We start from the raw sequence: 137,987 nt of genomic DNA, 5'->3' as shown, positions 1-137,987 counted from the left end.
TTGGATTTCTATGTGCTGACTTTGTAATATTTTTGCAGCTGTCCAGTATGTTTGAAATTATTTCAAAACAAAAGGTTTAAGAACAAAAATTATATTATTTTATAAAAGGAATCACATTTGCATATAAAAAGGATAGGGCATGATCTCTCAATTGAATGAAAACAATTTTTACATTAAATAAATATATTTTCATTTACAGAAAATCTTATCACATTGAATCTTGAGGGATGCATAGAACTAAAGTAGTTGGAAAGGAGGGTGGAAGGCATTCCAGGAGAAAGAAAGCAGGAGAAAAGGAAGGAGGAAGGGTACAGAATGAGAGAATTGTCACACAAACAAACGCATTCAGTCTTTTTTATATTTTTTTTATTAAATTGTCTTTTTTTAAAGATGCACAGATCACAAAAAAATGTTACATTAAAAAATATAAGAGGTTCCCACATACCCTACACTCCACCCCCTCACTCCTCCCATATCAACAACCTCTGTCATCACTGTGGCACATTCATTGCATTTGGGGAATACATTTTGGAGCACCGCTGCACCACATGGATTATAGTTTATATTGTAGTTTACACTCTCCCCTAGTCCATTCAGTGGGTTATGGCAGGATATATAATGTCCAGCATCCATCCCTGCAATATCATTTAGGATAACTCCAAGTCCCAAAAATGGTCCACATCTCATCTCTTCCTCCCTCTCCCTGCTCTCAGCAACTACTGTGGCCACTTTCTCCAGATCAATGCTGTAGTAAACTCTGTGCCTTGCCCTCCCAGTGCAACTTTAATTGTACAGAACTCCTCAACCACACCTTTAAAATGTATATTGTCTTACTTTAGTTACATGGTTATCTAACTGTTTAGCATGCCTTCTTTCATTTTTCTTGCAATTTATATTGCAAAAAGGTAGGTTGTATCATGAGTGTAGCTTTTAAAATCAGTTTACAATTTTAAACTGACCAATTCAAAAATCAGTGGAAGTCATGGTAGTGATGACTTATGGTCTCTAATGCTTCACAGACCCCGCGTTCAAGGGCTAGTGATGCTGAATGGGCCATAGGTTTAGGCCCCGCAAAGGACATATTTGATTTTGAAAATGAAACAGTAGTCAAGTGCTGCATAATAATGTTGGTACTCAGGTTAAATCACGAGAAACTACTGATAAGAGGCTAACCAGAGTCTAATTAAACATATGTATTTTTACATATATAATTGGCAAGTGTTTTTCAAATAGGAGTCTGATGACAAGGTCTGAGAGTTTTCTACAAGTGTGTTTTACTTTTGCATTTCATTTTAAGCATAGTCTGGAACAACGGAATGACCACATTTTAATTAACCACTACCACATAATTTAAGATCTGTGTTTGAGTCTGTTTTAACAAATAAGTTGGTACAAGGTAATACTGCTTTATCGTGAGCTAGTGAGAAAATAAACAAGGTGAATCTCATATTCATGACTTGAGATACAAATGAAGGTTTCACCTTAGTTTTAGTAGAGGAAAGTGATGGTAATGCAGAGTCCTCAACAAGACACATAGTAGGAGGAACATGCTGAAGGCCAAGAGCACATGCTGGACAGTCTGTAGCATGTTCATGTTCCAAAGGGCAGTTTTGTTTCAGTAAACATCATGTACCACATTAAATTAACATTGTTTTATTTTGTAAACAATTTGTAAATTTGCTTTTGCATCAAGTTTGTATAAGAGTGTTTCAGTTTCCTAGGTTGCTCAAGCAAATACCATGCAATGGGTCAGGCTAAACAATGGCAATTTAGTCGCTTATGGTTTTGAGGCTAAAAGAAAGTATCATCAAGGCAATGCTTTCTCCCCAGAGACTGTGGTGTTCTGGGGCTGGCTGCCAGTGATCTCGGGGTCCTTAGCTTGTCATATGTCAAGGCACATAATAGTAGTCTCCTGGTCTCTTGCTTTTCTTCTTTGTTTCAGCTTCTTGCCTCCTGTGGCTTTCTATCTGTCTGAATTTTACTCCACTTATAAAGGACTCCAATAATAGGATTAAGACCAATCCTGATTGAGGTGGAACACACCTTAATTGAAGTACCCTTATCAAAAGGTCCTACTTACAATGGGTTTACACCCACTGGAATGGATTAAATTTAAGAATATGCTTTTCTAGGGTACATAAAGCTTCAAACCATCACAAAGAGCTTAATGAACATGTACCATTTATACTGAGTTTTATAACTGTTTACATTTAAGACATCTTTCTAAAAAGGTTTTAGGTAAATGATTAGATCTGAAAGAATGCTTTATTTTAAAAAGAGGTCCCTCCATGTATTTCTCATTTGAGTAACACTGCTATAGATACTGATAGCAGTACATAAAGTATGTGGACTGTGTGTATAAATTTTACTTAAATGTATGGTAATAATGCATTAATACATGTTTACCAAGTTCATAACCATTAAGAATGTATGTCTGTGTGTGTGCATTATATCTTCTTGTCCCACTTCAGTTTGCTTAGTTTGTCCCTCAGGTGCACCTAATCTGAATGGATTTACCCAATTTGTCCCTCCCCTCGTTTCTCCACCACCCATGCTTCCTAGTTTATGTTCAGCTGACAATATAGATAGAGTAGTCCCCTGTCTTCTCTGAAGGTCTGGGCCTGGGAGAAAATCCTGGGGTGATCTCTCTTCTTCAGAGAGCTGGTGAGCTGCAGGAGGGCTGTGGGGAGACTGAAAAGTTTGAGAAATGTCAACCAACCTTTTACATTTTGTTTACTATTGGATAGAAATATATTGGAATTGACCCAATGATCTATGATTGAACTTTTGTAATTTATCTGTGATTGATGGGTATAGAGTATATATAAATATATATACTCCCTAAGTATCACCAATACAATCTGTTGATAAGACAGAGCTGAGTTTAGGTAAGGAAGAAAACCACCTCCACAAAAATTTGTGTCCCATGGCGAGAGTGCGAAGCAGGGTAAAGACAGGATTTATTAAGAATTAGAAGTTCGGTTTAAGGTGAGTCTTATAATGTGGGTACTTGAATAGAAGTGCTTTTAAAATCATGATATAACAGCCCAGAATTAGTGGAAACAGAAAGATGAGGATTTTTGAAGAGAAAATTCAAGGAATGTTAGGGTGCAAAGTGGGTGCTTTCCATTGGAGAGTTCATGAACCTTAAGTGAAGTTTCCTATAATGAACAATCAAACCATTTTCAGTACAGGACAGTCCTGGAAAAATAAAGAAATGCTGATGAAGACAGTGTAATAGCAAAGTCATATAAATGTAGACAGTAAAATGTGGTTTTGGTTCTCACCACCCAGGCTTGAGTGTGGGAGTAGGCAGTTTTGGTTCTCAGCTCCTCCTTGTGGTCATTCTTTATCCTAAAATGGAGGTTAGACCATTAATATGTGAGGGTGTGATCATTTCAGATCTTCACTGTTGTTTGAGGTGTTACCATCATACATCAAGTATCCATCTATGGTCGTTTCAACCTCCAGGCTTCCAGTGGTGGTTGTTGCAACTCCATTAAGTATTAGGTTTTCATGCTATTTCTGCTCTGTGACCATATGCTGGATAATTTGATGGGACAGCAGCTGTGCATCGGCATTTAAGTCTCTGGAGCTCACAATTTTGAACACTACAAAACAGACAAATACAAAAAGAAGGATTATGACCATTGTTTGTAGTCCACTTCTCAGCCAGGAGCCAAGAGTGCCCATATTAAAACAAGGGAATAGATTCCAGCCCCACACTGGAGTCCACAGACCCAGCTATGGGGTCACTTGCCAAACTACCCAATTAAAAAAATTTCTTTGTTTATTTTCTGGATCCTTTTAATAATATTAACAATGATGTCACAGAAATCTGCAGGGATACAAAGAACTGCATTCTTCTAACGTAGCACACATTACCCCTCAAGAAGCCAATTTTACACCCAAGGCAGTTCAGTTCTGAACCACTGCCTGTCTAATTTCATGAACTTCTTAGGAAAAAGGTTCTATAGCCTTAGTGGCTATATTATTTTCCTGAAACTTCCCTAACAAATTACCACAAACTTGGTAGCTTAAAATGACAGGTTAAAAAAATGGAACTGCACAACACAAACACTGAATCTTATGTTAAACCATAGACTATAGTTAATAGTACAATTATAAAAAGGTACTTTCATTAATTGTAGTAAGTGTACTACACTGATGGAAGGCATTAATGATAGGGTGGTATATGGAAATCTTGTATTTTTTGCATGATAGTTGTGTAAACCCACAACTTCTCTAATTTAAAAAAAGGAAGATGAGGGCACTAGAGATATCTGGACACTATAGGCAGGGCAGACAACCCCAGGAATTTGGCACCCTGTCATTGGGCCTTACCTTGGAATATATGGTAACCTATCCCCCCAGTGTATCAGAGTTGGGCTGATTTATAATTTTCCTGTACAGGATTCTTTTATATGAACCTTTAACTAGCACTAATATGTGTCCAAGAGACTTAAACCTTCTGGCTGTTCATATGCCAGTTGAGCCCTGAATCTCAGCAGTGTTACAGCCAACACTTACTTTCCAGTTCATCAGACTCTCCCAGGAAAACTAACAAAAGGATGAAGATGGACAACACCCATCTCCAAAAACAGAGAGTATCTACAACTACAAGCAAGACAGTTCCATCCATCTGCGCCATGGGATCTAAGCCCCTCTCAATCGGAAGCAGAGTGGGCGTCACCATGTTAAAATCCTCAAGATTCAGGAATGAACTAACATAAGACGGGAATGCAACTATGGACTAAAATACTTATTATTATTCTAGTAATGGAAAAACTTGTAACATTTATATAAAGACAGTGGTCACCAAAAGTTCTGAAGGGAAGGAGAGGGAAAAATAAGTGTAATGTGGGGCAATTTGGGGACATCAGAATTGTTCTACATGACCATTATACATTTGTTAAAACCTATAAAATTGTTTGTGCAAAGTGTAAACCATAATGTAAACTATAGACCATGGTTAATAGCAATACTTCAATATGTGTTCATCAACTGTAATAAATGTACCAAATAATGAAAGATGTTGTTAATGGGGAAAAGTGTAGGAGGGTGGAAAGGGTGGGATATATGGGAATCCCCTATATATTTTTTCATTTATTTAAATATGTCACTCATACATAAACATACGTAAACAATAAAAGTATAATAGTTGTGAACTTACAAAACAAACATATGTAACATCAAACAAACATATATAACATCTCACCCTACCACCAATAACTTGCATTGTTTTTAAACCTTTTTAACTAATGATTAAAGAGCACTGTCAAAATATTGCTACTAAACAAAGTATTTTTCCCATGTATTTTTGATGTAACATTTATATAATCTAAAGCTTCTTTAAAAATAGAATAAAAATAAAAAAATAAAAAGGAAGAAAGAACAAAAATGACAGAAATTTATTCTCTCACAGCTCTAAAGACTAGAAGTCTGAAATCCAGCAGGGGCACACTCACCCCAGCGGCTCTAGGGGTGATTTTGTTTTTTGCTACTTTCAGCTTCTGGTGACTGCCCAGCATTTCTGGGCTTATGGCCACATCACTTCAATCTCTGCTTCCTTCTTCACATGACCTTCTCCTCTGTGGGTCTGTCAAATTTCCCTCTCTCTTATTCTTATAAGTACACTTGTCATTAGATCTAGGGTCCACCTGGATAATCCAGGATATGGTTCTCTTCTCAAAAACCTTAACCTAAACACATATTTCACAATATAAGGTAGGATTCACAGGCTCTGAGGATTAGGACACAAACATATCTTTTGGGGTGGTCAACATACAGCCCTCTACAGTGGCACAGTCTAAAAGCTTGCTGTTCTGTGAACAATAGCACATAGGATTTACTCTACTTTCTGGGCCTCTTATAAAGCATGAAATGCAGATGCTTGAAGAGAGAAGGAAAAAACCCAGAATTTGTTCTTTATTCAAATCCTGTTTTTTTTTTCTTCTTTCACTTTTTCCAGTGGGCAAAAGTGGACCATGGTGATTATCAGTGACAATCCTGATAATAAAGCCAATTCAAAAACTGTTAGGCAAAATATCTTTAAGGATGATGATTAAACCTATTTTCAATGAAAACGATGATTGTTATATGTAATATCCAAAAAAAGTAGATGAAAAATTTTATAAAGGAAAAAATTCTTGAGATAATAATATTTAATAATCCAGAGACATAAGGCACATAATATACTATAAATAATTCAAGCATATAGGGAGATAATACCTAAAGAATATCAAGTGAAGAGATTCAGTAAATCTAGAACATATTCTAAACATCTACATTTTAATAAAATTTTACAAATAAGTCTGTGCATTCTTAAATAGAAAACAACTGACCTAGTAAAAGCTATATTCAAATTAAGAAGTAATTGTAATTTGGGGTTAAGAGGCAAAGAAACAGCAGAATTCCAGGAAGATGGTGTCAGAGAGTAGGTCAGCAGGGCTCAACTCTCTTACAAAAACAATGGAGGAAGGGCAAAAAGCTGTCCGAGGAAGCTGCTTTGGGAATCTGCAGACCAGAAGAGTGCTGCATATCAATCAGGAGGAAGAGGGACAGAGACAAAGAAGCCCAAATGAAAACCATGAGTTATTCAATCCTGTGGCTGGGAATGACACACATCCCCCACCATAATTCTTTATCTGGCAAAATTGTCAAGGTTCACCTGGCTGAGAGGGGAATGAAGATCTTCCTCACTGGGAAGAGGGAGGGTGCCAGTGGAGGGTGGAGAATGGTTTCACATCAGTGAGTTTGGCCAGCAGAGCCCACATTGACTCTCAGACCAGCCAGCCTAGCAAGTGGAGGTTGAAAGTGGAGTCTCCTTGGAAAGATTCACTGAAGAGTGTGACCTGCTGGCAGGCTAGGAAACTGCAGGAAAAGAGGGAAAATTTTTTGAAGTCTTCCATGTCCCAGGATACTTGGATCTGGTCTGTGCCCAGTTAGTGGATCCCTGGCCCTGTTTTGTTAACATAAGCTGGACAATTTTAAAGACTCAGAATAAGTTGAAAGAAAAATCAAAGAAAAGTTGTGAAACAAAACTACTAGGCAAGAGAGAAATTGATCTTCAGAGTAAATTCATCAACAAATTAGATCCCTGACATCAACAAAAAATTACAAGCCATACTAAAAAACAAACAAACAGGAAGAGATGGCCCAGCCAAAGAACAAATCAAAAATCCTGATGAGACACAGGATTTAAGACAACTAATCAATGATGTTCACATAAATCTCCTAAATCAACTCAAGGAGTTGAAGGAAAATATTGGTAAAGAGATAAAAGATATTAGGAAGACACTGGGTAAGCATAAAAAAAGATTTTAAAGTCACAAAGAAAAGTAACAAAGCTTATGGGAATGAAGGACACAATGAATGAAATTATTAATATGTTAGAGGCATATAACAGCAGATTTGAATTGGCTGAGGACTGAATTAATAAATTAGGAGATAGTGCATCTGAACTTGAAAAGACAGGAGAACAGAAAGAGAAAAGAATGGGAAAAATAGACCAGGGCCTCAGGGAATTGATTGAAAACATGAAATGCACAAACTTACAGTGTTACAGGTGTCCTAGAAGGAGAAAGAATGGGAAAAGGGCAGAAAGAATATTTGAGGGAATAATGACCAAGAATTTCCCAACCCTTATGAAAGACATAAATATCAATATCCAAGAAGGACAATACATCCTAAACAGAATAAATCCTGCTAGACTTACAGTGAGACACCTACTATTCAGAATGTCAGCTCCCAGAGATAAAGGGAGGATTCCAGAAGCAGCAAGGGAAAAGCTATACATACAAGGGAATCTCAATAAGACTAAGTACTGACCTCTGATCAGAAACTATGGAGGCAAAAAGGCAGTAATATGATATATTTAAAGTACTGAAAGAGAAAAACTACCAGTCAAGAATTCTTTATCTGGCAAAACTGTCATTCACAAGTGAGGGTGAGATTAAAGTCTTCACAGACAAAAACCAAGAGAGTCTGTCAATAAGAGACTGAATTACAAGAGATGGTGAAGGGAATGCTAAAGCCTGAAAGGAAAAGACAAGGGCGAGAGGCTTGGAAAAGAGTATACAAATGAACACTGTAAGTAAGGGTAACTAAAATGTAGAAAAGATAGACAATAGTAAGATATTACAACAGAAAACCAAAGGATAAAATGGATGAAGTAAGTAATGCATTTACAGTAATAACATAGAACATTCATTGATTGAACTCTGTAATCAAAGACATAGACTGACATATGGATAAAAAATATGATCTATCTATATGCTGTCTACAAGAGACTTGCCTCAGAGGTAAGGAAACAATCAGGCTGAAAGTGAAACATTGGAAAAATATATTCCATTCAAATAGTATCCAAAAAAAAGATCTGGAGTAGAGACACTAATATTGGACAAAATAGATTTTTAAATGCCATAATGTTAAAAGAGATGAAGAAGGTCATTATGTATTAAGAAAAGGGGCAATTCACCAAGAAGAAATAGCAATTTTACATATTTATACACCTAACCTGAGTCCCTAACAATACATGAGGCACACATTGGCAAAACTGAAAGGAGAAATAGATGTCTATACAATAATAGTTGGAGACTTCAATACACCACTCTCAGCAATGGATAGAACATCTGGAGAGAGGAAAAATAAGGAAACAGAGAACTTGAATAACATGATAAATGGCTACACTCAACAGACATTTATAGAGCCTTATGCCCTAAAACAGCTGGGCATACATTCTTTTCAAGCACTCACGGATCCTTCTCCAGGATAGACCATATGTTGTGCCACAATACAGGTCTCAATAAATTTTTAAAAGACTGAAATTATACAGCACTTTATCTTATCATAATGAAATGAAGCTGGAAAACAATAACAGGTAGAAAAAAAGATTAAACAACACACAGTTAAATAATCAGTGGGTCAGAGAAGAAGTTTCAAGAGAAATCAGTAAATATCTCAAGATGAATGAAAATGAGAACACAACATTTCAAAACCTATGAGGTAAAGAACAGACAGTGCTGAGAGGGAACTTTATAGTCCTCAATGATTACATTAAAAAAGAAGAAAGGGCTAAAAGTGAAGACCTAACTGCCTACCTGGAGGAACTAGAAAAAGAACAACAAACTAATCCCAAAGCAAGCAGAAGGAAGGATGAGACTCAAAATAAATAAAATGGAGAATAAAAAATAATAGAATCAACAAAACAAAAAGTTGGTTATTCAAGAGGTTCAAAAAATTGACAGACCCTTAGCTAGACTGGAAAAAAAGAGAGAAGATGCAAATACGTAAAATCAGAAATGAAAGGAAGGACATTACCCCTGACCCCACTGAAATAAAAGTGGTCATATGAGGATACTATGAAAAAATTGTACGTCAACATACTAGAAAACATACATGAAATTGACAAATGCCTAGAAACACATGAACAACCTACACAGATCCTAAAAGAAATAGAAGGCTTCAACAAGTAGTAATAAGTAAAGAAATTGAAGTAGTAATCAAAAACCTCCCCAAAATGAAAAACCCAGGACCACATGTCTTCACAAGCAAATTCTAACAAACATTCAAAGATCTAATACCAAACTTTCTCAAACTCTTCCAAAAAAATGAAACAGGAAGGATTGTTACCAAGCTCACTCTATGAAGCCAACATCACCCTAATACCAAAGCCAGATTAGATACTACATAAAAAGAAAATTACAGGACAACCAGCAAGATGACAGCAGATTAAGGAGCTTCTAGAGTCAGCTCATATTACAGGGCAGTTAGTAGTCACCCAGAGCTATCTAAAGCATCTGTTTGGGGGCTCCAGGAGACCAGAAAATCATCTTGCAACATCCTTGAAAGAATGGAAGGAGGAGACTGCCCATGTGCAGAGAAGATTCGTGAGTAGAGTACTCCACACATGGAGGCCCGAGTCCCTATCCTTCACTGGCAGCAAAAGTCACCTCGGAAACTATTCCACAGCTGGAATTGGGAGCTCCACTTCCCAAAAAGGCGGAGGAAGAGACGGTTGGGGACCAACTTTAGCTTCTGATTAGTAAACTCGGCTGGCTAAAGTATAACCCTAAGAACAGCTAAAGTTTGAACCTGTCCAATTCAGAAAGAGGCAGGTAGCCACCATTTTAATTCTGCCCTTGGCATGAGGGGAAGCAGGGCTGAAAAAAATCACAGTGCTGGTAGGGACCAGATTCTTTCCATCCAGATTGGATTGCAGCTCTACCCTAATCCCCAGCCCCACCTCTGGGAAGGAGGAAGCTGGGGGAACCTGCACCAGCCTCTCCAGGAAAATGCAAGCCATGCTACAGAGGCTGGTGATCATTCTACTCTAGCAGAGCAATCTGCCATGGAGCTATTTTGTGGCTGGAGTTGGAAGCTCCATTTCCCAAAAACAGGCAAGGGAGAGATGGTTGGCCACCGACTTCAGCTACTGATTAGTAAATTTGGCTGGCTAAAGTATAACTCTAAGAACAGCTGGGGTTTGAACCTGTCCAAGCTGGAATGAGGAAGGTGGCCACCAATTTTAATCCATCCCAGCATGAGTGGAAGTCAGGCTGATTGAAAAATCACAGCAATGATAAGAACCGACTTCTTTCACCCAGATTGGACTATAGCCCTAGCCTAGGCTTCAGCCCCACCTCTAGCAGGGAGGAGGCTGGCAGAACCTGTACCAGCCTCTCTGGTTAACTGCAGGTACATTCAGCTGGCATAGACTGAATAGTTGGGAGCCTACTGGGTTAACTGCTGTCATTTTGGCCCCACATGGCATAGACTGCTGTCCACATCTGCAGCTCTATCCCTGCCCCAGGCAGGGAAGGAAGGGGCATGAAGCTTCATCAGTCTCTCTGGGCAAATACAGTGTAGGCTTGCACAACTTGGGTTATTACACATGACTATGGCTCTGTCCTTACTACTGGCAAAGGAAAACATTGGGAGTAGCTTCATCTGTCCTTTGGGCAATGTGGGAAGCTTAAGCCTCCACAGCTTACAGCACCAACTACATCCTTGGCTACTACTACACAACAAGGAAGGGAGAAAGGGCAAGAAAGCCCTAAACTAAAGAGAGAAGCTGCACCCAGAATAAATACATATAGTGAACCAGATGCCAAGATACCAACAAAAAACTACAATCCACACCAAGAAACAGGAAGATATGGTCTAGTTAAAGGAACAAGATAAGCCTCCAGATGACATAAAGGAGTTGAGACAATTAATCATAGATGTTCAAACAAATCTCCTCAATAAATTCAATGATATGGCTAAAGAGATTAAGGGTTTCTTCCTCTTTATTTTATTTTATTTTTATTTTAATGTAACACTCAAAATATATAAGAGGTTCCCATATACCCCTCACGGCCCCTCACCCCACTCGTCCCACATCAACAACCTCTTTTGTCATCGTGGCACATTCATTGCATTTGGTGAATACATTTTGAAGCACTGCTGCACCACATGGATAATAGTTTACATTGTAGTTTACACTCCCTGCCCCCGAGTCCATTCAGTGGGTTATGGCAGGATATATAATATCCAGCATCTGTCCCTGCATCTAGGAATACATTGAATGAACACAAAGAAGAATTTGAAAACATACATAGAAAAATAGCAGATGTGATGGGAATGAAAGTTTCAATAAATGAAATTAAAAATACACTGGAATCACATAATAGTAAATTTGAGGAGGCAGAAGAAAGGATTGGTAAGCTTGGAGAAATGGCATCTGAAAGTGAACTTACAAAAGAATAGAGGAAGAAGACTGGGAAGAACTGAACAAGGTCTCAGGGAACTAAACAACAACAAAATAAGTGCAAAGATACATGTCATAGGTGTCTCAGAAGGAAAAAAGAAAGGAAAAGGGGAGGAAGGAATATTTGAAAAAGTAATGGTAGAAAATTTCTCAACCCTACTGAAGGACACAGATATCCATGTCCAAAAAGCACAATGTACTCCCATCCAAATAAATCCTGACAGACCAGTTCTGAGGCATGTACTAATAAGAATGTCAAATGTTGGGAAGCAGACTTGCCCAGTGGTTAGGGCGTCCGTCTACCACATGGGAGGTCTGTAGTTCAAACCCCGGGCCTCCTTGACCCATGTGGAACTGGCCCATGTGCAGTGCTGATGCGTGCAAGGAGTGCCCTGACATGCAGGGGTGTCCCCGCGAAGGGGAACCCCACACGCAAGGAGTGCACCCCGTAAGGAGAGCCACCCAATGTGAAAGAAAGTGCAGCCTGCCCAAGAATGGCGCTGCACACATGGAGAGCTGACACAACAAGATGATGCAACAAAAAGAAACACAGATTCCTGTGCCGCTGACAAAAACAGAAGCGGACAAAGAACACACAGCAAATAGACACAGAGAACAGACAACTGGGGCTGCAGGGGAGAGGAGAGAAATCAATCAATCAATAAATCTTTAAAAAAAAAGAATGTCAAATGCCAAAGACAAAGAGAGAATTCTGAGATCAGCAAGAGAAAAGCAATGCATAGTATACAAGGGATACCCAATAAGATTAGGTGCCAATTTCTCATCAGAAACCATGGAGGCAAGAAGACAGTGGTATGATATATTTAAAATACTGCAACAGCAAAACTTCCAGCCAAAAGTCTTATATCCAGCAAGAATGACTTTCAAAAATGTGGGTGAATTTAGAATATTCATAGATAAACCGAAACTGAGAAAGTTTGTAATCGAGAGACCAGCTTTGCAGGAAATACTAAAGAGTATGCTACAGTCTGAAAAGAAAAGACAGGAGAGAGAGACTTGGAAGAGAGTTTAACAATGAAGAATATACCAGTAAAAGTAACTAAAAGTCTCAAAAGAGTGGTAAAAATAAAATGTGTGTGGTGCCATTCTTAGGCAGGCTGCACTTTCTTTCGTGCTGGGTGGCTCTCCTTACGGGGCGCACTTCTTGCGTGTGGGGCTCCCCTACACAGGGGACACCCCTGTGTGGCAAGGCACTCCTTGCATGCATCAGCACTGAGCATGGGCCAGCTCCACATGGGTCAAGGAGGCCCGGGGTTTGAACCGCAGACCTCCCATGTGGTAGACAGACACCCTAACCACTGGGCCAAGTCCGCTTCCCTAGAAATAAGATTTTGATGATATACTTTCATAATCTGTAACAAATATCTCACTACAATGCAAGGTGTTGGTAGAGGGTTGATATATGTGACCCCTGTATGATGTTATGCATATTTGCTTTGTAAGTTCACAACTTTTACTATACCTTTATTGTTTGGGTATGTTCATGTATAAATGATATAAAAATTATAATAATAGGGTTGGTTGGGGGAAAATATACCAAATGTAAGATTCTTTGGTTAGTAGTAATATTTTGAGGATGCTCTTTAATTATTAGTTTAAAATGTTTCACAGCAATACAAGGTGTTGTTGTTGTGATGAGGTATGATTCCCTGTGCGAGGTTATGTATGTTTTGTGGGTTCACAATTATTACTGTACACTTATTGTTTGTGTATGTTTATGTATGTGTGATATACTTCAATAAATTTTTTTTATGCCAAAACAACAACAACAACAAATGAGGGAATGGAGGTGACTCAAGCAATTAGGCACCTTCCTCCCACATCGGAGGTCCCAGGTTTGGTTCCCGGAGCCTCCTAAAAAAAAAAAGAAACAAGGAAGATGAACACATACAGCAAGTGCAAACAATGAGGGGGTATGAAGAAATAAATAAGTTAAATCTTTTTTAAAAAAGAAAGGAAGAAAATTACAGACTAATTTCTCTAATGAATATAGATGCAAAATCCTCAAAAAACACCTGATAACTGATCCAAAACCACATTAAAAGAATTATACACCATGATTACGTGGGTTTCATCCTGATATGCAAGGGTGGTTCAACTCAAGAAAATTAATTAGTGAATATACTACATTAATAAATTGAAGAAGAAAAACCACATGATCCTCTCATTGATGCAGAAAAGGCATTTGACAAAATACAGCATCCTTTCTTGATTAAAACACTCTGAAAGATAGGAATAGAAGAAAGTTCAGCAATATGGTAAAGTGCATATATGAAAAATCCACAGCTAGAATTGTACTCAGTGGTGAAAGATGAAAATCTTTCTTACTGCAATCAGGAACAAGGCAAGGATGCCCGTTGTCACCACTATTATTCTATATTGTCCTAGAAGTTCTAGCCAGAACAATTAGTTAAGAAAAAGAAACAAAATGAATCCAAATAGGAAAGGAAGAAGTAAAACTTTAGTTAATGGCTGATGATATGATTTTATACCTAGAAAATCCTGAAAAATCCACAGCAAAGTTACTAGAACTAGTGGACAGTTTCAGCAAAGTGGTGGGTTACAAAATTAATGCACAAATATCATTGTTTCTTTACACTACTAATACAATAGCAACTAAATGAATCAAATATTTAGGAAAAAACTTAACCAAGGACATAAAGGATCTGTATGTAGAAATCTATGAAACATTGCTAAAAGAAACTGAAGAAGACTTAAATAAATGCAAGAACATTCTGTATTCTTTGATTGGAAGACTAAATATTGTAATCTCAATAAAAATTCCAACAGCCTTTTTTGTAGAAATGGAAAAGCCATATCTTAAAAAAGAATGAGGTTGGAGGACTCTCACTTCCTGTTTTGAACTATTAGTTATGGCATTCAGGATCCAATAAGACTTTATCTAGGAGGAATACTAAGTAGCTGCCAACTCTTGTAGACTATTAAAGTGATTTGATTTGCTTCCTTCTATCTCTACTTTCCCTTCTCACCCACCCCCCTTCCCTCATGGAGTAGAAGTAATGAATATTCAAAGGGGTCATTTATGTATTAAAGTTGAATTTACATCAAAACCAAATGTGGTTTAAAAAAAAGACAAAAACAAATGTGGTTACATTCTGCTTAATTAAATGTGAAAGTTGTTGGATGGGGATTTATAGAAAGCTCCATCAGTGTGTCTGTGTATATATGTGTGTGAACAAGTGTGCACAACAGGGGGTGGGGGAGAGATGTTGCTTATGAGTCTGTCTCAAGTTAGAAGGCCATTTTGCATTGCCTTCTTTCTCATTATCTTTGCCTAGGATATGAATTTGATGGCTGGAATTAAAGAAACTATTTTGTTACATTGAGGCAGACTTGAGCTTTGAAAGTCGAGCTGGAGTTTGGAAGTCATAAAAAAAGATGAAAGGAGCCACCATAACATTAGACTGCCCACCTTTGGATTTCTTTTACGTGGTAGAAAAATATAGCTTTCTTTATGATAGCCAAACAGTTGTTAACTGATGCAGCACACAATTATAATACAATGAGATACAAGGTCAAAAGGATGTATGTATAAAAAACTATGAGCACTTGCCCTCCCCTCTCGGAGCCGCCGCCGCTGCAGGGGTCTGGCTGGTAGTGACTCGGCCACACGGGCAGATGCGGAGGTGGTCCAGGTCTGACCGCCAGCAGCCGTCGTCGCTCGCTGCTCCGACTCCGGAGCTCCCCTTAGCGCGCCTGAGGAGCGGGGTTGTGAGTCGGAGGCTCCAAAGGAGGATAGAGGGCAAGGACAGAATCACTATCACTGGCTGAAGGTACCTTAACATGGGGAATCTTCTTAAAGTTTTGACATGCACAGACCTTGAGCAGGGACCTAATTTTTCCCTTGATTTTGAAAGTGAGATGTTTTTATGTTGAAGTGTTTATAATACAAATCTGTTCATGAAGGCCATTCAAAGCTCAGAAATTTGGACATAGTATTAAAAGATGCCCAGCCTACAGAATCTGAGAATGAAATTTATAATCATGTGAATGTAGTATTAAAAGATGCAGAAGGCATCTTGGAAGACTTGCTGTCATACAGAGGAGCTGGCCATGAAATAGGAAAGGCAATCCAGCATCCAGTAGATGAGAAGTTGCAAGAGTAGGCATGGGATGCAGTTATTCCACTAGTAGGCAAATTAAAGAAATTTTATGAATTTACTCAGAGGTTAGAAGCAGCATTATGAGGTCTTCTGGGAGCCTTGACAAGTACCCCATATTCTCCCACCCAACATCTAGAGCGAGAGAAGGCTCTTGCTAAACAGTTTGCAGAAATTCTTCACTTCACACTCCAGTTTGATGAACTCAAGATGACAAATCCTGCCATACAGAATGATTTCAGCTATTACAGAAGAACATTGAGTTGTATGAGGATTAATACTGTTCCATTCTCTTGCTTTTCATACAGGCAGAAGGATAAAATGAAGTAAATAATGAATAGGCAAACTGAATGTCCTTATTTTATGCTGACGCAACCCCAATGCTGAAAACTTTAAGTGATGCCATAACAAAATCTGTGTCAGAGAATAAAAATTTACCAATAGAAAATACAACGGATTGTTTAAGCACCATGGCTAGTGTGTACAGAGTCATGCTCGAGACACCAGAATACAGAAACAGATTTACAAACGAGGAGACGGTGTCCTTCTGCTTGCGGCTCATGTAGGTGTCATCATCCTCTATGACCACGTACATCCTGTGAGAGCATTTGCCCAAACTTCAAAGATTGATATGAAAGGTTGTATCAAAGTTCTTAAGGACAAACCTCCTGATAGTGTAGAAGGTCTTCTAAATGCTCTCAAGTACACAACAAAACATTTGAATGATGAGACTACCTCCAAGCAAGTTAAATCCACGCTGCAATAACAGTTCTGGAATAAGCACCTGCTGTAGAAAGAAGACATTCTGCAATGACTGAGAATGCACAGTTTTTTAGTGATTGCAGTTACTATCTCATCTATTCTTGCTTTTTATTTCTTTCCTCTTTTCCTCTCCCCTCTTTAAATCATGTTCTTCTTGTTCTTAAGACTTCTTTTCTGTGGCAAATCATAAAGTTATACTCTGAAAGGATATTGTCCTTTCAAAAAGGCCATCTAAGGTGGCTAATTATGCATCACACTGAGTCTCTACTGAGAAAAATTCTGTGACTTGAACTAAATATTTTTAAGTGTGAATATTTTGGGAAAACTAATATTTAATATTGCTTCTCCTTCATGGCAAAATGCCTATTCTGCTATTTAAAAGCCCTTACTGACTTTATTTTCTACTCCTGCTTTTTTCATGTGCAGCCAAAATGAAAATGTTTAAATTAACTGTGTTGTACAACATGGTTCCCAACACAAACTTTTTTTTTTAATTAGTAAGACTTTTGTTTAAAGTTTAAAGTTTTCCTCAGCATGTAAATGCATTGCCTTCCCCCCAGTGTGGGACATGAGTCCCGGGGATGAGGCTCCCTGGCACCGAGGGATTACTACCAAGCACCAGCTGATGATGTAACTAGAACATGACCTAGAATAAAAGGGTCAACTCAGACCAGCAGAATATCTCAGTCGACATATAATATCAGGAGTTAAAAATGCTTTTTGACCTGAATAAAAGGGGGAAATGGAAAGGACAATTGAGTTTATTTGCCTATGAGTCTCCAAAAAAGAGCCGGGAAGTTATCAGAGGGGTCGCCCTTACGCACAAGTCAGCAGAGTCCCAGAGACAGCTAAAGTAGATACAACCCCAGGTATTGGTTCTTCTGAGCACTACAGAGACCCACACATTCAATGGTCATGGCAGATGGAGTTCAGTGCCATGTCAGTTGGCCCTACTTTGGAGTTTGTGTTTATGAGTGATGGAGCTGGACTCAGATGTGATCTTTGTTCACAAGCCTCTTCTGTTACTTTTAACGGAACTGTGGTTGGCACTGGGGTTTAGTGTATACCCAGGGGACCTGAAACTCTGGACTATCCATGTGATAGCCAGGCTCTGAGCCTCTACAGACTAGCAACTCCTACACTCTGGTTTATTGGACTTACCCCACTCAGCTAACATGGAGGTGAAGAAGGTCAACCACCACACCAGAGAGCCAAGAGTGCCTACAACTGAAAGCAGGAGAATTGCATCCATCATCCATATGGAATCTAAGCCCCCTCTTGATATAGATGTGGAGTGGATACAACCATTCCAGGGGCCACAGGATTGAAGAATGGAGTATGGATTAGAGTGGACTTACTGATATTCTATTCCTGAACTACTGTGATTAGTAATCGAAGAAAATGTAGCATTAATTTGGAGAAAGCGGCCATGGTAGCTGCTGAGGATAGGGAGTGGGAAGAAGAGATGTGATGTGGGGGCATTTTCAGGACTTGGAGCTGTCCTGGGTGGTACTGCAGGGACAGTTACCGGACATTGTATGTCCTCCCATGGCCCACTGGGTGGACTGGGGGAGAGTGTAAACTATAATGTGGACCATTGACCATGTGATGCAGCAGTGCTCAGAGATGTATTCACCAAATGCAATGAATGTCTCATGATGATGGAGGAGGTTGTTGTTACGGGAGGAGTGGGGTGAGGGGGTTGGGGGGTATATATGGACCTCATATTTTTTGAATGTAACATTAAAAAAATAAAGACAAAAATAAATACATAAATAAATAAAATAATAATTTTTAAAAATTTAAAGTTTGCATTTTGACTTATTTTGTAAGGATGTATGTTGTGTGTTTAACCTTTATTAACTAGCATTAAAAACTGTAATGTGTGCCTAGAATATTACATATGCATGTTCCTGCTTAAAGAATGGCTGTTGATGATAAAATAAAAATCAGCTTTAATTTTTCTAAAAGAAAAAAAGATCTATGAATACATATTTAAGAAAAGGATGAGTTTTTCCCATGGATATTGGGGAGGGCTTCACAGAGGGAGTGACATTTGTCCTGGGCCTTGAGAAGACGAGTAGCTGTCCACTAGGTTGGGAAAAATGGGCATTTTTTTATGAAACAGTGTAACACTGAAATTGCAGATCATTTCTGTGGTAAAAATGATGAATCTTGAAAGATAGATGACAGCCTTAGAAAACCTTTTAGATTAGAGAAGAGTGATGTAATATTAATCATATGTAATTGAAATCCTTAAGGGTTGATGGCAAGAAAATTTTTTAGAAATTCCGAGCATGCATATATAAAATTTATATATTTCCCTCACATATTTTTCTTCTTATCTCTGAAAAGGAAATGACATATTGTTTTCCTGTATAATTCTATCCACTTAAATGTTAAAATACCTTAAAATTTTTAATGAATGGTGTTATACATGGCTCTTCACTGTACTTACCAAGCCTTCACTTAACCAGTTATAGATACATTAGGGAAGTCATATTTTCTCTTCAGAATATGTATGTATTAAGCAAGTAAGAATGCTATAATGAAAATCTTGTAGACAAATAAATGCTGCACAAAGTCTTTACATATTGTAATTTATTTGACTAACATAGAAAGGACTTTCAGAAACAATATTTTTCTGCTCTTTAGAAATTTTGAATTAAATGATATACTATTCTTACAAAAAAGAAAATGTTTATTTTAGTTACAGAATCAAAAACAAATTAAAAGACTATTCATAATATGATTTTTGGAGAGGAAAAGATGATCAATATATTGTGATAAATAATAAATAAAATTGAATTAAAATAATAAATAACATATAGATAAAATGTTATTACATAAAAATGGAACAAAAGGTCATACCAAAAGAAAGGAATCTAGATATATTCAGAAATAGGTTTTCAGATATGATTGGATCCTTATTTAGATGGACATTATTTGAGAGGTTAATCCCTATATCCTCTCAGAGCTAGGACTTTCACCATTGCTCTTCAGGTTACTGTTGTTTTGATGAACCTGATGAGGGGATTGACTATGCAGGGGCCAAATGTGACTAACATGAGTAAAGTGATTAGGGGATCTGCTAAGGGCAGGAGGAAAGAGGACCATTGCCCCAGATTCCAGCTTCATGACTCTTCTAGTTCTTTTTCTTTTCTGGATCCATTCTTTAAGCTCTTTTACTTTGGAAGTAACTATTCCTGATTGTTTGATGTAGTAACAGCACTCTTCCCTGAGGAAGATGCATGTTCCTCCTTTTTCTGCTGTTAATAGCAGTACACAGGTTTGCAGGCATGGTTCCAACAGATTCCAATTTTAGGTTGGGGTTTTTACTTAGATAGCAGGTTATATCATCTCTGCCATTCCCAGAGAGAGCTAACCGGATGTTGAGAGCCATGGGACCAAGAGAGGCAGTTTCATTTTCTATTTCAGTTAAGGTTTGGTTGGGGGTCCTCCGTAGAGGCAATGGGGTACCTATAAAGTCTCTCCTCGAGAGGGGCAGGCACAGCCAAGAAATGTTGGCATCTGGTTGAGCATTGAGAAGGAAAGTGTAAGTGGTGTTTATCAGCCACTCCACCTGCCGAACGGGAGCTATGAACTGAATAAGTTGATGGCGCCCTGTGAGGTTTACCTGAGGTTATTTGGGTCCTTCAGCTAGTTTGACGAGGTTGGCCGGGACCTGCTTTAAAACTTTCTCTTGGGCTTGGTCCTGCACCCCTCCCCCATCAGACATGCCTACCCATGGGAAGAAGGTCCAGCACCTGGTCTCCCCTGGATTTCCCCAGGTTTTGCAGTCATCCCCATGTTTTATTGTACCCGCCCAGAACTTTTGCCTGTTTTCCAAACACAGGGTAACAGTTTGGGTATAATAGCATTTTGTTGGCAAATAGATGTAGTGGTTAAATGTGGGAACAGGGGACCCTCATCCCTGGAGCTGTTTTAGACTCTCTGGAGCAATGGATACTATGGCCCTGTAGCACCTGGTACAGTGGGGGTAGGGGTTGGTGGTGGCCCCAAGCCAAGTGAGGAGAAACAACTTAAGGTGGCAAAGCATCCTATAAGGCACAGGTATGTTATTAGGATTAGTGTTCTCTCAACTATACTCTAGTCCCTGAGAGCTGTAGTTGCTAGTCCAGTCCCAAACAGTAAGCTGAGCAGTCTGAAGAGAAGCAGGAACTACAGGCAATAGGAGTCCATCTAATCAGGCAGTGGTGATTCTCAGTGGTTCTGGACAATTTGGAGTTTCAAGGGACAGCTAGGTACAGGGTGAGTTATCCAGTTATTCATCTTTCACTGGAGTGTGCTTTTTTAACTCTAGTATGATGAATCCAAGGATTTATACCTGAAACTTTGAGAGAAGTGGGGTTTACGAGGATTATAGTATGTGGACCTGTCCAGGTGGGCTGGAGAGGTTCCTTTTTCCAATCTGTTACCCAAACTAGATCTCCTGGTAAGTGTGGGTGCACTGGGTGGTCAAATGGGATAGGATCTCGAGACAGGATGGTTTCATGTATTTGAGTTAAGGTTTTTCCCAATAGCTGGAGAGTGGAAACTTGGTCAGTCTCCCCTAAGAACCTGAGATCTCCCTTGAAGGTTTGAATAATTGGGGGTGGTAGTCTGAACAGGATTTCAAAAGGTGAGTAGCCTAAAGGTCCAGGGGTACACCTGACTTTAAGGAGGGCTAGAGGGAGCAGATCCACCCACAGGAGACGAGTTTCTTGACAAAACTTGGCTAAGGTGGTTTTGAGGGTTCGATTCGTGCGTTCCACTTTCCCTGAGCTATGGGGTCTATATGCTGTGTGGAGTTTCCACTTAATTCCTGTCTTTTTGCTAGCTCTTGGATGATGACCACTACAAAAGCTGGGCCATTGTCGCTGCCTATGGATAAGTGTATTCCATTCCAGGGAACTACTTCTCAGAGCAAAGTTTTAGTTACTTATATGCTTTTTCAGAGCTGGTAGAAGAGGCTTTAACTCGGCCCAAGAAGGTACACATTATTACCAATAAGTATTTATACCCTTGGCTTGGTTTTATTTCTGTAAAGTCTGTTGTTAAATCTTCAAAAGGGGCAGTTCCCATGTGTTGGATGCTGGTTGGGGCCTGGGGGCCTCGGGAGGGGTTGTTTTTAGTACAGGTTTGGCATCAACTGCTAACTGGTGCAGAACGAGGCCATCCGGACAATGTAGTAATACCTCCCAAGCCAGGTTCCTAGAGTAGTCTTTCCTAGGTGGGTGAGTTGGTGATATTGTTGAACAAGGGTGTAGGCAACCCCCTTTGGGATGAATATTCAACCATCCAGGAGTAGTCAGTTTCCCTCTGGGGTCTGGTGTCTTCCTTCTTTCTTGGCCTACTCCTGTTCCTCTTGGGTATAGTTTATTTAAGTGCTGCTCTAGGAGAGGCAGATGTGGTGCCGGCAATGAGGCCTGTAATTTGGGGGCTTCCTTGGCTGCCTGTCGAGCTGCTTCGTCAGCTAGTGCATTTCCTTTGGCAACTGCATCTGTTCCTTCTGATGTCCCCGATAGTGAATGACAGCGACCTTGCTTGGCTTCCAGACTGCCTCCAGTAGCTGAAGGATTTCTTCCTTGTTTTTGATCTCCCTTCCCCCTGCAGTTAGGAGTCCCCTTTTCTTATAAATTGCTCCATGGATATGTACAGTAGCAAATGTATATTTAGAATCAGTGTAAATGTTTACTGTTTGCCCGGTGGCCAGTTGTAGGGCTCGAATTAGTGCCCAGAGTTCTGCTCATTGTGCAGATCATCCTTTAGGCAGGGAGCTATTTCCACCACTTGTTTAGCCATGGTGACAGCATATCCAGCAAGCCTTTCTCCATCTCTGATAAAACTGTTACCATCCATGAATAGGGTTCAATTTGGGCAAGGGAGTGGCCTGTCCTGGAGGTCGGGGCAACTGGCATACACTTCTTCTGTTACTTCTGCACAGTTGTGTTCAGGAATTCCTTTTTCAGTAGGTAGGAAAGTGGCAGGATTCAGGGTGCATACAGTTTCTACTATTATCCTAGGGTTTTCACAAAGCAGACCCTGATAATGAGTGAGCCTGGGGATGGATAGCCAGTGGTGGCCATGTGAGTTCATTAGGGTGGTGATGGCGTGCAGTACCATGATGTGAATGGCTTGCCCGAGAGTGAGCTTGTCAGCTGCTTTGACAAGGGCTACTGTTCCCGCTAAAGCCCTCAGGCAGGGAGGTCACCCAGTGGCCATAGCATCTAACTGTTTTGATAAATAGGCAATAGGTCTCTGCCAGGGGCCAACTATCTGAGTGAGGACCCTTAGGGCCACTTTACTTTTCTCACACACAAACAGGTTAAACTCCCGAGATACATCTGGAAGCCCTAGGGCAGGGGCCCAGCAGAGCTGTTCTTAAATTTTTTGGAAGGCTTTCTGTTGGGTTACACTCTAGGTAAGGGGTTCTTTTTCTGAGCCTGTGAGGACTTCATAAAGGGGCTTAGCTATAGCCTCAAAACTGGGGATCCAGATGTGACAGAATCCTGCTGCTCTCAGAAATCCATGGAGCTTTCTCTTAGTGGTAGGTGTTGGGATAGTGCAAATTGCCTTCTTCTGTTCTGGTCCGAGTGTTCAGTGCCCTTTTGAGATGATGAATCCTAGATACCTTACTTGTTGCTGGCAGACCTGGGCCTTTTTCAGGATATTTTATACCCAGTGTATTAGTCAGTCAAAGGGGTGCTGATGGAAAATACCAGAAATTGGTTGGTTTTTATAAAGGGTATTTATTTGGGATAGGAGCTTACAGATCCCAGGCCATAAAGCATAAGTTACTTCCCTCACCAATGTCTATTTGGAGCAAGATGGCTGCCAATATCTGCGAGGGTTCAGGCTTCCTGGGTTCCTATGTTCCTGGGGCTTGCTTTACTCTGGCTTCAAGATTCCTTCCTTCCTGAGGCTGGCTTCTCTTTCCTCTGCGTGCTGACTTCCTGGGTCTTCAGCATCAAACTCTAACATCAGAAATCCCCAACTCTGTTCTTCACCATGCCTTTTATCTGTGGTTCCCCACCCACCAAGGGGTGGGGATGCAACGCCCTAATCATAACTCAATCACGCCCAGGTACAGATCAGATTACAAGCATAATCCAATATTTCTTTTTGAAATTCATCAATTATACCAAACTGCTACACCCAGGTTGCTTTAGAAGTTGCAGGAGTGCCCAAGTTTCCTTCCAGCAATTTTCTTCTCTCTTGCTAGCTAGCCGGAGGTCATCTATGTACTGAAAGAGGGTACATTTTAGGTCTTCCCATGGGTAAGAGGCTAGGTCGGCCACCAGGGCTTCTCCAAAGAGGGTGGAGGAGTTTTTGAAGCCTTGCAGAAGCCAAGTCCAAGTTAATTGAGTCTTTTTCCGGGTCCTGGGATTCTCCCCTTTGAAAGCGAATAGAGGCTGTGGAGCTACTCACAGGCAGAGGAAAGCATCCTTTAAGTCCATACAAGAAAACCAGGTGGCCTCAGGTGGTAACTGTCCCATTAAGATGTACAGGTTAGGGACGACTGGGTGCAGGGTGATGGTGGCATTGTTGATGACCCTCAAGTCTTGGACAGGTTGATATCCCATCACGTCACATTTTTTTTTACTGGCAGCAGTGGAGTGTTCCAAGGTTACTGGCATTTGACTAAGATCCCTTCTTCTCTTAGGCGGTTTATGTACTCAACTATGCCCACCTGTGCCTCACAAGGGATCAGCTATTTTCTTTGTTGGACCAGGATGGTCCGACAAATAGGTTTCAGGTCTATGACGAGAGGGGTATGGTTCTGGGCCATTCCTGGTGAATTTTTTCAGCCCAGACCTCAGGGTACAGTTCCAATAGTTTCCCCGTATTTTGCCTTAAGGTTTCTTCTTCATGCAGTCTCCATTCCTCGCTCCAGGGAAAGGTGACAAGGAGGGTGAGGCTGGTCCCAAAGCTCAAACTTGTTGACCCCTCAGGTCTAAAGGTGATCTGGGCTCCCAGTTTAGTTAGAAGGTCCCTGCCCAGCAGGGGAACTGGACATTTAAGTAGATACAGAAATTCGTGGGTCACCTCATGGCCACCCAACTGGCAGGTCTTGGACTGACAGAAAGGCTGCTGGCTGGACTGATTTCCAGTCACCCCTATGATGTTGCCAATCTTTCCACTAAAGGGGGCAACTGGGGTGGTTACTACTGAATACTCAGCTCCAGTGTCTGTCATAAAATCATTGGTTGGCCCCTGATGTTTACTTCGACCGTGGGTTCATGGGGGCCAAGTCCTAGTGAGCTGGTCATTCCTATTCAGAGTCGAGTCCTGCTAGCCTGATCAGGTGGTCTTGGGGTTTGGGCCAGTATTGTCCTCTGGGAGTGTTTCCCTTTTTAGTCTGGCCCTTTTGTGGGCATTCATTTTTCCAGTGTCCAGTCTCTTTGCAGTAGGCACATTGGTCCCATGCCAGGGGCATTCTCTTACAAGTTATCCCCCCTTTTTGGTGTGGCCCTCCCCAGGTGGTTGGATCCAGATTTCCTAAGGCTGCTGCCAACAGGGAGGCCTGCTGCTTCATTCACTTTTTTGCTTCCCTTTCAGCAGTTTTGTCCTCATTGACGAATACTTTGTTTGCAACCTCGAGGAGCTGGGAGATGTTCATCCCCGTGAACCTGTATGGTTTCTGGAGCTTTTGTCTGATGTCTGGTGCTGTCTGGGTGATGAAACCTGCACCGACCATCCTCTGGCTTTCTGGGGCTTCTGGGTTGAAAGGGGTGTATATCCTGTAGGCCTCACAGAGTCGCTCATAGAAATCTTCTGGGGATTCTTCAGGTTTCTGGGTGATGGAGGCTGCTTGGTCATGTTTGTGGGCTGCCTCGCTCCTTCCTGGATCCCTCTGAGAAGGCCTTCTCGATATCGCTGAAGAGCAGCCCGTCCCTGATCTCTGTTAAAGTCCCAGGTTGGTTGACCTTCTGGTGCCGCCTCTGGGACCCATTCTTCCAGGTCCAAGGCACCTGCAGGGGCCTGTTCTCACAACCACTTTTTTTTTCTTCTTTATTTTCTTTTAAATGTTACATTAAAAAAATATGAGGTCCCCATATACCCCTACCCCATCCACGCCACCACTCCCACATCAACAAACTCTTCCATCATTGTGGCACATCCACTGCACCCGGCGAATACTTTCTGGAGAACCGCTGCAGCACATGGACAGTGGTCCACATTGTAGTCCACACTCTCCCCCAGTCCACCCAGTGGGCCATGATAGGACACAAAACGTCCAGCATCCATCCCTGCAGCACCATCTAGGACAACTCCAAATCCTGAAAATGCCCCCACACCATATCTCTTCTTCCCTCTCCCGACCATCAGCAGTCACCGTGGCCACCCTCTCCACATCACTACTACAATTTCTTCCCTTACTAATCACAATAGTTCCCCAGCGGAACACCAGTATGCCCACTCTAATCCATACTCTATTCCTCCATCTTGCGGACCTGGGATGGCTATGTCTAGTCCCCCTCTACATCAAGAGGGGGCCTCTGTGAGGATCCAGCGTCTCTTTTCTGTATGAACAAGGTTAAGAAGAGTTGGATGGCAATCATCCCAAGTGGGGCGGTAGTTTTGGAAGATGGACTCAGTGAGGTCGGTAAGAGCCTGGGGCTTCTCTAAGTATGAGGAGGTGTGGTGCTTCCAGTTTAAGAGATCTGTAGTTGTGAAAGACTGGTAAAACATGATTGGTCTTCCGGGTTGGACCGTTTCATCTGCACCAATCTGGATTGGACCCTCTGTTTCACAGAGGGGCATCTGAAGTGCAGGCTGTGCTGACCAAAGTCTTCTCATGAAAGGGTCTGGGGGGTGGCTGATGGGCCTAGGGAGACGGAAGGTGGAGGAATTTCTGGGAGATCTGCTTGTGGAGGCTCCAGGACAGGGAAATGTCCTGCAATGGCTGGAATATATGGTGGGGTAATGAGTCTTCCTCTGGGAACCCTTGGAGAATAACAGGTTTTTGAGGTCTGGGCATCTGGGCTACCAAGACCCTACTCTGACCCTTCCTTCTGACACAGAATCAAACAAAAGGGGGCAGGGTTTGGGCAATTTATAACCAGTAATCGATGTAGGGAAACTGATCAGGGTGGCCAGGGATCCCAGTGACTACAGGCCAAGCTGCACAAACCTTGGTTACATCTAGGGTCCCTTCTGAGGACTAGTCAACACCAAACGTGGGCCACTTCAATTCACATGAAGTCTGGAGAGTTCCAGGGGACATAGGGACACCACAATCCCTGGTAAAGCCTTTTTTGAAGTTTTTTTTAACATACAGGCTAAGACTGTGAGTCTGGATTGTGATGATCCCATCCCTGAACTGAAGTAGCAGGACAAAGGAGGGGTCCCTCTCACGATGCCACTCAGATGCCCGCCTGTCCGTGTCTCTCACGAGAACTTAGGCTCGCCTTAGCTAAGGTGTCTGTGTAGAGCCCGGATTAGCCATTATGCTGTATGGCATAGCCACAAAGTACAGGTTGGGGCCCACTCAGACTCCATAGCATAGACCATGGAGCCATAAACTGGATCAGCAGAGATAAGACTCTACAGTTTCCATTCATTCACTCAATCACTCAGAGGTTACACAGTCTTACCCATGGGACTACCCTATCCTGGAATCTCAAATCTTAAGATTTGGGGAGATGATCAGTCTCCCCTTCCGTCTGGAGATGGGCCTGACTGGGACTCAGAATCCTGGGGTCTTACTTTTCCAGTGTCTTCTTATGTTGTTCAATCCACCTCTCCATCAACTCAGGCTGGGGTGGAGGACATGGCCCACAAGGATCCTTTCCCCGAAGGAGGTGCCATCAAGGGAAAGGTGGTGCCACCTTGTTTGTTTGGAGATCTCTGCTGGCTGTGCCCGCCTATCCCAAACCAGAGGCTCAAAGGGCCTATTCGGTTGGGTTTCCTGTCAGGGAACCAAATGTTGCAGCAAAGCCAGTTCTGAGTAGCAGAAAAACCCAAACAGCACTCAGAGAAACAGAGGAACAAAATTATTACATGTGGGCCTAGAGGAGACTCAATCTCCAAATTCTGAGCCCCCTCTTACAGTTTCCACAGGTTTATGTACGGTCTTACGCAGAATTAGCATGGCTCTTGTTCATTGGCTAATGCATTGCTGGGCTGGCAGGCAAATTTTTACTGTGCTATGCAAGAAGGGTTACAGAAGCAGAAAGCAAGAGTGGTCAATTAGGGAGGTTTCTGTAGGGATTACAGGATCACGTTTTCCTATTAAGCAAGCGGAACTACAGAAGCGGAAGGCAAGACCGGTCAGTTTGGAAAGTCTCTATAGGGATTACAAGGTCCTGCTCTCCTGTTTCTCAACAGTACCTATTGTTTTCTGCCTGCTAATTGGACTGGATCCTGTTATCTAGCTAATCTAAGTAGCTCTTATCAAATCTTTAACAGACTGCCTTCTTCTTTCACCTTAACTACTCTGTTACTTCTGATTTAAGTTTTCCAGGCACTGGACAATCCCAAAAGTCTACAAAAAACATGTTACAACTACAAGGTTATATGCCGAATCCCAGCCCCAGAAGGAAACTTCCTTTCTTCCATGTTCTCTAGAAGCCCTAGAAGAAAATCTAAGAGACTGGGAGTAAATCTAAATGATGACTTTTGTAGCAGATTATTTATGGGCAACATTCATGCTTGGAGTTGCTGCTATATGAGTCACTCAAAAAGTTCACCATAACTCCTGCTTTTAAGAGTTATTTATTTTTTATGTATATCTCCCCTTCTCCCACCCCAGTTGTCTGCTCTCTGTGTCCATTTGCAGTGTGTTCTTCTGTGTCTCCGCTTGTATTCTTTTGTTAGCGGCACCGGGAATCTGTGTCTCTTTTTGTTGCATCATCTTGCTGCGTCAGCTCTCCGTGTATGCGGCACCACCCCTGGGCAGGCTGCACTTTTTCACACAGGGCAGTTCTCCTTGTAGGGCACACTCCTTGCGCATATGGGGCTCCCCTACACGGGGCACACCCCTGCGTGGCATGGCACTCCTTGTGCACATCAGCATTGCACATGGGCCAGCTTCAACACACGGGTCATTAAATGACTTATCTCTAAGACTTTAGCAGCTGTCATTTCGACAGCATAATACAGCTAGTCTTTCAGGGCCAATAAGAACATGGCGGCTAGCCCACCCCTGAAAACTTCTTGGATCAACCTCACACTCATGATGACTCTTATTCCATCACAAATAGTATCTAAGGGCAGATTTTATTCTTCCGAAAAAATAGAGAGAACTGACTAAGTGTTCACAATTGTCGGTTTCTTACCCCTGCTTTGTCTTGACTAAAGTTTAGTCAGGTTTCTCTCTTCCCTACAGGCCCCAGAACTCTGCTTGCCCCAAACCTGAGAAAGCATTAAAAAGTGGAACTTTCTCCCTTATCAGCTTATCCTGAGAATCCGCTGACCACAGTCAGACCTTTTTCCTATCAGACTCTGCTGGTCATTTTCCCTTCCTTGCCCAATTTACCTTTAAAAGTTTCTGCTGAACTTTGCCAATCTTCCCTCCCCCCAACCTATAAAAGTTAAGACTTTTCTATTTGAATTTGAGAGGATTGCAGATTTCTGAGAGCAGAGCATTCTCCCTATTACAATAGCCTTTCTTCTGAATAATGTCTCTCCTTATCTATGCCTGGATTTGTTATTTAATGGGTCAGAAACTTCTAAAGTGAGAGTTTGTGTTGACCCAGCATCTTAAAGGCATCATCATGGCCAATTCATATAACGAATAAGTTAAGCTCCTAATTTAAAATGATTGATAAGCTTTCAAGTCAACTTACAAGCAAAATGGGGAAAGTCTCGATAGATGATTATCTAAGAGGACAGGCATGTCATTTTAAGTTATAAACTTTTACCTGATGTGACAATTCTGGGAAATAACCTAAACTGTTATCTTTGTTTTGTTGTTCGTTAGCCCACTAACTCTTCTGTCCTTATGTTGAAAGCCTAGGTAAGCATCAAGTCCTAACTTACATGTTATTTTTCAGACCTGAGAGTCATTTTCTATTTCTCTGAAAAGATTCAGGAGAAATGAGGCTAACACTACATTGGTGGGGGAGGAGATGTTGTGGTTTACAAGGGTGATGGGAGACAGAGATTTGTTTGACCACGTGCGTTGGAGGAGAGAACAACCTGGATCTCTCAACCAAATTCTCTGTGTGCAAGTGGGCGTCGATAGGCCAAGCAACATGGACGCGGAGGGGTTAATACTGGGGTTCTGGACCGGGTGAGTGAAGAATTGTGGGAGGTCCGTTGTACATCGCCCCTTGCGAGTCTAGGAAATATCAAGTGCAATTCTCTATTATCGCCGTTCCTAGATGAGGGCTACTATCACGCGGGGATCTGGCCACCGCTGGTGCCGCTGCTTTCCGAGGCCGCAGGGTATAGGGGCTGTCAGCCGCCGCCGGGAGAGCGGGCAAGGAGAGGCGGAGGTTTGTAGCTCTCCTTATGGAGAGTTGAGAGTGTAAGAACCACAAGTAGGCATATCCTGCTTCCCGTAGCGCTGGGGAAGGGGAACGGAAGTGAGACGGTGGGTGTGAGGAGACGAGGGAACGTAGAGATGAACGGACCTAGTGGCGAGAATTGATGGCGTCAGCACAGGTTCATCCTACGCTGTAACTATGCGGCAGGACTGTGTTGACGGCAGGTCTGTGTGAATCTTTTGGTTATTTGACGTTGGGGACAGACGGGTACACTAGGGGAAGCCAAGAAAAAAGGTAAAAGTTAGCATGGCGAAAATGTGTTGTAAGCCAGGCATCAGCACATCTGATTCCCACCCATACGGGATGATTTTATTGGAGTGATCTGGGCCCCTGGTTTCAGATTATGCTTTTGGTGCATTGATTGATTTTCTTTAGCAAATTACCAAGTACCCGCTCTGTGTCAGGTACTGCACTACAGGCTCTGAATGAGGAGAGGAGTTAAACTGCCTTTATCCTAGACATTTACAGCCTGTCTTTTTGGAGAAAGACAATTAAATTACGAGGAGATAGAGATAGGTATTATAAAAACCTACCCGCGGCCACCAAATCCATCAGCGGTTCGGGTCTGTAACTCTTCTTTGGTGTGATGATTTGACATATATTTCAAAGATGACATAAGCAGGGGAAAACTATGTACACATTTCTACCAAGCATGTTCCCTCCCTCTTTAGCTCAGGTTCAGCTTACTGGAGAACCGAGAGGCACTTATGGCCTAAACTAGTTTATTCCTGGTGAGAGTATTTGCTCATCATAGTGGCATTTTGAGAGCAAGGTGTCTCTCCTTGCAGGTAGGGTGCAAACTGAGTAGGGTTATGATGCAGGACTCACAGACATTCTGGCATTTGAAACAATTCTGTGCTCCTTCTTAGGTTTTCCAGCAATCTCAGCTCACAGCAGGAAATTGTGCACCCACCAGGAATCCTAAGCAATCTTTTAAAGCTTCTGAATCATCTGACCTGATTCTTTGATCAGTAATTTACCTTGGAAGGTGGGTATGAATATATCCTTAGAAACATGCAGGCACTGGTCATCCTTTTGTCATACTGGCTCCTGCAAAGACTCGTAATAGCCATAGGCCAGTTTGTTTGGACTTTTTTATTGTTTTACGTGTTTGTGTGTTTTGTTTTCGAATATCATTTGTTTTGTAACTGTTCTGGAGAGAGACAATCTAGACCATCAGCTGGGTCTAGAATAGTTGCTTCTTTTTTAAGATTTATTTATTTATTCCCCCCTCATCGTTTTGGGCTTGCTATCTGCTCTGTGTCTGTGTTGTGTGCTCTCTGTGTCTGCTTGTCTTCTTTTAGGAGATACCAGAAACCAAACCCAGGACCTCCCATGTGGGAGGGTGGTGCCCAATCGCTTGCTCCCTGCTTGTTGTCTCCTTGTTGTGTCTTGTTGCATCAACTTGTTGCATTAGCTCGCTGTCTTGCTCGTTGTCTTTAGGAGGCAGGCACCCAACTTCTTAAGCCACATCACCCTAGAATAGTTTTTGACATTTCTGAAAATGTGCCCTGCTTTTTTTGGGACTTCTGGAATGGGGTTGAGAGTGGGTGGGTAAACTGTGGATTGGCATTCCAATAGACTATTTAAGGACAATCCCCAAAGGAGGACTTTAAGTTAAGTTCTGGCACAATGGGATTTCTGATTCTCTCTCTGTTCTCTAGAGTGAATAAACTGATTATTTCTTCTTCCAAGGATTATGGTGGGGGAGGGGGGAACACCCACCACACTTTCTCAATTCTGACTCTTTATACCTTTCTGTGCCAATTTGATTGACACAACTGCTTATTTATTTTTTAACTTCAATTTATTACTGAAAATTAGGAAACCTCTCCCATTTTTTAAAGTGATAACACAGATGAAAAACAAATGGGACTGGGAGTTCTGTTGTAACTAACTCCTTGAATATAATAGCTACTATAGGTGAGGTCACCAGTGGGTCCTCTGGTCACCAGCTGCAGCTGAGGTTCCAGGTAATAGCTGATATCCACCAACAGACCTGTGACTGAACTCACCTCTAGATGACTGACTTCCCAGCTGAGGTTCCTGACATCTTGGAGCAGAAACAGGACATCCCTGCCTCAATTGCTGAACCACAGACTCTGAGAACAAAATAAAATGATTGTTTTATGCCACTAAGTTTTAGTATCTGGAACAGAGATGGGAAGTTAGTTTAAATAAAAGGAGTGGAATGAAATGAGTGAAGAAGACAAGTATTTGGTAGAGGGAAAACTTGCTATTAGACAAAGCATTTAGCTTTCCTGCTGCTGTGGAGTTCATTGGTCCCATAGAAAAGAAATTTGAAGTCTGTGGACAGAAGAGGGAAAAATGGTAAGAGAAGTTATCTAGTATGCTAAATGAACCTTGTGTAGATAATTGAACCTCTTTTTTAAATAAACTCTTGAACTATTTAATTATTTCTTTAACTGAATATCTTGATGAAACCCAACAGAAGTATATATTTATGTAAGTAAAGTGTGGTAATATTAAACTGATGGCAAACTAGTGGATAACACAGTTTAATAGTATAGGTGTTTATTGTGACAATCCTTTGAAGAGCTCACCACAATAATCATTTTCAGTCATTATCTTGAATTATTTATACAAAAAATTCTATTTTGCTGTGGTTATATGAATGCTTGCATCAGTATACCTTATTTTATGTGTTTACATAGGATACTGTGATGGTGTCAGGGTTGAGTCTGTAAAGACTTAGCTCTTCAATCTAACTTGGTAACAGGACTTAGTGTAAGGGATGTTTGCTTGCCTCTGTCTCATTGTATGAGGTTGGAGAAAAACTATTATTCCACTAACATGTATAAAAGTTTCATTCTTTTAATATGGCAGACTCTGGTTCTCTTTTTTTTTTGGCAAGGGAGTTAAGAGTTCAAGAAATGAAAGAAAATAAAAAAGGTACCCACCCCGGACATAGGTATGGGCATGCTAGAGGGTGAGATGCACATGTGAGTTCCCAGGTTAGGCCTTTATAAGGCCTTTCCTCCTCCCCCTTCACCATATTAAGGAGGGGTTTCTCTACCTGCTGTCCTGATTGGTTACCTTTCTGCCATCACCTGTCAGCTTTCAGGGAACCAATAGGGGGGACTTTCTGTTTGGAGTTATCCAGGACTCCTTTTGAGCCCAGGAGTTTCAAATGGGACCTTGTGATCAGGGTCTTGGCAGACTTTTTGGCTGTAACAGTTACAGCTATGTTCTCAAGCAGTGGCCTTCCCTCAGGGAGTTTCCAGGCAGGGCATCCTGGCTATGTTCTGACCAAGGAGTTCCCAGCTGTTACAGCTTTATTCTGACCAGCTGCCTTCCCTCGTTTACTGTACTGACCTTAAACTCCCTCCTTAGAGAGTTTACACTCTTATTCTTAAGGGGGAGTTGAAGGGTGATGGTATTCTTCTGTAGCTGCTTCCTGCTGGTTAGGGACAGTAGTCCCTGCCTGATGGGGTGTGAAACTCTCTGGCTTTTCTATTGACGTTGAGGGGAGGCTGGTCCAGCACTGTATTTTAAGAACTGGATGAAACTCCCACATGACTAAAACCTTGTCCTGGATGGTGTTAATTTTGGAAGAAATAAACTAAGTTAAAATTTAAGATACATGGTCATATTAAAAGGATTAAGAAAGATGCTGGTAAGTGACCCCAAAAAGGGGGCCAACCATGGCATACTGGTCCTTGGGAGTGAGAAAAGCCAGGTGCCTCCAGAGGCTACATCCTCCCAAAGTTGATTGGCTTAATTTTGTAGGTTTCAAATGCTGTCCAGGACTGATCCAGAATAATTTACATACGGCATTCCTCCTTGAATAACAGGCAAGTTCCTCCCTATGCTGCTATTAGCAGGCTTAGTGCTCTGAGATTTTGCAGCACCAGAGCAGCAAGAGAGTTTATTTGCTGTCTAAGGGCTTCTAAGGCATGGCTAGTTTCTTCTATGCTGTTGGTTAACTCTAGGGAGAGATTGTGGTATACCTGCTGGGCTTGGTATAAAGTGCTAACCCCAGTTCCCATGGCAGTGGTTATGCCTAAGACAGCAAGTAGAGGTATGAGGAGAGGCACTGCCTTAGACACAAACTCACAAAGACAATATAGGCAACAAGACAAGTATATGCCAAGCAATTTAAAGAGAGTACTTAAGAGAGCCATTCTTTTATCCTAGTGGCACATTCATTAACTACTTAGAAAATGAATTGGGAAGCAGACTTGGCCCAGTGGATAGGGCGTCCGTCTACCACATGGGAGGTCTGCAGTTCAAACCTCGGGCCTCCTTGACCCATGTGGAGCTGGCCCAGGCACAGTGCTGATCTGCTCAAGGAGTGCTGTGCCACGCAGGGGTGTCCCCCGTGTAGGGGAGCCCCAGGCACAAGGAGTGTGCCCCGAAAGGAGAGCCTCCCAGCATGAAAGAAAGTTCAGCCTGCCCAGGAATGACGCCGCACACACAGAGAGCTGACGCAGCAAGATGATGCAACAAAAAGAAACACAGATTCCCATGCCGCTGACAATAACAGAAGTGGACAAAAAGAAGAACACACAGCAAACAGACACAGAGAACAGACAACTGGGGCGGGGGGGGGGGAGGGGAGAGAAATTTTAAAAAATGAATTGTTTAGCAAGACTTTTAACATGTTCAATATTCCTCTGCATAGGATCTAGAATAGAAGAGATATCATACCAGGTATATAGGTACAGGGCTTAATACTAATCAATGCACAAGTCCCTTCTTTAATATAATATATATAAGCTTCAGGTTTGCAATATCATAGATGCTATTTCTCCATGGGAGCAGGCCATAATGCCACATTGGATTTGTTACATTCTACTCACATTACTCTGGCAATTATTGCTCCAGTTGGTATAGCCTTCACACAGAATGGTGTAGCACCACTGATCTTAGAGAGAGCCTAGGAATGTAGGCTCCAGTGTTTCACTGGTCTGGTGCATAGTGCCCTTCAGTACAATGGAACAGAACCAGTCTGGAGGCAATGTCCATTGTAAATCTGGCCATATTGAACCATTGCCGGCTGCTGCAGGAGTCCAAAACAGTAACATACCTTCCCATCCCCTTTGGGAGCATGTCCAGAGATGTAGTAGATATTTTATTATTTTAGGGGTTGTAGTGACCACCCAAGCCAATAACTCAAATGGAGAGTACTGGGGCCTGGTTTGAATGCACAAGAGAGTTTGACAATATTGAAGTCTTTTTTGACATTTTTATACTTCTTAAATACTTCCAATGCAGTTTATAACATCAAATGGACTTAACTATTTTAGTACTTTACTTTTTACTTTTATGCCTTTTCTGTGATTATATTAACAGGTGTTTTATTTTAGCAGTACAGGAAGAATTTTCTCCATTATTTTATGAAAACCTAAGATTCCCAATGGAATCAAGGTTATCTTTCCTTTACCATCACCTTAACATGCAGATTGAGGTGGCCTCTGACAGGTTTCTCAGTTATGAAGCTACTTTTTGTTATCAATATCAATTTAGGTTTCTATTTAATAATGGCTTCCTGGAATTAGCCACTTAAATATTTCAGTTTAGAAAATGCTTTTGCTAACTTCCTGTTACCAACCATAACCACATAGGCTAATGAAGCCAGCTAGTAAGATAGAAAATCAATAGACGGTTCTGGAACCTGGCAGAGCGTCCACGTGGACATCAGTTACCCCCACGATGGCTGCTGGAAGACCCTCCCCAAGATTCTGCCATTCAGAACAAAGACTTCCTCTGGAAACCAGGAGAAGCCCTGGATATTTCCCAAGGATTTTATAATTAGACCCTCATGGGGGATTGATGGGGGGGGGTACTCAATCAAAACAGCAAACATGTGGAACTCTTTCCCTGCCATTAATTAGCAAAGGGATGGAATAATTAATGGTTCAGAAAGCAGGTGCAAGGCCTGAACTCTCTCTCATGTGCTCTCTTGCCTTTGGACCCTTGTTCCTGCCTTCTGCACCCTGCTCTTGCATTTTCCCTCTGCCATGATGGCCATGCAAGTAAAACCTGGGCATTTATAGTTTATAATGGGGAATTGTAATCTGTAAATCAGCCCACTTTATCACTTTTCAGCCCCTTCCTCTCTCTCTGGGACCCATAGTCTGTTATTTTCTCCCATTTCTCATCCCTCCCTGCATGAATAAATTACTGGCCTAACTCACCTGGCATGCTCTTGAAATTCATTTCTGCAGTATAGCCAAGAACCTAAATAAAATCCAATAACAGAATACTGAAACCTACCTTCCTAGCGTCTCTCTAGGGTCAGTGGTGCTGCAGCTTGCTGGCTGTGTGAAAGACATACCAAGTGGAGCAATGGTCACCAGAATACTGTGAATAAAGAGTACTGTGAATAAAATTTAAATGCAGTTGGCATCACCAGAGTACTATGAATAAAACTTAAACACAATTGGCACCATAGACAAAATCCGGTAACACTAGTTACTCTTACCTTTAAATAAGCTTATTAAATTACAGTTAGCAACCAATGAAATTTACTTTATCCATTTAAGTTTTGTCTTACATTCCTCATTCTGTTCTGTGAAAATTAGTCATTTCACTTTAGGATAAATCTACATTTCCTTCTTTAACTTAATTTCATTAAACACAAATTTACAAATTTTATCATCTTAATGATTTAATATATATAATGTTAATTTACTATATTAGTATCCTATAAACCTAGGGAGATTACACCCAAGCCAAGTAAAATTAAAACAATAGTTTATGCTCTTTTTCTTTCCTTCACAGGAAACTAAAACTTCTTTAATAAAATTCTAAAATTATGAAAAACTTAAAAGGATAGTGGCTGCTAGGTTTGGAATTGTTTAATTTGTTTTAATTATAATTTAGAAAAGATCTTTCCATAGCTTTCAAGAACTTTTACTTATTGAAATTTGGTAATTGGATTAATTACCCTCATTTTAAAGCTGTTAAAAGGCTTAAATTGGGGAATTACAGGACAAACTATGACTCTTAATTCCCCAGCTTAGAAAATAAGAATTTTAAGCTAAATTTATCTTTCCCTATCCTGTTACCCTAGCCCTTTTCCTGTAGCTCTTGCAAAGAGGAAGCTGGGTAGGTCAAAGAGCTTAGGAAAAACTTTTTCCATTTCCAATAGTTTCTATATTCAGATTTCTATTTTGTGGAAGCAGAAAGGATTCAATGATAGCATATTGAAGGCTAGGACTCAGGAAAATTCTGAGAAGGAAGATTTATTATACCCGGCTGGGCCTGGCGGACTCCTGTCCAAATAGCTGAGCCCTGAATAGGAATTCTGGGTCCCTTTATACAGAGCAGGGAGTCAGATGGTGTCTTTATGCAAAAAGGACTTTTCTTTGTTAGTTTCTAAGAGTTTTAAGTGTTTGAGTACCAGATAGGTTTTGAATTAATATATCACCCACATTCCAGGTAAGCTTGAATTAACATATTGCCTACCCTCCAGGTAGGCTTGAATTAACATATTGCCCACATTCCATCTGGATGTAACTTTTTTTTTAAGATTTATTTATTTCTCTCCCCTTTCCACTGCCCGCCCCCCACCCCAGTTTTCTGTTCTCTGTGTCTATTTGCTGCGTCGTCTTCTCTATCCGCTTCTGTTGTCAGTGGCATGGGAATCTGTGTTTCTTCTTGTTGTGTCATCTTGTGTCACCTCTCCGTGTGTGCGGCACCATTCCTGGGCAGGCTGCAATTTCTTTTGCGCTGGGTGGCTCTCCTTATGGGGCGCACTCCTTGCGCATGGGGGTCCCCTATGCAGGGGACACCCCTGCATGGCAGGGCACTCCTTGCACGCATCAGCACTGCACATGGGCCAGCTCCACACGGGTCAAGGAGGCCCGGGGTTTGAACCGCAGACCTCCCATGTGGTAGACTGACGCCTTAACCACTGGGCCAGGTCCGCCGCCTGGATGTAACTTTGAATACACATTCAGTCGACATCCTTTCTGAATATTTAAAGCCTATAGGGCCTATATGACTTAATTGGCTTTCTAGAAACTAGGCACACTTGGATACAGAATTAGATAATTTTGAGTTCCTGCACAGGCTATAGTAGTAACATTTGGATGATATTTTTTAATAACCTGTAACCAATGTTCCACCACAATGTGGTATGTTGATAGGAGGGTGTTGTTTGGGAATTCTGCACATGCACACGATTGTTTTGTAAATTAGTTACCTCTTGCAAGGGGAAAAGTCCTGCTGGTTTTTTTGCTGGAAGGATTGGAATGCTGCAGGGAACCAGGCCATTTTCCAGGAACTTTTAAATCATGGGCTGGAGGCCTTAACAGCTTCCTCCTTGAGGGGGTATGCTTAATTGATAGTTTATGAGGAGGTTTCCTCTTCTACAGGGGAGAAGTTTAGTAAATGACCTAGATTTTAATTCCCTGTTCACTCCCCTTAGTAGGCATGACTGAGGCCAGAGAAGTCCGGAGTGGCAGTTCAGGACTGAGTAAGTAGCTCCCACGTTAATTAAGAAATTAACAATCTTACCTGCCATGTCAAGGGTCACCTGAGGCTTCTACTGGTTGATGGTTCATGTTATAGACCAGGGAGACACACCTGGCTTTGGCCGCAGGTGGTGAGGCAACTTGGGGCCAGGGACCCACCCTCACACTTTAAGCAGGTTCCTGCTAACATGGAAGCCTGGATTCGGGTGTCCTCGAGATGACAGCATGACTTTAATGGTGGCAGTAAAAACGTGAGCCTGTTTCTGAGCCCTCTGCCTGCCCTTCCTCACCTCTTTCTCCTTGGTGGCTTGGTCTTGATTGTTGAAAACTGCAAAGACTCTTTCTAAAAGGGAGCTAGTGGAAGTTTGGGAACCCAGGGAAAGTTTTTGCAGCTTCCTACGACTATCTGAGGCATACTTGTTACCAGATTTTATTTAGGTTCTTGGCTACACTGCAGAAATGAATTTCAAGAGCATGCTAGGTGAGTTAGGCCAGTAATATATTTAGGCAGGGAAGGAAGAGAAATGGGAGAAAATAACAGATCAGGGGCCCCAGATAGAGAGGAAGGGGCTGAAAAGTGATAAAGAGGGCTGATTTACATGTGCAATTCCCCATTATAGTTTATAAATCCCCAGGTTACTTGCATGGCCACATGGCAGACAAAAAAATGGCGAGAGCATTGCGCAGAGGGCAGGAACAGGTCAAGAGGCAAGACAGCTGACAGGGAGAGCAAAAGCACTCGTTCAGGTCCCACTTCTCTTTTTGAACTGTTAATTATTCCACCCATTTGCTAATGGCAGGGGAGGAGTTCAGCTGTTTGCTGTTTTGACTGATTACCCCACCCATCAATTCCCCATGTGGGCCCACTGATAAAGTCCCTAGGGAACATCCAGGGCTTCTCCTGGCTTCCAGAAGCCTTTGTTCTGAATAGCAGAATCTTGGGGGTGGGGGTCTTCCAGCTGCCATCCTAGGGGTTATTGATGGCCACATGGACTTCTTGCCGGGTTCCAGATCTATCTGCTGATTCCCTATCTTACTAGCCTGCTTCAGACTGGCTAATAAAGTGAATTTCTAGGAGGATCTGCTCTTCTCTAAAGCCAGGATCTACCAGAGGGTGTTTTTTTTTTTTTCCCCTCTACTTGAAATTAGGCTGGGTTTTCATCCTGCCTCTGAGTAATTTCCCTGAACTTACTATAATTAACTTTTTTGGTAGTGCACTTCCTCAATCCTTTGAGTAGACATGACCACATGGAATCTGGACCTCAGATATGCCTGTCCCCTCCTTCCCTCTTACACAGGTTTAACTGGAATTCAGGGTCCCATACAGAGGTCACTGTTGGTCATAATGTGGCCACATGGTATGGCAGGAAAAGATTAGTCTCTTCTGTTTTAGACCATTAGTAGGCAAGTTGTCCTAATTCCTAAGAAGACATCCCAGTGGGGAGTCTGCTGAAATGTTAGAGGCCATTCCCATTGTTCTAGGGAGAAATGGAGAAAAAGTCTGTCAGATTATCTGGCATCCCAGCCTGACTGAACTTTTAACCTCCAAACTGAAACTCCCAAGCTGCTTAGGTCTTGGAGATATTTGGAGCTACCATCCAAACTGAAGCTCCCAAGTTGCTTAGGTCTTAGGAGATGTTTTGTGCTACTGCCTTGGTTCCTGGCCTCCTGAGAACACAAAGGCCTTTCTGCCAGGCATCCTTGTGGCACCCTAGGTCTTGGGAGACATCTGAGCCCAGGTTCCAGACCGAAGCTATCAAGCCAAATTTTCTCCCTAGAAAGGGGGCTGGCTAAAGACCTTTCTTTTGGCCTACTCTTGCAGAAGTCTTTGGAAGTGGCCATGAGAGCTCATTTTATGGCCACTGCTGGGGACTAAGTTTTGCAATTATACCGGACATTAAGAAAACAAAAGAGGGCACGGACATCTCTAATTAAAAAGCCTAGATTCACCAGGCTACATTGAGTGTCGGTGAGCCTTACTTGCCTCTGTCTACTGCCATGGCTCACCAAATACGTAAGCAGAACACTGGGTTTCTAGGCTTTTTGGCTTTGTTGCATAAAGGAATTTAAGGACATGCCATAGAGTAAGCAAGGGAATAAAGAGTTTATTGAGAAATGAGGGAAAAGATAAAAGGCACCCACCCCAGATGGGAAAAATACAGCTGGAGTGATCTGTGGACTGTGATTAGTAGTAATAATATAATATTCTTGCATCTATTCAAAAGATGTACTGTGTTGATAATGAAGCATATGGAAAATGTGAGCCAAATGTACACCTATGGACATGGTAACAATCAGATGATATTATCTTATCTGTAGCAAATGTTCCACCACATTGTGGTGTGTTAATGGAGGGGTGTTGTTTGGGAATTCTGCACATGTGCATGATTGTTTTATAAGTTTACAACTTCTGTCATAAAAAATATATTATAAAAAAATAATCGGGTGGGTTGGGGGAAAAACACACCAAATGTAAGATAAGGACTATGATTAGTAGTAAGATTTTGACAATATTCTTTCATAATTCATAACAAACTTCTCACAACAATGTAAGGTGTTGTGGAGGGTTGATGTATGGGACCCCTGTATGATGTTATGCATGTTTGCTTTGTAAGTTAACAACTTTTACTATACACTTAATTGTTTATGTATGTTCATATATAAATGATATAAAGATAATAATAAGGTTGGTTGGGGAGAAAATACTTCGGTTAGTAGTCATTTTGACAATGCTCTTTAATCATTAGTTAAAAAGGTCTAACAATAATGTAAGTTATTGGTGGTAGGGTGAGTTATGAGAGTCCTGTATGATGTTATATATGTTTGTTTTGTAAGTTCACAACTATTATTATACACTTATTGTTTATGTTTATTTATGAGTGATATTCAATAAATTAATTAAAAAAGAAGAAAGGCACCCACCCCGGACAAGGGTGCAGACATGCTACAGGGTAAGATGTGTGACTCCGGTTCTCTTTTAAAGTTTCCATATATGTTCACATTTTATATTTTCTATACATGAATATCTCTTGCTGGGTAACTTGTTCTAAGTAAGAATAGAAATCTTAGTACTATTAGGGGATCCTTTAATCGGTGAGCACTAAGAGATATTGGTTATAATTTTTGAGTACTGACTTCAAGGTTATGGGACAAAGTACAAAATGTCTCAGACTCTTCTTTCATTGTATAAATTCTTATGAATTTGGTGTTTATCTCTTTCGACATGTTCCAGTCACACCAAGTTACTCTATGCTCTTCTGCAACTGAGTTTGTTTACTCCCTCTATGCATTCTGCCTTGAAAAATACTGTTTGTCCACACGTACCCAAATCTTATCCAACTCTCAAGGCCTACTGTCATGCCACTTTTTCCAAAGGTTTCATGTTCTCTCCACTTGATCATCTCTCTCTCTTTCTCTTTTTCTCTTGCCTTCAACTTTGCATTAGAATTATCTGGTGCATGTCTGGCTCCCTACTATTCTGTGAGTGCCTGAAAAATAGTCTTTATTGTATTGGTTTGGGGATTTCCCACAGCTCCAGGACAGGTGTTTTGTTCACCTTAAGGATCTGCAGAGAGGGCACCTGAGCCTGGAGATGCTGGTGAAAGCCAAGCATCTAATTAGTGGCACAACTAGCACCAGAACCTGACCTCCTAGAAGAAGGAGAAAAAGAAGAGGAAGGGGGAGGCGTGAGATAAGGAAGAGAGGAAGAATTACCCTGCCAGAGGGCAGAACTTTTTATCTGTTTTTGTTCTCTGCTGTATTTCAAGTGCCTAGAACAGTACCTAGCACATAGTAGGGTTTGACATTTATTGAAATAATAAATGACGAATGTGAAAATGCATTCATGTACAAGGATGGTAACAATAACAACTTTTTGAGTGCATGCATATAGTTGCTTATCATTAGGTGCTTGTCGCTTACAAAATTGCCTAGATGCAGAAAAGCAGAAAAACAAAGCCAGAAAATCCCAGCTTGTTTTTGTATTTTCTTGCTCTTGTATTTTTTCACTGTTCTCTTGTACCACTTCTCTTTCCCTGGTAACAGTTATGAGGACCTCAAGGCTATTCCCACTCTTGCATTAGTGTTCTGAAAAAAGAAAAATGTGATGTGCTGGGGGTGAAATGTCTTCATTTCATGTAAAAAACTTCTTGGGGAAATTGGTATTTCATTAAAATGAAAAGAAAAGCAAGACAAAAGTAGAGCTCATTATTATGGCTACCTCTTATTGACCTCATTGTCTGGCATTACAAGGGAGCACTGTGGCTGGGGTCCTTCTGTCACAGTGGCGCTGAACCTATTATGATTGTTCATTTTCCAGCCACATTCACGGCCTTCACTCACTGGCCTGTGGTTTTTGCCTTGTGGTCTTTCGTGGCAGTCTTCTATCACTTAGCATTAATGTTTTCAGGGTTAACCGATGTGGTAGCATGTATCAGTACTTCATTCCTTTATATGGCTGAATAATATTTCATTGTATGAATATACTATATTTATGTATTGATGGACATGTTGGTTGTTTCTACTTTTGGGCTATTATGACTAATGCTGCAATGAATCCATGTACAAGTTTTTATGTGGATAAAAGTTTTCATCTCTTTGGAATATATACCAGGAGTGGAATTGCTGGATCAAATGGTAACTGTTTAATTTCTGAGGAACTATCAAACTGTTTTCTGTGCTGTTCTACATTTCCATAGAAGTTTATGAGGGTTCCCATTTCTTCACATCCTCACCAACACTTGTTCTTTTCTTTTTAATTATAGCTATCCTAGAGGTTACAAGGTGATATCTCACTGCAGTTTTGATTTGCATTTTCCTAATGACTAATGAACATCTTTTCATTTACTTATTGACTGTTTGTATATGTTCTTTGGAGAAATGTCTGTTCAAATCCTTTGTAGATCTCTTTGAGTTTATCCTAGTGGGAGTCTGTTGAACTTCACGGATGTGTAGATTAATTTTTTTCCATTAAATTTTGGGAGATTCGACATTTCTCCAAATGTGCTTTCTGCCCCTTTCTCTTTCTCCTTTCTTTTTGGGATTCTCATTATGTATATGTTGGTAAAATTGATGGTGTCCCACAGGTCTCTGAGGCTCTGTTCATGTTTCTTCTTTTTTTCCTTCTGTTCCTTAAACTGGGTAATTTCACTTGCCCTGTTTTCAGATTTGCTGATTATTTTTCTCTGTCAGGTAAAATTTGCTGTTCAGCCTCTCTGGTAAATATTTCATTTCAATTATTGTACTTTTCAACTCCAGAATTTCAATTTTCTTTTTTTAAAAAAATTATATTGCTTTGTTAATATTCCGTATATGGTATGACATCTTTCTCATTTTTCTTTTAATTCTTTAGACATGGTTTACTTAGTTCTTTGAACATATTTATAACTTTTTACCTAGTAAGTCCAATGTCTTGGCTTCCTCAGAGATAGTTTCTATTGACAGCTTTCCCCCCCATGTTTGGACCATGCTTTCCTATTTCTTTTTGTGTCTCATAAATGTGTGGGGTTTTTTTTGGAAAATGGACATTTTAAATTGTGTAAATGTTGCAACTCTGGAAATCAAACTCTACCCCCAGAATTTGTTGTTGCTGTTTTTATTGTTGCTGTTGCTATTTGTTTGTTTAATGTATTTCCTGGACTAATTCTGTAAATTTTCTCTTTAAAGCCTGTATTTTCTATTGTGTGCAGCCACTAAAGTCTCTGCTTAGTTAGTTTTGTGGTTAGCTATTATTGGTAAGAGATTTTTAAAAACTGTCTTGAACCAGAGAGGCACTTTTGTGGTCTGGGATATAGCTTCAGTGGTCTGGTAGGCAGTTTTCAACTCTGCTTTGGCCTTCATTTCCTGGTTTTACACTCTTCAGGTCAGCCAGAGGTGAGAGATTAGGGCCTTCTCAGATCTTTAACCTGGGCATGTGCACAACTCTCCACATGTATATGGATTTTTAGATCCTCAGGAATGTGTCAGGGCTTTTCAAAGACCCCTGTGAACATCTCAGTTACCAGATAGGCCTTTTGAATTTTTTTTGCCAGCCTCTTGTTTTCTCCAACTGGTATCATAATGTTAGGCAACTGCAATGTTAAACAATTGTTGCTGATTGTTTTTGACAAATGTCCTATGAATAGGGCTTTTCCCACTGAGCTCTGTCAGGTCAAATAAAGACAAGCCATGCGAATGGGGATTTTTCAGCGAGCTACCAAACAGACCAAATAATGACAGTGTCCTGTGGATGGTAGTTTTTGAGGAGCTCCAAAGCTGACTGACTCCTCTCATGGCTGCTAGGTAGTTGGTTTTCACATCTACTGTGGTTGTGAAGCTTTGAGTTTTCAAGGCTACCATGGAGTGGGGGGGATGGAAATAGGGTAAGTTAAAAGACCACAGAGCTCAGTATCCTTACCAAGATTTAGCAGTTTTCTTGAATATGCACTTCTCAGATTATTGCAAGTTTTTGTATAATTTTCAAGGTTCTGAAAGGTTGATTTTGACAGTGTTTTCATTGTTTTAGAGGAGTGGATTTTCAGAGGCTCCTACACTGCCATGCTGAAAGTCCCTACCCATAGGTTTTTATCCTATTTAGGGTTCAGTCATGTCTCCACATGAAATAACAATCATGGTGTGTGAATATTTGGGTCAAAACCTCTGAGCAAGGACTTCCAGGAAGATGGCATCAGAGTAGGCAGGCAGGGCTCAACTCTATCACAAAAACAATGGAGAAAGGACAAAAAGCTGTCTGAGGGAATTACTTTTGGGATCAGCAGACCAGAACAGTGCTGCACAATGCCCAGGAGGGTGAGGGACAGAGAGACAAAGAACCTGAAATGATAACCATGAGTTATTAACCCCCATGGTGGCCGGGAATAGCACTCATCCCCCATCTTCAAGGTGCTTAGACAAAAACCCATGGCTCACTGCAGCTAATAGAGAGGGAAACAGAATTCTTCCTCCCTGGGAAGAGGGAGGGTGTAGTGGAAGGCAGAGTGGTTTCTCTTCAGTGAATTTAGCCAGGAGAGTCCACTTTGAATCTCTGCTCTTGCCAGACCACAATCATGGGTTAGGGGAGGTTGCAAGATACACCTCCATGGAAAGATTCACTGATAAGCACCATCTGGTCAGCAGGGAAACTCTAAGGAGAAAAACTGCTTTTAGGCCTCTCTTGTCTGGAACCCCTGGGAGAACATCTTTGCCCCATTAAGAGTCCCTGGCCCAATTTTATAACTTAATCTGGACAATTTTAAAGACTCTGAATAAGTTGAACCAAAAATCAAAGAAGAACCACAAAACAAAACCACTAGACTAGAGAGAGAAATTGACCATCAGAATAAATTCATCAACATATTCAGATGCTAGGCATCATCAAAAAATTACAAGTCATGCTAAGAAACAGGAAGAGATGACCCAGCCAAAGGAATAAACCAAATATCCTGGTGAGATATAGGATTTAAGACATCTAATCAGTGATGCTTATACAAATCTCCTAAATCAATTCAAGGTGTTAAAGAAAATTTAACTAAAGAGATAAAGGACGTTAAAAAGATACTGGGCATGAAGAACAATTTGAAAATCTGCAAAGAAGAGTAACAGAACTTATGGAAATGAAAGACACAGTGGATGAGATTACATTAGAGGGAAGCAGATTTGGCTCAACTGATAGAGCATCCACCTACAACAATGGAGGTCCAGGGTTCAAACCCAGGGCCTCCTGACCCGTGTGATGAGCTGGCCTAGCGCAGTACTGATGTACACAAGGAGTGCCATGCCACGCAGGGGTGTCCCCCATGTAGGGGAGCCCCACGTGCAAGGAGTGTGCCCTGTAAGGAGAGTCACCCAGCGTGGAAAAAGTGTAGCCTGCCCAGGGTGGTGCTGCACAAAGAGAGAGCTGATTCAGCAAGATGACACAACAAAAAGAGATATAGATTCCTGGTGCCACTGACAAGAATACAAGCAGACACAGAAGAACACACAGCAAATGAACACAAAGAGCAGAAAACTGGAAGGGGAGATGGGGAGAGAAATAAATAAAAAATAATAAAATAAAATACATTAGAAGCACATAACAGCAGAGTTGAATTGATGCAAGACAGAATTAGTGATAAGGACAGAACATCTGAACTTGAAAAGATGGGAGAACAGAAAAATAAAAGAATGGAAAAAATGAAACAGGGTCTCAGGGAATTAAATGACAACATGAAACACACAAACATATGCTTTACTGGTGTCCCAGAAGGAGAAGAGAATGGAAAAGTGGTAGAGAGAATGAAAACAAGAACAGAACATACCAAAACCTATGCAATAAAGAAAAGGCAGTGCTGAGAGGGAAATTTATAGCCCTCAATGTTTACATTAAAAAAGAAGAAAGAACTAAGATTGAAGACTTTACTGTACACTTGCAGATACTAGAAAATGAACGCCAAACTAATCCCAAACCAAGCCAAAGGAAAGAAATAATAAAGGTCAGAGCAGAAATAAATGAAAGTTGAACAACAAAGAAAGTGGAGAGAATGAACAAAATCAAAAGCAAAATTGATAAACCCTTAGCTAGAATGAAAAGAATAAAAAAAAAAGAGAGAGAGACAAATAAAATCAGAAATAAGAGGAGAAACCTTACCACTGACCCCATAGAAATAAGAGAGATCTTAATACAATGTAGATGAAATGGACAAATTCCTAGAAACACATGAACAACCTACACTGATCCTCAAAGAAATAGATTACCTCAAGGAACCAACCATAAGTTAAGAGATTGAAACAGTCATCAGAAACCTCCCAAAGATGAAAAGTCCAGGACCAAATGGCTTCACAAGTGAATTCTACAAATCATTCAAAGACTATCTAATACCAGTCTTGCTCAAGCTCTTCCAAAATACTGAGCAGAAGGAAGGCTACTAACTAATTCTACACAGTCAACATCACCCTAATACCAAGCCCAGATAAAGATACTATGAAAAAAGAAAATTACAGACCAATTTCTCTAATGAACATAGATGCAGAAATGCTCAACAAATTACCTGCTAACTGAATCCAAAAGCAGATTAAAAGAATTATATACCACAATCAAGTGAGTTTCATTCCAGATATGTAGAGGTTTTCCAACTGAAGAAAATCAATAGTATAATAAACCACATTAATAAAGTGAAGAGGAAAAATCACATGATCCTCTAGATTGAAGCAGAAAAGGCATTTGAAAAAATACAACATCCTTTTTGATAAAAACACTCCAAAAGATAGGAATAGAAGGAAGCTTTCTCAACATGGTAAAGTATATCTATGAAAAACTTACAGCCTAGCATTGTACAATGGTGAAAGACTGAAAGCTTTCCCACTGAGATCAGGAACAAGACAAGGATGATCACTGACACCAGTGTTAGTATTGTGCCAGAAGTTCTAGCTAGAGCAATTAGACTATATAGAGAAATAAAAGCCACCCAAATAGGAAAGGAAGATATTAAAAAAAAAAACTTTTGCTAATTACTGATAAGATTCTGTATCTAGAAATCCTGAAAAATCTACAACAAAGCTATTAGAATTAATAGACAAGTTCAGCAAAGTGGCGAGATACAAAATTAATATGCAAAAACCAGTAGCATTTCTATACACTACTGGTGAGCAATCTAAGGAAGAAATCAGTAAAATAAAACTCCATTATAGCAACTAAAAGAATAACTTTATGAGGGCATAAAGGACCTGTGTTTAGAAATTACAAATCATTGCTAAAAGAAGCCAAAGAAGATGTAAGTAAATATAAGGACATTCATGGACTGGAAAACTAAATAGAGTTGTCAATTCTATCCAAACCGATGTACAGATTCAGCATAATCCCAATAAAAATCCCAACATCATGTTTTGAAGAAATGGAAAAGCCAATTATCAAATTTATTTGGAAGGGTAAGGGGCCTTGAATAGCCAAAAATGTCTTTAAAAAGAACAAAGTTGGAGGACTCTCACTGCCTGACTTTAAAACATATTCTTGTAATTAGCTACAGTGCTAAAAAACAGCATGGTACTGGCATAAGGACGGGCACATTGACCAATGGAACTGAATCAGGAACTCAAAAATACATTCTCACATCTACAGTCAAGTGATTTTTGAAAAGGCAGTCAAGCCCACCCAGCTGGGCCAGAATAGTCCCTTCAAAAAATATAAACTTACTGTTTACGTTCATGTAAGAATGATATACTTCAATAAAATTTTATTTTAAAAAAAACCTCTTAGCAGTGGGTAGGATTTGGACTAAAAATGCCTAAGGTGGCCTCCTTCAGTTTCTTCAGGGCTCTGAAAGACTGCCCTTGGGCTGAGGCTGAGTTGTGTTTTAAGAAGGGTTAGGAGCCAGTGGGAGAGAACTATGGGAAGCCAGTGAAACCATGTTGTTTTTGCCCTGCTATGGTGTTTCTTTCTATCTTCATAGAGGCCTGAAAACCTGGAGATATGTGATAGCCAATTTTTTTCCTCCAGAGATGGGCCACCAACTTCCCTTTACCGTTCACTGTATGCATAGGAAAGTTTATGGGACTTGGACCCCTACTTTAAAATGAATTTGGGAAAGCCCAAAATTAAAAGGAGAAACAAACATTTGTTGAATAAACCAATGAATCATAGACTGCTTCTAACAGGAGATAAAGGATTTGAACTGGTCTTGCAAGGATGAGAGAGCTGGTTAGTTGAAGAAAATTGGTGAGTAGGAAGCAGTTAAATACAACACAAGCCTCTGAGATGTCTGTAATTAATTTCCCTCACTAGGTGAAGAAGGTCAACCACCACAACAGGGAGCCAAGAATGCCTACAACTGAAAGCAGAATTGCATCCATCATCCATCTGGAATCTAAGCCCCCTCTTGATATAGATGTGGAGTGGACACGGCCTTTCTAGGGTCCACAGGATGGAGGAATAGAGAATGGATTAGAGTGGACTTACTGGTATTCTATTCATGAACTATTGTGATTAGTAATCGAAGAAAATGCGGCATTGGTGTGGAGAAAGTGGCCATGGTGGCTGCTGGGGGTAGGGAGTGGGAGGAAGAGATGAGATGTGGAGGCGTTTTCGGGTCTTGGAGTTGTCCTGGGTGGTGCTGCAGGGACAGTTACCAGACATTGTATGTCCTCCCGTGGCCCACTGGGTGGACTGTGGGAGAGTGTGGGCTATGGTGTAGACCACTGACAATAAGGTGCAGCGGTGCTCAGAGATGTATTCACCAAATGCAATGGATGTCTCATGATGATGGAGGAGGTTGTTATGGGCGGAGGAGTGGGGTGAGGGAGGTGGGGGGTATATGGGGACCTCATATATTTTTTAATGTAACATTAAAAAAATAAAAAGGAAGAAAAAGAATATATTAAAAAAAAGACCAAAAAATTTTTCCCCTCACTAAGCCACTGCAAGAATAAATACCAGGCTTATTTCTGGGAGAAAGTCAGAGACTAGGCAATGATCAGAAAAATAAGTGGGGACACTATATTACATCATAATGGTCAAGAATGCAAGTTCTGATATCAGAGTACCTTTAAGCTTAAATCCCAGATCTTCTGCTTATTAGCTGTCTGATCCTGGACAACTTACCTAACCTCTCTTGCCTTATTTATCTGTGAAATGGGGATACCTACCTACCTCACAGTTTTGGTGAGAAGATGAAATGAGGTAATGCAAGGTACATTGTGTAGAGGCCTCCGTAATTTTAATCAATGGATCCAGATACCTGAAAACTGTAGTTATGGTCTAATTGTGTGACTTTGGGCAATTTACCTAACCTTCCTGTGCCTCTATTGCTTCATCTGTAACATGGGGATAAAAGCTGTACCTACCTCATAGGGCTGTTGTAAGAGTTAAATGAATTAAGACATGTATATGTAAAGGATTTAGACAAATTCCTAGCACATATTAAGTGCTCAAAAAGTGTTGAATATTATACTGTTACTTTTATAGTAGAGGGTAGTTTGGCTGCTTTAATTTTCTGTTTACATGTGTCTGCTCAACTAGCTTTGTTACCTTATGTCTCCCATGCCTAAATCAGTGTCTGTCCTAGAGAAAGTGAAGTTTGTTGAGTGAGTGAATGAATGAATGAATGCTGACAGGTAAACAATTATAATACTGTGAGAAGTGCTAAAACAGCATGAGTACATCTCTGGTTCATTGGATTTACCTAGGTCAGCTAACAGGGAGGTGAAGATGGTCAGCCGCCACACCAGGGAATCAAAAGTGTCAACAATTGCAAGCAGAGGAATTGCATCCATCATCTGTGTGGAATCTGAGCCCCCTCTTGATCTAGAGGTGGAGGGGACATCACCATCCCAGGGTCCACAGAATGGAGGAATAAAATATGGATTAGAGTGGACTTACTGATATTCTACTATAAAACTATTGTGACTAGTAATAGAAGAAATTGTATCATTGATGTGGAGAAAGTGGCCACAGTAGTTGCTGAAGGTGGAGAGAGGGAAGAAGAAATGTGATGTGGGGGCATTTTTGGGACTTGCAGTTGTCTTAAATGATATTGCAGGGTCAGATGCTGGACATTATATATCCTGCCATAACCCATTGAATATACTGGGGGAGAGCATGAACTACAGGTAAACTATTATCTCTGTGGTGCAGCAGTGATCCAAAATGTGTTCACTGAATGCAATGAGTGCCACAATGATGGAGGAGGTTGTTGGTGTGGGAGGAGTGGGGTGTGGAGGGGTGCAGGGTATATGGTAACCTCTTATATTTTTTAATGTAATATTTTTTGTGATGTATATATCTTCAGAAAATACAATTTACAAAAATGATGGGGTGGGGAGTGGGGTATATAGGAGCCTCTTATGTTTTTTATGTTTTTTAATGTAACATTCTTTGTGATCTATTAACTTTAATAAAAAAGTGTCAAAACAGAACAGCATGAGTACAGGGCACAAGGGAGGATATAATCGAGGTTGAGCAGATCAGAGAACATTTCTCTGTGAGGAGCAGTTCTCTTCCAGATCTTTCCCAGTGTGGTCAGAGCTATCAGAACAAACTGTATCTGGGAATTAGGGGAAGAGATGCTGGATAGCCACCAGGTGGCGGTATTGCAGAGGAGATTTTAGCAGTAGAGGTAAAGACCAGCCCTTACCAGCCAAGAGTCTGTTGTTTATAAGTCAGTTTTCCACAAGTCTCTCCTTTTACTTTTACTGGAACTGTAGTTGGTGCTGGGGTTTAATGTATACCCAGGGGACCTGAATCTCTGGACTGACCATGTGACAGCCAGGCCCTGAGCCTCAACAAATCTGCAACTCCTACACTCTGGTTTATTGGACTTACCCCACTCATCTAACATGGAGGTGAAGAAGGTCAGTCACCACACCATGGAGCCAAGAGTGCCTACAACTGAAAGCAGGAGGATTGCATCCAGTATCCATGTGGAATCTAAGTCCCCTCTTGATATAGATGTGGACTGGACACAACCATTCTAAGGCCCACAGGATGGAGGTATAGAGTATGGATTAGAGTGGACTTACTGATATTCTATTCATGAACTACTGTGATTAGTAATCGAAGAAAATGTGGCATTGGTGTAGAGAAAGTAGCCATGGTGGCTGCTGGGGGTAGGGAGTGGGAGGAAGAGTTGAGATGTAGGGGTGTTTTCGTGACTTGGAGTTGTCCTGGGTGGTGCTGCAGGGACAGTTACCGGACATTGCATGTTCTCCCATGGCCCACTGGGTGGAATGTGGGAGAGTGTGGGCTGTGGTGTAGACCATTGACCATGAGGTGCAGCGGTGCTCAGAGATGTATTCACCAAATGCAATGAATGTCTCATGATTATGGAGGAGATTGTTGTTATGGGGGGAGGAGTGGGGCAAGGGGGTTGGGGGGGTATATGGGGACCTCATATTTTTTTAATGTAATATTAAAACAATAAATAAAGAAAAAAAATAAGTGAGTTTTCCTCTCCTCTCCACAAAAATTGAACCTGTGACTTCTTTCCCTTTGTATTACTGGCATTGAAGCACTGACATTCCTGTTCCAAACTGTTTTGGGAGCTGACTCAAGTTCTGACCATTCTGTCATCAGGCAGAGGAGAGAAATGATGCTGAGTATGTTTCCAGTTCTTTGGATATTGGGCTTCTAACTCCCATACCACTGACCTACTATTTCCCCTGCTATGCACACATGCAGAAAGTTAAAAGGGGTAAAGGAAGAAGCAAAACTAGTATTTTTTCGAGATAGCAGGCACTATATCAGACATTTTATATAACCATTTCATTTAATTGCCATGCAACTCTGAAATTTTGTGATTTCCTTTATCTGTCACCCTGCTTCAGCAATTATTAACGTACATGTGGCCAATCTCATTTCAGCTTCACCCCCACCGACTCCCCTACCTGACATCATTGGATGATTTTCAGGCATATGCCAGGCAGATATTTCTTTGCATTACTTCGCTTGTAAATACTTTTGTCCATATCTCTGAAAGATAAGGACATTTCAACACTGTTACAGTACCATTATCACACTAAAAATATCTCAACAAATAGTAATTCCTTAACATCATCAAATAGCTAGTCAGTGTTCAAATTTACCTGTTTGTCTCATCTAAAAACAAAAACCACAGTTGGTTTATTGAAATCAGTTTCTAAACAAGGTCCATAGATTATGTTTGTATGATATGTGAACTTTGAGCTGATTTAGAGAGAAACAGCCTCAGAAAGGATCATCTGTTAAGTATTCAAAATGTATATATTGAACCAGACCTGGTATCAGGTTGGAGATACAAGGTTTATGAAGACATGGTCCCTGCCTTCAGGTAACTCAGTCTTGTGCTCTTGTAATGCTCTGTGAATATACCTATCATAGGACTTCTCATATTATGTTTATGTGTCTGGCTTCCCTGGTAAAAGATTCATTTCTTGAAAGGTAGGGGCCATTTCATGCTCACCATTGTATTCCTAATACCTAGCATAGTCCCTGGTACATAACATAGTAGGTATTTAACAACTGTGGGAACAGCAAGTAATTTTTTTCTGACTGGGCAGTAGGAACCAATGAAGAGTTTTAATAAGGGCAGAGGCATGATAATGTTTTTACTGTAGGTTGGTAACTCAGGTTGCTAATTGGATTGGAGGCATGTCAGACTAGAGGTAGAAAGGCCAGGGAGGAGACTTTTTGCAGGGTCCATGCTAGAGAGGATGAGTTGCCAGAGCTAGGGCAAAGGCAGTGAATATGGAGAGGAGACAACAGATAGGAGAGTTATTGAGGATGTGAGTTTGGCAGGATTTGGTGATTTCTTGGCTGTGGAGAAAGAGAATGATGAGTTCCAGGTTTCTAGCTTGGTTGATGTTGGTTCTACCAACAGATTTAGAAGGAGGAGAAACAGACTTGAGATGGGGAAGACAAGTTCAGTATGGACATGCTGAGTTTGAAGTTCTGTGTGATGTTGAGGAGGCATTATCTCACCTGTGTGAGACCAAAGTTTAGGAGAGAAGTCAGGAGTGAATATCTGGGAGTCATGATCATATAGATGAAGATTAAAAGCCTGACAGTGGGTGCCACCACTCAGGAAGATGGCATGCAGTGAAACAGGAAACCCCAGCCCTTATGGAGGGGTTGGAAAATGAGAAGCCCATAAGAAAGATGGAGAAGGAGAAGCCAGGGAGATTGGAAGAAAACTAGGAGAGAGTGGTTCCACAGAAGCCAAGGTAGAAAAGAGTTCAGGAGGGAGAGAATGGGAGTGGTTGGTACTTTTGAGGGGGTAAGTGGGTGGTGGTGATGAATAGTTCAGCATGGCCGATGTTTCGAGCATGGTGAAGGAGTTGAGGGAGGTGAGACCAAAAAGGCCATATTGGCCCTCATCCCAAAGAGCCTTGGTCACAGGCTGTGGAGCTAAGGTTTCATTTTGTAGATGGGAAACCATAAAACGGATTTGACAGGAGTGATCTGGTCAGATTGGGGTGTTTTAGAAAGGTCAGGTTGAGGCAGTATAGAGGATGCTGTGGAGGAATGGGGCTGGAGGCAGGATGTCATTAGAGCAGAGTAAAATGGCACTTGGGCTGTGGAGGAAGGGATATACTTCCAAGTTCTTTAGTAAATAAAACTGGCAGGCACTGAAAATGGTGCTGGGAAGTGGATTTGGCTCAACTGATAGAGCATCCATCAACCACATGGGAGGTCCAGGGTTCAAACCCAGGGCCTTCTGACCCATGTGATGAGCTGGCCCACGTGCAGCGCTGCCATGCACAAGGATTGCTATGCTATGCAGGGGTGTCCCCCACATAGGGGAAACACCTATGTGAACCCCATAAAGAGAGCTGCCCTGCACGAAAGAAATGCAGCCTGCCCAGGAGTGGCTCAGCACACCCTGAGAGCTGACGCAGCAAGACGATGCAAAAAAAAAAAAAAAGACAAAAGATTCCCAGTGCCACTGATTAGAATACAAGCAGACACAGAAGAACACACAGCGAGGACACAGAGAGCAGACAACTCGGGGCAGGGAAGGAATAAATAAAAAATATCTTAAAAAAGAAAAGAAAATGGTGCTAATACTTGTTGAGCACTTACTATGTGCCAGGCACTATTCTAAGTGCTTACTTGAATTGTCTTATTTAATCCTTACAACCAACTTATGAGGTGATAATATTCTTAACCTGATTTTATGCATGAGGATACTGAGGCACAGAGAGATGAGATAACTTGCTGAGGATCACAGAGCTAGTAGGTGATGGAGCCTAGGTTAAAACTGAGGTGGTGAGGTGAGCTCTAACACATACTCTTAACTTCTATGTTGTTTACCCTTGATTAAATAAATATGGGTAATGAGGGAGTTGTCACGATTAGGTTCAGCTGTGAGTTATGAAATCAGAAATAACAGTGGATTAAACAAGACAGTACTTCAGTTTTCTTTCATGTTAAAGTCTGAAGGGCTTACAGTTTTGTCATCTCCAGAGTGTGACACTTATCCTCATGGAACAAGATAGAGCTCTAGGCATCACATCCATGTTCCAAGCAGCAAAACGCTGAGTCGAGGGGAGGAGAGACTAGATATTGGAGGACAACTAGCAGTCTATGCTATAAGAGAAATTCCAGGATTTTGGCATGGGTGTTTGCATGGAGGATAGTGTTGCTACCAGTTGAGATAGAGAATACGAGAATACAGGAAATATTAGAGTGGGCATTTATTTTTTGATTTGCCCAGTATTTTCCCCTTCTCTTGGAAGCAAAACCCTCATTTTTTTTTAAATGCTTCCCCTCCCCCTCTAAACCATGCAGTTCTAATGAGGGCTTCCAAACATAGCACCCTGTCTCCCTGGCCATGGTTGATTTGACTGAGGTATGGCCATGTGACCTAGGTTAGGACAATCTGAATCCTTCCCACCAATTTTTCTAACTTAATTTGGGGTGAAATAGTGTGTCCTCTTTTTTGTGTCAAAGCTGGGAGATGCATGGCCAGGAATTGCTGGTGGCCCTTTTACAGCCATAGGGAGGAAGCTTATCTAATAAAAGAATGCAATCAGTATGTGTTTTAGTTTCCTAGGATGCTCAAAGAAAATACCATGAAATGGTTTGGCTTAACCAGTGGGAATTTATTCCATGGTGACAGTCTGGGAAATTGTCCACATCAAGACATCATCAGGACAATACTTTCTTCCCAAAGACTGGCTGTTGGTGATCCTTGGCTCCTCTGCCACGTGGCAAGGCACATGGTGGTGTATCCTGATCTCCCCCTTCTCTTCTGGGTTTCATTCTGTGGCATGTGTTCTCTCTTTCTCTCTCCATTTCTCTCTCTCTTTCTCTGGGTGTGTGTGTGTATTCATTCTGTTTATAAAGGACACTGTAATAGGATTAAGGCCCATCCTGAATGAGGTGGGTCATACCTTAACTGAAATAGCCTCATCAAAAGGCCCTACTTACAATGGATTTACACCCCTAGGAATGGATTAGATTTAAGAAAATGTTTTTCTGGGGTATGTACAGCTTCAAACCACCACAGTATGCAGGCAGGAGAGATGGAAAGTGAGATTCCTATTGGTGTTCAAATTTCTGTCTTACTTGTCCTTGAGGCCCACATACATCATCGCCCTTTCTATGCTTATGTGAGACTTCCAATAAATTCCCTCTTTTGCCCAAGTTAAAGTTGTGTTTCTGTCATTTGCAATCAGTAAAGTCCCAATTGAAGCGGTGCTCTAACAGGTAATTCTGTAATCAATGTAGAAATTTGTTTAGTATATGTGTGTGTGTGTGTGTGTGTATGTGTGTGTCAGGGTATAGTAAATAGAAACCATAAGGAGGGAGACCATTTATGAGACTGTTTCAATAGTCTAGTGAAACAAGAATCTGATCTAAAGCAGTGTCAGTGAATGGTCCTGGCCAGTCTTACCATGTCCAATCTCTCTTAAATCTTGAACCAGTTGCCCACATCTATAGGCTGGTCATATTTACAATATTGCAGTGCAACTTGTTACTATTCATTAGGAGCATATTTTCCTCTATGTTCTTGGGTATAGTTATAATGGCTGCTTAAATTTTCTTATCTAATTCTAATACCTGGGCCATTTTGGATTCAACCGTCATCGATTGCTTTTTATCTTGAATATTGGTCATGTTTTCTTGTTTCCCATATGTCTAGTCATTTTGGATGGTCTCTTGGACATTGTTAAGGAAATGCTGTAGAGAATCTGGATTCCATTATATTCATCTGACAAGTTGATTTTTTCTTTTTTTTTAGCAGGTAGTTAATTTTGCCAAACTCAAACTCCCCTGTGGTGGGTAGCAGCTGAAATCTCTGTTCAGTTGTTTTTGCCTTATCTGGACTATTTGGAGTCTGCCCCAGGCATGCATAGTTTAGAGGTTAGACAGCAATTTCAGAAGTTTATACACAAAATTTAGGGGTCTACCTGTCTGTTTTTCTTCATTCCAGGATTTTACCCACACACTTTTCAGCTTCGGTGGAAATCCTAAACTCTCACCTCTGGTTTTTCAATCCAGTAAAACTCAGTTTAGTCCCTGCCTTGTGGCTAAAAGCCTTACAAATGGGAAACTCATCTAGTCTTGGTCATTTCTTTCAAGTATAGACTGTCTTCCACTTTCTGTCTGCTTTGAGTTGCTTGCCTGTACTTTCAGGTTGTTCTTTTTCTTTTATATATTTTGTCCAAAGTATATAATTGTTATGTGAAGGAGGATATGCTTCGTAGGAGCTAGTTGATCATTTACTGGCAACCAGAACCTGTCTGGTCACTATTATATAACCTGTGGCCAATGGAGCAAGAATGCTGTAGTGGTGAAGTAAGAAATTGTACCCAGAATCTGGCTTAATAAGGGCAATTTTTTTTTAATACCACATAAGCTAAATGTGAAGACATTTCAGGATTACATGTTTTCAACTGTGATAAGCTTGGTAAGCCCCAACTTGGGACTTCTTATGAGCTTACATAGTCTCATACTTGAGAGACAGAATCCCATTGCCACCAACCTTAGTGCCTTTCCCCATTAGAAGCTTCACTCATTAACTATTCCCATCCTAATATCTCATGATCACATCTGAATTTTAAAATAGCATTCTTTGAGTTTATAGCAGTTAACAAATTTCTATACAATTACATATCAAAATAACTGTCCAAGACCCCCACCTGGTCCTCTGTAAACCTAGTGTATTAGTCAGCCAAAGGGGTGCTGATACAAAATACCAGAAATTGGTTGGTTTATATAAAGGGTATTTATTTGGGGTAGGAGCTTACAGAAACCGGACCATAAAGCATAAGTTACTTCCCTCACCGAAGTCCATTTTCACGTGTTGGAGCAAGAGGGCTGCTGACATCTGCAAGAATTCAGACCCTTCCAGGGTCTTGCTTCTCTCTGGGCTCAGGGTTCTTCAATTCCTGGGGCATGCTTCTCTTTCCTCTGCGAGCTTACTTCCCGGGGCTCTAGCTTAAGGCTTCAGCATCAAACTCCAACATCAAAAACCCTCAAACTCTGTCATTTGCCATGCCTTTTATCTGCGAGTCCCCACCCACCAAAGAGTGGAGACTCAACACCCTACTGACACAATACTGCATCCAATATAATTTCATATGCCCAGAGGAAAAGATCAGTTTACAAACATAACCCAATATTTCTTTTTGGAATTCATCAATAATATCAGTAATATCAAACTGCTATACCTAAAATCTAGGATGGGGAAGACTGAACAAATTGAAAGGCTTTTTAGCAGGTTGAATGGTCAGGAATTGGTAGAAAATTATATATGAGGAAGAATAAGAGAGAGGGTAGAGTTAATGATGAGTTCTAGTTTTGTTTTGTTTGTTTTGTTTGCCTTGGGCATTTTGGATGGATAATAAATACAGGATAGAGAGAGTTTAAGGGAGATGAATTCAGCTTTGGCCATGTTTGAAGTATCTGTGGGACACCAAAGCAGAGTATATATGAGTCTGGAGGACTGGAGAAAGATCTGGGATGGAGATGTGTATTGAGGAATCACCAGAAGTTAAGCAATAGATGAGTCTTTAGGTATATATGATATGATCAGATAGCATGTGTAAAGTAAGAAGAGACTGATAGCAAAGCCCAGTAGTTAAGAGGTGAGCATAAGAAATGAGTCACTTTAGGAGACTGAGAAGCAACCAGAAAAGTAAAAGCAAAACCAGGAAAGAAGCCAGGGGAGAGTTTCAAGAAGGAATTAGTGGTCAGTAGGGTCTAACTCAGCAGAATATAGTTAATTAAACTATTGACTCTATTTGGATTTTACCAGTTGTCCATTTATGTCCATTTTCTGTTCCAGGATCCAATTGAGGATCCCACATCTCATTTAGTTGTTATGTCTCCTTAGCTTCCAGTGATCTGTAACAATTACTCAGTCTTTTCTTGCCTTTCATGACCTTGAGTCATTTGAAGAGTACTGGTTATTTTGCAAAGTGCCCCTCAATTTGGTTTGTCTGATGTTTTCTCATAACTAGAGTGAAGTTAAACACATTTTTTGGCAAGAATATAACAACTCTGATATTTTCTTGATCATTGCCTAGAAGTCCTGGCATAGGATAAAGAACAGTGTTCTGTTGGATTCAGAGCTGATGTCCCAGGCTTGTGTAGCAGATAGAGCAAAGTTTGATGAGTATATTGATCAGAGAGGCTGAAAAAATCGACTATAGGACCTGGACTACATAAAATAAGGAAATGTGAAGCCAGGGTGGGAGAAAAATGGAGGGATCAAAGGAGGTCTTGGTAAGGTTGAAGAGTTAGTGCAGAGAAAATAAGAACGAGAATAAGCTGGAATGATAATAAGTAGGTTAAACTTCATTGTTTTAAGGATGAAGAATTCTAGGTGATCACAAAGTCCAAGGTATAACCATGGAAGGTCATTGGTGATAAGGTGATCAAAGAAATGATGGACCAGGGTGTTGGATGAGTGAAAATGTGGAACATGAAGTCTCTTAGGGTAATGGCAAAACTTGTAGTAAAGAAGAAGAAACTAATTGAGATGCCATATTCCTCAATGAATGTAAGAGAGTGAACAGGAAATTAGTAGCTGACACAGATGTAGAAGAGTGTTATAAACAAAGGGTATGGGCCTCAAATAAAGCATCTGTGTGTGACAGCGGAAGCAGCAATTGGGAGCAAAAAGAGAATACAGACTCCATTTCCATGGCCTCTGAATGAAAGAGCAACCTCCACTCCGGAGAGCTGCAGAAAATGCCGTATCCTAAGGAGAGAGGTAGATTTTCGTTGAGCAGGAGTAGAGGCTATAGGCAATTTTTATCTCTTGAAATGGAGATTCCAGAAAACACATGGAAGGATTCAGCTAAAGGGCTAGTGAGAATTGAATAATGAGGTAGGAAATGCAGAACAGTATGGAACTACAAGAATCGAAAAAATAACTAGAGTGGCTTTCACTTTGGATGATGACCCAGGATAAGTCACTTGGCCAAGGACATATACTTGTTAAGAGGCAGCATGGGGACTAGAAACCAAATTGCCTTCTGCCAAAGCCATGCATGCTCCATTACACCATACTTCCACAGAGAGGGCTGATCTCAGTTTAGTGGGCTCTCAAAATAATAAAGGAATTAGTTCCCTTACCTCTGGAATAAGTACCCGGAAACTCCAAGAGAAAGTGCTCTTAACCTCCAAATCTGCCGGTCACTGTCCCCCTTTTAGCATGGAGTAAATACTGGATCAGTACCCTGCAGGAGAATGTGTGGGGAGTTGGGTTGGTGGTGGTAGCTGTTTGGGCCGTAAAGTCATTTATTTATTTTTATTTTTTTCTCTATTTTTATTTTTTTTAATATTACATTAAAAAAATATAAGAGGTCCCCATACCCCCCACCTTGCTCCACTCCTCCCACATCAACAACCTCTTTCATCACTGGGGCGCATTCATTGCATTTGGTGAATACATTTTGGAGCACTGCTGCACCACATGGATAGTGGTTTACATTGTAGTTTACAGTCTCCCCCAGTCCAACAAGTGGGCCATGGCAGGACATATATTGTCCAGCACCTGTCCCTGCAGTACCACCCAGGACAACTCCAAGTCCTGAAAATGCCCTCACATCATATCTCTTCTTCCATATCCCTACCCTCAGTAGCTACCATGGCCACTTTCTCCACATCAATCCTATAATTTCTTCCATTACTAATCACAATAGTTCCATAGTAAAATATCAGTAAGTCCACTCTAATCCATACTCTATTACTCCAGCCTGTGGACCCTGGGATTGTTATGTCCACTCCCCCTCTATACCAAGAGGGGGCTTAGATTCCACATGGATGCAATTCTCCAACCTGCAGTTGTAGGAAGTCTTGGCTCTCTGGTGTGGTGGTTGACCTTCTTCACCTCCCTGTTTGCTGGCTGAGGTAAGTCCAATAAACCAGAAAGTAGGAGTTGCAAGTCTGCTGAGGCTCAGGGCCTGGCTGTTACAAGGACAGTCCAGAGATTCAGGTCTTCTGAGTACACACCAACCCAGCGCCAACTGCAGGTCTGGTAAAAGTAACAGAAGAGGCATGTGTATAAAGGTCACATCTGAGTACAGCTCCATCACATTCAGGAACACAAACTCCAAAGAGGGCCAACTGACATGGCACTGAACTCCAGAGCCATCTGCCATGACCGTAGAACCTGTGGGTCTCTGACCCTCTCAGGAAAACCAGTACCTGAGGTTGTATCTACTTTGGCTGTCTCTAGGATCCTGCTCAGGCATGCATAAGCATGACCCCTCTGATGACTTCCCGAATCTTTTTTGGAGACTCACAGCCATATAAACTCATTTGTCCTTTCCATTTACCCCTTTTATTCAAGGTGAAAAAGCAGTTTTTAACACCTGATATTACATGAAGCCTGAGATATTCTGCTGGTCTGAGTTGACCCTTTTATTCAAGGTCTTTTTGTAGTTACATCATCAGCTGGTGCTTGGTAGTAATCCCTTGGCACCAGAGAGGCTCATCACCGGGACTCATGTCCCATGCTGAGGGGAAGGTAATGCATTTACATGCTGAGTTTGACTTAGAGACTGGCCACATTTGAGCAACATGGAGGCTCTCAGGACATAACTCGTAGGCACCTGCAGCTCTAGGCCTAGTTCATATTTCAGGCACACAGGCTCATAAGCATAGTCATTAGTATCAAGGGCTCATTGTTAGATCATCCTTCTTTATTGGCCTTTGCCATTTCATTTGGGGGATTGTTGCTGTTCCATCGGGGAATGTGATAGAGTTCTCCTGGCTAGGAACTCAGCACTCCCTCAGTTGTCGTTTTTAACTGTAACCACTATGAAAATATCCAAACATTTTTATGTACCCTGTGTACATGCCCTGGAGAATTCCCTCCCAACCATGTACCTCCCATCAATAATACCCCACACCAGTATTCCTCCCCTGCCATTGCTTAACCTCTCTGTGGTCCAAAACCTCTTCGAAAATGAAGCCCAATGTATTGCCAGGTTCCATTAATAGTAAAATGGAATATGATGATGGGTTTAAAAGTTAGATATAGAATATGTACTAATTTAGAAAAATTAAATAAAGTAAAAATGAATTGGGGTATCAAAAAATGAATAAATGAAAAAGCTTTGTTTTTAATGTTTTGCCTTTCATCACTGCAATAGGTGTTGCCCTGTATGTACAGTGGCAAGGCAATTTCTTTCATTTCTTCCTCAGTGTCTACATCCTTTCTTTTTTTCCCCCCTAATTATTAGTTTTGTCTTCACAAAAGTTTTAGATCATGGTAATACACATATATAATATAGGGTACTCCCACATCAAACACTTTGTTACTTCACCTGCAATGATAGTTTTACATGTTCATATTATATTCGCTGCAGCTGATGTACAGATATTGAAATACAGTTTTGGAAACGGACTTGGCCCAGTGGTTAGGGCATCCGTCTACCAGTTGGGAGGTCCACGGTTCAAACCCCGGGCCTCCTTGACCCGTGTGGAGCTGGCCCATGCGCAGTGCTGATGCGCGCAAGGAGTGCCCTGCCATGCAGGGGTGTCCCCCGCGTAGGGGAGCCCTACGTGCAAGGAGTGCGCCCGTAAGGAGAGCTGCCCAGCGCGAAAGAAAGTGCAGCCTGCCCAGGAATGGCGCCACCCACACTTCCTCTGCCACTGATGACAACAGAAGCGGACAAAGAAACAAGACGCAGCAAATAGACACAGAGAACAGACAACGGGGGGGGGGGGGGGGAAATTAAAAATAAATAAATCTTAAAAAAAAAAGAAATACAGTTTTCAACCCAGTTTCCATTTTGGTTTACATTATGGTTTATATTTTAGACTATACAATTTTCTAAGTTTTTAGTTATCTTATGTTTTACATTATGGTTTACATTTTAGCCTATAGACTTTTATACAATTTTTGTGTAATTTAACATGTCCCATATCCATCATTGCATGATCTTGTGGAACACTTCCATTGCCCCACAGTTATCCTGATTCCATCTATTCAATATGTCTCTCCCCCTCCCCACAGCGCCCACAGTGACAATTAATCTTCATTAATTGAAGAAACATTCACAGATACTTGCAACAACGTAGAGGGCTTGACATAACGTGACTGCCCTAACAGATTGGGAGTCACCAATTCTCTTGAGAGACACAATTCCCACTGTTTGACAACATCAGACCTCCCCAGGATGTGGGTATACCTTCACACTCACTATATGGATCTCCACCCAATGATATAACCCACTATCACAAAATGAGCACTCACACACTCCCTAGAAGCCTGCCCTGTGTCAGATGTACCCCCTTAAGCATCTTAAACAGGTAAACTTCCTTATTATATTTTCTAACAAGTATTCTCAACATTATAGTTTCAATCACATACCTGACAATCTCCTATGTTCATTTGTTCCCCCACCCTCCCCCCAATTTCTTGGGCCATCTGACCCATCCTCCCATCCCTAGCCGCCCTCAAGCCCTCAAAGTTCCACCCAAAGGTATACCTATGCCCCCATTTTATCCCTTCCCTCTACAAATACTTACCTCCAGCTTATCATAGATTTCACCAGTGTAGGTGTCAGCTTGTAACCTTCCACTCCCCCCAACTTCCTTTAAGCCTATCATCCAGTCTCTAGCTCTCTAAGACAGCTTGGTTTACTTATTTCATATCACTGAGATCATGTACTATTTGTCCTTCAATCCCTGGCTTGCTTCCCTCAACATAAGGTTCTCAGGATTCATCCATGTTATCACGTGTGTTTGTAGTGTATTTGTTCTTAAAGCTGAGTAGTATTCCATTGTGTGTATATACCACATTTTATTTATCCATTCATCTGTTGATGGGCATTTGGGTTGATTCCAACTTTTGGAAATAGTGAATAATGCTGCTATGAACATTTGAATGCATATATTGGCTTGTGTCCTTGTTTTCAGTTCTACTGGGTATATACCCAGCAGTGGAATTGCTGGGTCATATGGCAAATCTATAGCTAGTTTTTTGAGAAACCGCCAAACTGTCCTCTAGAATGGCTGGATCCTTCTGCATTCCCACCAGTAGTGGATGAGTGTTTCCATTCCTTCACATTCTCTCCAGCACTTGTAGTCTTCTGTCTTTTTTTTTTTTTTTAAAGATTTATTTTTATTTTTATTTAATTCCCCTCCCCTCCCCCGGTTGTCTGTTTTCTGTGTCTTTTTGCTGTGTCTTGTTTCTTGTTTCTTTGTCCGCTTCTGTTGTCGTCAGCCGCACGGGAAGTGTGGGCGGCGCCATTCCTGGGCAGGCTGCTCCCTCCTTCGCGCTGGGCGGCTCTCCTTATGGGTGCATTCCTTGCGCATGGGGCTCCCCTACGCGGGGGACACCCTGCGTGGCGCGGCACTCCTTGCGCGCATCAGCACTGCGCATGGGCCAGCTCCACACGGGTCAAGGAGGCCCGGGGCTTGAACCGCGGACCTCCCATGTGGTAGACGGGTGCCCTAACCACTGGGCCAAAGTCCGTTTCCCCTTCTGTCTTTTTGATAGCTGCCAGTCTCATGAAAGTAAGATGGTATCTAATTGTAGTTTTGATTTGCTTTTCCTTAACATGTAGTGATTTGGAGCATTTTTTCATGTGCTTTTTAGTCATTTATATTTCTTCTTCGAGAAGTGTCTGTCTAAATCTCTTGCCCTTTTTGAAAAATGGGTTGTCTTTTAATTTTCAAAATATAGGAGTTCTTTATATATGCAGGATATTAGTCTCCAATCAGATATATGGTTACCAAGTATTTTGGGTAGTCTTTCTTTTCACTTTCTTGACAAACTCCTTCAAGGTACAAAAGGCTTTAGTTTTGAAGAAATCCCATTTATCTATTTGTTCCTTTGCTGCTCATGATTTGGGTGTGAAGTTCACAAAGCCTTTTCCTATTACAAGGTCCTGTAGATGTTTCCCTACATTGCTTTCTAAGGTCTTTATGTCTTGGCTCTTATATTTAGGTATTTTATCCATTTTAAGTTGATTTTTGTATAAGGTGTGAGTTGGTAATCCTCTTTCATTCTTTTATATATGGATATCCAGTTCTCCAGGCACCATTTGTTGAAGAGGCCATTCTCTCCCTGTTGAGTGGGTTTGGTGGCCTTGTCAAATAGCATATGACAGTATATATGAGGATCTATATCAGAACTTTCAGTTCGGTTCCATTGGTCAGTGTGTCTATTCTTGTACCAGTACCATGCCGTTTTCACTACTGTAGCTTTGTAGTATGTTTTGTGTCAGGCAGTGTGATTCTTCCAATTTCATTTTTCTTTTTCAATATGTCTTTGGCTATTCAGGGCTCCTTTCATTTCCAAATAAAATTCATAGTTAGTTTTTCTAGTTCATTAAAGAATGTTGTGTTGCCTTTATTGGTATTGCATTGAATCTGTAGATCAGTTTTGGGACATCTTAATAATATTTAGTCTTCCTATCTATGAACAGGGAATATTCTTCCATTTATTTAGGTCTTCTTTGATTTCCTTGAACAGCGTGGTATAGTTTTCTGTGTATAAGTCTTTTATATCTTAGGTAAATTTATTCCTAGGTATTTGATTTTTTTATTTACTATTGTAAATTGTATTTGTTTCTTGATTTCCTCCTCAGATTGCTCATTATTGGTGTACAGAAATGCGACTGGTTTTTGCTCATTGATCTTGTAACCTGTGACTTTACTGAACTCATTTATAAGTTCTAGAAGCTTTGTTGTAGACTTCTCAAGGTTTTCTATGTATAGGATCATATCATCTGCAAATAGTGAAATTTTGACTTGTTCCTTTCCAAATTGGATGCGTTTTATGTCTGGTTCTTGCCGCAGTGCTCGAGCAAGTATTTCTAACACAATTTTAAATAGAAGGGGTGATAGGGGGCATTTTTGTCTTGTGCCTGATCTTAGAGGGAAAGATTTTAGGATTTCACCATTGTAAATGATGTTAGCTCTGGGTTTTTTATATATACCCTTTATCATGTTTAGAAAGTTTCCTTCTATTCCAATCTTTTGCAGTGTTTTTATTAAGAAAGGGTGCTGTATTTTGTCAAATGCTTTTTCTGTACCTATAGATATGATCATTTGATTTTTTTCCTTCAATCTGCTTATGTGGTATACTACATTAATTGATTTTCTTATGTTGAACCATCTTTGCATACCAGGAATGAATTCCACTTGGTCATGGTATATAATTCATTTAATGTGTTGTTGAGTACAATTAGCAAGTATTTTGTTGAGGATTTTCACGTCTAGGTTCATTTAGAGAGATTGGTCTGTAATTTTCCTTTCTTGTGGTGTCTTTGTTTGGCTTTGGTATTAGGGTAATGTTGGCATCATAGATTGAGTTAGGCAATGTTCCTTCTGCTTAAATTTTTTGGAAGAATTTAAGCAAGATGGGAGTTAGTTCTTTCCAGAATGTTTGGTAGAATTCATGTGTGAAGCCATCTGGCCTGGGGTTCTTCTTAATTGGGAGGTTTTAATGACTGATTCTATCTCTTTACTTGTGACTGGTTTGTTGAGGATCATAAATTTCTTCATTCGTCAATGTAGGTTGATTATGTGTTTCTAGGAATTTGTCTGTTTCCTCTAAATTGTCCTTCTTGTTGGAGTATAGTTTTTCAAAGTAGCCTTTTATGATTGTGTTTATTTCTGTGGGGTCAGTGGTGATATCCCCTTTCTCTTTTCTTTTTTTGTGTATTTGCATCTTCTCTTTTTCTTTTTAGTCAGGCTCAGGGTTTGTCAATTTTATTTATCTTCTCAAAGAACCAGCTGTTGGTTTTATTTTTTCAAGTGCTTTCTTATTTTCAATTTTATTTAGTTGTGCTCTGATCTTTGTTATTTCTTTCTTTCTTCTTCCTTTGGGTTTAGTTTGTTGTTTTTTCACTAATTCCTCCAAGTGTGCAGTTAGTTCTTCAATTTTAGCTCTTTCTTCTTTTTTGGTGTATGAATTTATGGCTGTAAATTTCCCTCTCTGTACTGCTTTTGCTGCATCCCATAAGTTTTGATATGCTGTGTTATCATTTTCATTTGTTTCAAGGTATTTATTGATTTCTTTTGAGATTTCCTCCTTGACCCACTGTTTTTCTAAGAGTGTGTTATTTAACTTCCATATCTTGTTGCCAAATCTGGGTCTCTGGTCCTTGCAGATTTCCAGAGTCATTCCACTGTGGTCAGAGAAATTATTTTGTATGATTTCAGTCTTTCTGAATTCATTGAGACTTTCTCTGTGGCCTAGTATGTGGTCTATCTTGGAGAACGATCCATGTACACTTGAAAAGAATGTATATCCTGCTGTATTTGGGTGTAATGTTCTGTATATGTCTATTAGGTCCAGTTCCTCTAATATATTGTTAAAAGTCTTTGTTTCTTTATTGATTCTCTTTTGAGATGTTCTGTTCAAAGGTGATAGTGGTGTATTAATGTCCCACACTATAAATGTAGAGGCATCTATTCCTTCAGTTAGTTTTTACACTGTTTGCCTCACATATTTGGAGGCATCCTTGTTAGGAGCATAAGTGTTTATGATTGTTCTTTCTTCTTGAAAGATTATCCCTTTCACTAATATGTAATGTCCATTTTTGTCTCTGACAATTGTTTTGCATTTAAAGTCAATTTTGTCTGATATTAATATAGCTACTCCTGCCCTTTTCTTGTTATTATTTGCCTGTAAGATTGTTGTCCAGCCATTCACTTTCAACCTCCTTGAATCCCTGGGTCTAAGATGTGTTTCTTGTAGACAGCATACAGACGGATCGTATTTCCTTATCCACTCTTCCAGTCTGAGTCTCTTGACAGGTGAGTTTAATCCATTGGCATTCAGTATTATTACTTTCAAGGAATTACTTATATTAGCCATATTTTCTTTGGATTTGTCTTTGTCATATTTTATTTGATTTTTTCTTTTTTTTTCTTTTTAGTTGTTCTTATACTCTTCTCCAAGTCTGTCTCTCCTGTTTTTTTTTCCTTCCTGCAGAAATTGTTTTAGTATTTCTTGAAGGGCAGGATGCTTGTTGGCATGCTCTCTTAGTTTGTTTATCTGTATTTTGAACTCTCCATCATTTTTGAATGCTAGTTTAGCTGGGTGGAGTATTCTTGGTTGAAAATTTTTTTCTTTTAGTACCTTGACTATGTCATACCACTGCCTTATGGCCTCCATGATTTCAGATGAGAAATCAGCACTTAATCTTATGGAGCCTCCTTTGTATGTGATGGTTCTCTTTTCTCTTGCTGCTTTTAGTATTTTCTCTTGAACACAGGATAATTTGACAAGTATATGTCTTGGGGTAGGCCTGTTGGGATTTATGCTATTTGGGGTGCCTTGTGCTTCCTGGATGTGGCCATCCATCTCGCTCAATAGGTTTGGGAAGTTTTGAACGATTATTTCCTCCAACACCTCTTCTGTTCCCCTTCCCTTCTTTTCTCCTTCTGCGATGGCTGTAATGTGTATGTTTGTGCAATTTTGCATTGTCATTCAGGTCCCTAAGTCCCTGATGCATTTTTTCTATCTTTTTATCTATCAATTCTACAATCTGTTTGATTTCAGATGTACTGTCTTCCACATCAGCAATTCTTTCCTCTGCCTCTTCAAATCTGCTGTTATTTGCTGAGAGTGTATTTTGGATTTCTTGGATTGTGCTGTTCATCACCATCATATCTGTTATCTTTTTGCGTATGATTGCCATTTCTTCTGTATTCTCTCCAATTGTTTTCTTCATATTCTTAATCTCTTCCTTCACTTCATCAAATTGGTCCCTAATACATGTTTTGAGAGCTTTAATTACTTGTTTGATGTTCTGCTCTTCTTCCTGGTTTTTAGTTTCTTCATTGGATTGGGCTATGTTTTCCTGATTATTGGTTTGGTTTTTCGTTTTTTTTGCTGTCTGGTCATCATTTTATCTTGGTCAGTTTATTCAGTTGGTTAGTTTCTTTGTCTAGTCTCAGCATTTAATTACTTTTTGTTTCTGTGTGCGTGTTAAATCTTCTCCTTGTTAATTTGTTCTTCTTATTCTATTTCCTTGTTGTTGGCTAAGTTCACTTTAAAGAATATATTAGGGCAAGTGAAGGCAAAAGGAGTAAGAATAGAAAAAGGATAATAGTAGTATTGATAGTAAATATAACAGAAGAACCATGTGAAATCTAGGAGAATGGATATTAGACTCATGTAAGCTGTGTAGAGTTATAACAGTAAGAAAAGTGGAGTACCTATAATGAGACAGTAAACGGAATATGGGGAGGAATATAGTGTGAATTAAAAGACCAGTATTGTCAGGATAGAGAGAAAGAGAAAAGAAAGGACAATAATTAGAGAGTGAATAAAAGACAGAAAACAGTATGAAGGTATTAGAAATAAAAAGTCAGAAAAATTGGGGGCTAAGAGGGGTGGAATGTAAGAGAAACAATAAATGATGGAGGATAGAAAGATGTAGAGGAAAGGGGATAGCGTTGGTAGCCAAACTCAGTACACACAGAAAAGAGGAAATTGAGGATGAGGAAACACAGCAAATGTGAAGCACTCCCTGTAGAACCTAATATAAAAAATATAAAAAAGAAGAGAAAGAAAGGGAAAAAAAGAGAAAAAAGGGGGGGTGGTTTGGAAAGCAAGCAAGAAAAAGGAAAAAAAAGAAGATGAAAGGGCCATGGGGGATAAAGAGGAAGGAAAAACAAGAAAACAATCCAACAAAAAAGACCAGACAAAGTTTCAAGCAAGGAATCCTCTTTGCAGTTAAATAAAACACTTAGGAGTCAGACCTTCCCCTTTTCTCACTTCCCTCTCTCCCAGGGTAGCAGGAAAGCTCTGTGAGGGGTCCAGGAGATTCAAGTGGGTCCTTGGTGAACGAAATCACCAGAGAAAACAATGACTCTTAATTTCCAAAGAGAGAGCATCCGCACCTCACCAGGAACCCCAAATATACTATTGGAAGTTTTCAAAACATGTCCTACAGTCCCTCTCTGTTAGGTGTGCTACAGGAGGGCTAGTTGATTTTTTGACTCCACCTTCTCCCAGATCCCAGGGCGTTTAGGTAAACTGGGCTTTCTCAGCAGATTCACCTCCTTTTTTTCCTCGGCTCTCCCCAAGCCAGCTGGTATGCTCCTTCTAGCTCAAAAAAGAAAAAAAAATGAGGAGGGGACCAGAAAATTGAACCCGCACTCGTTTGGCCCCTCTGCACCTCCCACCAAAACCCTCTGACTCACGGAGTCAGTTCAGAACCAGAGGGCTAGAGTAATCCTGGACCTCAGGGAGCGCTGGATTCAGGAGAGGGAAGTGTGGGATATTATGGACTCGGGGTATGTGTGTCTGTGGAACATGGGCTACAGGGGTTTAGTTGTCACAGACCTGGGGACCACACTTCTGGGGAACACAGGGCTTGGGAACGCCGCTGCACTACCTACAGTTCAGGGAATGCTATAGCCACCAGCCCTAGGGGGAAGGGTCCCGCTTCCCCACAATTTCCGACCTCAGTGCTAGAAACCCACAATTCTACCTTTAGCAAGCACTACTTCTGTCGCAGTCACTCCAAATCGATGCCCAAACACCTCCTGCCTTGCAAGCCCCCAAAACAACTCACTCCGGCAAGATTCCAACTCTTCAGTTGATCCTTTGCAGGATCGATTATGAAGTGCACTCACTCAGACACCATCTTGCCCTGCCTTCCCATAAAGTCATTTAGACTTCATCTTTGACAGCTGCAGACGTCCATAAACTGATGAGGAAAAGCTGAGTCAGGGAAAGTGGAAATGCAGTCCAATGTAAGAATAAGCCATGAAAAAACCTTTGTTATGGAAAATTATAAACATAAGTATAATTAGAGTAGTACAAGGAGCCTCCATATACCCATCATCCAGCTTTGGCAATAAACAATTTCTTTCCATCATATTTAAACAACTACATACACACACATATCTGTATAGGTACATATATATTTATGTGTGGTTGTAAAATATGTCTGTAATCTACATAAGCAAAGGGACATCAGTCTTTATTTTATCTAGTGCATGTAATTTTATATTAAAAGATATCATAAAAATAACAGTATTTTTAAAAGATTTATTTATTTCTCTCCCCTCCCCCCACCCCACCCCAGTTATCTCTTCTCTGTGTCTATTTTGCTGTGTCTTCTTTGTCTACTTCTGTTGTTGTCAGCAGCACAGGAATCTGTGTTTCTTTTTGTTGCATCATCTTGCTGTGTCAGCTCTCTGTGTGTGCGGCACCATTCCTGGGCAGGCTGCACTTTCTTTCGTGCTGAGTGGCTCTCCTTAAGGGGCACACTCCTTCTGCATGGGGCTCCCCTACGCAGGGGACACCCCTGCGTGGCAGGGCACTCCTTGCGCGCATCAGCACTGCGCCTGGGCCAGCTCCACACGGGTCAAGGTGGCCCAAGGTTTGAACTGCGGACCTCCCATGTGGTAGACTAACCACTGGGCCAAGTCTGCCGCCAACTTAGTATTTTTTAAAACAGCTCTAGTGTGCTTCTCTTCAACATACCCTTTTGCAAAAAGAAATTTTTGAGAGAGAAATTTTTTAACTACTCCAGATGTGCATGGAAAGCAGTTAACACAGAATAATTCTAGTAGTTAAATTCACCAAACTTATTTCTGTAACTCTGGACTCTCATGCTAGCTTTTATTTATTTTTTTTAGCTTTTTCTTTTAAAATAATTATAGTCTCGCAGGAAGTTGCAAACATAGTAGAGTCTCCGTTTACTGGTCACCCCGCTTCCTCCAATGGTAAAATCTTATATAATTGTAGAACAATATCCAAACCAGGAAATTGACATTGGTACAATATTGCTGACTACATATCTTATTCAGTTTTCACCATTTTTACATTCATTTGTGTATGTGTATGTGTTTCTATGCAAGCTTATCCCACAGATAGATTAATGTAGCACCACCACAATCAATATATAAAAGTGTGCCATCCTCTCAAAGGAACTAACTCGTGCCATTCACTTATATTCACAAACCCCCACCCCATCTGTATACTTTCTGGCAACCATTAATCTGTTTTCCATCTCTATAGTTTTATCATAGTTAGAGTGTTCTATAAACAAGATCCTACAATATGCAACCATTTGAGATTGACTTTTTCCACTAAGTCAGTATAATTCCCCTGATGTCCATCCAGGTCATTGCATGTATCAATAGCTTGATCCTTTTTATTGCAGAGTATTATTCCGTTAGATGGATGTACTAGAGTTTACCTGTTCACTAGTTGAAGGACATTTGGGTTTCAGTTTTTTGCTATTCCAAATTAAGCTACTAAATCCTGGTTTGTTTGCTTTTTATAAATGTGTTTTCATTTCTCTGGGATTAGTGCCCAAGAATGTACTTGCTGGATTATGTGGTAAGTACATGTTTAGTTTTATGACAAACCGCCAGAATGATTTTCCAGAGCCACACCATTTTATGTCACCAAGAGCAGTGTATGAAAGATCCAGTTTCTCCACATCCTTGCCAACATTTGGCATTGTTATTTTTTATTTTAGCTGTTCTGATAGGTGTGGAGTGATATTTTATTGTGGATTAACTTATATTTCCATAGTATCTTATGAGTTGACCATATTTTTGCTATTTGTATATATTCTTCGGTGAAACGTCATCGTTCATTTGCTTTTCAACATAAATTTTAGCATAAGCTTGTCTATATCTATGAAAAATCTTTCTGGGATTTTGATAGTAATTGTGTTAAATCTATATATTAATTTGGGGAGACTGATATCTTTATTGTTTCTTCCAATCCATGAACACAGTATATCTCTCCATTTATTTAGATTTTTGCTTTCTTTCAACAGTTTTGCAGGAAGGGATGCTCTCACAGTGAAGTGAGAGGACTGGTAGATTCTCAGTGGCTTCATCTCAGCAGAGAGCAGGAATGCTGCTTGCTCTGTGAACTCTCCAGCCTCAGTTTCCTCATTTAGGGGAATAGCTCCTTCATAAGGTCAGTGTGAGGATTTAAAGAAACATCGCAGGTCTGAGTGCTGACTCTGGCACGTTTACTTTCCTTCTTAACTTTCCACTCTTAACTTTTGGGCCCAACGTATATGCATGTATGACAACTTTCACAGTGGTTGTTATGAAGAGTGGACGTGAGAAATCAAGCAAAGCACCAAGTTAACTGGCACAGAGTAGGGGTGCCATAAGCACTCAGAGATGTATTTACCAAGTGCAATGAATGTCCCATGATGATGGAGGAGGTTGTTGTTATGGGAGGAGTGGGGTGAGGGGGTTGGGGGGTATATGGGGACCTGATATTTTTTAATGTAACATTAAAAAAAAAAAGAAAAAAAAAGAAAAAAATATTTAAGAGTACTGAGGTGTCTCGTGAGGTTGGAATTATAATTTCTTCCTTTCACTGAGAGACAATTGATTAAAAATCAGGAGCTAGTCCAGAAACTTACCAGCACAAGCAGACTCTTGCAGAAGATTTGGGGGCAGTGGTGAGGGTTCATCCCAGCACAGTACAGCAAAAAGCATGAAAGAGAATCTCAGATTCATGAGCCTGCTATCACACAATTTTTGTAGAAAAAGATCAATAAGAATTATGTGTTTGTGTGTGCATATAAGCAAATCTGGAAGAACACACACTGGCCTGGATCACTGCTATATCGGAGTAGTAGGATTGCAGAGAGTTAGGAAACTTTCACTTATATTTCTTCCCCTTCTGTATACGAAAGCTGTTTCTTTAAAAAAAATTTTTTTTAAATTAGAGAAGTTGTACATTTACAGAAACATCTGTAAAAAATAGTGTTCCCTATTGTTGACACTTTGCCTTAGTGTGGAACATTTATTATAACTGATGAAATAATATTAAAATTGTACTATTATCTGTAGTCCATAGTTTACATTGGTTGTATTTTCCCCATAAACTACCCTATTATTAATACATTACATTAGTGTGGGATATTTCTTATAACTCATGAAAGAACATTTTATAATTGTACTATTAGCTATAGTCCATCATTTACAATAGGGTTCGCTGTGTTGTACAGTCCTATGTTTTATCTTTTAATTTTTATTCTAGTAATATATATGATCTAAAATTTCCCCTTTTGACTACATTTACATATATAATTCAGTGCTGTTAATTACACTCACAATATTATGTTACCATCACCACCATCCATTTCCAAAACTTTACAGTTAACCTAAACAGAAATTCTGTACTAATTAAACATTAACTCTCCATTCCCTACCCCCAATCCAGGTCCTGGTAACCTATATTCTAGATTTTTAACTCTGTGAGTTTGCTTATTTCTAATTATTTCATATCAGTGAGATCATACAGTATTTATCCTTTTGTATCTGGCTTATATCACTCAGCATAATGTCTTCAAGGTTCATTCATGTTGTCCCATGTGTTAGTAGTTCATTCCTTTTTATGGCTGAATAATACTCCATTGTATGTATATACCACATTTTGTTTATCCATTCACTGGTAATGGGCACTTGGGTTGCTTTCATCTTTTGGCAATTGTGAATAATGCAGCTATGAACATCGGTGTGCAAATGTCTGCTGAGTCCCAGCTTTCAATTCTTTGGGGTATACACCTAGTAGAGGGATTGCCCAGTCATGGCAATTCTATAGGTATGAAATCTCTTCCTTCCTTCCTCCCTACCTCCCTTGCTGGTGAAGCAGGTGCTCAAAACACTGAGCTACAAGTGGTTGAGCGCCTGCTTCTCATATATGAGGACCCAGATTCATTCCCCAGTACCTCTTAAAAACAGAAACAACAAACAAAAAACAACCACCAAAAAAAAACCCAACTCAGGGCAGCTGATGTAGCTCAGGGGTTGATCACCAGTTTCCCACATATGATCCTGGGTTCAATCCCTGGCCCCAGTACCTCAAAAATAAAATAAAATAAAAGAATAAAATAAAAATAAATAAACCACTGAGCCACCTACTTCCTGTTTCTTTTTAATTGAGCATGTACTATGTTAAGCAATGTTATATTATTTTCAAAAATAACAAGTCAATCCATCACCAAACACACACATAAGAATCTTGGAAAAATTTCTCTCAAATGGCCCTTCAGCCTCCTGCCTGCTCCGTGGGCCCCCTTCTTGGCTTCCCAGCTCCCATCCCCAAAAGTTCCTGGGTTATCCTTCTGCAGAGAATTTTAGCTGCTTTCTTCTTCTAGACCTAGCCATCTCAACTGAATCCCCAGGAGCCTCACTCACCTCCTGGACTAAGCAAGCAACTCTGCAGGTGTGTTCCTAATGCAAAGACAGTTCCTGTTATACAATGAATTATTTGGTTAGCTCTTAAAGGGATTTCTTCTCTCCCACTTCAAATGGGGCTCACATAAAGCTCCTAAATTTAATGAAAATTTTCTGCAAAAAGATTGAGGAAGGCCTAGGTCATCGATCTACAAGTCTGTTGAGAGAGTTTGGAGAGAAATGTTTGGTGTAGTTATGGTATTCTATAACATAGCACTTATGATGTGCTGGGTACTTTTCCAAAGACTTTACAAATATTCACTCACTTAATTCTCACCACAATCCCATGAGAAGCTTCCTGTTATTATCTCAGTTTTTTTTTTTAATCTGGCAGATACATCAATCAACTGTCAGACTTTTTTTTTTAAGATTTATTTATTTTATTTATTTTTCTCCCCATCCCCCCCACCCCTGCCCCGGTTGTCTGTTCTCTGTGTTTATTCGCTGCCTCGCCGTCTTTATCCACTTCTGTTGTCAGCGGCACAGGAATCTGTGTTTCTTTTTGTTGCATCATCTTGTTGTGTCAGCTTTCTGTGTGGGTGGTGCCATTCTTAGGCAGGCTGTACTTTCTTTCGCGCTGGGCTGCTCTCCTTACGGGGCACACTCCTTGCGCGTGGGGCTCCCCTACACAGGGGACACCCTTGCGTGGCAGGGCACCCCTTGCGTGCATCAGCACTGCACATGAGCCAGCTCCACACGGGTCAAGGAGGCCCGGGATTTGAACCGCGGACCTCCCATGTGGTAGATGGATGCCCTAACCACTGGGCCAAGTCCGACTCCATTATCTCAGTTTTCACAGATGAGGAAGCTAGGCCTCACAGAGGTTTTAGTACCTTGTGCAAGTTCACATAGCTAGTAAGAGGAGGAGTCAGAGGCTCAGGAATGCTGAAATCATGTTATTTCTCTCCTTATCAAATGGCCCAACCCTCCACAGGTGACCTGACTGGCCCCCTGTACACAAAGTACCATATCCAGTTTGAGATTAAAATATTGCTTCTTGAAGAGCTGAGCCCTCCAATTCCCAAAAGCTGGATTGAGGAACATGGCTTACTACAGTGTAGCAAAACGTCTTACTTGAAACTAAACACGATTACCTTCTTTTTCATCAGTAAGTCATTAAGGGTTGTTCTAACTCTATAGATGGAGTAATTTAGAGATTTAGCATAGCCAAACAAAGGAGGTGATGTGGTCTCATTCTGGAAAAAGAGTGGGATCAGCTACTCTTTAGTTGGGTACCTCAAGATGTGGTGAAGTAAAGTGGTTGGGGCTGTGGATCTGGAAATATACAGAGATCTGTGCCTATCCTGAAACTAAATTCTGCCTTTGGTCTCTAGCCAGAAAAGTGTCTGCATCTGCTGAGAGGAAAAAATATTGTTGTGACTGGTGACTGTACCTGATCTTGAAAGTGTGCCAGGACTAGAAGGCTAATTTCTTGTTTTGGGGGATAACTTGACCAGGAAGTTTGCTTCACTGTAGTAAGAGCCTCACCATTTCTTTGGAAATTGTACCTGAGAATTTTCAAGTCAACATGATACATGCTTTCCCAGCGCCACCTGCTGGATATTGAAGGAACAAGGAGTCAGCAGATACCTAATAGGCTAGAGATTCCTTCAGCATGGCTGCCATTTCCAGGTGGTGGGGAAATGCTTCCATGCTCATGATCAGTCAGGCATGTTATTTGTACCTCAAGTCAGGATAGAAGAGAGTGGACTCTGTTACACTACTTAGCAGTAGTCCAGGTGAGAGGTTATTGTGGCTTGCGTTAGAGTGGTGGCAAGGGAAATGGAGAGAAGTGGGTTGATTCAAGAAATATTTTGGGGATAGAATGATGGGACTTGCTGGCATGGGCTGTGAAGGAGTTCAGAGATGACACCCATATTAGAATGCTATTGAACAACTGGTGAATGACTGGTGCCATTCACTGAGAGAGAGGAAACCAAAGAATAAACAGGTTTTCAAGAGTTCCATTTTAACTGTTAGCTTAAGTTGTCTGCTATAATTCTCAGTGGAGATGTGGAGGAGACAATGGGTTGTAAGAAACTGGAATTCACAGATGAGGTCAGGGTTGAAGATGTAAATTTGTGAAATGCAATGAAATACCATGGAACAGGATAATAAAATATGTAGAATCAAATTGGTAATAAAGAAATCTGCTTTTCAGCCAAGCTTGTGGAATGCAACTCAAGCAACAGTCAAAGGAAAATTTAAAGCCAAACTGCATATGTTTAAAATGAATAAAGACTGATAATTTATGCAGTAAATTCAATAATTTAGGTCTGGAAGAAGAGAGGATCAAATAAAGATAAGAGCAGAAATAAATGAAATAAAAAACAAAGAAACAGTAGAAAAATCAGCTAATCCAAAATTAATTTGTAGGAAAGACTAACATAAACAAACCTCTGGAAAATTGCTCCAGAATATAAAGTGAAATACACAAAAATATTTGGAATGGGCTCTCTCTTTTCCTGGAGTAGGCGGCATCCACATCCTGGTTGTGTATTTCTTTCCTTTTTCTCATTTCTCAATAAACTCTTTTTACTGACCTAACTAAACTGGCATGTTCTTAAATTCTTTTATGTGACATGGCCAAGAACCTAGAGGAATCCAGCATCCCCCGACTTCATTTGGCGAGCATCAGCCAGGAGTTCTAGAGGCAGGTAACTCTCCCTGACACCCAGCAAGGACTGCTGTTACAGTTAAAGGAATTGTAAGCTGGGTACACTTATCCTGAGTGAAGCCTACTGTCCAAGGAAGTGCTAACTCACAGGAAGCACCTGATGGGACATTTGAGTGCCAGCCATTGGACGGCTTGAAATACCTCTTTAAGAGACAAAGTTAAGTAGTGTCTGTATATCAAAGCCAGTACATTGTGTGCTATTCCCTCTAACTTTAGCCCAAATGAAGCTCCATGTAGTCACTACTACATCATTCTATTGCTAGGGGGAGGGCAAGCCAGACATCTGTCTAACACAGTACTCCATCAACACCACAGTGCTTACCAGCACCAAAGATCTACTCAAGAATCGATAGCCTAGAGGAGGAATAGTGAGGGATTAAAACACTACCCAGTACTGTTGGGGATGCCCTGCTAGCTCTTGTAATTCTATACTTCTAGAAACAACTTATGCCAACCAAAACACCCCACCAAAGATGCCATGAGCGTATTGTAAACTAGAACCCTGTGGCCTAGGAGGAGAAGCCAACCTTATCTGGGATACCCAGAGAAGCATCCTGTTTCATGACCCAGGGCCCAACAGATGTATGTCGGTACTGTCTGCTAGTAGGTTAACCAGTGAGCTGGTAACTGTAAGCTCTGAAGAGGGCTCTTGCTCAGCAATAATGAATCTCAACATCTGCTGCTACTTTAAACTTTCAAGATGAAATTTTCCTTTTTCTGTGGAAACAAGGCCTACCTCTCCTTGCCTTCCCATTGGACCAGTTTATGTTCACTAGCATACATCACCCCCTCTATCTACTATGGTTCTGAAGACCTCTCCATGACATTTCCTGTATTTTCTCAACATACAATGACTAAAAGGGCAGTTCCTCTTCTCATATCTCTCCTAGCTATTCTAGGCATAATCACCACCATGGGAACTGGGATTGGCAGTTTATACCTAATCCAGCAGGTCTACCACAACCTCTTCCTGAAGTTAACCAACAGCTTAGAAGAAACTAGCCATTCCTTAGAAATCCTTAGACAGCAAACAGACTCTCTTGTCACTGTGGTACTGCAAATACTATACATGCTAACAGCAGCACAGGGAGGAACATGTCTGTTTCTTAAGGAAGAATGCTGTTTCTATGTAAATTGCTCCAGAATCATCCTAGACAGCATTCAAAACCTGCAAGATGAAACCCACCAACTTCAGGAGGATGCAGCCTCTGGAGGCACCTGTCATTTTTCACTCTCATGGTCCAGTATGTCATGGCTGACCCCCTTTTTGGTCCACTTACCACCATTTTCTTTATCCTTTTAGTGGTACCATATATCTAAAAAATTCTAAGTTTATTTCTTCCAGAATCAATGCCTTCCAAAACAAGGTATTAGTCATGTGGGGATTTCATCCAGTTCCAACCATGAAGCTGGACCCATCTTTCCTTAGCCTTAATAGCCAGAGAGTTTTATACCCTGTCAGGCAGGGACTTCTGCCCTAACCTGTATGAAGCAGCTACAGAAGAATGGCCATTGCCCTTTGGCTCCCCCTTAAGAATAAGGGTGTAAACTCTCTGAGGGGAGAGTTGAGGCAGGTTAGTATTATAGGGAAAAGAGGAAAAGACCAGTCACAGTTGGGACATGGCACAGAACATAGCTTGAGACCCCACCTGGAAAATCCCTGAGGGAAGGTTGCTACTAAGAATAAAGCCAGGAAGACACTGCTGAGACCCTGCCATGAGGTCCCATTTGGAACTCCTTCCAGGATCAAGGGAAGACCCCAGATAACTCCAAATGGGCCTCCCCAGTGGTCCTGGGTAACCACAAACAAAAGGCATCACCATTGTTCCCCTGAGAGCTAACAGGTGGGATAACCAATTAGAACAACAAATAGCTGGGTCTCATCCCCCAACATTAGGAAAGGGGAGTGAATAATGGCTTTAATAAAGGCAGTCCCTCAACTCCAAATGCCCTTTCTTTGCCTGGAGGAGCCCACATCCACATCTTGGGTGGGTACTTCTTTCCATTACTCTCATTTCTTTTTTTACTGTTCTAAAAAATATTTGGAATGTGTATTAACTGTACACTTTAAAATGGTAAATATTACATTTTGTGAATTTTCCCTCAATAAAAATATGTTTGGCATGAAAAGGGGTGATACAATTATGGGTAGAATAAATAAGAAACACTATTTGATATAATGTCTGAGTAGTTATTTTAAAATACTCTAAAATACCCCAATATGTGAGCATTTTTAGATGAAACAAGATCTGAAGAATGCTGATTTTTTAGGTTGATTATGGGTACATGGGTGTTCATTAAACCATTCTCTTCCCTTTTGTGTATTTCAAGAGTTCCATAATAAAATGTTAAAAAAAAAAACCTCCCCTAAATCATTTGAAAACGTAAGTAATTTGGGGGAATTTCTTGGATCTGAAGTGACCTTTAATAAAAATGGAAATATCAGTAAATTCTTTTTATTTTTTAGATTTTTATTGACTTTGTAATAATATTACATTAAATATATATATATATGAGGTCCCATTGAACCCCACCACCCCTACCCCACCTCTCCCCCGCCCCAGCAACACTCATTCCCATCATCATGACACATCCATTGCATTTGGTAAGTACATCTTTGGGCACCTCTGCAACTCATGGTCAATGGTCCACATCATGGCCCATACTCTCCCCCATTCCATCCAGTGGGCCCTGTGAGGATTTACAATGTCCGGTGATTGCCCCTGAAGCACCATCCAGGGCAGCTCCATGTCCCAAAGACGCTTCCACTTCTCATCTCTTCCTGCCTTTCCCCATACCCATCAGCCACCATGTCCACTTTTCCCAATCCAATGCCACCTTTTCTATGTGGACATTGGATTGGTTGTGTCCATTGCACACCTATGTCAAGAGGAGGCTCAAATTCCACATGGATGCTGGATGCAATCCTCTAGGCTCCATGGTGTGGTGGTTGACATTCTTCAACTCCATCTTAGCTGAGTGTGGTGAGTCCAATAAATCAGATTGTAGGTGCTGGAGTCTGTTGAGGCTCAGGGCCTGGCTATCACATTGTCAGTCCAGAGATTCAAATCTCCTAAATATATCTTAAACCCCAACACTAACTGCAACTCCAGCACATTAGCATGAAAGTCTTATGAAGAGAGATCCCATCTGAGTCCAGATTCATCACACATAAACACCAGTTCCAAAGAGGGGCCATCTGACCTGGTAGTTAACCCCATCTGCCATGACCATAACTCCCATGGGTCTCTTTAGCCCTCAAAGGAACCAATACCTGGGGGTTGTATCTGCTTTATCTGTCTCTTAGACTCTGCTCAGTTGTGCATAAGGGCAATCCTTCTGACAGCCTCCAGACTCTTTTTTAGAGACTCGTAGCCACAAACTCATTTCTCCTTTCCATTTCTCCCTTACATTAGGTCAAACAGCATTTTAAAGTCATGTTATTTTATGTAGACAGGGATATTCTGCTGATCCGCATTGAACCTTCTGTACAAGGTCATTTTCCAGTTGCATCATCAGTTGGTAGTTGATAGTGGTCCCTCGGTGCCAGGGAGGCTCATCCCCGGGTGTCATGTCCCACGCTGGGGGGAAGGCATTGCATTTACATGCTGAGTTTGGCTTCGAGACTGGCCACATTTGAGTAACATGAAGGCTGACAGGAGGAAATTCCCAGGCACAATGCTGCTCTAGGCCTTGTTCTTATTTTAGGCTTCTCAGCTCACAAGCATAGTAATTAGCGTCAGGGGCTCACTGTTGAACCCTCACTCCCTCCCGGTCCCCGCCGCTGCACCTGGGAGACTGTCGCTGCTCCCCTAGGGACCACGACAGAGCACCACTGGCCAGGAACCCAGTACCCCCCCTGCTGTGGTTTTTAATTGTTGCCACTATGATGAGTATATCCAAACATTACCATGCACCCTGGACATATGTTCTGTACAGCTCCCTGTCAGCCATATATCACCTGTCAATGGTATCCCATACCAGTATCCCTCCGTTGCCATTGTTGAACCACTCTGTGATCCAGAACTCCCTGAAATTTGAAGCCCAATATAATGTCAGGGTCCCTTACTAGGAAATGGCATATAGCGATGGGTTTAAAAGTTAGATAAAGAATACGTGTTGACCTGGAAAAAATTCTACATCCTATCTTTTTCTTTTTTTTTTTTTCCCCCTAATTATTGAACTTCTCTTCACAGGAGCCCTAGACCACAGCAATGCATATATATAATATACAGCACTCCCATACATCCACCACAAAAACTTTTCCCTTCCACAGCGATACTCTTACACCCTATTCACATCATATTTACTTAACGTGATGTACAGAGTCTGAGACAATAGCTTTCAAACAAGGTGACATCTGTGCTTACATTGTGGTGCATACTTTAGGATACACAGTTTTCTAAATTCTTAGTTATCCTATGTTTTACATTATGGTTTACATTATCAGTCTGTCATCTCCTATATGTTATGGTGTAACATTACATGTTTTATATCCATCCTTGTGTACTCTCACGAAACTCCTCTCTTACCCCCCATTTACCATGGTTCCACACATTTAACGTCCATTTTCCCTTCCACCTTGGTGCCCACAGTAACAGCCAACCTCCGTTTTCCGAGGAGCCACATCCAGAGATAGATGGAGTAGTGTTCAGGGCCTAACTTGCTCAACTGCCCCAATGCCCTGGGAGCCACCCTTTCTCTCGAGGGATACAGTTCCCTCTTTTTGATGGCATTAGTCCTCCCCAGGATGTGGGTCCACCCCCACTCTCACTACTTGGGTTTCTACCCCATGGTGTCACCCACTCTGGCAGAATGAGCATTTAGACATTCCCCAGGAGCCCGTCCCGCATCAGACCATCCCCTCCAAGCATTCTAAACAGGTAACCCTCTTAATTATATTTTGATATGATTTTCTCGGCATTTTACTCTCCACCAACACCTGACACTCTCCTATGTTCGTATGCTACCCCTCCCTCCCCCCACTTTTGGGCAATATTACCCATCCGCCCATCCCCAGCCACCCTCAAACCCGCAAAGCCCCAACCAAAGGCAACTCTTTGCCCCAATTTTATCTCTTCTTTGTGTTCATACTTACCACCATCTCGTCATAAATTCCACCCCTGCAGACATCGGCTCACATCCTTCCTCCACCCTCCAATTTCCTGTAAGCCTATCGTTCAGTCTCTTGCTATCTAGGGCAGCTTGGTTATTTCATATCATTGAGGTCATGTAGTATTTGTCCTTCAATGTCTGGGTTCCTTCACTCAACATAAGGTTCTCAAGATTCATCCATGTTATCACATGTGTTTGTAGTGTATTTGTTCTTACAGCCGAGTAGTATTCCATTGTGTGTATATACCACATTTTATTGATCCACTCGTCTGTTGATGGGCATTTGGGTTGATTCCAACTTTTGGCGATAGTGAACAATGCTGCTATGAACATTGGTGTACATATATCGGTTTGTGTCCTTGTTTTCAGTTCTGCTGGGTATATACCCAGCAGTGGTATTGCTGGGTCATATGGCAAATCTATGGCTAGTTTTTTGAGAAACCGCCATACTGTCCTCCAGAATGGTTGGATCCTTCTGCATTCCCACCAGCAGTGGATGAGTGTTGCCCTTTCTTCACATCCTCTCCAGCACTTGTATTCTTCTGTTTTTTTCATAGCTGCCAATCTTATGGGCGTGAGATGGTATCTCATTGTGGTTTTGATTTGCATTTCCCTGATAGCTAGAGATTTGGAACATTTTTTCATGTGCTTTTTAGCCATTTGTATTTCTTCTTTGGAGAAGTGCCTGTTTAAGTCTTTTTCCCATTTTTTAAATGGGTTGTTTATCTTTTTATTTTCAAGATATAGGAGTTCTTTATATATGCAAGTTATAAGTTTCTTATCAGATATATGGTTGCCAAATATTTTCTCCCACTGTGTGGGCTCCCTTTTTACTTTCTTGACAAACTCCTTTGAGGTGCAGAAGGCTTTAATTTTGAGGAAGTCCCATTTATCTATTAGTTCTTTTGCTGCTCGTGCTTTTGGTGAGATATTCATAAATCCATTTCCTATTACAAGGTCCTGTAGATGTTTCCCTACACTGCTTTCTAAGGTTTTTATGGTCTTGGCTCTTATATTTAGGTCTTTGATCCATCTTGAGTTGATCTTTGTATAAGGTGTGAGATGGTAATCCTCTTTCATTCTTCTACATATGGCTATCCAGTCTCCAGACACCATTTGTTGAATAGGCCACTCTCTCCCAGTTGAGAGGGTTTGGTGGCTTTATCGAATATTATATGGCTATATATATGAGGTTCTATATCAGAACTTTGAATTCGATTCCATTGGTCTGTGTGTCTCTCCTTATGCCAATACCATGCTGTTTTCACCACTGTAGCTTTGTAGTATGTTTTGAAGTCAGGTAGTGTGATTCCTCCAATTTCGTTTTTCTTTTTCAGTATGTCTTTGGCTATTTGGGGTCTCTTTCCTTTCCAAATAAATTTCATAGTTAGTTTTTCTAGTTCCTTAAAGAAGGCTGTGTTGATTTTTATTGGGATTGCATTGAATGTGTAGATCAGTTTTGGTAGGATAGACATCTTAATAATATTCAGTCTTCCTATCCATGAACAAGGAATAGTCTTCCATTTATTTAGGTCTTCTTCGATTTCCTTGAACAGTCTTGTATAGTTCTCAGTGTATAAGTTCTTTACCTCTTTAGTTAAATTTATTCCTAAGTATTTGATTTTTTTTATTTACTATTGTGAATGGTATTTGTTTCTTGATTTCCTCCTGATCTTGCTCATTATTGGTGTACAGAAATGCTACTGATTTTTGCACATTGATCTTATAACCTGCGACTTTACTAAACTCATTTATGAGTTCTAGAAGCTTTGTTGTAGATCTCTCAGGGTTTTCTATGTATAGGACCATGTCGTCTGCAAATAATGAAATTTTGACTTCTTCCTTTCCAATTTGAATGCCTTTTATTTCTGGTTCTTGCCTCAGTGCTCGAGCAAGTACTTCTAAGACAATGTTAAATAAGAGCGGAGACAGTGGGCATCCTTGTCTTGTTCCTGAGTTTAGAGGGAAGGCGTCTAGGATTTCTCCATTGTAAACAATATTGGCTTTAGGTTTTTCATATGTACTCTTTATCATGTTCAAAAAATTTCCTTGTATTCCAATCTTTTGGAGTGTTTATCAAGAAAGGGTGCTGTATTTCGTCAAATGCTTTTTCTGCATCTATAGATATAATCATGTGAATTTTTTCCTTCAATCTGTTTATATGGTGTATTACGTTGATTGATTTTCTTATGTTGAACCATCCTTGCATACCTGGGATGAATCCCACTTGGTTGTGGTGTATAATTCATTTAATGTGTTGTTGAATACGATTAGCAAGTATTTTGTTAAGTATTTTTGCATCTAGGTTCATTAGAGAAATTGGTCTGTAATTTTCCTTTCTTGTGATGTCTTTGTTTGGCTTTGGTACTAGGGTAATGTTGGCATCATAGAAGGAGTTGGGCAGTGTTCTTTCTGTTTCGATTTTTTGGAATAGTTTCAGCAGGATTGGTGTCAGTTCTTTCTGGAATGTTTTGTAGAATTCACCTGTGAAGCCATCTGGCCCTGGGCTCTTCTTAGTTGGCAGATTTTTAATAACTGATTCTATCTCTCTGCTTGTGATTGGTTTGTTAAGATCATCAATTTCTTCTTTTGTCAATATGGGCTGCTTATGTGTTTCTAGGAATTTGTCCATTTCCTCTAGATTGTCATTTTTGTTGGAATATAGTTTTTTCAAAGTATCCTCTTATGATAGTCTTTATTTCTGTGGGGTCAGTGGTGATATTGCCTTTCTCATTTCTTATTTTGTGTATTTGCATCTTCTCTCTTTTTTTCTTTGTTAGTCTGACTAAAGGTTTGTCAATTTTGTTGATCTTCTCAAAAAACCAGCTCTTGGTCTTGTTTATCTTTTCAAGTGCTTTCTTATTTTCTATTTCATTTAGTTCTGCTCTTATCTTTGTTATTTCCTTCCTTCTTCTTCCTGTTGGGTTACTTTGTTGTTGTTTTTCTAATTCCTTCAAATGTGCAGTTCTTCAATTTTTGCTCTTTCTTCTTTTTTGATATATGAATTTATGGCTATAAATTTTCCTCTCAGTACTGCTTTTGCTGCATCCCATAAATTTTGGTATGTTGTGTTATCATTATCATTTGATTCAAGGTAGTCATTGATTTCTTTTGAGATTTCCTCTTTGACCCACTGTTTTTCTAAGAGTGTGCTGTTTAATTTCAAATCGTGGTGTGAAATCTGGGCTTCTGTCCCTTGCAAATTTCCAGCTTCACTCCACTGTGGTCAGAGATATTGTTTTGTATGATTTCAATCTTTCTGAATTCATTCAGCCTTTCTTTGTGGCCTAGCATATGGTCTATCTTGGAGAATGATCCATGTGCGCTTGAGAAAAATGTATATCCTGCTGTTTTTGGGTGTAGCGATCTATATATGTCTATTAGATCCAGCTCCTCTAATATACTGTTCAGATGTTTTGTTTCTTTGGTGATTCTCTTTTGAGATGTTCTGTCCAGAGTTGATAGTGGTGTATTAAAATCCCCCACTATAATTGTAGATGTATCTATTGTTTCACTTAGTTTTTCCAGCGTTTGCCTCACGTATTTAGAGGCACCTTGTTAGGAGCATAAATATTTATGATTGTTCGATCTTCTTGACAGATTTTCCCTTTCACTAAAATGTAGTATCCTTGTCTCTCACGACTGTTTCACATTTAAAGTCTATTTTGTCTGATATTAATATAGCTACTCCTGCCTTTTTTTGGTTATTGTTAGCTTGTATGATTGTTTTCCAGCCATTCACTTTCAATCTCCATGCGTCTCTGGGTCTAAGATGTGTCTCTTGTAGACAGCATACGAATGGGTCATATTTCCTTATCCAATGTCCCAGTCTGAATCTTTTGATAGGTGAGTTTAATCCGTTGACATTCAGTGTTATTACTTTCAAGGAATTATTTGTGTTAGCCATATTTTGATTGGATTTGTGTTTGTCATATTTTGTTTGTATTTTTTTTTGGTCTTTTTTGTTGTTGTTGTTGCTCTTATACTCTCCTCCAACTCTGCCTTTCCTGTTTTTTCCTTTCTTCCTGCAGAACTCCCTTTAGAATTTCTTGAAGGGGAGGTTTCTTGTTAGTATACTCTTTCAGTTTCTGTTTGTCTGCGAATATTTTGAACTTTCCATCATGTTTGAATGCTAGTTTAGCTGGATAGAGTATTCTTGGTTGGAATTTTTTTTCCTTTAGTACCTTGACTATATCATACCACTGCCTTCTTGCCTCCATGGTTTCAGATGAGAAATCAGCACTTAATCTAATTGAGCTTCCCTTGTATGTGATGGTTTTCTTTTGTCTTGCTGCCTTTAGGATTTTCTCTTTGTCTTGAGCATTGGATAATTTGACAAGTATATGTCTTGGGGTGGGCCTGTTGGGGTTTATGACTAGTGGAGTGCGCTGTGCTTCTTGGATATGTACATCTGTCTCTTTCCGTAGATTTGGGAAGTTTTCAGCCATTATTTCCTGCAACACTCCTTCTGACCCCTTTCCCTTCTCTTCACCTTCTGGAATGCCTATAATACGTATGTTTGAGCGTTTTGCATTGTCATTCAGGTCCCTAAGTCCTAACTGGATTTTTTCTATCTTCTTTTGACCCCTTCTACTATCTGTTTGATTTCTGATGTACTGTCTTCCGCATCACTAATTCTCTGCTCTGTCTCTTCTAGTCTGCTGATATTTGCTGCAAGTGTATTTTTGATTTCTTGAACTGTGGTGTTCATTCCCATCATATCTGTTATGTTTTTGCGTATGTCTGCAATTTCCCCTCCAAGTGATGTCTTCATGTTGTTAACCTCTTTCATTACTTCGTCAAATTTGTCAGTGATAAATGTTCTGAGATCTTTCATTGCTTGTGCAAAGTTTTGCTCCCTTCGTGATTTTTGGTTTGTTGATTGGATTCAGCCATGTTTTCCTGATTACTGGTTTGGTTTGTAGACTTTTGTTGCTTTCTGGTCATCTCTTTATCTTGACGGATTTAATCAGTTCCTTAGCTTCTTTGTCTACTCTTGGAGGTTAATTAGCTGTTGTTTTTGCATAAGTTTTATATCTTCTCTTTGTCACTTTTTTCTTCTTATTCTAATTTCTTGTTGTTGGTTAAGTTCACTTTAAAGGAAAGTATTAGTGTAGGGGAAAGGCAATTGTGTAAGCAAGGAAAAGTGTAAAGTAGTATTGGTGATATATGTTAACAAAGCAAGAATATGAGATCTGGGAGGATGGAGGTTAGAGTCATGTAAATTGTGTAGAGTTATAGCAGTAGGTAGAGTACCTATTATGAGGTAGATGATTGAATATGGGAGGAATATGGTATGAGCTAAAAAGCTATTGTTTTCGTGAGAGAGGGAAAGAGAAAAGAAAGGTAATAGTTTCAAGAGTGGATAACAGACAGAAAACAAAACAAAGGTATTAGAAATTAAGACTTAGACCCTTTGTGGATCGAAGAATGGGAGGTGGGAGGTGGAATATAGGAGACTGGTGGCGGATATCAAGATGTAGGGGAAAGAGGATAGTGTAGGTAGCCTAAATCAGTTCACACAGAAATGAGGCAGTGGAGGATGAGAAAACCCAGCAAATGTGAGGTGTTTCTTGCCGCACCTATTGTATAATTGAGTTAAAATAAACTAAGTAGAATATGAGGGACAAGAGGGAGAGAGACAACAGAAAAAGGGGAAAAAAAGGGGGGGTAAGGGATGAGAGGAAGAAAGGAAAAGGGGGTGGGCAAAGGGTGGGGAACAGGTAGGGGAAAGAAAAAAAAAAACAGATATACACGAACCAGAATTAAAACACCCACTACACAACACCTACCACAAAAAAAAAAACCCAAATAACTGAATAAAAAAAGACTTTGGGGGATACGCTGTGAGAGAAGACTAGGGGATAATGCGGTGTTAGCAATCAGGACATTGAAAAAAGTAAAAAATAAGTCAAAATGAAAATAAAAACAAAACAAAATGAAACAATAAAGAAAAAATGCCAACGTTGAAGGCTAGGGCATTCAAGGACCTCAGATGGACCTCAGTGCATGATGGATTTAGGGATGGAAAGTCTGAGATATTGAGGACTCAAGAGGTGTGAGTCTCTGTGGTGTGGGCCACCAGAGTTTAGGGAATTCAGACCTGGCAACCTCCAATCTGGTCAACAGGAAGCCTAGGAGCCCCGCAGTGTAACACAGCCCTCAGGGATCCCCACAGCTGGGTGCCAGCCCTATGGGGGGAGTCAGATCCGCAAACTCTATATTATGACTGAACCCTGCAATTCACTTACTTAGTAGGGCTCATTAATGTGGGTATATCTCACTTCAGCTTTTGGACAGCTCCCGCCCTGTGATTCCAAAACACTGCCACTAGAGGGCGCCTCTACACCGCAGCCACTTTACTGGTACAGATCCAAAGCCCGGCCTGTGACGCTGAAAACAGATTCCAAAACCGGAATTCCCAAGCTTCGCAAAATATTCCCTAATCGGCTTCCAGACATGTCCCCCTCCCTTGCCGCAGCCTAAAACAACTTTCCAATTACGTCCCTTTATTGCCTACAGCCTAATTGGGTTGGAGATCAGCTGCCGGGCTTTTGGGGGCGGGGCTTCAGGCAGAAATGCTATTGTTTGTGTCCGCAATCAAAAGTTTCTCCCGCTTCACAACAAAACACCGTCTATCTTTCCAAATCGATCCACAAAGGCAACCCGTCGCATCAACCCGCCAACAGCCTGCCCAGGACTCGCGAACTCCTTAGCACCGCAGAGCCATCTAAAAGCGGAGCCACCAGGCAGGACCGCGGATCCTCCCACCCCCAAGATGGAGGAACCCATGTGCGGGTCTCACCTGCGGGCAATAGAACCCAAATTATATCTTCTAGACCAATCCTCTCCGTTACCTTTCCACCCAATCGATGTCCAGGCACTTCTGCCCTGCAAAAATCCCGAAAAAGCCCCACCTTGGAGAACCTGCAGCCGCGCCCAGCCGTCTCTTCCCGGGACAGACTGCAAAGGCAAGTTCACTCAGCGACCATCTTGCCTCCCTCTCCCAGTTAATTCTTTTTAAACAAATGAACAAGCCTAGCTCAGTAGGTTTTATAGGTGAATTCTGAAAAATCTTCAGGTAACAATCGATACTTTCCCATCTTATACAAACTGTTCTAGGGAATAGAAAAGAAGGAGAGTTCTATAAGTTATTTTATGAGGCTAATATAAGCCTGATAATATGCAATTCACAGAGGACAAACCCAAATGTTCAGTAACCTATGAAAAAATATTCAACCTCATTATCAATCAAGGACATTCAAACTGCAAATTAAAATAATGAGATATTAGTTTACAACCAGCAGTTAGGCAGAGCTTAAGCAGTATTATAATACCAAATTTTGCTGAAGATGTGGAGAACTAGGAATTTTCATACACTACTGAGGGTGGGGGAGTAAATTGGCAAACCATTTTGGGTAGCAATTTAGCATGTTCAGTAAAGGTAAAGTTGTACACATCCATCATCCATGTGGAATCTAAGCCCCCTCTTAGTATAGAGGGGTAGTGGACAGAACCATCCCAAGGGTCCACAGGCTGGAGAAATAGAGTATGGATTAGAGTGGACTTACTGATATTCTACTATGGAACTACTGTGATTAGTAATGGAAGAAATTGTAGCACTGATGTAGAGAAAGTGGCCACCGTAGCTGCTGAGGGTAGGGATATGGAAGAAGAGATAGGATGTGAGGGCATTTTCAGGACTTGGAGTTGTCCTAAATGATATTGCAGGGGCAGATGCTGGACATTATATATCCTGCCATAACCCACTGAATGGACTGGGGGAGAGTGTAAACTACAATGTAAACTATAATCCATGCAGTGCAGCAGGGGTCCAAAATGCAAATGCACTCATCAAATGCAATGGATGTGCCATGATGATGAAAGAGGTTGTTGATGTCAGAGGAGTAGGGTGAAGGGGATGGGGGTTTTATGGGGACCTCATATTTTTTGAATGTAACATTTAAAAAAAAGAAGGAAAAATAAAATAATAAATAATAAATAAATAAAAAGATGTACACATGATCCAGCACAATAGTTCCACTCCTGAAGAAACCATAGCCCATGTGTAAAAAAGAGATATAGGTTTTTCAGTGTAGTATTTTTTATAGTAGCAAAAAACTGAAAACAGCCCAAATGCCCATCCACAGGAGATGGCCTAGAACAACAAAAAGGATAGTCTGACCTGAAGCAAAAAGTTTCCTTCTAAGCCCAACTACACAGACACTCTAGTATCTACTAAAGCAAGGGATGGGAAAGGCATGGGAAAGGGGAGTGAATGTGATAGCTACTAAAATAATGCAGAGGAAGAAGAACAGAGCAGAAGCCCTGGCAGCAATTCTGGTGGATTTCTAGGGGAAGACCTAATATAACAGATTTTTTGAAAAGCAGGATGCTAGTGATGCTCTTTCCCAGGTTGGTAGGGTTGGGCTGTGGGGAGTAGAGCAGCACATAACAGGAAAATGACCAAGTAATGAGATAAAAGACTCCGGTAGCTCAAAGTTAAAGAATAATATGGAGAAATTAAGAAATGAGAAAATCCCTGACTGTGAGCCAAAGCTATTAAAGTAGTGCATGCCATGGGCTGCTGCCTCCTCCACCCTGGTTTCTGTGGAACATAGTCCTTGATCCATCAGCAACTTCACTTACAGGAATGTATCCTCAGGAAATAATTGGTCATATGTGCAAACCTGTATGTGAACAAGGTCGCTTGTCTCAGTGGATTTATTATAGTGAAACACTGGAAACAAGGTAATGCCCTGCTCTACAGAGGCGGGTTTAAAAAATCGTGGTTATAACCAAACATTTGTATATGGTGCAGTTATGACAAGTAATCTATTTAACCACCTTGCACCTCAGGTTCCTCATTTTTAAGTGGAAAAAGCCAGATGAGGATAGAAAAAGAGGTTGTGTTGTGGAAGCAGAGAGATTCAATGATCATGTATGGAAGGCCAGGACTCAGTAATAATTTTGGGGAGGAAAATTTATTAATGACCGGCTGGGCTCGGGAACTTTTCTGTTCAAAAACCCAAGCCCCGAATAGGATTTTTGGGTTCCTTTTATACAGAAGATATAGGAGTGAGGAGTCAAATGGTGCTTTGTTTCAGTACTAGATAAGCTTGAATTAACATACATTCCCCACATTCTCAGGAAGCTTGAATTAACATATATAGTTTGCATTCTCCCTGAATATCCAAAGTCTATAGAGCCTATATCACTTAATTGGCTTTCTGGGACTGGAGTGGTTGGCATGGTTATGAAAGGTGGGGCTGCAGTTCTTATTGTTTGACACACACAATCCAGGTTATTTATGAAGAGACACACAGCCCCCAGCCCCCCACAAAGCCCTTATCAGTTGTACTCCTCAACTAGTTTTATGAGGCTAGCAAATCCCTGGTACCAAAACCTGACAAGGACATTTCAGTCTAGGAAGCAAGGAAATTTCAGTCTAGTCTCTCATTGACAGATGCAAAACTCATAAACAAAATATTAGCAAGTCAAATCTAGCAATACATAAAAATTATAATAAAGCAGGATCAAAGTGGGTTTATTCCAAGAATGTCTGACTGGTTTGTGTTTAGAAAACCAAACAACGTAATTTACCATATTAACAAATAAAAAGAGAAAACGTATATGATCATCTTAATAGATGCTGAAAAAGCATTATGATCATCTTAAAAGATGCAGAAAAAACATTATATAAAATTCAACATCCATTCATGATTTGAAAAAAACAATTCTTAGTAAATTAGGAATAGAAGGAAACCTTTAATCTGATAAATTATATCTACCAAAAACCTGTAGCAAGCATCATTCTTAATGTTGAACTGTTGAAAGTGCTTTTCTGGAATTGAGTAATAGGGCAAGGATTTCCCCCTCACTGCTTCTATTTAACATTGTACTTTAGACCCTAGCCAGTTCAATAAAACAAACACAAAAAAGAAAATGTATATGGATTGGAAAGAAGAAATAAAACAAGTATTATTTCCAGATGACATGCTTGTATATGCAGAAAACCCTAAAGAAGTAATAAAGATGTAGAATTATTAAAAGATTAGCAAAATCAATATCAAAAGGTCAATTATATTTCCATATATAATCAACAAGCACTTAGAAAATGAAATTCAACCAGATACAACATTTACAATGGCATACAAAATCAAGTACCTTGAAATAAATTTAAGAAAAGATGTCCAAAACCTCAGCAAAAGTTAAGCTTTATTGACACTGCTAAGTATTTGTGAGGATGCAGAGCATAGGAACTCTCAAACACTGATGGTAGGATTGGAACTGGTATAACTTCAGTACATAGTTTGGTGTATCTAGTAAAATTGAAAATGCACATACTCTATAAGCTGGCAATTCCACTCCTAGATATATAATGTATAGAAATGTGTGCACATGTGTATCAGGAGACATAAAAGACACTTCATAACAATACTTTTCATAATTGTTCCCAAACTGGAAACAACCCAAATGTCCATCAGCAATAGAATGGAACAATAATTTATTGTGAATTCATTGAACAAAATGCTATAACACAACACTGAAAATGATGAATTAGGGAAGCAGACTTGGCCCAGTGGTTAGGGCATCCGTCTACCATATGGGAGGTCCGCGGTTCAAACCCCGGGCCTCCTTGACCTGTGTGGAGCTGGTCCATGCACAGTGCTGATGCGCGCAAGGAGTGCGGTGACACGCAGCGGTGTCCCCTGCATAGGGGAGCCCCACGTGCAAGGAGTACACCCAGTAAGGAGAGCCGCCCAGCGCAAAAGAAAGTGCAGCCTGCCCAGGAGTGGCACCGCATACACACAGATCCTGGTGCCACTGACAACAACAGAAGGGGACAAAGAAGACAGCAGCAAATAGACACAGAGAATAGACAACCAGGGCGTGGGGGGAGGGGAGAGAAATAAATCTTTTTAAAAAATGATGAATTATAGCTATATGCAACAAAGTTGAATCTCAACATCGTAATTGTGAGAGAAATGAGTCAGATACAGGACACATACATTATAGTCCTATTTTTATAAACTTCAAAAACAAAACTATAATGTTTGGGGATTTATATTTGAGTGGTCAGTCTAAAAAGACAATCATGGAAGTAATAGCCATAACTTACATAAAAGTGATTTCCTTTCAAGGAGCGGAAGGAGGTTATGATTGGAAAGGGGCATACTGGGATTTCTGGAGTTATGGCAATGTTCTGTTGCTCAATTTTTGTGGCAGTTTACTCAACAATAACTTTTTAAGCTGTATATTTGCATTTTAGGCACTGTCTTTTTAACAATAAGAATAGGTTAGAATGTGGAAACAATATTAGGATCTATCTCAGGGTTTATTTGTGAGGCTGAAATAAAATGAAAAAAAAAATGTTGTTTTAGTTTACCAGAGGGCTGCCAATGCAAAGTACCAGAAATGTACTGACTTCATAAAAGGTATTAATTTGGGATAAGATTTACAGTTCAGAAGCCAAGAAATATCCAAATCAAGGCATCAGCAAAGGTGCTTTCTCAGTAAAGTCAGCTGCTGATCCCGCTGTATTGCCACATGGTGAAGCAAGATGGCTGCCTATCTCTGCTAAGGTTTCAGCCTTCCCCTCCAGGCTCACCGTCTCTTCTTGAGCTGCTCCATGCGCCCAGCTTCTTGGGGCTTCATGCTTAAGCTATCCTGTAGTCCTCCCTCTCCTCGCTTAGGGCTTGTCTCTTAGGGCTTTTGTCCTTGCAGCTCAGCTGTGGGCAAAAAAGGAGTCTTTTCTCTCACAGGGAAGAATAAGAAATGGCAGTTCCTATTTCATCTCTCCTGAGTATCTGTCTCCCTTTATATCAGACCCAGCAAGAGGGCAGAGACTCAGCGTGAACCATGCCGCACTGATACAATCCAGCCAAATAGGTCTCACATCCACAGGAATGGATTAGTTTACAATACAACATTTCTCTTTTGGGGATTCATAAAATAATTTCAAACTGCTACACATGTATTTGAATACAGTTAAAGGGAAAATATTAGGTTGTATATATGGTACTGTAGCAGTTTGATATGGTTATGAATTCCAAAAATAGATACTGCATTATGCATGTAATCTGATCTGTACCTAGTCAGGATAAAGTTATGATTAGGCTTTGATTGGGCCATGTCATTAGGGTGTTGAGTCCCCACCCCTTGGTGGGTGGGGACTCACAGATAAAAGGCATGGCAAAGAACAGAGTTGGGGGTATTTGATGTTGGACATTTGATATTGAAGTTTAATGCTGAAGTCTTAAGCTGGAGCCCCAGGAAGTAAGCACACAGAGGAAAAAGCAAGCCCCAGGAAGAGAGGACCTGAGCCAGGAGAAGAACACAGAGGAATAGAGACAGCTCCTTAGACATGGCAGAAACCCCAGGGAGAGAGACAGAGATGTTTACTCGACAGTCTACAGCTGACTTTGTGGACAGAGGCAAAGTCTACAGAGGCTCATAGTCTACAGCTGACCTTGTGGAGAAAACAGAGGAACTGAGCCCAGAGGAACCCAAGAAGCCTGAACCCTCGCAGACATTGGCAGCCATCTTGCTCCAACATGTGGAAATAGACTTTGGTGAGGGAAGTAACTTATGCTTTATGGCCAGGTAACTGTAAGCTCCTACCCCAAATAAATACCCTTTAAAAACCAACCAATTTATGGTATTTTGTGTCAGCACCCCCTGGCTAATATAGGTACCAAATTAAATTTTTAAAAAAATCCATGAAACAGCATAACTCAGTGAACCCTAAGTTAAATCATGGGCTACAGTTAATAGTGCAATTATTAAAAAGGTGTTTTCAGCAGTTGTAACAAATATACCACACCAATTAAAAAAGGTCAAACTCTTAGAACATGCCTGACACTTTGTAAGACCTTAATAAATCTTAGCTATCTAATAAAACTTTGCTGTTATTATTGTTTCTCTTATTTGTTGCCATCTTCCCCTTCCTGTCATATTTGTTGCCAATATTTCATAGCTTTCTGATTTTTTATTTCTGTTAATATGGCCTTTTTTTTTGTTTAGAATTTTTTGTTTTTTTTTAAAGATACATAGATCACAAAAACTGTTACATTAAAAATTATAAGAGGTTCCCCCATACCCCATACCCCACCCGACTCCTCCCATATCAACAACCTCTTTCATCATTGTGGCACATTCATTGCATTTGGTGAATACATTTTGCAGCACTACTACACCACATGGATTATAGTTTACATCATAGTTTACACTCCCCCCAGTCCATTCAGTGGGTTATGGCAGGATCTATAATGTCCAGCATCTGTCCCTGCAATATCATTTAGGACAACTCCAAATCCCAAAAATGTCCCCACATCACTTTTCTTCTTCCCTCTCCCTGCCCTCAGCAACTACCATGGCCACTGTCTCCACATCAATGATACAGTTTCTTTCATTGCTAGAGTCACAATAGTTCTATATATGGTATTCTAAATTATCAATCCTTTCCTTTATAATATTTTCATCACTTTCTAAAATTTTAAAGCTTTTTGTTTTGAAATACTTTTAAACTTACAGGACAGTTACAAATATAATACAAACCCCACACAGGGAACACCAGCATACTCCTATCCCCCCAGATACCCAGATCCACCAATTTTAATATTTTGGCACATTTGTCACATCATTTTATCTGTCCATCAACCTATTAATCCATCTATATGTACATTTTGTCTACATTTCTATTAATCCATTTTCTGAGCACTTGAGAATAGATTGTATACATCATGCTCCTTCAACCCTTAATATCTCCATGTACATTTCCTAAGAAAAAAGATATTCACCTCTGTATCCACCTCAAGTGCAGCTAGCTCTCAAGTTCATGACATTTAACAATGATATAAAACTTTCAGTATATATTCCAGTTTTTATATGTCCTATTAATGTCCTTTTGAACCTTCTCTCCTCCCTTGTTTGATCCCATCCAGGATCCTGTCTTGCCTTTGTCATTTTCATTTAGTTGCTCTTTTTTCTTACTTTTTAAAATTTATTGTGGGAACATATATACAACATAAACTTTCCAATCTCCACCACTCCCAAGCATACCATTCAGTGGAATTAATCATATTTGCTATGCTGCTGTACCCTCACCATCTTCCATTACTTAAACTTTCTCATCTTCCCAAACAAAAACCCTATGCCCATTTTGCATTAATTCCCCATTCCCCTTGCCCCTCTTCCGTGGCAACATGTATTCTAATTTCTGTCTCTATGAGCTTTGCATATTCTCTGATATTTTCTTTGTAGTTAGCATGGGGCTTAAATTTAACATCCTAAATCATAACAATCTCGTTTGCTTTGATAACAACTTAACTTCAATAGTATACACAAACTATTTCTCTAACCCTCTGTCCTAACATCTTTATGTAGTTCTTGTCACAGATTACCTGTTTATACAGTATGAGTCCAAAACCACTGATTTCTCATTACATTTAATGCATTTGCCTTTTAGATCTTATGGGAAGTAAAAAAGGGAGTTAAAAAACAAAAACACAAAAGTACTGCTATTTATACCTGTCATTACCTTTATCAGAGAGTTTTATTTTTTCATGCTTGTTCATTCTATTGTCTATTGTCCTTTTTTTTCAATACATAGAATTCCCTTTAGCATTTCTTGTAGCTGGTCTAGTGGTAAAGAACCCCCCCAGCTTCTGTGTATCTAGGAATGTCTCTTCCTCATTTTGAAAAACAGTTTTGCCAGATATAGAATACTTGGTTGGCAATTGTTTGTTTTCAGCACTTTAAATATATCTTCTCAATGCTTTCTTTCCTTCATGGTTTCTGATGAGAAATCTGCACTTAATCTTATTGAGGCTCCCTTGTATGTGACATGCTGTTTCTCTCTTGTGGCTTTCAGAATTCTCTCTTCCTCTTTGGCATTTGACAGTTTGATTATAATATGCAAGGCATGGGTCTATTGGGATTTATCCTGTTCGTGGTTCTTTGAATGTCTTGGATGTTGTATTTTGTATGTCTTTTGTTAAGTTTTAAGACATTGTTTCTTCAGTCTCTATGCCCCTTTCTTTATTCTCTTTTTGGGGCTCCCATGATTTGTATTTTGGTACACTCTATGGTGTCCCACAGATGCGTCAGGCTCTGTTCACTTTTTTTCATTCTTTCTTATTTCTGCCCCTCAGACTGGATGATTTCAACTGCCTTATCTTCAGGTTTACAGATTCTTATTTCTGTCAGCTCCAATCTGCTGTTGAACCCAGACATGGAATTTTAGATTTCTGTTACTGTGGTCTTCATCTTTGGTTCCTTTTCATAATTTCCATCTATTGATATTCTCTTTGTATCCAACTATTGTTTTCCTGATTTCCTCTAGTTCTTTGTCCATATTTTCCTTTAGCTCTTTTAGCATATTAGTATAGTTTTTAAATGTCTTTATCAGGTTTGGACCTTCTCATTGATGGAGTCTAATGCTTTGATCTTCTCTTCTGACTGGGTCATCACTTTCTGTTTCTTTGTATGCTTTGTAATTCTTTTGTTGAATCCTGGACATTTTGACATTTTAGTGTGCTATTGCTAGAATTTAGACTCTGAGGCATCTGTTCCTTAAGCTTGTATCCGGCTAGTGTTTTGGTAGAGCTTTCCTTGAATGCCAGAAGCTAACAACAACAACAAAAAGATAAAAGACCTTTCCAAGTCTTTGCAGATTGACCTGTATAAGCTCTCTTTCAGGACTCATCCATGCACAGTTTAGAGAATAGTTCAAGACCAAAGCATAGAGGCCACCCTGATCCTTTTGGTATATGCCTCTTGTCTTGGGAATGTGCATGTGGCCCTAGGGATTCCCTTGTTTACACAATACAATGATTCTTTCTCTCTGAGAATACAATTTCCTCACAGTGGGATACTGCACTGTCTATCCTAAAGACAGCAATCAGTTGCTCTAAGCAGCCACTTCACTCTTCTCCCATTGTTCTGTAGGAGAGCTCAGTGAACCACCTTCTTTACAAGCAGGTTCTGGAATAGCTAGCTCCATGCTGAGGCAGTGATGGGGTAGGAGAAGGACCACCCAGGGTGTCACAAGATCCTACTGCTTTTCAGTGGAGTTGTTCTTGACATGGTGCTCAGCCTGTTACTGCAGTCTTAATATTTTCTGTAGCTTGAGAAAGATGTTTCTGCCAGTTCTTGCTGATTGTGCAAAGCTTCTGTGGGGTGGTAGAACCCTAAAGCATCTCACTCTGCCATCTTGATCCAATGTCCCTATGTTTATCACTTTCAACCACAGAAAGTCCTCCCCAATGCAGAAATTTAATAAATATTGATTTGTTCTAGTTTTTTAAAGGAGTTGCTTTTGAACATTTGATTCTTTTTGTTCTTTCCATAACAACAAATGGTATTATTAAAGAAGGTTAGTACACTCTTACATAAAATCTATATTTATACCTCAGCTTCATCTGGAATTCATATTTAGTGCCAGAGGAGAAAGTAAACTGATCTTTTTTCCAATCAGGTAACAAAGGTTCTCCAACATCACCTTCCCCACAGACTTGCTGCTGTTTCCTCTTACATAGGTGAAATTCATAACCATTTGCACTGAAAGCATGAACAGGAAACGTGACACTTGAATTGACCATGATGATGCAACTCTGAGGGTGAAGGGTGGTTGCCAAGCAGCTTGACGGAGAGCTGCAACCTGGAGGGAAAGGAAGGGAAAGGTAGACAGGGCTCTTCTCTGTCAAGCAAGTGATTCTTAAAGACTGCATACTATGTGTGGTACACAATCTACTTGCTCTTATGATGTCTGACTAATCACCTCACATCTATAGACCTAGCTTTCCTCTTGGTGATATATCCAGATAACATACATCATAGGTTTCTGCACACATGAGAGCTAACACAAGTAAGGTTCACAGGCTTTGGAGTCAGTCAGCCTGGGGTTTGACTCCTGCCTCTACCACTAACCAGTTGCATGACCTTAGCAAGTTTCCTAAATTTCTTGCCCATTTCCTCATCTGAGACATATGTAAATAAATGGCAGTTAAGTTACTATTAATAGTATATTAGAATTAGGAAGTTATTTGTAGCACTTATCTTATGGGGTTGATATGAGGATTAAAGGAGATGATGCATTTAAAGAGGCTGGCACAGGATGCCTAGCACACAATAAGATTTTAATAAATCACATTTGCAGTGCTTTTATTTTTTTTGCTATTATGGAAGGATCCAGCAGAGAAAGATTGAGGAAAAGAGACTGATAAGTAGACACTGACATGGGTGGGGGGGGGTTAATTATGACACAGGGGTGTCATGGAAACCAAGGGAAGATTGTAATAAGAGAGAGACCATGCAAAAGGTGGTCACTGAAGGCTATTTCTTCTGACAAGACAAAAGAGTAATTTTCACCTCTTAACAACTAATGAGAATGAAAAAATAAAGGAAGAAAAAAAAGTAATTTTAAATGGAGGGTATCATATAAAAATATCTAAAGCCTTCTTTCAGCTAACTCCCTTAGTCTGATCTGAATGCCAGGTTATCGGTTCCATGTTGTTCAATTAGGGAGAATAAATATTTATAGAACAAAGGAAATACCTATGTAACACAAAGTGGGAAAAGGTGTCAGATTTATGACATTTTGGTGAAATAAAAATTTAGACAATATCAGGTTTACAAAACAGAGAAGGTGGGGGAAGGAAGAAAAAGGAGATGAATTATAGAACAGACTTTCAAAGCAACATTCTCTACTGAACCACCAAGTTGCCTCCAGTGAAAAGGAAGGAGATGGTAGATTTAGCATTTTCTTCTTCTTTTTAATCTATCTGGTCCAGAAATGATTTATGACTATTTACTGGTTAGCCAGGAAAATCACTGAACAGGTATTTATATAGTAAAATTGCAAAAAGGAGAGCAGGAAGTGGAATAAGAATAAAGGTTTATAAACCTATGAGAGCTGGCAAATGTTGCAGGGCAGGGGTGGGATGTATGTGTGCTGTGGCTTTTGGGGCCTGAGCAGAGTTGCCTCCAATGTTAGGGTGGGGAAAGAGTCCCCTGTTGCTCTGGAGAGATGGAGGTTGTTGCCAGGGGTCTAGAAGTGTCGAAGATGTGTCTTTGTTCCTGGCTATGATTGTTCTGAAGACTGAAGTTTAAGGCAAACATCTAATGGTGGAGGGAGGTGGAGGTGGTGGTGAGGAGCAGAGTACAGGAGGCTGAGCCTCCACCCCCTCCGCCAAAGAATGAGTGTGACCCCAGGGGAAGGGGGTGGTTGTAAGGTCAGACTGTGGGATCTTGGATAGAGCAGGAGCAAGAAGCCAGGGAGGAGCTGATGGGGTGTTTCTAAAAGAAGCACTTCAGGCCAGTTCTGGGCATGGCAGCCCATAGCAGCAGGCTTCTTACAGTATCTGGCCTCTACCCCTCCCTGAAGACATCAGCCTGCAGGTCCTTTGTCCTTACTGAGTGAACCATCAGCCTCTAGCAAAATTAGAACCCCAACACCCCTCCCTGTGACCCTCCACCTGTGCCATCCCTGAGACAACACAGTCCAGGGTTCTGTGTGAAACACTGGGGTCTGCAATCCCTTACCAGGCTGCCTGTCCCTGTCATCCTGCCCTCGCCCCAAATGCTACCCATACAGCTCCACTTCCTTTCACCTAACACACCCTTTCTCAGTGCTGCATACTGTCCTCTCAGCCCAGTAGAGTACATTTCCTTCTTGATAAACAACCTTGGGTTCTCAGATCTGCACATTCATTTCACTATCTGCTACCTGCCTTAAAGGAAGTCACCCCCCCACACACACACTAGTCTAGTCCTGCTCACAAGGATAGGGACTAATGTACCTACAAGAAACATGGGACCCCCAGTGTCTGAGGTCACACTTGCCCTCTTTTTATCAATCTCCAATCTGAGGCCAGAAAATGGGACAGGAGTCAGTGGGAGGGTACTTCTCTGCTCTCTCTCCCCTATTAATGCCCTCAGTTCTTCTAAAATGGTATATGGGATCTAGCTTTCCGAAACCCTTATTCTTTCACATACCCCGGTGGCCCAAATTGCTTTTCATCCCTCTCCAGCTATTCCTGTTTCTTGGGTCAGGGGCAGGATTAGCTTGGAGTCCTCAGGCTGCCTGTGCCTTCTAGTATGTAGGTAGGGTGAGGCTTTGTAGCTAGGGTGAGGCTGAGCCTTCTGGTGCTGAACTCCCATGAGTAGCTCTCTCTCCTTAATTAAGGAGGAGGGAGAGGGTAGTGTCAGCCTAAAGGACAAACTCATTATTGCAGCCAGGTGTTGTCCAGAAGCAGCAACAGCAGCAATAGAAGGATTCCACCCAGAAAAGGAAAGCTGCAGTTCAGAAGAAGGGCTATTATCTTGCCCTTCACCCTAGTCATGACTCCTCTGAGAAGCAAGCATTGGGACAATATTAGGTGGGCACAGAGTTTGGCTATATGACCTCAGAGAGAGGTCGGTTATGGTAATGGGCTCATTGGGAGATAATTGGTTTCCCTTTCCCTCATTTATAAAATGGGGTGAAAACTCCACCTCACGGCATGACCTCCCCACCAGTGTACCTTCTTATGATAGCTTTATTGTTCCTTTATTTTTTCCTAAAAGTAGTATTACACAGAGACATTAAAATAGATGCTGATTGGGAAGTGGACTTGGCCCAGTGGATAGGGCATCCGTCTACCACATGGGAGGTCTGCAGTTCAAACCCCAGGCCTCCTTGACCTGTGTGGAGCTGGTCCATGCACAGTGCTGATGCACTCAAGGAGTGCCCTGACACACAGGGGTGTCCCCTGTGTAGGGGAGCCCGACGCGCAAGGAGTGCGCCCCATAAGGAGAGCCGCCCAGCGCGAAAGAAGTGCAGCTTGCTCAGGAATGGCACTGCACACACGGAGAGCTAACATAGCAAGATGACACAACGAAAAGAAACACAGATTCCTGTGCGCTGACAACAACAGGAGCGGACAAAGAACATGCAGCAAATGGACACAGAGAACAGAGTACTGGGGGGGAGGGAAGGGGAGAGAAATAAAAAATATATATATTAAAAAAAATAGATGCTGATATATATTCATTTACATAGAAAGAGGTCTACAACATAAATTATTTGGTGAAATAATACAGCAAATAGAGCAACATGTATATTTGATCACTTTAATCTATACATATATCTAGAAGATATAGGGAAATATCTAGAAGGACATTCATCAAAGGGTTGACCATAGCTATATAGGTGTTCAAGGTCATTTTTACTTTAGTTTTTATATTTTTATCTTTGTGAACATTTAACAGAGTTAGACTTCACAAAGAAAATAAAGCCATCAAGGAAATAAACACAGAACAGGGTGGGATAGAGCAGGAATAGAGATTAGGCCATCCCCTTGGTTTGCTGGTATCCAAGGCCTGTTCTCCTCTTCTCCAAAATAAAGCCCCTTTGTGGATTAATTCATGCAATTCTCCAGTTTTCTCATCACCAGGCTCTGAATATGGGTAAATGTTCATTTACAGCCAGGGGCCTCTTTTGACCCTTCCTCCTTTGCTTTAATCAGTTCCTGCAGAGTGATAAGCAGATTCTCAAACACCTGGGCCTGGTTGCTCTCATTGTCACAGGTGTCTTTGGAGTGGCCCTCCTCACTACAGTATGAACAGTGGATTGTGTATTTTTGCTTCCTGGCTCTATACTTATTCCCAAGACCATCTTGCTTATATCCAGAACCAGCACTGGTGGAAGGAGATTGGGCCCAGGAACTTCTGAGGGAATCAATGAGCAGCATATGATCCTGGGGTCTGGCCCTGCATCGGGTGGGGGTGGGGGGTGGGGGGGGTTCGAGGATGAAAGTAGAGGGTCCCAAGATCTCACCAGGATCACATCCTCGAGTCATCTATCTCTATCACATTGCAGTCAGCACTGCCCATGGCTGTCATCAGGGGGTCCTGAAATGCCACAGGGCTGGCCCCTCTCTCTGATCTTGTGGGTCGCTTCCGTTTAATAAAATTGCCATCCCAATCCTCTTCCTCTGTTATCATCCTGATTACCTCCAGGAAACTGGGAAGCTGCCCCTGCTCATTTGCATACATCCCGAGAAGATCCTTAAGCCTGAAGTGCAGGTTCCTAGTCAGTTCAGCCCCTAAAAGGAGCTGGTGCAGGCGAGTCTGGTTTGCATCTTTCTCAGGTATAATCCCAGCCTGAATAGCATTCTGGAGCTGCACCTCTAAACAGATCACATTAAGGGAAGTTTTCTCCCCCTGAACCTGCAAGGTGTTAAAAAAAATTTACCATGGGCAGTCACACTGCTTTCAGACTCCGCAAACACCAATTTCATTGCCTGCAAGAAATCAGCCACACTTAAGGTGGGGTTGGCTGCCGGAAGCAATCACATGATGTCCCAGGCAGGGCCCCTAAGAGTTTTCATCAAGCACTTGAGCTTTTCCTCCTCAGACATATTTCAATCTGGCAGGATCCCACTGACTTGGATCAGCCAGTTTTCAAAGGTTTCTTCCCCCTGGACTGGCACTACCTTCCCGGAAAACAACTTCATGTTTTTCCCAGTCATGTTGCCTATTAAAGGACCAAGACTCCTCCCCAGGGACCTCAGCATGGAATGGGCCCAAGGCAGCAAGGGTGCATTTCCCTGCCTGCTGTTACCCACATGTGCAAATAATGCTTGCCATGATCGACAATGATCACCTATCTGAATACAACAAGATGCTCAGGATTTTTAGAAAAGCCTAATCTGCAGGAGGAATCCCCAAAGGCCTTTGGCTCTGCCTTCCTTGTATCTCTCAACAGGGATTGTAAAGCAAAAAAGAAAAAGAAAAGATCAATAAGGTAGCAAGCTGCAGGAAAACCATCTGCAGCCACATTCTCTCCCGTCCTAAATACCCTGCAGTACATTTTATATCTGCCCAATGCCCTTAAAATAAGCAGCAGAAGACTAGCAATTACCAGGTGCCAGTGAAGCGCCTTTCAGAGCCACATCCATTCCCTCCCGCCAATCATCCAAGAGGGACGGCAACTGTTACTTTGCCTTTTAGGTGTCATTGTGTGCGAAGCCAATATTGGGCTCTCAGGATAGAGCGCAGTGGCCTAAGTCTCACGGATTTGTGAGAATAAATAAGATCTCATTAACCGCAGGGCCTCAACCACACCCCCCTCTCCGATTCTTACGTAAGTTCAGGAACCAGCACGACCCTTTATTTCACTTGCAGCCCCTGGCACAGCGCCCTGGGTGAAAGCTCGCCAGGGGGTGTGGTGGGCCTCGGTCCACCCCGGGTGGATCCGGGTCCATAGGGCGTCAAGCCTGCGCTGCAGCGGCGGTCAGAGAAAGGAACCGAAGCGTCTGAAGGAGCTTCCTCGCTCCTCCCGCCCCGCCCCGCCCCGCCCCCGTCCCCTCATTCCCTCTTTCCCCTGGCCCCCCCTCCCCTCCCTCCGAAGTCGCCAGGCAGAAAATTCTCTCTCCCACCTGAATGCCAAGCCGAAGTGCTGCCCGCTTCCCCCAACTACACTTCCCCCCCGGAAACCGTCGGCCTACCAGCTCTGCAATCGGCCACGCAGGAGTCGGCTTTGACGGCCTGCCGCGGAAAAAGGGAAAAGGGATTGGACATGCACACCCACATATTCCTCCCCAGGAAGAGATGAGGAGAGGAGAGGGGCGTTCACGTCAGACAGTCTGCGATTCCCCCTGCCCTTCACGGCCCCCCCCCCCCCCCCCACGAAAATGCACTACCAACACCCCCCTGCCTCAATCCAGGCAAATCTACCTCTTCGGCAGCATACAGTCGAGCCCCACCTCCTCCCGCAGCGGAGCCAGGCTACGAGAGTGCCCCTGGCCCAGCCTCGCGGTTATCGAGTGGCCAAGCACGAGTAGCCCAGGGCCTGCGGGACTTCTCTCTCCGCTCTCAGCGCCGGGCCATCACGCCCCCTTTCTTTACCTGTGCTCGCCTGAGGGCACCGGATACTCCAAGATCGACAGCTGTGGATTCTGCCTTCCGGTCTCCACCTCTCTGCAGGGTAAAAAGCCCGGGCGTCTCCTCCGCCGCTAAGCTACCTGGGGCTGCCAGACTGAGCTGCTGCGCCCGCGCCCTTACTCGACCCTCCAAGCAGCAGCAGCGGCAGCTTTTAGCCGGTACCCATTGAGACGGAAGAGCGTGACGAGCAGGGCGGCGCGGCCAATCAGCGCCGCGCGGAGGCGGGCTCCCTGTGCGGCCTCCTGCCCTGATGCTAATACTAGCAAGTGCGGAGCGGGCGTGGCGGGGGCTGCGGCAGACCTACGCGGGAGCTGGCGTTGTGTCAGGTACAGCTCAGACGCGCGGACCGGATCGGTTTGCATTTTGCCCGTGAGTTTGCTGCTTTCCCCTCGCTTCTCTTCTCTCTCTCCCTTCCCTCTCGACTGGTCTCCGCGCTTTGAGACCACATGCCTTAAACAAGAGGTGGGACAGAAATCAAGTGAACAATGAGAGTTCCTCACCTTTGTATTGAGTGGAGGGGGAAAAAGCATTTACTGAACGCTTTCTGTGTGTAAATGTGCTTGCAGGGACTTGCATTTATTCCTCTCAGCAGCCTTGTGAAGGAGGTAGCAGTATGCCCATTTAATAGAGAGGGAACTTTAGCATCCAGGCACAGTGGTTAGGAAGTGCAGAACTAAGAGCGCACATCCAAGTCCACTTGACTGCCCCTTTGTAAACGCTCCTCTCTACTGCCAGATTAAGGGGTAGTAGAGAGCAGCCAAAGCTGGGATGGGAGGGCCTACTTGGGACTATAGAATTAGTGAACAATGGACTATTACCTCCATTTCACAGATAAGGAAACTGAGAGGTTATGCATCTTGCTGTACATCATGCAGCATATAATTATCAGCACTCGGTTTTGCACCCAGGTCTGTTCTCCAGATGCACGCTCTGCCCTGCTTCATGGCCTAGAATTCAATTTTACATACATGGTCTCAAACTATCTCTATAGCGGCCTTTGTGTGATGGTGGAGAAAGAGTGGAGAGAGGAGGAAGGCAACTTTTATGGCACTCGTTGTTCAGAAGAGGAAACTAAGGCACCTTTCCCTTTTTTCTACCACTTTTTTACAACACTACAAGCCGCCTGCTTATAAAAGTAATATGATTTCTACAGCCATTTATGACATTCGAACTGATTATGATCCCAAAGGAGACAAGGCTCAAAGAGATGAAATGACTTGCCTGAAGTTACAAGGTGAAGCCAAAATTTGGGCTAAGTCTCTCTGACTTCAAAACCCATACTATTAGCCAGTTCTCACCAAAGTATGGGTGTAAGACTGGCTGTAACAGAATCATTCTGGAAGGCTGGTTAGAAACGCAGATTCCTGGGTCCCAGCTCTGGAAGATTCTGATTTATGAGGATTAGGTGTGGGGAGTATGATTTTGTATCTTTAACCAGGGCTGTAGTTGATTTTAGGGCATAGAGAGGTTTGTGAACCATTGCTCTAAATACCTTATCATACTGAGGTTAATAAGCAAATGGGCCTGCAACCAATGTGTCTGTCCACAGCATAGCCATCTTGAAATGCGACTCCAGAGCAGAGGTTCCTACCTGGGATCCATGATGTTCCTGAAATTGTATGCAAAGATTTTGGACTCTATATTTTCTGATTCCATAGCTTTGTAGGTTTTCAGTTGAGTCTATGGCCCAGAAATGGTTAAGAACAACTCCCCTACAATCTTTATAACATCTTCCTGCTTCTACTTGTACTTGAGGAAGAAGCATGAGAAGTGAAACACAATTTGACCAGACTCCAGGACCACAACTCTCAGTCACTAATACAGCTCTTCCTTTTCCTGGTTCGTGGATAGGTTGCTAGGTTGCCCTTCTGTGAGCTCTTGAGGGGACTTCTCCTTTGTTGGATTTGGCATCATTGGCCCCAGCAAAGGAGCAACTCCATGGAAACCGCATGCAGGGCTGTCCAGAGTGAATGGGCCGTGAAGCCAGTGACTGGGAAACCTGCTCCATTTTTCCTTACTTTTTTTTCTTGGAGAGCAGGTCTTCCTTCCCTTATGAAGGGTGTGGCTAGAGGCCCCTGTGGGGATTTTGGAGTTTGAGGGGTGGTGGTAACATGCATTGCAAAATTGGACTTCCCACGCGCAAAGGAATTGCTCTTTCTTGTTCTTGACTTCCTTGGAAGCAAGTGAATAGAGTCTGATGCCCTTTGGCTACTGCTGAGTTAATCTTCAGCCTACCAAGGTACTTCACTTCCTTTCTGCATTCTTATTTCCAAGCCAAATAATTAGAATTCCTTGGAGTAAACAAATCATATTCGGAGACAGCACACCCTCCACCTAAGAATTATAACAGTGAAGAGGTGGTGGCAGCGGGGTGAGGGTGGGGAGTATGTGGGAGGTAGAGTGAATGTAGGTTATTCACTTCACACAGAGGTGATGTTGGCAGTAGCTCTGGGGTTTCCTCTTTCTTCTGCTCTCCAGTACCTTGACATCTGACCCTGGTCTCTCAGCAGACACTTGTTCTACATTTAAATTGGCTTTATCACCAAATCAGGTGATCTGCTGTTTGACCTGGTGGGGGCAGGATCAGATAGGACAAAGACTGGATCTCTGAGCTCTGACAAAAGCATGACAGGAAATGAATTGTGTAAAGGTGCCTACATTAGGCCATTAGAACAAATTGAGGGTCTCTTCCTGCAAGGCTGGGAGGAGCATTCACTAGCCTGACTCTAATAGGATGCAGAACATCTGGTATCTCAGGCCTCATAGCTCTACTGAGGCCACATTTTCCAATTTCAACAAATAAACCTTAAAAACCTGATGGTTAGGAGCTAAAGCTTTCCTTTGAAAGAATAATAGGTACTTTTGGCTGCTGCCTCCTCTGTGCCTGGAACTTTCCATCTCCTTTAAAGCTTTTCAGCAACCCTCTTGAGACAGAAATTGTTATCCCATTTTGAAGATACAGAAACAGTTTCAGAGAGCTTAGGTAACTGTATAAGGCCACACAACTTGAAAACTGAGGCCTGGGACTCTAACCCAGGACCCTCAAACGCCAAAGCCCGTGAACTGCTGTTCTCTGCTGTTTTCCATACAAGCAATTTAAAATGCATTCTGCAGATGACCCAGTGCATTAGACAGATTAGAGCCTTCTTTCCATTATTTCATTTTTAAATTGAAACTACTAATTTAACTTTTTTTTAAAGATTTATTTATTTATTTAATTTCCCCCCTCCCCCGGTTGTCTGTTCTTTGTGTCTATTTGCTGCATCTTGTTTCTTTGTCCACTTCTGTTGTCGTCAGCGGCACGGGAAGTGTGGGCAGCGCCATTCCTGGGCAGGCTGCACTTTCTTTCACATTGGGCGGCTCTCCTTACGGGGCGCACTCCTTGCGCGTGGGGCTCCCCTACGCAGGGGACACCCCTGCGTGGCAGGGCACTCCTTGCGCGCATCAGCACTGCGCGTGGGCCAGCTCCACACGGGTCAAGGAGGCCCGGGGTTTGAACCGCGGACCTCCCATGTGGTAGACAGACGCCCTAACCACTGGGCCAAGTCCGTTTCCGTAAATTAACTTATGAGGTGACTTATATACTAGATACTATGCTAAGCACTTTATATACTTCATCTCATGCAACCTTTATGACAATCATTTCATAGATAAGGTTACTGAGGCTCAGAGAGGTGGAGACTTAGCTGAGGCCATAAACCTAGGACGTGACAGAGCAACAGCCCCATGCAACCCTAATACCTTAGTCTGGATTCTTCCTCAGTCTAGAATGCCCGCCTTCACTTTGCCATCTGACAAGGGCCTACTCATCCATCAAGGATCGCATCGGAATTTTTTTGGGTGCTCTTTGTTCCCTATGGAGTAAATGTTTCTTGTGTGTCTGCTCCAACCTTGTTTTGCACACGCTTTATTTTGCTTTACAGTATTGTTTAGTTCATTATTGACCTATCTCCCACACTAGATTCCCAAGCTCTTTGAAGGCAGGGACCAAGTTGTATTCATCTTTAGCTCCAAAGTAATTTATCCACAGTGATTCAGCAGTGGATGATGATTAGATGATCAATACATGTTTGTGAGCTGACCAAAAGACTGGCCAAGGGATGCCCTAAATAATAGACAAATGTGGGACTTGATCCTGGGGTATACACATAGGCTATCCATTGAGACTAGGTGGCCAGGGGAGTCTGGAATCCCCAAGCTCATTTTGCTTGACTGCAAAATAGGAGGCAGGTCATAGGGTACAGGTGATAATCTGCTCAAAGCAAACTCCAAGTCCATTCTGTGGTCTCTCCTTTGGAATTCATGTTAAAGGGCCAGACTATCCTGGGATTGTTTACATCGCACTTTTGCATTATGGAAGAAAGGTCTTCCCTGCCTCCCATGTGAACACAGGATTTGTTCCAAAATACACACTTCATCTGGTTCGGGTGGGCCTGAGAGCATTCCACAGGAGCATGTGCTCTATGAAGACAGGTGGTAAGGTTAGGAAGTATTTTAGTTTCCTAGCTGCTCAAACAAATACCATAAAATGGGTCAGTTTAAACAACAGGAATTTATTCAATCACAGTTTGAGGCTGGGAAAATGTCCAAATCAAGGCATCATCAGGATGATGTTTTTTTCCTGAGGACTGACTGCCAGTGATCCTTGGTTCCACATGGTGGTATCTCCTGGTTTCTCCCTTCTCTTGATTTCACTTCTTGCTTCTGTGGCTTTCTCCCTTTCTGTCTGAATTTCATTCCACATATAAGGAACTCCAGTAAGAGGATTAAGGATTTAATAATAAAAACAAACAAACAAACATAGGAGAAAAGTGGACTCCCTGTCCCATATCCATAAAATACAATGAATTAGATGCTTTTAGAATGATGAATTAAACACTTAAGGTAAGTCACTTCTAAATTATTGCTCACCTTTAATCCCTGAAAATGATCTGTAAAAATGGCAGAGGGAAATGGGAATATGAAAGCATAATTCCTCTACCAAATATTTGCTCAAATTCCCACCCACAGAGCAAACCCCTGTGACACTGTATAGTATAAAGATGCCTAGAGAGCATTTTGTCTTATTTGCATATTTTATAACTTGGGTAGATGAGGCTCCAAAATGTAAATGAATTCTAAAAGCCACACAGAAGTGGATAGCAGAACTGGTGCTAAGAATGTTGGCATCCCAAATCCTAGTCCAAATTTCTTTCTACTATATAAGCAGGCCTACATAGTCAATCAACACATTTATAAGTTACTCAGAAAAAGGCAGTCATGAAAGAAAAACTTATCATGCAATTTAGGATTTCACAGCTCTATTGAGTGATTCAGGAATCGGGCAGCATTCCATTCAGAAAGTAGAAGGAAGCTCCTCTGAGGGGATGGAAAGGAGAAGCTCCTATAGGGGGAATATGGGAGCAAGTGACGAAATGTTCTGATTGGCCAACATTAAGTTTCCATTTTACTTATGGGGGTCTTACAAAGTAGGGAGCAGATGATTGCTTAGGAATGAGGAAGCTAACTGTGATAACTGATCAGCTGTATTTAAATATTGTTTTCTGGGCAAGCTGGGCCTTTCCAGGAACTAGAAACTATCTTAGGTTTTTGGCTTTGCTGACATGAGACTTAGCATGGGAGCCTCCATATTGGACCTACTGGATTTTATTTATTGGCTGGGAGGAAGTGGAACATTATTGCATTTTGAGGTCGAAGAGGGGACATTTACCTTGCCACCTGACTTTATGCACAAGTTAGATTTGGGGAAGAAGACCCTTGGTAAGAAAAGTGGAGAAAGTTGGGGGGGGCAGGTGTGGATTTGGAAGCCTAAGTGGAGCTGCCTACTACCTGGGGGTGGGGGAAAGGTCCCCTTTTGCTCTGGAGAGATGGAAATTGCTGCCAGGGGCCCAGCGGTGCCCCAAAGGGATGCATGGAGTGGGCCCCTTGAGTCTTTGTTCCTGGACAGCTCTCAGCTAAAGGGTGAGAGGCAGTGGTGCTCTCCCATGGCCCTTACTGGCCATGAAGGTTAAGGGGGCTAAGCAGCCTTCAAATGTTGGAAGGGATGGTGGTGGTGATGAGCAGAGCAGAGAAGGCTGGACCTCCACCCCCTCTACCAAGAGATGAGTGTGGCTCCAGAGGAAGGGGGGTGGTTGTAAGGTCAGATTGTGGGATCATGGTTGGAGCAGGAACAAGAAGCCAGGGAGGAGCTGATGGGGTGTTTCTAGAAGCACTTCAGGCCAGTTCTGGGCATGGCAGCCCAGGGAAGGCTGCAGTGGGCTTCTTACAGTGCCTGGCCTCTACCCCTCCCTAAGGACATCACTGCAGCTCCTTTGTCCTTACTGAATGAACCATCAGCCTCTAGCAAAATTAGAACACCAACACCCCTCCCTGTGAACCTTCACCTGTGCCATCCCTGAGACAACACAGCCCAAGGTTCTGTGTGAAACCCTGGGGTCTGCGATTCCTTACCAGGCTGACTGTCACTGTCAGTCTTGATGTGAGTCACCTTACTTAGTTACCCTGCTCTTAACCTGTCTGCTACCCATACAGCTCTGTGCTTCCTCTCCCCTGATGCACTCTCTCTGACTGCTGTGCACTCTGTCCTTTCAACCCAATAGAGACCCTGTTTCCTTCATGGCAATCTCTCTCACACCCTCAGATCTGCTCTGAGCATTTATTTCTTCTCTATCCCAAAGTTCCTTCATGTGGCCTGGCTCCCGAGTTGCTTCTCATATCATCCACTTGTTCTCAGACCTTTCTCCGTGGACGCAGTAGGTTTGGGTTCTGAGCTGTACCTCTAGTGCAGTGGTTCTCAACCTGAGGTAATCCCCTCCCCCCAGGGGACATATGGCAGTGTCTGGAGACATCTTTGGTTATCACGACTTAGAGGGGTGCTACTGACTGCTTCTAAACATCCTACAATGCATAGGAAATGACACACACAGAATTTTCTGGCACAAAATATCAGTAGTGCCAGAATTGAGAAAGTGCTCTATTATATAGCTATAGGTCTGCAAGGTTAGGCTTGCAAGTTGCCAGATGCTGAGCCTCTAGGTGCTGAGCTTCAAGGAGCAGCCACTCTTCCCTTTCCCCAATTTGGTGTGTGTGTGCTGAAGGCGGGAAAGGGTGGAGGAAATGTTTCCATGAAGTAGCTACAACCTCCATGGAAATCTACAAGAGCAGAAACTCCTCCTCTCCCCTGCCCTCCCCTGCTCTCCCCTCCCCTCCATTCCCTTCCCTAAACTTACTACCAACTTTAAGTGAAAGCATTGTACAACTTTTGAATACCTTTCTGCCTCTATCGAGTACTGCTACTTTTTTGGGAAAGGAAATAGCAACAATTATTCTGGTAATTTATCCAATGTGACTGATTAAGTTTCATTTGGTGAAAGCTGAATGCAATAGGCTAAGGTGCCTCCCCCTTTCCCAAATGTATTTTCATCAATCTTACCTTTATTTGAATACTGGAACTTTCTGTATTAGCCAAACACTATAGAGGTGACTCTGTCCAGAGGAGCTAACTGCTTTAGTTTTAATTTAGGTCAATGAATGCTTTAGTTCTTAAAGGTGTGACTATTTCTCCAAAACTGGCCCAGAGAGCTGCTTGTTTCCTTAGAGCTGAGCTTCTTGAGACTCTCTTTCTTATTAAGCTATGAAAATGTGCACCAACAGATTTAGATGGTCAGCTTAACCTCTCTTTTTTCACTCTTACCAGTTTCTTCCATCAGCATCCAGGTGCCTTCAGAATGGGGGAGAAGAATCACTCTCTCCGGATGGAGCTTCAGCCAAGGACACGAGCAGAGGTTCCAGGAAAGAAAAGCTGGCACCCTCAGGCCTATGCCCTTGGGGCCGTTTCCAACTTTATGTCTACTTTTCTGACCTTTCCTATCTATAAGGTTGTCTTCCGACAACAGATCCATGCTATGGCAGTGTCAGAGGCTGTGAGACAGCTTTGGCATGAAGGTCCTAAATACTTCTACCGGGGAATCTATCCCCCTCTTCTTTCCAAGACATTACAAGGTACTCTACTGTTTGGGACTTACGATAGCCTGCTGGGCTTGCTCTCCCCTGTTGGGCCACACTCTCTGGGACACCGCTGGGCTGCAGGGCTCATGTCTGGTGTGGTGGAGGCTGTGGTGCTCAGCCCTTTTGAAAGGGTGCAAAATGTGCTCCAGGATGGTCGCAAGCAAGCCCGCTTCCCCAGTACCTTCAGCATTCTCAAGGAATTCAACTCTTATGGGCTTTGGGGGCGGCTGTCACTGGGCTACTATCGTGGTTTCTGGCCTGTCCTCATGAGGAACAGCCTTGGGAGTGCTCTATACTTCTCCTTCAAGGACCCTATCCAGAATGGCTTGGCAGAGCAAGGCCTGCCCCACTGGGTTCCTGCCTTGGTGTCTGGTAGTGTCAATGGAACAATCACCTGCCTAGTTCTATATCCTCTGATTGTGCTGGTTGCCAATATGCAGTCGCATGTTGGCTGGCAGAGCATGCCAAGCCTGTGGGCCTCTGTCCAAGATGTGTGGTACTCTCGGGGCCGAAAGGTGCTCCTGATCTACCGTGGAGGTTCCCTGGTCATCCTAAGGTCCAGCGTGACATGGGGCATCACCACTGCTATACATGACTTCCTACAGAGGAAGTCTCCCTCCAGGAAAGAGCTGAAAGACTGACCAATTGCAGGAAATGTGTCTATGGAATCTTCGTTATTCTAAGCCTTCCTGGGTTGATTGTACATAGCTCCTACTTCTTCGGCTTGGATTCCTTTTCCTTAGCATCTGTGAATCATTATTGCTTGGGAGAAGTTCCCAACTACCAGCCTGTGGGGCACAGACAAAGCCCAACAGGATTCAATGGACAGATAAAGAAACTCACCTCAGGCTATCCACAGCTGTGGTAGCCTCAGACTGAGGATGCCTTTAAATAACTTGAAACCAGGTGAAATGCCATTCCTTTAAGGAATTCCTTGAGAATAAGAGGAAACTTAAATGGATGATCTTAATCTGGCACTGTGAGTTGTGGGACCCTTCCAGTTGGCCTCAAGCCTAAACTGAGTGGAGGATCAGGAACTCCAATTTGAATGAACTCCTTTTGACTCTTAGGGTGGGGATTCCATAGAACTTCTCAGGTGGCTACATTTCCTTGAAATTACTCACTACCCCTATACCACTATGCTCACTTTTCAAGGCCGTGGGTCCTAGGTTCAAGGCTGCAGCTGTGGCTGGAAGCCCTAAATTGTACTTGCCTGAACTGATCGAGTGCCACAAAAATTAGTGGACCTGAAAATGGGAGTAAGAAGAGGTGTGGTCTCTGGATGGAAAGGATACAGACTTTGAGGGAAGAGATTTAATTGCATGCAAAATAGAAAAAAAATATTATAGGTTGCTTGGTGTTATCTGCTGAGGAATTTTTTATTGCAAGATGATAACATTGCATATTCCAAAGAAACCTAGAAATGAAATTATCATATCTCTTCACAAATAATTGCATATTTTGTTTGTGTGGATAAACATAGTTATTATGACATAGATTATAGATCAGAAATCTTAGTCACCCATTCAAAGCTATTTAAAATATGGTTCCCAGTTAACTTGCAGCATTTTATCATAACACTCCCACTTAAACAGATCTCATACACCAGCCAGACCAGACTATTGTTCTATTCCCAAACGTGCCATGAACTTTCCCATAACCATGAGTCAGCCCACACTATTCTCTCCACCTGTAGTGCCCCTTCTTCACATTGCCAGTTGGCCAAAATCCTTCCATTTCTTCAAAGAGCAGTTCAGATGCATATTCCCTATGGTGTGTCTTCTGAGTCCCCCAACTGAATGTGATGTTAGTCTCCTGTGATGTCTCTCTCCATAGAATCGCATACATTTGTTATGGCACTTATCCCATTGTGTCACTCATCTCATGTAGCCATGAGTTCTTCTTGGTGTTCTTGAATACCTCCTACTAGACTATAAAACTCCTTGAAAGAAGGGATTCTTGTATGCATTTTAAAATCCCGCATTGTGCTTAGGTGCTCAATAAATTATGGCTGAATTATTGAATTGATTATTAAACTGTGATATGGTCTGTAGCCTCAGAGTGCTGTCTCTTGTACATGAAGATAATATTTTTGACTCATTGTCAGCAAGACACATGCTTTTGGGGTGTGTTTTGTTTTCTTTTAATAGTGGACTTAGTTTTGTACTAATGCTAATGATGATTGATGATGACGATGATGATGATAAAAATAAATTTCTTTCAACTGGAATACTTGATGGCTTTGTGTTATTTGATGACGTTTGCTATTAGCACCACTTTAGGAACTGAAATTTCACAACCAGAATGACATTGTAAAACTCCCATTTTTCAACTGAAATTTTAAGGATTTCCAAGATAACATGTGTTGCAATTTTCCCTTATAGATGATATCATGTTAATGATATCTACTTGCACCTCCTTACTGAACCAGATTTGTCACTTATAATGACCTGTCTGTAGATCCCAGAATTAAGAATTCCTTACTGAATATCACGGAAATTAAAGACACAGCTGTTGGTGATAATGAGCTCACAAGGCATTTGCCAGCAAGGTCAGAAAATGGGTGGTCCAGAATATCTGCAGGTGAGTTCCCACAACTAAGACCTGTGCAGACATGGATAGGTTGGGACAGTACTCTACTTTTGAATTCAAGGAGACAGAGTCTGTACTAAGGAAGTAAAAATGAGAACAGCAGCTAGTTATATATCAAGGCTAAATCTCCAAAGGAGGAAAATGTTACCTAATATTATTATTAACAAAAATTCATAACTTAGCATTTGGTCTTGGTTTTTAAGCTGAAAAGAAGAGAATAAACCACTACTACTACCCCCATTTTTTTTTATTCCAGAGAAGCATTTATTTCCAAACACATTGTCAGTTTCCACATATGTTACTATGTCAATCTATTCAAACTTAGAGAAAAGTTGCAAGGAAAAGAAAGCACAATGAATATTCATATTCCCTTTGCCCAAATTCATCTATTTTTAACATTCACCCCATTTGCTTTATTATTTGAGGACTCTCTTTCTCTGTCTACACACACACATACACATGCACACAATCACTTTTCCTGTATTACCAGTTGCATACATCATTTTAATATTTCTAGAGTCAATATTTTTAAGTTCACGTTCTTTAAAGAAGACATTCAAAAGGAAAAGCCACATGGCATACTTTAAAGCTAAATTGATTATAATCATTTAAATTTACTGTATTTGCCTTTATAAAAACTTAAAATTTACATTATGTAATTTGATCTTGAAGCTATTTAGTTATAAGCATGGATTTGAAAGTAAAATATGTTTTAAATTAAATAATTGTTTTTATAAATTGGCGCATATGAAAACCTAGGCAACATTAGAAAATTACATAGACCTGATGAACTTTTTCCATTTAAATTTTCTGAATAAAGTATAGGAGTGTAATAGTTCTCTAGTAATTATAAATATCAGTATTAATATTTAGTTTTGTGATGTTAAAGTGGTTATATTTTCTGAAATTTAAAAAGTGACTTTTAGGACTTCAGATCAATTAACAGGTAATAAATCCTATATCTGTTTAAAGAATTACAAAATATAGAATTTAGCACTAAAGCTGCTTAGTATAAAAAGGTGAATGAAAAAGGATAAAAAGTCATCATGCAATTCCTGTGTGAACTCTATATTTTTGTCTAAATAAAAATGACATCAGTTCATCTAAATCTCAAGGCGAAATAATAACTAATGCATTATTTTTTTGAGATTTATTTATTTCTCTCCCCTCTCCCTCTCCACCCCCCAGTTGTCTGATCTCTGTGTCTATTCGCTGTGTGTGTTCTGTGACCGCTTCTATCCTTGTCAGTGGCACCGGGAATCTGTTTTTCTTTTTGTTGTGTCATCTTGTTGTGTCAGATCTCCGTGTGTGCGATGCCATTCTAGGGCAGGCTGCACTTTCTTTCGCGCTGGGTGGCTCTCCTTACAGGGCGCACCCCTAGGCGGAAGACACCCCTGCATGGCAGGGCACTCCTTGCGCACATCAGCACTGTGCATGGGCCAGCTCCACACGGGTCAGGGAGGCCCAGGGTTTGAACCGCGGACCTCCCATGTGGTAGGCAGACGCCCTATCCATTGGGCCAGGTCTGCTTCCCATAACTAATGTATTATGACTCTTATTTTAATTGTACACTTTATCAAGACAATTATGCTTTTAAAATTATTTTTATACATCAAATAGCATTATAACATCTGTCTAAGATAACTGCATATAGTACAGTAATTTAAAGTTAATATAATAACATTATATATGAAAGAAAAAAGCATAATAAATAAGAAAAAATTGAAAATCTCTCATTAAGGAATAAGGTTAAAAATACTATATTTCCCTATTCTGATTTTTCTCTCCAGTGTCTGTTTCTTTCATACCATCTTCCTACTCCCCAAGTCTTTAATACGTTCTCCTCTATCCTCATTCCTAGCTGATGACCTTGCTTTCTATAAGAAAAGAGAAGCATTAAGAAGAGGATCACCATTTATAGGAACATTTCTAAAGCTATCATGCATGTAATGACCACCCAGGACAAGAACTAGAACCCTTGATAACTACCCCCCACACTGCCCTTCCCACCATCCCCCTCATTGATGACATCCTCTCTCTCCATCCTAGAGGTAACCTCTATCTTGACTTTTGTGATAATCATTCCTTTCCTTTTCTATTTTGGTATATTTTCTACATAAGCATACCTAAACAAGTTTTGTTTTACAGATGTTTGAATGTTATATAACTCGGGATTGTCTGTATGCATTATTTTGTAACTATCTTCTTTCCCTCCACATTGTGAGATTCATTCACGTTGCAGGTAGCTGTAGTTGGTTCATTTTCATTCTTGCATAGTATATAATTGTATGGAATATATCACAATTTATCCATTCTCACCTTGAGGGACATTCTGTTTATTTCCGGTTTTTTTTTTTAATGTGAAAAAGATTTTTTAAAAAATTTTTTAATTCATTTTTTTAAAAAAAATATTACATTAAAAAAATATGAGGTCCCATTCAACCCCACCGCCCCCACCCCCCACTCCCCCCACAGCAACACTCTCTCCCATCATCATGACACATCCATTGCACCTGGTAAGCATATCTCTGGGCATCGCTGCACCCCATAGTCAATGGTCCACATCATAGCCTACACTCTCCCACGTTCCATCCAGTGGGCCCTGGGGGGATCTACAATGTCCCGTAGTTGTCTGTGAAGCACCACCCAGGACAACTCTAAGTCCCGAAAACGCCTCCCCATCTCATCTCTTCCTCCCATTCCCCGCACCCAGCAGCCATCATGGCCACCCTTCCCACACCAATGCCACATTTTCTCTGTGGACATTGGATTGGTTGTGTCCATTGCACATCTATGTCAAGTGGGGACTTAGATTCCACATGGATACTGGATGCAATCCTCCTGCTTTCAGTTGTAGGCACTCTAGGCTCCATGGTGTGGTGGTTGACCTTCTTCAACTCCATGTTAGCTGAGTGGGGTAAGTCCAATAAATCAGAGTGTAGGAGCTGAAGTCTGTTGAGGCTCAGGGCCTGGCTATCATATTGTCAGTCCAGAGATTCAAATCCCCTAAATATATCTTAAACCCCAACACCAACTACAATTCCAGTAAAGTAGCATGAAAGTCTTGTGAAAAGAGATCCCATCCGAGTCCTGTTCCATCACACAGAAACACCAGCTCCAAAGAAGGGCCATCTGACATATCAGTGAACCCCATCTGCCATGACCATAGAACCCGTGGGTCTCTTTAGCCCTCAAAAAAACCAATACCTGGGGTTGTATCTACTTTATCTGTCCCTTAGACTCTGCTCAGTTGTGCATAAGGGCGATCCTTCTGAAAACCTCCAGACTCTTTTTTAGAGACTCGTAGCCATATAAACTCATTTCTCCTTTCCATTTCCCCCTTACATTAGGTCAAACAGCATTTTAAATTCATGTTATTATATGTAGACAGGGATATTCTGCTGATCCGCATTGAACCTTTAATTCAAGGTCATTTTCTAGTTGCATCTTCAGCTGGTATTTGGTAGTGATCCCTCGGTGCCAGGGAGGCTCATCCCCAGGTGTCATGTCCCACGCTGGGGGGAATGCACTGCATCTACATGCTGAGTTTGGCTTCAAGACTGGCCACATTTGAGTAACATGAAGGCTGTCAGGAGGAAACTCCCAGGCACAATGCTACTCTAGGCTTTGTTCTTATTGCAGGCATATAGGCTCACAAGCATAGTCATTAGAATCAGGAGCCCACTGTTGGACCCTCATTCCTTCCTGGTTCTTTCCGTTGCACCTGGGGGACTGCCGCTGCTCCCCTAGGGACCACAACAGAACCCCCCCGGCCAGGAACCCAGTACCCCCCCCAGCTGTTGTTTTTAATTGTTTCCACTATGAGTATATCTAAACATTACCATGCTCCCTGGACATATGCCCTGTATAACTCGCTGTCAACCATATATAGCCTGTCAAGAACATCCCATACCAGTATTCCTCCGCCGCCATTGTTGAACCACTCTGTGATCCAAAACTTCCCATAAAGTGAATCCCAATATAATGTCAGGTTCCCTTACTAGTACAATAGAATATAGCGATGAGTTTAAAGGTTAGATCTAGAGTACATATTGATTTGGAAAAATTTCTACATCCTATCTTTTTCTTTTCTTTTTTCCTAATTATTGAGCTTCTCTTCACAAGAGTCTTAGATCACAGTAATTCATATATACAATATACAGTACTCCCACACATCCACCATAAAACCTTTTCCCTTCCACAGCGATAATCTTTTAATTAATTCATATCATATTTACTGAGACTGATGTACAGACTCCAAAACAATAGCTATCAAACAAGGTGACATCTGTGCTTACAATGTGGTCCATACTTTAGGATATACAGTTTTCTAAATTTTTTAGTTATCCTACGTTTTACATTATGGTTTACATTATTAGTCTGTCGTCCCCTATATGTTTTTGCTGTAATATTACATGTTTTATATTCATCCTCGTGTACTTTCGTGAAACTCCTCTCTTGCCCTCACATTTACCTTGGTTCCATCCATTCAACATCCATTTTCCCCTCCCCTTGGGGCCCACAGCGACAGCCAATCTCCATTTCCCGAGGAGCCACGTCCAGAGATACTTGCAACAGTGTTCAGGGCCTGACTTGCTCAACTGCCCTAATGCCCTGGGACCCACCCTTTCTCTCGAGAGATACAGTTCTCACTATTTGATGGCATTAGTCCTCCCCAGGATGTGGGTCCACCCCAACTCTCACTTCTTGGGTCTCTACCCAATGGTACAACCCATCCTGGCAAAATCAGCCTTCAGACATTCCCCAGGGGTCCATCCCGCATCAGACCATCCCCTCCGAGCATCCTAAACAGGTAACCCTCCTAATTATATTTTGATACGATTTTCTCAGCGTTTTACTCTCAACCAACACCTGACACTCTCCTATGTTCGTATGTTGCCACTCCCTCCCCCCAATTTTGTGGGCAATATTACCCATCCACTCATCCCCAGCCCCCCTCAAACCCGCAAAGCCCCACCCAAAGGCAACCCCTTGCCCCCATTTTATCTCTTCTTTGTGCTCATACTTACCGCCCTCTCATCATAGATTCCACCCCTGCAGATGTCGGCTCACATCCTTCCTCCATCCCCCAATTTCCTGTAAACCTATTTTCCAGTCTCTAGCTCTCTGAGGCAGCTTGCTTATTTCATATCATTGAGGCCATGTAGTATTTGTCCTTCAATGCCTGGGTTGCTTCACTCAACATAAGGTTCTCAAGATTCATCCATGTTATCACATGTGTTTGTAGTGTATTTGTTCTTACAGCCGAGTAGTATTCCATTGTGTGTATATACCACATTTTATTGATCCACTCGTCTGTTGATGGGCATTTGGGTTGATTCCAACTTTTGGCGATAGTGAACAATGCTACTATGAACATTGGTGTACATATATCAGTTTGTGTCCTTGTTTTCAGTTCTGCTGGGTATATACCCAGCAGTGGTATTGCTGGGACATATGGCAAATCTATGGTTAGTTTTTTGAGAAACCACCCAACTGTCCTCCAGAATGGTTGGATCCTTCTGCATTCCCACCAGCAGTGGATGAGTGTTCCCCTTTCTTCACATCCTCTCCAGCATTTGTATTCTTCTGTTTTTTTCATAGCTGCCAATCTTATGGGAGTAAGATGATATCTCATTGTAGTTTTGATTTGCATTTCCCTGATAGCTAGAGATTTGGAGCATTTTTTCATGTGCTTTTTAGCCATTTGTATTTCTTCTTTGGAGAACTGTCTGTTTAAATCTTTTTCCCATTTTTTAAATGGGTTGTTTATCTTTTCATTTTCAAGATATAGGAGTTCTTTATGCAAGTTATAAGTCTCTTATCAGATATATGGTTGCCAAATATTTTCTCCCATTGTGTGGGTTCCCTTTTTACTTTCTTGACAAACTCCTTTGAGGTGCAGAAGGCTTTAATTTTGAGGAAGTTCCCATTTATCTATTAGTTCTTTTGCTGCTTGTGCTTTTGGTGTGATATTCATGAAGCCATTTCCTATTACAAGGTCCTGTAGATGTTTCCCTACACTGCTTTCCAAGATCTTTATGGACTTGGCTCTTATATTTAGGTCTTTGATCCATCTTGAGTTGATCTTTGTATAAGGTGTGAGATGGTAATCCTCTTTCATTCTTCTACATATGGCTATCCAGTTCTCCAGGCACCATTTGTTGAATAGGCCATTCTCTCCCAGTTGAGAGGGTTTGGTGGCTTTATTGAATATTATACAGCTATATATATGAGGTTCTATATCAGAACTTTCAATTTGATTCCATTGGTCTGTGTGCCTCTCCTTATGCCAATACCATGCTGTTTTCACTACTGTAGCTTTGTAGTATGTTTTGAAGTCAGGAAGTGTGATTCCTCCAATTTCGTTTTTCTTTTTCAATATGTCTTTGGCTATTTGGGGCCTCTTTCCTTTCCAAATAAATTTCCATAGTTAGTTTTTCTAGTTCCTTAAAGAAGGCTGTGTTGATTTTTATTGGGATTGCATTGAATGTGTAGATCAGTTTTGGTAGGATAGACATCTTAGTGATATTAAGTCTTCTTATCCATGAACAAGGAATATTCTTCCATTTATTTAGGACTTCTTTAATTTCCTTGAACAGTCTTGTATAGTTCTCGGTGTATAAGTTTTTTACCTCTTTAGTTAAATTTATTCCTAAGTATTTGATTTTTTTATTTACTATTGTGAATGGTATTTGTTTCTTGATTTCCCGATCTTGCTCATTATTGGTGTACAGAAATGCTACTGATTTTTCTGCATTGATATTATAACCTGCGACTTTACTAAACTCATTTATGAGTTCTAGAAGCTTTGTTGTAGATCTCTCAGGGTTTTCTATGTATAGGATCATGTCATCTGCAAATAATGAAATTTTGACTTCTTCCTTTCCAATTTGAATGCCTTTTATATCTGGTTCTTGCCTCAGTGCTCGAGCAAGTACTTCTAAGACAATGTTAAATAGAAGGGGAGACAGTGGGCATCCTTGTCTTGTTCCTGACTTTAGAGGGAAGGATTTTAGGATTTCTCCATTGTAAACAATGTTGGCTGTAGGTTTTTCATATACACTCTTTATCATGTTCAAAAAATTTCCTTGTATTCCGATCTTTTGGAGTGTTTTTATCAAGAAAGGGTGCTGTATTTTGTCAAATGCTTTTTCTGCATCTATAGATATAATCTGTATGATATAATATATATGATTTTTCCCCTTCAATCTGTTTATGTGGTGTATTACGTTGATTGATTTTCTCATGTTGAACCATCCTTGCATACCTGGAATAAATCCCACTTGGTCGTGGTGTATAATTCGTTTAATGTGTTGTTGAATACGATTAGCAAGTATTTTGTTAAGTATTTTTGCATCTAGGTTCATTAGAGAAATTGGTCTGTAATTTTCCTTTCTTGTGGTGTCTTTGTTTAGCTTTGGTACTAGGGTAATGTTGGCATCATAGAAGGAGTTCGGCAATGTTCCTTCTGTTTCGATTTTTTGGAATAGTTTCAGCAGGATTGGTGTTAGTTCTTTCTGGAATGTTTTGTAGAATTCACCTGTGAAGCCGTCTGGCCCTGGGCTCTTCTTAGTTGGGAGATTTTTAATGACTGATTCTATCTCTCTGCTTGTGATTGGTTTGTTAAGATCATCAATTTCTTCTTTCTTCAATATGGGCTGTTTATGTGTTTCTAGGAATTTGTCCATTTCCTCTAAATTGTCATTTTTGTTGGAATATAGTTTTTCAAAGTATCCTCCTCTGATAGTCTTTATTTCTGTGGGGTCAGTGGTGATATTGCCTTTCTCATTTCTTATTTTGTGCATTTGCATCTTCTCTCTTTTTTTCTTTGTTAGTCTCACTAAAGGTTTGTCAATTTTGTTGATCTTCTCAAAAAACCAGCTCTTGGTCTTGTTTATCTTTTTGAGTGCTTTCTTATTTTCTATTTCATTTAGTCCTGCTCTTATCTTTGTTATTTCCTTCCTTCTTCTTCCTGTTGGGTTACTTTGTTGTTGTTTTTCTAATTCCTTCAAATGTGCAGTTAGTTCTTCAATTTTTGCTCTTCTTTTTGATATATGAATTTATGGCTGTAAATTTCCCTCTCAGTACTGCTTTTGCTGTATCCCATAAATTTTGGTATGTTGTGTTATCATTATCATTTGTTTCAAGGTAGTCATTGATTTCTTTTGAGATTTCCTCTTTGACCCACTGTTTTTCTAAGAGTGTGCTGTTTAATTTCCAAATTGTGGTGTGAAATCTGGGCCTCTGTCCCTTGCAAATTTCCAGCTTCACTCCACTGTGGTCAGAGACATTGTTTTGTATGATTTCAATCTTTCTGAATTCATTCAGCCTTTCTTTGTGGCCTAGCATATGGTCTATCTTGGAGAATGATCCATGTGCGCTTGAGAAAAATGTATATCCTGCTGTGTTTTGGTGTAATTATCTATATATGTCTATTAGATCCAGCTCCTCTAATATACTGTTCAAATGTTTTGTTTCTTTGGTGATTCTCTTTTGAGATGTTCTGTCCAGACTAGATAGTGGTGTATTAAAATCCCCCACTATAATTGTAGATGCATCTATTTTTTCACTTAGTTTTTCCAGCGTTTGCCTCACGTATTTAGAGGCACCCTTGTTAGGAGCATAAATATTTATGATTGTTCGATCTTCTTGACAGATTTTCCCTTTCACTAAAATGTAGTATCCTTCTTTGTCTCTCAGAATTGTTTCACATTTAAAGTCTATATTGTCTGATATTAATATAGCTACTCCTGCCTTTTTTTGGTTATTGTTTGCTTGTATGATTGTTTTCTAGCCATTCACTTTCAACCTCCATGAGTCTCTGGGTCTAAGATGTGTCTCTTGTAGACAGCATATGGATGGGTCATATTTCCTTATCCAATGTCCCAGTCTGAATCTTTTGATAGGTGAGTTTAATCCGTTGACATTCAGTGTTATTACTTTCAAGGAATTATTTGTGTTAGCCATATTTTGATTGGATTTGTGTTTGTCATATTTTGTTTATATATTTTTTCCTTCTATTTTTGTCTTTTTTTGTTGCTCTTATACTCTCCTCCAACTCTGCCTGTCCTGTTATTTCCTTTCTTCCTGCAGAACTCCCTTTAGAATTTCTTGAAGGGGAGGTTTCTTGTTCGCATACTCTCTCAGTTTCTGTTTATGTGCGAATATTTTGAACTCTCCATCATTTTTGAATGCTAGTTTAGCTGTATAGAGTATTCTTGGTTGGAAATTTTTTTCCTTTAGTACCTTGACTATATCATACCACTGCCTTCTTGCCTCCATGGTTTCAGATGAGAAATCAGTACTTAATCTTATGGAGCTTCCCTTGTATGTGATGGTTTTCTTTTCTCTTGCTGCTTTTAGAATTTTCTCTTTGTCTTGAGCATTGGATAATTTGACAAGTATATGTCTTGGGATGGGCCTTTTAGGGTTTATGACCAGTGGAGTGCGCTGTGCTTCTTGCATATGTACATTTATCTCTTTCAGTAGATTTGGGAAGTTTTCAGCCATTATTTCCTGCAACACTCCTTCTGACCCCTTTCCTTTCTCTTCTCCTTCTGGAATGCCTGTAATACATATGATTGATCGTTTTGCATTATCATTCAGGTCCCTCAGTCCTAGCTGGGTTTTTTTCTTTCTTTTTATCGACCACTTGTATTATCTGTTTGATTTCTGATGTACTGTCTTCCACATCACTAATTCTCTGCTCTGCCTCTTCTAGTCTCCTGATATTTGCTGCAAGTGTATTTTTGATTTCTTGAACTGTGGTATTCATTCCCATCATATCTGTTATCTTTTTGTGTATGTCTGCAATTTCCCCTCCAAGTGTTGTCTTCGTGTTGTTAACCTCTTCCTTTACTTCATCAAATTTGTTGGTGATAAACATTCTGAGATCTTTCATTGCTTGTGCGAAGTTCTGCTCCCCTTCCTGATTTTTAGTTTGTTGATTGGATTCAGCCATGTTTTCCTGATTACTGGTTTGGTTTGTAGATTTTTGTTGCTGTCTGGTCATCATTTTTTCTTGATGGGTTTAATCAGTTCCTTAGCTTCTTTGTCTAGTCTTGGAGATTAATTAGCTGTTGTTTTTGTGTAAGTGTTATATCTTCTCTTTGTCACTTTGTTCTTCTTATTCTAATTTTTTATTGCTGGTTAAGTTCACTTTAAAGGAAAGTATTAGTGCCAGGGAAAGGCAATTGTGTAAGCAAGGAAAAAGTGTAAAGTAGTATTGGTGATATATGTTAACAAAGCAACAATATGAGATCTGGGAGAATGGAGGTTAGATTCATGTAACTTGTGTAGAGTTATAGCAGTAGGTAGAGTACCTATAATGAGGTAGACGACTGAATATGGGAGGAATATGGTATGAACTAAAAAGCTATTGTTTTCATGAGAGTGGGAAAGAGAAAAGAAAGGTAATAGTTTCAAGAGTGGATAACAGACAGAAAACAAAACAAAGGTATTAGAAATTAAGAGTTAGACACTTTGTGGATCAAAGAAAGGGAGGTGGAATTTAGGAGAGATAGTAGATGATGGTGGATATCAAGATGTAGGGGAAAGGGAATAGTGTAGATAGCCAAAATCTATTCACACAGAAATGAGGCAGTGGAGGATGAGGAAACCCAGCAAATGTGAGGTGTTTCCTGCAGCACCTATTGTATAGTTAAGATAAAATAGAATAAGAAGAAGATGGGGTACAAGAGAGAGAGAGAAAAAAAAATAGACTTTGGAGGATATGCTGGGAGAAAAGACTAAGGGATAATGCAATGTTAGCAATCAGAACATTAAAAAAATAAAATAAAAAATAAAAATAGAATAAAAATAAAAACAAAACAAAACAAAAAAGAAAAAATGCAAACGTTGAGGGCTAGGACATTCAAGGACCTCAGATGGACCTCAGGGCGTGATGGATTCAGGGATTGAAAGTCTGAGATATTGAGGACTCAGGAGGTGTGAGTCTCTGGGGTGTGGGCCACCCGGGTTTAGGGGTCTCAGACCTGGCAACCTCAAGTCCAGTTAACAGGAAGCCTGGGAGCACCACAGTGCATCACAGCCTTCAGTGATCCCTGCATCTGGGTGCCAGCCCTATGGGTGAGGTCACATCCACAAGCTCTATCCTGTGTTCTGTACCCCACAATTCACTCACTCACTGGGGTCTGTTCTGTGGATATATCACCAATTGACTTCCGGAACCCTCCCACCCTGTGATCCCCTGGAACGGCCACCTGGGGGCGCCTCTAGGCTGCAGCCAATTTAATGACTCATATCAATAGCCAGTCCAGGGGAGGGGCTCCAGCCAGAAATGCTAATAACAGAGTCCAAACCCGAAATTCCCACGCTTCTCAAAATATTCCCCTAATCAGCTTCCAAACGTCTCCCACCCTACCAGACCCTGGTGGCGTCTCTTTATTGCTATCACTTTAAGTCCACTGTAGATTGGCAGCCAGGTTTGGGGGGGGCGTGGCTCTAGGCAGACGCGCTATTGTTTGTGTCCGCAATCAAAAATCCCCCCCGCTTTGCCATAAAACTCCCGTTTGTCTCCCGAAATCGCTCTGCAAGCGCCTCCTGTCCTATTAACCCCCGAATAGGCCGCTCAGGGCTTATGAATTCCCCAGCACTGCAGAGCCTCCAAAAAAGAAAAAAAACCGCCGTGGCAGCGCCCGAGGCCGCGGCTCCGCCGACCCAAGGAGGGAACTTTCCACGCGCAGCTGGGACCTCCGTGTATATTTTATAGATGTATTTTCTCTGTTACCTTCCCACCAAATCGATGTCCAGATACTTCCCGACCTGCAAAAATCCTGAAACAGGCTGGTCCCGAAGAGCCTCCAACACCGCCCAGCCGCTTCCCTGCAGGAGAAACTATCAGGCAAGTTCACTCAGCCACCATCTTGCCGGGAACCCCCTATTTCTGGTTTTTGACTATTGTATCTTGGTAATATAAATAAACATGAGTGCCTCTAGGGTATCTACCTAAGAGTAAAATGGCTAGTTTATAGTTAAGGGTACCATAAAGTTTATTGGATGATGCCTAATGATTCCTAATGGCTAGGTTTTCCTAAAGGATTTACACCCTTACCAGCAGTGTTTGATGGTTTCCATTGCTCCACATTCTGGTCCACACTTAGCATTATCAGACGTTTTAATTTTTGCCAATCTAGTGGACCTAAAATGGTATCTCATAATTTTATTTTCCTGATTATTAGTAATGTTTTCACCTGCCTATTGGAATTAGGATTTCTTATTTTGTGAAGCACCTATTCAAGGTGTTTGCCCATTTTTATGTTGGATTGTGTGACTTTTTCAAATTAATTTGCAGAAGTTATTTATATATTCTACCTTCTTGTCCTTTGTCCTTTATATGTATATTTCTTTCCACACTTTGTGGCTTGTTTTTTTTTTTAAATCATTTTCTTAAATGGTTTATTTTAGTAAACAGAAGTTCTTAATTTAAGGTAATAATATAATACAGGATAAAATCCAAACCACTGAGCATGACATTCAAGGTTCTCTATGATCTGACACCAGTCTCACATTCTGCCTTACTTTTCCCTACTTAAACATCACAAATACTGATGTTCCAACCAACAAGACTACTGGATATTCCCTGAGTGTGCCCTATACTTCCCTTAGTTTTTCTTTTTCCCACTGCCTGGAATTTCCTTGCCTCCATTTCTTCCCTCACAGAATGCTGCCAGTACTTTATAACCCAATTCAAATGTCATTTCCTCTGTAGGTTTCCTAGACTCTCCCAAGTAGAATTAGGTTTCCATATTTTTCCACTTTTCCCTGATACTTATCAACCTTCATGTAGCACTAACAATCACAGTTAGAAATGGAAATGGTTTTGGTGATCATGTGGTCAAGGCTATGAGGCTATGGGGAGTGAGAATCTTAGTCTTTTAATCTTCCTTGCCTTGTGATTATCTGTCTATGCATTTTATACCCTCTTCCTAAAAGAGATGGGGTCCTTTTTTTTAAAAAAAAAGATTTATTTACTTATTTCTCTCCCCTCCCCCCCCCCCCACCTCGGTTGTCCGTTCTCTGTGTCTATGTGCTACATCTTCTTTGTCCCCTTCTGTTGTTGTCAGCGGCATGGGAATCTGTGTTTCTTTTTTGTTGCATCATCTTGTTGTGTCAGTTCTCCATGTGTGTGGCACCATTCCTGGGCAGGCTGCACTTTCTTTCGCACTGGGTGGCTCTCCTTATGGGGTTGCACTCCTTGTGTGTGGGGCTCCCCTACGTGCGGGACACCCCTGCGTGGCACAGCACTCCTTGCGGGTATCAGCACTGTACACGGGCCAGCTCCACACGGGTCAAGGAGGCTCAGGGTTTGAACCGCAGACCTCCCATGTGGTAGACGTATGCCCTAACCACTGGGCCAAGTCTGCTTCCCGAGATGGGGTCTTATTCATCTTTGTGTTCTTCATAATACCTAATACAATCTGTTACACATAGTGAATATTCAATAAGTATGTGCTAACTGACTTGAGAATGGATATGGTGGAGGTAAGACTCATAAAAGTTAGTATTTACTGAGAGCATGCTATCTGCCAGAAGTTTTACAAGAATTATCTAATTTAATTATCACATAACCCTATGCAATAAGTAACATTACTAGTTTTAATTTGCCCATGATTCTTAACCCTAATGACTGGCCATGATTTGCTTTTTCAGTACCTGGTCTTAAGTTCCTGAAGGCAATGCAAAGGACCCAGGATGGGTGAATGTGCACAGAGTGGATTGTGTTACAGAAAGAAAAAATGAGCTTGGAGGACTCAGTGCTTCTGTAGAAATCAGAAGGAAGCCTGCTCTTTGTTTGTGGGAGAGATGTTTCTTATTCTCAGGTTTGCTTGCTGCAAACACAAGTCTGAGAAATGACTCAAGTAACTAGTGGTCTGGTGCTGCGACCCGCATAGCTGAACAGGTTCCTGAGGAGGGAAGGGCGTGAGGCTGAAGAAATGAAAGACAAAATAATGGGGGCCAGATGGACCATGAGGAGCTTGCAGCTACCTCAGGTACTTGGCTTGATCACATACTTTATTTTATATTTTAAGTAGAAACAGCACATTCAGCAATTCTCATGGGAAGTTTGTTTCTAGGTCACTACAAATACTAAATTTTCTCTTCTATTCATTAGCCCTCAGATAACAGTTTCTTTAGAATTCTTATCCATACTCAGCATATTTTGTCCAGCATGTAACCTTGCCCAGTGGGCACTTCCTTCTTTATCTACATTCTTACTATGAACCTTGGAACCTGCTTTGCAGGCTTCCAGGGATCCTGCTTTGTAGGGCTTCCCACATCCCACACACACACACCCCTTTTTTTTAATAAGAAAGAGGCTGCCAGCTATGACTGTGCCTGTCTTAGGTTGGTCCCCTCTGGGGCTCTTACCCATCATTGACTACCAGCTAGCAAGGACAATGTATTTGCCCTAGGCAGCTCTTTTTCTAGGGGGTTGTTCACATTTTACTGTGCTGTAAGGCTCTTTGAGTTAGACATAACTGTTTTCTGTTTGTATGCGGTGTACCTGCTGTTGCAAACGTGCACAGATAATGGGCAGTAGGCACCAGAGAAGTAGCAGAAGACAAGCCAAGGCTAATAAATACCAAAAGTTGTGAGGGAGGAGGTCCCAAGGGGCGAAATTTTACAAACTGTTTAGCAGGCTGTTAGCAATAGCTTCAGGATTTAAGGTAGCAAGATAAGCTGATTGGAGGGCTAGGATTTCATCGTGCAGGGCTCTGTAAATCTAAACTAATATTCTCATGATTCCAAATTCACTGTAAATGGAGACAGACAGGAGTCCAATTCCATTTCATTATTATTGAACAATATGGGGTAACACAAACAAAAATATATTGAGGATGGCATTGTAGGTGCATTCGATATTGTAAAGCATCTAGTTGATTATCCAAGGAAATAACAGTTTCCTCTAAAGCATTTAATTTTTGTTCCAATTTGTGATCAATTTATTCTTGGTCCCATAGCACTAAGGAAGTATTTTGTGCTAAAGAATTAATGAAATGTGCAGTTTGAATACTTTGAGAAAGTGCATGTCTGGCAGTAACAGAGGATGCAATGACTGTTACAAATGTGATAATGCCCGCTGCAATTAAACCTAGAGCTCGAGGGCACGGGGTGGGGGGGGAAGCTAATTGCTGTTGAATAAATTGCGACACTTTCTCCGGTGTCACTATACCAGGGGGTATCCAAATGTACAGGTAGCATAACAAAAGTAGGCTGTTGAACTATCAAAAGATCATCATCCCAATTAGCAATAGTAACACAGTTAAATTACTGTGCAAACAATTTATATAAAAATATCTTTTTGCCTTAGTAATGTTAACAGTTCCTGCTACAATAGCATAGGGAGAGGGCACACAGGCCCGAAGTCCATAGGCAGACATAAGCTGCAAGTTTGCAGTTCCAGGATTTATAAAGTTAATATGATGCGTGGCAGCTAGCAATTGCCAAAGGTCTTGTTGGAGTACTTGTTCTGGGCTGGTGAAGACATTGCTGACAAAACGTCCAGCGGATTTAAGACAGATATATGGATGCGTATGATCAATGCGCTGTGCCCAAGTATATAACAACTCTATGGAGTCCAGTAATTTTATATTCATGAGCAGGAACATAAGTGCATTGTCGCCGTGGGGGAAATCCATGAAATTCTAGGTTTGTGGTACTGACGCATAGTGGCAGAGGAGGGCGTAAGTAGGTAGCAAAGTCATGTTAGTAAAGGAGCCCCATTTACTGATAGTCTGAATATATTTGCTTAAGTCCCAAGGACCGGAAACAGTGCCCACCTTGCTACTTCCAAAAGTGGTTTGATTTTCTTGTGTGTGTAGACAGCCATGATTGCCATGGGGAGAGAAACATGTAGGTGCAGTTGAGGTGAGGCCTGAAAAGTTAAATAAATCAATTACTTGCAAGGAAATATGACCATCAGAAAAGCTGCCCATCATGGTGGTGTTGTTCACATACACCGGGACAGAAGGGTCACTCCACGTAACAGGGTGCAGCAAAGGAGGAGCAGGAAAATAGGTCCAATAGTCATATGAGTGTCTGAGGATCAGCAGTAGGAATAACTGCAAAAAGCTCAACACACTGTGCTGAGGTGTAGGGGGTTTGTTGAACTGTAGAGAAGGAGAGCGAATGGACAGAAGTGTGGCCGGAGGTAGATCCATCAGTGAAAAACGTAAGCGCTGTGGGAATAGGGGCATGTTGAGTATTTTTAAGAAAACACAAGGGAGTGGTTTTTAGAAAATTGTATAAGTTTATGGGAGTGGTAATGATTATCTATAATTCCTGGGTAATTAGCTAAAGCGACCTGCCAGGAAGAGGAAAACGTCCAGAGTTGTGTTTGCTGGCTTGAAAGTGAATGGAATTACTATTGAATGGGGCTCCTGAGCTGTAAGCTGATAAAGACGGAATCATCCCTTGGCTATTTAAAAAGCCACTTCTTCTGGGTAAGGAAGAATATTTTTGGAAACAGAATGAGAGGAGTGAATCCACTCAATGACCCCAGTTGAACTGCCACAAGACAGCTGTTGGTGAAAAGGGGATAGGACAAGTTAGGAGTTCAATAGGTTTATCAGGTTGAATTCTAATTACCTGGGCAGAAGCCAGTTGTTGTTGCACAAGCTGTAAGGCTTGACGTGCCTTTGGGGTAAGTTGTCTTGGTGAGGTTGGGCCTGGACTACCGTGGAGAATAACAAAGAGAGGACTGATCTCCCCAGGAGGGATGGATCCAATTAATTTCTCCTAATAATTTTTGAAAATCATTTAAAAGTACAAAGGGAGTCTATACGTATTTGCGGGGCTCACGGATGAATTGTGCAGGCTTCAATAAGGCGTCCTAAGTAAGAAACGGGCGTGCTACATTGTATTTTTTTCTGGAGCTATTATTGTAGAGAAGTTGGGTGTATGCGGTATCGAAGGCCAGGACACGAGAACTCTGAGAATGAAGTTGATTTATTTCAACTGGCCAGACTCGGCGGACTCTTGCCCTAATAAAAACTGAGCCCCAAATAGAATTTTTCGGTCCCTTTTATACAGAGGAAATAAGAGTAGTGAGACAAGCGGTACTTGTATGCAAAAAAGACTTTTTGTTAGTTTCTTCAAGTGTTTTATCTGAATATTAGATAGGTTATTTCCTCCAGGTAAACTTGATTTAACACATATTCCCCACATTCCAAGCCAGCTTGAATTTAGCATATCCTCCACATTTCGTCTGGATGCAACCTTGAATACACATTCAGTCTTACATCCTTTCTGAACATTCAAAGACTGTAGGGCCTATATTACTTACTTAGAATTCTAGAGACTAGGTACACTTGGAAACAATTTTGAATTTATGCACAGGCTATATTACTATGACAAGACCTTGTTGTTGAAGGGCTTGTTGTACTGAATCAAATAAAAGAAGGAACTCCTCTTGTTTAGAGGAAGCGAGAAATATATCATCCATATAATGCAATATGTAAGCGTGGGGAAATTGGTTTCGAACTGGAGCAAGAGCCCATCCTAGAAAATCCTGACATAGTGTGGGGCTATTAGCCATACCTTGAGGAAGAACGTTCCATTGAAATCATTAAAGGGGCTTTTTAAAATTAAGACTAGGTACTGAAAAAGCAAATTGTAGTCAATCATTAGGGTGAAGGGGAATAGTAAAGAAGGTGTCTTTAAGATCTAAAAGAAGAAGCTAATAGGATACTGGAATAACTGTAGGGGAAGGAAGTCCTGGTTGAAGGGGGCCCATCAATTGCATTGTGCGATTGATGGCTCACAGATCTTGCAACAAACACCAGGCCCCAGATTTCTTTTTTATCACGAAAATGGTAGTATCATTAGCATCATTCAAAATAGCCAAAAAGTGGAAGCAGTCCAGGCATCCATCAACAGATTAATGGATATAGAAAATGTGGTATATATATATACACAATGGAATATTATTAAGCTGTAAAAAGGAACAAAGCTCTAACACATGGGACAAAATGGACGAACCTTGAGGACATTATGTTGAGTGAAATAAACCAGACACAAAAGGACAAATATTGTGTTATTTCACTCATATGAAATAAAAAGAATGTGCAAATTCATACAGACAGAAAGTAGAGTACAAGATACCAGAGATGGGAGAAGGGGAGGCATCAATGCTTAATGAGTTCAGAGTTTCAGTTTGGGATGATGGAAAAGTTTTGGTAATGAATGATGGTGATGGTAGCATAACATTATGAATGTAGTTAATGCCACTGAATTTTATGTTTGAAAGTGGTTAAAATGGACTTTTAATGTTGTATATATGTTACCACAAATAAAGAGAGAGAGAGAGAGGAGAAAAAGTGGAAGCAGTGAATAGACACAACAGTTACTAGGCAATGAGAGAGTAATCCAAGTGGATACTTAGGGAAATAACAGTTCTTACTGGTGGGACAGACTTTAAAAACTTCATAGGCAAGAGTGACCCTTGTTTTTTTGAGGAACAGCAGGGGGACCACAGCTGGGACAGAGTGAATGAGGAGGAGAGCAGGTGGAGATGATAGTCGGGTAGAGAAGAATGGTTGCCTGGGGCTCCCTCTTGATCCCAGATTGATGTAGATAGAAGGCCTGGGGAGTGCGGTCTTAGACCAAGAACACTGGATCAATGGATTGCAGATTCTGGTAAGGTTAAAGGATAGTGGGGCCACAGTACCAAAAGGAGTGAGCTAGAAAGAGAAGAGGTGATGGTCAGAAAGAGTATGCTTGAAATTGAGATTATGGAGGGGGTGCCATAATTGCGTGACAAGGCCTAGGGGATGGCCATGTGAGTGGGTATCTGAGATGGAGTAGAAGACAAGGAGAAAAGTAGAAGGAACTGAAGGAGTCAGTGTAGCAGAATGATTATTCTTGAGCTCGCCAAGAATTAAGACAGGAGTACTACTGTTGAGCGTGGACAGATGCCAGGAACTAATATCCTCTAGAAATGAGGGTGAATAACTGGAATATGGTAGATGCTTTCACAGTGAAGTCTAGTCTGTGTTATGCACTGTCAAAAGCTGGACAGTTTAAGGGATATGGAAGGAGGAGTGGTCTAAGGGCAGCAATGATAAACAAGGAAGACACCTGACCTCGAGGTTCTGTGGTAGAATAATGGTAGGAGAGAAAAATAATCTGCTCTTCTTGAATGAGCTTCGGGGGAAGGCAGGGAGGACAGAGTTCAGAGAAGAGGTTGAGGATATAGAAGAATTACTGAAGACACACTGCGTTTCAGGAATAGAGGATGAGTGTGAGAAGGGAACTAAAGAGAAGTATGAATGTGGACCACTGTCCATGTGCTGCAGCGGTTCTCCAGAATGTATTCGCCGGGTGCAGTGGATGTGCCACAATGATGGAAGAGTTTGTTGATGGGGAAGGGGTGGGACGGGGGGTATATGGGGACCTCATATTTTTTTAATGTAACATTTAAAAGAAAATAAAGAAGAAAAAAAAGTTAAAAAAAAAAAAGAGAAGTGTGTGTACACAGCCTTATGGAGGTTAGAATGCAGGAGTTGAAGGGTGTCTTGGGGATCTTGGGGTTCTTGTGACTGGCACAAATGGGGATAAACATCATCATCAGATGAATTCTGAAGGATTTAAGGTAGATAGGGGTCACAGCGTTTTGAATGCTGGGGTAGGAGAGACAGGTGTTTGGGGCTTATTGTTAACCCAGGTGATGTGGGAAATGCGGTTTGAACTTGAGCATTGATTCAAACAATGTTTCATTTTGCTCCGGGAAACAGAAACAGAGATAACACATATCTATTATGAGATAAAAATCAGATAGAAGGCTACTATACATCATCTACAGGACAGGACTACCCCTCCAGAAGTGGAAAGGTGAATGGAAATGGAGTGAGGGTCAAGAAAATCTCAATTTTTTCTGCAATGTTTTCATTCAAAAAAAGAAAAAGGTAATATAACTAAATGTTAACAAGGTTCAAATCTGAGTGGTGGCAAGAAATACTGGTTTTAATAATATTTAATGCCTTTGGACATTCTACTCAATGAATATTATTTGTTGAATGAGTGGGCCTTTGTGCTTTAAAAGTTTCTCCCCAAAGCATACAAAACTCTCAAACCAACCCAAAGTGCTACAGAAGCATAGCAACGGAAATGGAGTGAGGTGGAGGTGAAATAAGGCGAAGGCTTGAGAAAGCCTTGTGGAGAGCGTGATTCCTGATCTGTACAGATCTATACCACCATACATAACCCCTTTGGAAAATATGGGGTGCAAGCTAAAACCATAGTCCTACCTCCATTTTACCGAATGCTCTAAGGGTCTGGATGAGTAGCCAGGAAAATGACCTTGAACATCTAGTTGTTTCAAGTTTCTACTGGATCCTCACTTTTCTTCCTTAACAGTAGACACTGGGTGGTGCTGCTGCTCCAAAAATCTGCTCTAACATGGATTTATCACCGCAATTTACTGTCCTGTATTTATCCAGTGTCTATTGTGGGCCAAGCAAAGCGCTAGGGATTGTGAATATAAAGATGAAGAGCCTCGTTTGGACTTTCCTCTGGTTGTCCGAAACTGACTATTATAATGTCTAGTGGCTGAGAACATCGAAAACGTGACTTTCACATAAGAGCATCACTGTTACAGAAATGTTCATCTGTGCGGGTGAAGACCCTGAACCACCCACCCTTGCCATGAGCATCCCTCCTTCACGACTACAGACAATACTGAGCATCGCTTGCCAACCAACTGCTGAGTCAGCACTGTGTACTTCCACTCCTATGGCTATAACGAGCCAAGGAAGCCAGACTCCAGCTCGTTCAGCTTAGATTTCAGTTTGTCGATGTTCAAAGCTGACTGGGCAAGATGTCTCTGCTTACAGTGGAGAACACCATTATCGTGGACCGCCAGTATACTTGGGAGAAAGGACAGGAGCACCCGCGGCCCTAACGCGGTGGTGGTGCTGGGCGGGGGGCGGGGGGGCGCCGGTACAGGCGAGGGGCTCCCGCGATCC

General features: G+C 41.2%; 2 protein-coding genes, 1 long non-coding RNA gene and 1 pseudogene across 4 annotated transcripts; 2 read left to right on the top strand and 2 right to left on the bottom strand.

Annotated features, from left to right (window-relative positions):
* Nucleotides 1-15,543: 15,543 nt before the first annotated feature.
* On the top strand, nt 15,544-16,716 carry LOC101438174 (CYFIP-related Rac1 interactor B-like; annotated as a pseudogene).
* Nucleotides 16,717-27,782: 11,066 nt separating this feature from the next.
* Nucleotides 27,783-106,666, bottom strand: LOC131277225 (uncharacterized). Of its 2 annotated transcripts, XR_011647893.1 has the most exons (6): nt 106,363-106,666; nt 61,311-61,506; nt 60,606-60,709; nt 36,393-36,479; nt 32,168-32,254; nt 27,783-30,364 (listed from the first exon to the last, which is right to left on the bottom strand). It is a non-coding gene; the product is annotated as an uncharacterized lncRNA (long non-coding RNA). The 2 variants fall into 2 exon arrangements; XR_009184393.2 differs by lacking the exon at nt 36,393-36,479.
* Nucleotides 103,929-106,035, bottom strand: ZCCHC18 (zinc finger CCHC-type containing 18). The gene is given in 4 exon segments (XM_071213247.1): nt 103,929-104,304; nt 104,306-104,700; nt 104,703-105,118; nt 105,963-106,035. Coding segments are annotated over 4 exon segments (1,260 nt in total).
* On the top strand, nt 106,641-116,631 carry SLC25A53 (solute carrier family 25 member 53). Its single transcript, XM_004464103.5, has 2 exons — nt 106,641-106,724; nt 114,095-116,631. Exon 2 carries the CDS (start codon nt 114,126-114,128, stop codon nt 115,044-115,046), a length of 921 nt encoding a protein of 306 aa, XP_004464160.1. The 5' UTR covers nt 106,641-106,724; nt 114,095-114,125; the 3' UTR covers nt 115,047-116,631.
* Nucleotides 116,632-137,987: the final 21,356 nt, after the last annotated feature.

Source organism: Dasypus novemcinctus, chromosome X, assembly GCF_030445035.2.
Source record: "Dasypus novemcinctus isolate mDasNov1 chromosome X, mDasNov1.1.hap2, whole genome shotgun sequence".
Lineage (NCBI taxonomy): Eukaryota > Metazoa > Chordata > Mammalia > Cingulata > Dasypodidae > Dasypus > Dasypus novemcinctus.
The sequence above is the reverse complement of the archived record's forward strand: the minus strand, read 5'-3'. Positions and strand labels throughout refer to the sequence as shown.

Bases quoted from the DNA above. Each gene is read 5' to 3' on its own strand.
- SLC25A53 (XM_004464103.5), top strand. From the start codon at position 114,126: ATGGGGGAGAAGAATCACTCTCTCCGGATGGAGCTTCAGCCAAGGACA.